We start from the raw sequence: 109,284 nt of genomic DNA on the forward strand, positions 1-109,284 counted from the left end.
GGCCTCTCCTCAGCCGTCTGCTGAAGGATGGCGTTAACACCGCCGTCTAATAACTCAAGCCCCATGGAAGCTGCGAGCCCATTGGCTGCGGCCGCCCCGCTGCCTTTACAACAACCAATTACCCGGCTCCCGGCCCGGGCTGCTCGCCGCGGACCCCGCAGGACCGAGTGTGCAGCCGCGCACCGCGCACCGCCCGTGCTCCGCGCCCCGGTGAGCGGCGGGGGGACCCGCGCCGCCCGGCCTTTAATACCGAAAACAAAATGGAAGCTCCCCGCTGATTGGCTGCCGCCGGCCACGGACCTTTAATAAGCAAAACTGCTCCCCCTTCTTTACCCCTGTCCCCAGCCGTAGTGCCGCCGAACGGCAGCGCTCCCCCTCTCCGCCGACACCCCCCCTTTTCCTTCTCCCCGCCGCAGCGGGGCGGCGCGCTACGCCCGGCCCGGGCTCGGTGAAGTCTTCCCCCTAAGAAAAAAATAACTTGTCCCACCTATAGGTCCATCTTGTTTAGAAACAGTTTGCGCTAAGGTAAATGCAGCGGGCAGATTCCACTCGTCCCCCCGCACGCCGTTAACCCCGGGGCGGGGAGAGGAAAAAAATCAACCCATCCCGGCGGCGGCCCATGCGGCGGTGCGCGGCGGCGGCGGGGCGGCGGGGAACGGCCGCGGGCCGGGGGCTGCGCGGCGCGGCCGCCGTGAATGTGCAGGCGGCGGAGGGCGGTTAGGCGTTCGCGGCGCTCGCAGCGGTGGATTGTGGGAGGCCGCCGCCGCCAGCAGCGAGCACACACAATATGTGGTGGCTCGCGAAAACGGGAGGCAGGAGCCTGGCGGCCAGCCCGCGCCGGTAACCGGCCCCATGTGAGACGGGAGCTCGCCTTTCGCCGCCCGGAGACGATCGGCCGCCGAGCGCGATGTCTTTCCGAGAGATCAAGGCGGGGGAAAAAGCCAAGCACCCTGAAGATCATGGCAAAAAGCAGAGTTCAAGTGAGATTGGGTCTTTCCCCCCCCTCCCCCCCCCTCCTCCTCCTCTCTCCTCCTCCCTCTCTGCCTCTTGTCTGGCTGGGGTGGAGGGGGGACCCGGCTGGCAATTCCCCCATTTTAGGGCTCTCTTCGCGGTGGATTTCCTCCCTGCCTGGGTGTGTAGAGCGGGCGGCTCTTTTAAAAAAAAACCGACGACGAAGAGGTCTTTGTTGAATATTTTTTTTTTAACTTTATGTTTTTCCGTATGTTTTTTCTCTCCTCTTCCCCCTTCTTCACCACCCCCCCCCCCAACCCCCCCCCCCCCCGCGCCAGGTTGGATCAACGGAATGGAGAACAGCACGCAAGCCAGCACTTCTGTCGAGAAAAGAAATCACCATTGGAGAAGTTACAAGTTGATTATTGACCCAGCTCTGAAAAAAGGACAGCACAAACTCTACCGTTACGATGGGCAACATTTCAGCATGCCTGTGAGTGGGGGGGGTCTTTGGTTTCCCCCATTGTGTTGTGCTCCCCCTCAGCATTCCTTTTCCTCTCTCTTACCGGTGTTTTGGGGGTCTGGGGGGGCCCTCCGGGTCGTGGTAACCCCCGCTGTAGCTCTTGTGTATGGGAGGGGGGTTTTGGGGGGACAGACGCAGCCACCGAAGTTACCGCCACCTGACACTGTATTCAACTGTCAGGAGCCCAAACCTGCGGCTTTATTGCCGTGTTTCCAATCTGTGTGCATTTCCCAGCAGTATTGCAATTTGACACGTGCGTTTATGTGTGTGAGTGTGCTTTCCCCTTCCCCCGAGACAGCCCGGGCTTCCTTGGGGTTTATTTTCTTCCTTGTATCTTCAGTTTCAAGCCCTGCTATTGCTGGTTTTGTGCTTTCTCTCCTCCTCCTAGAACTCGGGAATCGCTCCTGTGGATTGTGTCAGGGATCCCAGAATAGGGCGAATATGGACCAAAACTAAAGAGCTGGAGCTGTCTGTCCCCAAATTCAAGGTACAGCCCTGACTTTTGGGTTTAGCTCTGTATTCTTGTTTTATCTGGGAGTGAAGCCTCAGTTCCAAATAGTTTAATGGACCATTTAAATGACAGTCATGCTCTTAGTAGCATTATTATTTGGCAAACTGTTAAACAATAATCATTTTCTATAAAGATAAGGAGGGATCAATGCAGCTGTCTGACGAGATTGCTTCAAGGTGTTGGAGCTGTGTCTTGGGGGGCTCCTCGGGCAGGGGGCAGTGGAGGAGGGCTCTCCGCTGACAGCGCTGCTCAAAACACACATTTGTAGCCCCAAAAGGCATCGGTTTCAATGAATGGCTGCAGCAGCAGAGGCTCTGCACAGCTCCGGGTTCATCTCAGACCCTTGGAGGCAGTTTTCTTTCCCTAAAGTTTGCAGGATACTTTAACCCTCTCCTTCCCATTAACTTCCCCTATGCCCATTGACGATATCACCCCTCTACCTTGTGCCTGTTTCCAGATTGATGAGTTTTACGTGGGGCCAGTGCCCCCCAAGCAGGTCACCTTTGCCAAGCTGAACGACAACATCCGTGAAAACTTCCTGACTGACATGTGCAAGAAATACGGTGAAGTGGAGGAGGTGGAGATTCTCTACAACCCCAAAAACAAGAAGCACTTGGGCATTGCCAAAGTGATCTTTGCCACTGTCAAGGGAGCCCGGGAGGCTGTCCAGCACCTTCACAACACCTCTGTCATGGGCAACATCATCCACGTGGAGCTGGATACAAAAGGTAAGGGGCCACATTTCGGCCTCATGTGTTTGTGGTTTGGGGTGATGCTGCCCGTCCCCCTCCTAAAACGAGAGGTGATGAGGGTCTTGTGGTTTCCAGTCCGAAGGGAGTGCTGCTGTCCCCCTGAGCTGGTCTGGTTCCTGGGGCCTTTGCAAGTCACGTGGAGCCAAATGTGTTGTCTGTTGCTAGGAGACAGCCCTGTAATTTGCAAAATGCTGCCATCCTGCCCATCCCCTGCCTGTCCCTTGCCTGTCCCCTGCTCTCGGAGGTCTGTCGTGTGCCCCAGCTCCATGTCCCAGCCTTACCCTGCTCAGCCACCTCCCAGGGCTACCGGACCCTGTGGCACCTGCTTTTTGCAAACCTGGGAGTTTTGGCCAGACCTTGGAGGTTCCTTGGACCTAAACGTCTGGATTCTCTTGGCAGCAGCGGGGCCGGGTGCTGTCCTCTGCGTGCCTGGCATTTCATTGATACTTAGCAGCAAACTGGAGGCTGGCAGCAAAAGAGTGCACACACAGCACTTGTCAGTGTGTGCGAGTGTGTAAGTGTGAGACTGTCTCTTAAAGCGACAGGAGCTTCCAGTCCCGGAGGTAACCAGCCCTCAGCCCCAGGGAGCCCAATAAAGTTTCTGGAAGCACTGTATTTCACTGCTTTGTCTTTTTCTCTTTCCTCCAAGCTTGTCAGTGAAAAGCTTAGCTAAAATGTGCCTAAATTTTAGTAAATTTCTGTATATGAAGAGGTGTAAGTCAGTTACTACTTACACTTCTTCGTTCCAAGCATGGCATTTCTAGTTCAGAACTGACTAGCTGCACTCTTCCTTGCAAAGAGGACATTGTTAACACCATTTTCTTAAAAATGCTGGTATTTTTGTTCTGATATTAAAAGGTTTCAGTGATTTAGTGCACAACCTCCACAGCACTTGGCATGCCACATGTAGTAAGAGGGTATAGTAGGATGTTTATTGACATGACTGATCACCATTAGAGAAAAACCACGGTAGCAGTGTAATATTTTCTATTGTGAGTTAAGTTTGACCCTTGCATATGTGTACTTTGAAATTCTAGTATCATTAGTTTTTACAGACTGGCTCCTTCCCCTGCTTACTTTGAAGGTAAAAATTAGCCTTAAGAACAAATTAACCATTTGTAGATTTAATAACATAAGCTATAGAAGGCTCATAAGTGGTGCACATCTTAATGAGAGGCATTTTAAACAAGCTGATTGTACAACATTCCTGCTTCTCCCTTGATAAACTACTTTGCAAGCCTTGAGCCGGCAGCTGTTAAGGAAAGTTAGCTGCACGTCAGGCAAATGAGGGGCTTTTATGCTTCTGTTTCTTGGGAGAAAACATGGAAGTCTTAGTTTTGAATTGCATTTTTGCTTGCCAGCTCTATGCTTCTAATGTATTTTTTTCCCCTTGCATCTCTTTCATTCTAAAAGAGTAAGACTGTCAGTGTGCTATAATCTGTCAGAATCAAGTAAAAATGTTATTCCTGAAATAGCATTAGCAGGTTAGGACGTTCTTAAAGTAGATAATGTAGAGTTTTCAATGTGTCTTTCTAGGATTTAGCTTTTCAGGAGAATGAAAGGTTGGTTAAAAACTTGATTTTCATAGTCTAGCAAATAGGTATTTGGTGTCAATGTGGTGTTTTTATCTGTCTGGCCAGAACACAAAGCTGGGAATTTGGAAGTAGTAAGTCCGGCCTCTTCATATGAGGCAGGCTAGTTTAAAGCAACTTCTCTGCCTCAGTTTATTCATCTGTAAAATGGACACACTTAATAATTCTCCTTAGAGAAACAGTTAGGAATCATTTCACATTCATAAACCTCCTTAAAAATGAAATTGTAACTTCTGTTGCATTATGCTGGAGATCCAGGAAGAAACGTTCTATCTTTCTAACAATTACTTTGTGTTTATTTGGAAACAGGTTTTAGAGGAAGCCTGACACATCCATATCCCTGCCATTGTAGTCGTATGTTGGGGGTGTGTATGTTAATATTTAAGCGCAGTATTTCAAGCATCTCTTCAAGATCTTGCAGTGAAGAGATTCGTTTTGTCATGACTAAAGTTTGCAGTTGAACTAAAACAGTTTACATAGTTGAGCCTGTGGCTCAAGGCTTTGTGAAATGAGATTTGATACCCAGATAACCTCATCTGCAGCATTTATTCCAGAGAAATGATAAATGAGCCTCTTCCAGTCTGCAGAATCGTGCTAAAGGGTGCTGTGCTTTGAAATTGTACAGAGTGATTCACAGGCAGTTTGAGGTTTGATCCTGCAGGAATTCCTCATGAAAGTAGTCCTGTTTAAGGGCAGATCTTGCCTGAATTAATTTTCTGGGCTCGGGTGCTGGATTTGTCCATTTTTCTATGTATTCTTTAAGAGCAAAATTCCAACAGTTCCAGGGCCTGATTCTGTTGCCTTTGAAGCTGATGACAGATTTCTTGCAGAACTGCAAAATCAGTAGGATTGGGGTTTTGTGGGAATAAAAAAAAATCCAATATTAAGAAACTGGGTCTTCATAGAATTTCGGAATGAAAAGGCTAATGCTCAGTAACAGTATGTGGGACAGTTTGCTTCTCTGGCTCTTACTCTTTGAATTATGCTGCCGAGCGCACCTTAAACTGGGGGGAAAAGAAGAAAGGATTAGTTGGTGTCTTTCTGGGAAAGCAGCATTAACGGTTTTGTCTGTGGCATTCCCAAGCATTGTGTTTGCATTAGTAACAGCCAGTTTCTACTAGCAAGGTGTGTTGGGAGAGCTTTCTGAAGTGGCTCTGGGTGTTGGCAGAGGCTTGTCCCTTGAGTGAGAGTTTCACTTCTCAAATCTGCAAGCTATTTGCTTGGCACTTTGGAGAAGAGGGAAACTGCCGCTCTCCAGAAAGCATGGTAAAGAGCAGAGCTGCCAAGCGGGCTGAGAAGAGGAAAATGGATTTAGAAACCTCCTTGCCTTGGCTGGGAAAGGGAGTGTCTGACTTCACTTGCCCAGCAGGTCATTTAAAACTGATCCCTGCGAGCCTCAGAGGTGATACCTGCTCCTCTGTTGCATGGATGCAGTGGGCTGGGAGTGGTAGCAGGGTCTTAGGGGTGTCAAGACTCTTTTTTGCTTGGGCTGCGTTATTTCTGATTATAATCAACTCTTCATTGTGGTCTGCGCAGGTGAAACCCGCATGAGGTTCTATGAACTGCTTGTTAATGGTCTTTACACTCCTCAGACCCTCCCTGTGGGCACCGAACAGGACGTGTCGCCAACTGTGAATGAGACTCTCCAGGTATGTCTGCTAGTTTGGTTTTAGGAATAACTTTCTAGAAAATTCCAACCATGCATTGTTAATGTGGGCATTTTGACACTTTTAATTTAGCTTCTCTTTGTTTTTTTTTTGTCTTGCTATAGTTTCAGTGGATGTTACTAATTAACTTTAAATATAACTTGCTTCTAATTGCCATAGCAAATGTAACTCTGTGAATGCAGTTCATGTGGCTAATCTGTATGCTGGTGTCTGCATAGCATGGTAAGTGCTTTTTGTCTTTGAGTGAAAAATGCTTATAGAGCTGACAGTATGTGCCCTATTAACATTAGAAATTCCTGCAGTTATGACTGGATCGGGTCTGTCCCTGAGATGAGGTTATTCCCTTGAAGTCAGGGGGAATGATTTACAGTGGTACATTTGGCCAAGTATCTGCAGTGTGTAATCCTTAGCGCGTACATTCTTCAGCCTTGCTTAAAGGCTGAGTGATAGAATGTGTCTGCTCTTGAATAGTGGCATCAATTTTCCAGAATCTTAATTAGTCACTGGAATCAGTTGCTAATAAAAGCAGTGGATGGAATTCCTGAGGGCTTCCAGGGGTCCCTTGGTATCTAGGGTATGATTCTCTAAATGGCATTTACAGTTACCTGCTCCCTTGCAAAATCCATTGGGATGAGAGGGCAAAGGGGAAGTGAAGCCTGTTTGTGTGAAGTCGTTAAGCGTTCTTGGCTTGTCTGAGTGTACCTTGGCTCCTGATTGTGGCTTAGGAATTCACTTTAAGGCATCAAATTTGAAAGAGATTTGGCAGAGATTTCTCTTTTATTCCCTCTTCTTTCTAATTCTCTGCATTCTTAGGAGTTTTTAAAATGCCAGAATTTCATTAATTCCCTGATCAGATGTTTTCAGGATAGGGGAGAGCTGCACATTGAATGTGAAAATCCCATTGATCTGAAAAACAATAAAATTCTCTTCTCCCACCAACTACTCCACCAGCAAAAAGGCAAAACACCAGTATCATTTTAAGAGAATCATAAAAAGGCTGATCCTTCCTTACCTCCTAGCAAGGTATTTTTAAAGACAGGAGTGAGGCAAGTAATGATTTTCCTGAGAGCCCTGCTATGAGCAGGGCCTGGCTTTTCATTTCTGCTGGTTGCACATCTCAAATGAAAATGCACAGGTTTGTTCTTACTCCTTTTTCAGGGTTAACAGCAAAAATTGATGGTATCCCCCATAGCAGTCCCTGCTGTAATTGTCTTTAAGATTGTTTCCCTAGATCTTGTGTTCATGTATTATATCATTATCCTGAATTGATTTTTTTTTCCAATTACCATCAAAATTTATTGCTTTGTGGGGAACTTTAACTGTTTGCAGCATGTTCTTGTCACTAGAATCTGCCAATGAACTTGTTTGCTATTGTAGTTTAGTAAAATACTCCTGACATTTGCTTTCTCCCTCATGCAGAGCAACAAAGACCTGACAGTTCTATGAGCCACAATCCCTGCCTGCAGACTATATCCAGACCCCACTGAAAAACAATCCACATCATACCTACACCAAAGGTGCAGAGATGTGGATTTTGGCAGGAAGCATGTGGCTGGTTCTTGACCCTTTCTGTGGGTTTTAGAACAGTTGAGGAAGAAACTAAACTTCCCTGACGTCCATGTGGTCATGGTCTCGAGGGGGTCACACCAAGAGCAAGTCCACACTATTGAGTGGGTGAGATGTGGTGTGTGAAGCAGGCAGGGGAGAGAGCTCAGCTTTGGAGGTGCTGGTGTATTACAAACAGATAGTTTTAAGGCTGTCTCCACCCACCTGTGCTCTGGGAGAGCAGCCAGTCTGTAGTCTCTCCAGTTCACTGTCCTTTTGGGGATTTGGAGCTCAGTCCTGCCTTTTGCTACAAGGTAGATTCTCACTGAGGTCTTGTTTTGCATTGTAGAGCATTGATTGTGGTGTTAATCATTAGAGTGGCACTGTTACGCCTCAGCAGAGCCTTGAGTTGGAGCAGGGCTCCTCTTAGAAACCCCCTGAATGTGCCTACAAAGTGAGTTGCAGAGCAGTTACTTGTTGCTCTGTAGCCTTGTAGGGTTTCAGTTTCAGATGCCATGATCAGTAGGGCTCTACTTCAGCATTTGTCTTTAAAAAGGTATTTCTGGCTGTAGAGAGCTTTTCTGTGCCTTTTATACCTCTAACCTTCTCCCTTCTTCCTAGAGATGAACGTTCGGTAGAGAGGTCTGTGGCTCAGCTCCCTCAGCTGGACCAGCACAAAGCCCTGCAGCATAGATTTGGTTGCAGTTTGCTGATTTGTAGGTTTTGATTTGTTCACATTAAAAAAGATAAATTGATAATTTCATAGCTCGGAATTTTCTGGATTATCTTTCCTATTTGCAATTTAGACAAGCCTTACAGAGCTGAAAATGAAACGTTTAGCTGAAAGCGTTGTGCAAGTCTCCCGTTCACCTGATGCTCTTGGGTGTAGCTCATAAGGAATACTGTTGTATCTGCTTTCTTCTTCCTCCTCTTACAGACAAGTTCCTCTTTGCTTGCCTTTCAAATCCAAGGGAGCTGTCAATAATGGATAATTCTCTCTTCTGCTTTTGTAGTTGACGGATTCCCTGAAGCGCCTGAAAGACAGTAACCTGTCCTCTGCGGGATCCTCTGTCACCCCCAACAGCAGCACCCCGTTTTCCCATGACACAGCCTATTCCAGCTGTCGGCAAGACACCCCAAACTCCTACAGCCAGTTTACCCCTCAGTCCCAAGGAACACCTCACACCCCACGGTTAGGGACGCCGTTCTCCCAGGACTCCACCTATTCTAGTCGTCAGACAACCCCCGTGTACCACTTTGGGCAGGACAGTGGGTACAAACCCAGGAGACATGAAACTAAATTTACGGATGCCTACAACCGTCGGCCGGGACATCACTATGTCCATAACTCAGTGGGTGTTTTCCGAGGGACGGAGCATCAGTTTAGTACTTACAAATCCCATCAGCCGGAGCCAGTTCAGTTCTCTCACACTCCTCCCCTGAGCCACTCTAGTTCTTCGAGCTACAAATCTGCCTTCTCTCCCTACCAAGCACCAGCTGTATTTCCCCAAGCCGATGAGCAGCCATTTCCCCAAACTTCCAGGGAAGCAGAGTATCGAAGACCTGCACCACCTCCCACTGAGATGGTTGTGGAAAGCAGCGCTGCTCCTAACATCGATTTTGTCCCAGTGAAGGAGAAACAGGAGGAGCCTCCTCCACCCTTGCCCGAATCGAACTCTGCTCCTGAACCGAGCACAGCATCCTTCTCTCAGACCCCAGAGAGAAGCGAGACCCCTGGCACCCCCACCATGGAGTCTGAAATGCAGCATAACAGTTTAGACTCAAGGATTGAGATGCTCTTAAAAGAGCAGAGAACAAAGTTACCCTTTCTGAATGAGCATGACTCAGATAACGAGATCCGAATGGAAGGTAGCCCCATTTCCTCCTCTTCTTCCCAGCTCTCTCCCATCCCAATGTACGGTTCAAACTCCCAGCCTGGTTACAGAGGTCAGACACCTTCCTCGCGCCCTTCCAGCACAGGCCTGGAGGACATCAGCCCCACGCCGTTACCTGACTCTGACGACGACGAGCCTATCCCTGGGACAGCTTCGTTGAGTCAGAATTCCCGGGGGACATCGGAGGCCAGCATGACTCCCATTGACCAGCTGAGCAGGACCTCCAAACTTGAGACTTCAGAGGCTAAAGAAATGGTGCCTGGTGATCAGACTCCAACGTCAGAAAAAATGGATGAGGTAAGTGAGCTGGAGCTGAGTTCTGAAGCTCCATCTGTATCCCTAGAGCTGGACAGGGCTGGGAATTGCACTCTAGGTGTTGTTAGAGCATAAGGTTTCTGGAGCCTTTTTCTTAAGGCAGCTGAAAATGAGGGACTCAAAGTGATGGTCTTAATCAACTTGCCAGTCGCCAGCGTCCCTTGTTCCTGATAGCAGCCTGCTGCAATTTATAGCTCCGGGAGAGTTCAAGGACTGCCCAAGCCACAGAACTTTGGCCAGTGCTTGTGCTGTGTGAATGTCCTGAGTGTCGACAGACACTTAAGCCACTAGAGGAGTTAATGGAGCACTTTCTGCCATTGCTTTGGTCCCTGAGCACGGGTGTGTAAGTGTGCACCCACTTGCTAAGCAGAGCTTTCATGTTACAGCGAAGTATTGAATGTGTACTTCGTTTGATAGCTCTCCAGCTATTTATGCCGTCTGGTTTGAATGGGAGACAGTTGCTGCGTTTTAATACTCACTTCGCTCAGTTGAAAGGGGGGAGGTAGTTGGCTTGTGGAGGATGTGCTCCACGAAGTCTTCCAATAATAGAGCAGAACTTGCTGCCTCTGCTGGGGCATTTGTGGCTGAAGGGACAGCTAGAGCTTAGCAGTGTGGAAAGCTGCCAGCAGACAGAGAAATTACCTTGCACGGTGTGTGTTTGGGAGGTATCGCTGCAGTAGACGTGTCAGTGCTATTCTGCTGTGTCAAAGAACAGTCAAAATGCAGATCTTTGCAAATGCTAGACTGTTTCTTCTCAGTGTTTATAATAGTCATGCAGGGAAACAGAGCTGCTGTACCTGGTGTGCAAGAACTCTGCAGTAAGGGGACCTCAAGCATCCGAGCAGGCTGGTCTTACGTAAATGACCCGAGTGGGGCAGATCAATTGAATTTACTCATGCAAGTTTGCTGGGGTTAAACTGGCAGAATGGGTTTCCCTCCAGCGGTCTGCAGTGGTGAGGTTTTCACTGGAGAAGTGGCTGCATTTCAGGAGAGGAGGAGCTGCTCCTGTAGCTATGGGCTTTGCAGAGTACTTAACTGAGGGAAAGCGCTGCAGCAGAAACAAGAGTGCAGGGCTCGGAGCTAAAGACAACAAAAACCCAGTAACTCTAGTGCTTATTTTGTTGTTTCTGCATGCCTTTCCAAGCCTGCTTGGCCTTGCAGTTGCCAGTTTAGCCTTTGAAACAATTCAGCTGCTTGAGGTCTCATTCATCATCTAGGCTGGCCCAGGATCTCCTCCTGGGAGGCAAGTCCCTGGCTGGTGGGACCTGATGATGTGTTAATTAGGAATGGAGTTTCGATTCCTTGAGCTTGGGCTGGCAGGCTTCAGAGGAATACTCTTAGTTTGCCTAAAACCAGTGAGGAAGGCATCTCCTTGCCACTCTGGGTTTGTCTCTACTGTTCTTTACTCTCATGCAAGCCAATACTAAGCATGTTTAGGATGGTGTGTGGGGTCAGGCACTTTCCATCAGCACTGGGGGACTGACTGGGCTGTTACATTTGTAGATTGCGATGTGGGGCAGCAGCGAGATCACATTGAAGCCCATGTCCAGTCTTTGTCTCCCCTTGATGAGATGCTGGGTGTCAGAAGCTCACACTGATGGTTCTGTGATACAAAACGATGCAAATGCCTCTATCCTCTGCAGAAGTCAGCAAGGTGGTAGCAGGGTCTGCAGGCAGGTCACTGCTGTCTTAATTGTCTCCACCCCACAAAAAAGTTTGATGTTTGTTGTTGGAGCTGTTTATTCAACCTTCTCTTGGTTACAAGTCACACTGAACTATTCTGGCATGTTTGAAAAGTTGCCTGTGCCTTTCATTGCTCCTTCTGATGCACAAAAAAAAAACATCTCCTTCCTCCACCCTTCTCCCCCCTTCTCCCTGTTTTTTGCTTCAGAAAAAAGCTCTCCTGGCTTCCTTCTCTTTTGCTGGAGGAGCAGAACTGAACAGTGACTTAACATAGGCTGAAATTTGAGCTGCAGCTTTCCAACTGAGTTAGAGAGGGGCATTGAGTCTGTCTAAGGGCTGGAAAGCTGAACCTTCGGCTTCAGCCTATTGTGGTACCACTATTCAACTTTCAGTCCTTCAGAGAATCCTCCAGCAAAACAGAGGGAAGGCAGACCCAGATATTTCTTGTGACTGTGTGGTGTGGGGAGCGGAACAGAGATGATATATTAGTGCAGGGAGGGCTCGTGCAGTATCATAAGGAAGCAATAAAGGGCAGAGAGATCGAACTTATTTACTTCATGTTTGGCTGTTCAAGGCTTGGAGCAGCCCCAGGCCAGCTCTCTTTGGGCAGGTGCTCCAGCTGGGAAAACCTCGGGATTCAGAAGGATGCCAGCAAAGTTGTAGGGAGGTTTTTCCGTGAGACAGGAGGTGCTTTTCAAGGACTTGCTTCAGTTTCCCATCAAAACAAGCACAATTTTTGTCAATGATTGTTAATACGGTAACGTTTGTACTATAGGTGAAGTGCTGTCAAACCATCAATCACCCCACCTTTGCCATAGGTAAAGGAGGTACAGCCAAGCCCCAGCAATTGCTCTGATTTATCATGCAAGACCCTGAGTTTGATTTCAAGATCCGGTCTGATACTCCTAACCCAGAGTTTGGCAGGGATTTTGGGTGTGGGAGAGGAAGGGCTGTGCATCTGCCTGCAACACCTAACACCCATAATCGGAGCAGTGATTATGGTCTGCAGAGAAAGTCCTGCTAAGCTTAGCTGAAGGATGAGCACCGAGAGGAGGAACAGATCGGGATGTGGGCAGTAGGATGTAAAAGGAGAAAAGGGATCCCTGACAAACAGCACAACCTGCCAGCAGGAGAGAAGGGCAGAGAAGGCTTTTTCAAGAAGCCAAAAGATGGCAAGGAAAGAAAGAAGCTGCATTATTATTGTTGAGGGTAACAGTGTGCAAACTTACCTTCCTGTGTTCCGCAGAGGTAACAAGGAAAGAACTCTCTTTTTGACAGGATCTTTGCTGTTTCAGCAGTGCAAAAGTTAAGTAAGTACAGTTTGACTTTCTGGCATCCCATTTGAGCCAGGTCTTGTTTTTGCTTGGTTTGTTATAGGAAGAGGCCCTGCCTGTGTGTGCTGGGAAGTGTGAAAGGGTTGTAACAAGTCACGTTGTTGTATATTGGTGATGCCTTTCATGTTTCAGCTTATGGATTTATTAGTTCATGTGCATAGCGAGTGGTTTGGGGAGCAAATGAAGTCTCACAGTGCCCAGCAGCCCTAGAGCCTCCAAAAGCCGCTGCTATCACCAGCACAGTATCACCTCAGTGTCTCACTTGGCTGTTGTGAATGTTTTTAATGCCGTGCTGGATGCTGAGGTGCCTCTTACAGGACAGCATCAGCATCCCTGTGACAAGCTGTGTGTGTGCAGCAGTTACCCATGGGGGAATTTCTGAGCTGTGCTTACACATAGATGAGGTGGGTCAGGCTCAGCCCCACAGTGGGCTCTGCTGAAGTCCCTGAGGTTACATCTGGGCTGAATTTGCCCTTTGCATTGAAGTGTGTTTGGGTTCTTGTGTGGTCGTGGCCAGAACTGGAAGAAATTTATGTGCAAGTGTCCTTACATTGTCCCTCTGGAGCCTTAGCAGGATGTGATGACATTCACTTCAAGACACTGCATCCTGTCTTCTGCCACTCCACACTGCTGCATCCCTATCCAGACTGGGCTGTATTTCAGTAGCTGGTAAATGATTCCCCTTTCCTCCAGAGCCAAGTTCAACCTTTAGCTGTCAGGAGGGAAAGCAGTGCCCTGATGCTGTCCAGGCAGTGAGAGGAGCTGCAGGGGAATGTGTCTGCCAGCAGTACCTGCAGTGGTCACCCCAGGAGTGGTTGATGCCCCTTGGAGCTGTGCTGTGCAAGAGCAAATCAGTCTCTGTCTACAGAAGGATGCTTTCCTCCTGTACCCTAACTTGTGTGGGGTTGGAGGCAGTCCTGCGTTCTTGGTTGATAGTGGGTTAGGTGGAGCCTCCTAAAGATGAACCCAAACGCACTCTCCTAAGGGATGTTTCTAGGCTGGAGAGTGCAGAAGTGATTTACTCAAGGTAAATGCATGCTGAGATTGAGAAGGTAGAGTCTTAAGAGCCAGGAAATGTGATACCTTCGTTTCCACAGTAACTGTGCATGAGCCTTTATGCCCATAAGTAGCTGTTATGTATGTATAGTATACATGGGTACACCTGGGATCCAATTTACAGCTAGAGTGGGATTCATCATGTCTGGAGGGAGCGGGGAGGAGTAGATGTGGGGAATGGCTGCTCTGTGTTTTTTTTAATGAAAGAGGGGAGAAAACCCTGAGAGTTGTGATTTATGCCGAGTCTCATAAACACTTTTTCACATTTTCCTGCCTCCTGAGCTCCTGTGAATGCCATCATGCCTGACAGAACCTGTTCCTAATGGAAACTCAAAAAATAGGTGTATGTTATGACCATGACTTTCCAGAAATGCAGCCAGCCAATGCCCAGGCAGCAAAGATTGGGATGACTGCTGTGGTTTGACATGTGAGTTCCACCAGCCACGCTAAACCTGTGAAATGAAAATGAGAGCAAGCTGCTTAAACTGTGGCTTCAGTTCTGCTCTCCCTGACCCCTGCACAGCAGCAGTGAGAAGCCACAGGGACTTGAGGGGATCTTGCAGAGTTTAAGTACTGAAGTTGAGAAAAAGGCAGCACACAAATCCCTCAAAGGGGATTTTAATATGACATGACACTGGACCCTTCTAAGAGCTCATAGGTCGGTTCAGCCTCTGTGACCAGAGGAGGGAGCATGCTGAGGCAGGGCCACATTCTCCCAGAGGTGCTCAGGGCTGAGAGTCAGTTCCAGTATAGCCTGGCCAAGATATGGATGTGGTGGTTCCTGAAGCAGTGGAAATACACAGTATTTTACCTTTATGTCAGAGCTAGCACTAGAAGACCACAGGCAGGGACTGCTTTCTTGAACATCTGATCCATTTTCCACATGACAGCCTGCTGCCTCTACACAAATTTATATGAAGCAGAGAAGTCTCTGTTTCCTAAGTTGTGTTTTCACTTTTGACTTGCTGTATTTGGCTCTAGTTTGATTCTTAGAGTGCTTGCAGAGCTGGTGGTCAGCAGAGCAGAGGGCTTGGCCAGCCAAATGTGTTCAATAGAGGAAGTCGTGAGAGGTAACAAGCCCAGAATCAGTTTTTAAAGTCACTTTTTCAGAGCAGAATCACATAGGATTCACCTTATGTTCGTGGTGATGCCCTGTATGTGTTTACTCATGGGAATGGGGGGGGAAGTAAATGGAGAAATATTTGACTGTTTATGGTTTGGGTTTTTTAGATACCCAACAGCTTCTGTAGAATGAGAGAACATGTCTGTAGTTGATAACAGAGTTAGAAATGGTGAAATGCTCTGGAGTGTAACTGAAAAAATAGAAAGCAGGCTGTGGTTGGGAGGCTGAGTGGTTCTTTCACTCTTTCATAGCAGGCCAAGACTTTGAGGCTTTCACATTTTGCATACCTAATACAAATGACATTGCCATTCCATTTTATAAATCACTGTTGCTGATTATATCCTTGCCACTGGCTCAGTTCATTCTCTGTTTTGCCACCAGCGACTTTCTGTACATTTTCTGTTCTGGTGGAGGGGGTATGTATCATTGCATTGCTTGCTAATAGGCAGAGCACTGCTTATTTTGTGCTTATGTAATCTATAGATGCTCTGCTGCACTGGAAACTTAGCTCCAAATTACAGTGTTTAACCATAGCATATAGCTTATGGCAGAATAATATTTGCAAGTCTGAGCTCTGCACCATTTGCAGTTAAAGAGCCCTGGGCATCTTCCCTTTGCTGCTTACAGAGTTCTTCCTATTCTTTTCAACACTCAGGTTTTAGCAGTGATGATATTGAATGTTCAGATGTCCTAAATACAGCCTGTGAAGCCGCGCATTGAAGTGACACATTTCCCTCACAGTTTCTCCAGCCCATTATCATTCTGGTTGCATTTCACATCTGATGGTTGTGAAAAGTGACCAAGGGGATACAGACAGGTTACTGGATGGCAGCGTGTGTTGCAACGTGCAGTGACACTGAGAAAATGTGCCAGTGTGTTAGGTAATCAGTAGAAATATTGAGAAAATAATTGCTGTAAACATATTGTGCTGGCAGGCACCAGCACAGCATTAATTTCTGGGGCTGATTCTGAAGGAGATGGAGCAGCCGCTGTGTTCTATATGTGTCTGTGTCTGACACAGAGCACCGAACAGACGAGCGCTTATTCAAATTTCTGCTGGCTGTTGCCTTTCCTGGAGTCCTCTAAATAGATACAGTTCATCAGTAGAATGGGTTTTTTTCTCCATATGCACCATGACTTTGCCACCCATCTTCTATTGTAATTTTCGGTTTGCGTGCGTGTTTGTTCCTAGTGAAGATGGGGCAAAACTCAAAATGAAACCTGTGAGTTCGTTAACTCGGCGCATCATGTACCTGCCCACAAGGGCTCCTTTGACCCAGTGTTACTGCTGTCTCAGGATTTAGTGTGAAAGTGCAGTGCTTGCTTTTGGAAATGCCCATTCATCAGGACAAGATTGCTCAGAATTTTTCAGCTCCTAGAAGCAAAGTATTAAGAAAATCGTAGAATCTCAGACTGGTTTTTGTTGGAAGGGATCTTACAGCTCATCCAGTTCCAACCCCCTGCCATGGGGCAGAGACACCTTCCACTAGAGCATATTGCTCCTAGCACCATCCAGCCTGGACTTGAACACTGCCAGGGATGGGGCAGCCACAGCTTCTCTGGGCACCCTGTGCCAGCGCCTCAGCACCCTCACAGGGAAGAGCTTCTGCCTAAGAGCTCATCTCAGTCTCCCCTCTGCCAGGTTAAAGCCATTCCCCTTGTCCTGTCCCTGCAGGCCCTTGTCCAAAGCCCCTCTCCAGGTTTCTTGTAGCCCCTTTAGTCACTGGAGCTGCTCTAAGGTCTCCCTGGAGCCTTCTCTTCTCCAGGCTGAACAAACCCAGCTCTTTCAATGGTAAAAAACCCCAACAGTGTTTCATTTGCTTAGTGCTAAAATAAAGCCAGTGGCTGCTTTCCCAAGTTCCCAGCTGTGCAGACAGGCCCGATGAGGTCAAGATGTGTATAAACTAGCAAGAGAGCAAATTGGGGTTTCTCATTTCTCCCCAGGCTGGAATAGGTTCACTCCTTTGGGTGTTCAGGAAGTGTTGCTTCAGGAGCTGTTTGAGTAAAGGAAGTTGTTCGCGGCTTGGGCTTCGGCAGTCGCTGTTTGCATACAGGGCACTGTGAGCACTGCGCAGGCACGGCGCGGCGAGGAAATGAAACTGCTGCTTCAGCTCCAAGCTGGCAGCAGCTCCTATGGTTTGGAGGTTTGGTTTGCAAAAGGGTCAGGCAGCTGAAGCAGAGCTTCCAATTTTCACCTGGGAATGGGGTGTTTTGACTTTGGCACTTTTTAGTGGCATTGGGATTTGCTGGCTGCCCTGAACCTGTGTGTTTAGTGGAGTATGTATTGATGTGGAGTTGATAACTGTCTACTAAGCAGAATTTATTGCACACCTTTGACCAGCCCACCTGTGTTTTGCCCAGTCTCTCTCTATACATATTGGGCAATAGATACGGGAGATCATTAGGGAAAACAGCTCTGAGGATGGTGAGGAGGGGAGGAAGAGGAGAAGAAGAGATGGTCTTACCAGGGTCCCGGCCTTGCCTGCGCCTTCAGGGTGAGATGTCCTCAGACTTGCCACTGCCTAATTCCCTGTATCAATGCGTGCAGTGGCACAGAGCCTTAGGAAGAAGAGGGTTGAGAATGGTGCAGGTTGGGTGACATGGAGGAAGGCCTGGGTTTTGCTTTTCCCGGGATTGAAACTGCCCTTTGCTGGTCTGATTAAGGAATAAGTTGTCTGCTCCTTTGGTGGATGGTGTGGAGTGAGAGCTTCTTTCTTATATCCATTTTTTTTCCCCCAAAGAGCTGTGTTTCACAATAAGCAGTATAGTTTTGTGCTAGTGTCCAAGTGGTGTGTCCTCCTCCCACTGTGCAGGATTAACATGTGTTGCACGTGTCAGGGAGACATTCCCTCTGGAGCCTGGGGAGGGATTGATGAAGTTGGTGGCTTCTTTCCAGGTTTTGCTTCTCCCAAAGGAGCTTGTTATTTCTGGTGCCTTGAGTGTCCTAGACAAAACAGATGTATTTCAGGTGGAAGCAGGGGCTGGTTTAATGTTGGAGCACAGCTCTGGGAACAGTTTCCCAATCCAGTCCTTGTTGCTAAGGGGTCACCAAATGTGGCATTTTGGTCAGCAGATGTGGCGGAGTTTTCAGTGCAGATAATTGAGATATTGTCTTTGAGAAGGATGCAGGTAAATGTGAGCAACTGTTACTACAGTGCTCTGAGCCTTTTGCTGTTGTCCAGGAAAAGAATTACTTGGAAAATATGGAAATCCTTAGAACGGCATAAAATTATTCAAATGACAGTAAAATATAAAGGGCAATCTACTATTTGAATACATGCCATGGAGATGCATGTGAAAGGATGCCTCTTGACAAGGGAATCTCAATGAATTGATTTGCTTGTTAATACAGTGTCAGGTGGGATGTAGCTCCCAAATTACACTAAAAAAGTGCTAGCAGCAGTTACTGAGGTGAATTCCAGGTCAGTGAGAAGCAGGAAGGCAGTGTGGGTTTGGTGGGGAAGGCAGCCTGATCCTAGCAGAGCCCTAGAGGAGGATGGAGACCTCATGCTGGGCTTGCTTTGAAATTCCCTGGAAGCTGGCATCATGAAGGGATCACCAGCTGTGAGGCACCAGAAGTAAGCTGTGACCCTTGCTGGGATGGATGCTCAGGCTTCAACTTGAGAAAATCTCATTGCATGACTTTATCTTGGCTTCTTGCTGGGACACATGAGCTACAAAAGGGCTGTGGCACAAGGCTGCAGAGAGGGGAAGTGCCTTTTGGCACGGCTGCTGTGGCTGCACAGGGCTTGCAGGGGGACCCTGGTTGGCTTCTTCAGCCCAGCTGAGCTGGCTGTGTATTGCTGTGCGGTCATGGGGTGGGGGGGGAACAGACAAGGAGACATGCCTAACTGTGGAGGTGGGTTTGCACCCACTGTGCGGTTGTTGCACCTTCCACATGGTCTCTGCCTGCTCTGAAAGGGTGTGTCTGTATCTGCTTTCAGTGTCCAAACTAAAGCAAACGTGAGCTTTAGACAGCACCATGCCTTTGAAAAAATCAGAAGGGCAGCTCATAGCAGTTCTTGGAGTTCTGAGTTGGGATGGAGATTGTGTGAGGACCAGATGCTGGGGCTAAACATAAGAAGGATGGATGTTGGACCCTTGTTGTGACTCAGGTTTTGCAGTACTTTTACTGTTTTAACTGAACTCTGGTATTTAGAGTATTGCTCAGTGTAACTGTTCTAGTGAGGTACAAACATCATATCCAGTGAGATGTATTCATTGTGGTATGTGGAATAAGAAGTACCATGCAGCTCTGGTGCTTCAAAAGGTGCTGAGGATAAGCTGTAAGTAAAAAACTAAGGCTTGCAAACCACCAAGCCAGCTGCTCCTGCACAACTGCTAAAAACCAAAAGATGTCCATTGCCTTCCAGCTTGTCACCTGCATGTGTGAGCACATAGCCACATTCTGCTGTTCCTGTGCCTTTCTCACAGCTGTTTCACATAGCTCTTTACGTGAGTAACCTGTCTTTTCATGAGTTCAATGTGTAACTTCAAACTAATGAGCCAATCTAATGGAAAAGCTGCTTTAAAAGTTAAAAGTATGAGCTGTGTGACTGAGAGTGGTTCAGGTATGTCTGGTCAAGTATGGGCAGTAAGGATGCTGTACTACTGTGTGCTTCTGCAGGGCTTTGCACTCATCTTGATCATTTTAGCAAAGCTTTTTAAAGCAAATGTTAAGTGAGTAAAGTAGGTGTCACCAACATGGGGAGGCCTGAAAGAGTCTGAAGGCTGAGGTGGCTCGTGTGAGGAGTGGAGCACCCAGCACTGGCTGTGGCTGGATGGCTCTGCCCATGTGCAGGCAGCCCTTCCCCTTGAGCGGCCATCTGTGGGAGAGCTTGATTATAGCTTTGCTGCAAGAGAGAACAGAGACTTTGGACCAACTCTTGAGTAAGCAGGGAAAAGGCATGTCTTTACCTTAGTTGTGTGTGGTGGGGGGGTTATTTCCTCTAGGTTTCCAAAAGACCTTGAGTGGGAGGCCAGAGCAGTTTGTGCCATGCAAAAAATCCCCATCAGCAGCAGGGCTGCTCCCCTGGGGTCCCTTTGTTGCTCATGACCAGCAGATTAGGACATAATCTTGTTTCAGTAGTTGCTGGTGAACATGCCTTCCACAAATACCTAATCTATTTCTAAACCCATCTGCACTTCTGAGTCTTTGCAGTATCCTGTGGCAATGAGGCATACAGTTCAAGTTTGCTTTAGGTGAGAAGAGTTGCCATGTGTTTGTTTTAGACCTCCTGCTTGCTAATGAGGAGACAGGTGGGGAAATCAGCATGTTTTACCTCTTGTCTCTGTTGTGAATATTCTGTGCCTGCACAAATGGCAGTGGGAGTGCAGCCCAGCTGTGGGTATTTCCACTCTGGTAATTTAGAACAGTTGTGGTTATTTTGCATATCATGGGGATAGTTTAATAGCAGAGGTTTTGTGTCTTCTAAAAGGCCATGAGAAATGTCATGTCCTGGACAGAGATTGTTTTTTGTTAAGGGATCAGTCAACACTTGATGGGCACATGGGTTATGTTTCTGTCACCTGAGAGCAGAGGTATGGGGGAAAAGTTGCCTTCCCCTCACTGTGCAGGTTTTGGAGAGGGTTAACCTGAAGGTATTACTGGCTGGATATTGCTTCAGGCTTTGTCTTAGAATGAGGAAGACTTTTAATGAATACTTTAGATACTTCAGCTGATGTGGCTGATTCTCTCCTCTCTGACTGCACTTAGTTAGATCAGAGTACAGCAAGAGAAGGAAAATCTAAGCAGGAAATAAAGCAGTGAAAAATTCAAATTGCCTCCAGAGAGATCTGTTAAGAGAAGTGTTACCAAAGGGGAACTGTTTCTTGCTGGCCTCACCCTTACTTTTGAGGAAGAACATCTCTACTGAGCCTCTATAGCTGCTTGTAATAGGTTCCGTGGAGTGAAGCGTCTCCTGTGGTCTAGTTGGGTTTTAATGCATCCTTTACTGGGAAGGACTTGCCAGCTTGTGTTGTAATTCTCAGAAAATGAGTGGAGCTTGCTAAGCTCATTAGGGTGCCCATCATCATTTGTGGTCACTGCTGCAAAGGGCTCCTGCTCCAGCCACAGCCAGTTAAAGGGAATTTTTTGTCTTGCGAGCGTCTAATTCCTCAGGGTCATTCTCTGCTGCTGCCTCCCAGCACCTCCCTTGCACCACCTGCAGTAGGGGCTTTATGCAAAGTGGTTAGATGCTTTTTATGAGGATCGGGTGGACTGGCTGAGCAGGCTTCTCTGCAGCAGTTTTGCTGGGAATTTCAGAAACACAGCAGATGTCTGTTGTCCTGTCTTGGGATGATGGCAGTGGCTGTCTCCAGAACAGAAGGCCACAAGTTCTCGATTTGAAACCATACTGTGTTGCCACTGTGACTGCAGGCAAAGATGATAATGAGATCCTAAAGACTTTATTAACAGCATGTTCCCTTTTATGTGCTTCCTTAGTTCTTAAATAATTGGTACTGGGATAGGAGAGAGGTGCTGGGAGGAGAGTAGTGCTAAGTCTGTGTAACATCTCAGGCCAGCAGTGGAGGGCTCATGAAGTCTCAGCAAAAGCCTTCAGGAAAGGGAAAGGGTCACATGAAAATCAGGACTTCAACCCTTTCCCCTTGCTTGTTCCACACTTTTTGGGGAAGTAAAGCTTGTATTTGTCTGGAAGGGGCTTTTCTGGGCTACCTCAATCAGCTGTGGGTTTTCTTGCAGGTGCCAAAACCAGTTGCACCTCTTTGCTCCCTGGTTGCATGAATGGATCAGGACTAGATCCTAGATCTGCATCCTAGAAATTCAGGGCAAGAATAGCTCAAACTGTGGGAGAGGGGAGGAAGAAGCCAGGTTCGTCATTTGTGATGCCTCTTGAGAAGGAAAGCAAGTGTCTGAGCTGCTGCCTCAGGATATACTAATGATACCTGGGTCTGAGAGCAGACGGCAGCGAGCAGAAGAGCATTAAAAGATGATACTGATGAATCATCTGACAAAAAGCTCTTTTTTTTTTAACTTGTGCCCGTTGTCCTTCAGGACCTCAGCTCCTTTATTTCCACTGTCCCTTCTGAGGAGACTCAGTGTTGCTCAGGTTGCATTGTGGACATCCAGGTCCTGCAAATGAAACTGCTCTTGCTACTAACGCTGGAAATGCAGAGGACACTGATCAGAGTGCTGAAAATGCTGCTGTAACTGTCAGCCATGTGATTTCAGATACTCCAGGGTGTAGTAGTAGTATGTGAAAGGAGAAGAATATCAAACTGGCCTAGTTCTGCTGATTAGAACTTGTTTAAATACAGTATGTGTACAGCCTGTTCTTCAGTAGGCTGATACCAGTTGGGAGGCTAAGACTGTTTTCTAAGTTTATCTGCTTTCTTATCACCCTACTGGTAGCAAGATCTGAATTCATGGCTCCGTTTGACCTAAGGTTTAAGTAGAAGGGTAAGCTCAGGGGATGGGATATGAGCTCCTGCCTGGCACTGAGCTATAAGGTGTCTGTGTACTCTGCACAGACAGTTATTGCACCTTTATGTTTTACTTATAGGTGGACTCTGATCTAATGTTGCCAATTCCCTTTATCTCTGATTGTAAAATACCTTCTTTCTAGAAACGTGGGTGCATTTCTGCACACCAGCACAAAGAACAAAACAGCAGAGTCATTGGGAAATGAGTTCTCCATATACAGTGTGATTTCTGCTAAATTCCTGGCTTTTCTTTGCATCTTTAGGGAGGGAGAAACTGCCTCAAGCTCTGCATCTTTTGTGTGTGGACAGACCTTAGAATAAAACCTACTGATAATAGCTGAGATGGCAGAACATGACAGAGAAGCCCATTGCATGCTTATTGCTGCCTTTCTCTTTTTTCAGAGAGGCTGTTCAGTTCTTCTGTTGGATTTGGCTGGTTTGTTCCCAGTACTCTGCATCACTGAACCTGGTGTCTGAAAAGGGCTTTACCTGGGTAAAGCTGGTCTGGCTGTATGAAAGTCTTTGGGAGAAGCAAAGAACATTCCCTGACTAATTTATCTGTAGGGGGTATTTTCTTGCCACTCTACCATCCTTTTATGCATGACTTAGCTTCCCAGCCGACTAAAGTCTTTGAAGTTCGATTGCAAATAGCTCTTCAGCTATCCCTTCCCCCATCTAATATAGGGAAACCAGAACAACCATTCCTGTGGAAAGATCCTGTCTTGTTACATGTCTCTCCAATGTTAACACCCTTCTCTTTTCCTCCTTCCTTTTCCCTACCTCCTCCTCCCCCCCCATAAAAAAAAACTTTTTTTTCTCCCTTAATGAGATCTACTTAAGACTTGAGGGAAAAGGCCATGGTTCCATGAGATGGTAAATCCAATTTTAGGGTGTTTCATATGTAATGAAAACCACTGTGTCTGCATGAGGCAGCCCCTGAATTGGCACACATTCATCCTGCCATTTCAGATTTGTTCACATAATGCAGAAGGGGCGACTGTCCAGGCCAGCTTCACATCGGGGCATGCACAGGCTGCCCAGGCAACCCCGAACTCAGGATGGGGGCCACTGAGTCCCCGTCTCTTACTCTTGCTGTACTTTATGATCTGCCCAGTTGTATATTCACGTTTATCTCTGCTCAAACCTGTGCAGTTGGGGGGGTCTGGAAGTTTCCAGTTTCAGCACTGATGTACATGGACCCAAAGGATGTTAGGTGAGCCTGCACTCTTCCTAGAGCTGTCCCTGCAGACACCACAGTCTCTTGTGCATGCAGGTAGCCCAAGGGCGATGTCTGGCTTCTCCAAGTATCTCTTTTTCAGTGATGTTGCCTGGAAGCTTGCAGTTCAGAGCCTCTTTTCTCTTCTGGAAGGGAGAAAGATCTGAACGAAACCACCCCTTTTGTGGAAGGTAGTGCACTTGCTAACAAACAGAGCAAACCCCTCAGCATGTTATTGCCCTCTTTGCTACTTCATCTCTTCAGGCTTTGTGCTGAGGCAAAACTGGCAGTTATTTTCCCACTGGCTTGCTTTAGGGATCTGAGGCTTGCTGTCCTAGGAAGCTTGTGCAGTGGGCTCTTGAAAATCACGTTGAAAACTGAAGTATGTGCGTTTTTGCCAAGAGAATGGATTTTTGAAAGTACTAAATACTGGTTGAGTCTTTTCCCCCTGTGATCACATTTCTCACATTGTCTTGTGTCTGGATCAGTGAAGATCTGGTTACCTTGGACCACTGTTGCACTGCATTTGCTTCCCATCTCTGTCCTCTTTGCTTTACTTAGTTGTTCTTCCCTGAGTTGCTTGCTAAATAAAAGAAGTTTTTAACTTGATGCATATGAGGGGCTTCAGGAACTTGGCGGTGTAAATTTGCAGGAGCCTGGGATGCTGTCTTTAGTACTTCTGCCCATTGTGAAGGAGTCATTTTAGCTCATTTTGTCATCTTGATTCACTAGATTTTCTAATGATGGCTTGGACCATTGGGCAGCCTTCCAGCTCTCCTGCTGTCCTTAAAACACAGTGTTTCTAGTGCCAGGAAGCACTGCAAGTGAGTGAAGAGACCTTTTCCCTTTGTAAACTTCCCTCTCTCAAGAACCCATGCTGCTGTGCACTGAAAGCCCAGGTGAGCTCCTCCTCACATCCTTCTAGATCTCAACTTGTGGCATCTCCCCATGTGCAGGACCATCTAATTAGGCAGCACATTGTGAGACACATGCACAGTGATGGGATTTCCTCACCCCTGTCCTGAGACTGCTGGGGAATTCTTCCTCTCTCCTCCTGTGGTTTGAGGTATCAACTTAAAAGTTGGCATTAGAAGAAAAGAAGAAAGTGGCGTAAGTTAGGCTGGTGTTTGCAGTGCTGTATGTTTACAGTGAGCGCTTGAATATTATTTGCACTTGTTCTACTTGTTGTGCAGCCCTGTAGGTGTGGAGAGAATTGTTTGTGCCAAAGAAGTGCTGCAAATAAGTACCAGACCAAAACACAAGCTGGGCTGACAGTGTATGTGTCAGGTAGGGTACTGTCATCTTACAGAGCTTGAATTCTCTTTTTCAAGCAGTGAGAGATACTTCAGCAGTTGATAATAAAGAAACCAAACCACCCAAGTAATTCCTCTCTTGTGAGAAATCCCTGCTCCATTGCAGCCTTTTTGGTGTCCCTTTTTGAGGAACACGGGTGGATCTGTTGTGCTGTTGTATCTGTGTTCTGCTCTGCTTTGTTTGCAACCTTTGCCTGCGAATTAGATTTGCAAAGTGCTGTATAAATATAGAGCTATATTAAACAATCTTGCAGTCTTCTGTTCTTGAGATAGAAATACATGTTGCTGAAGATACTTATAATCACTGATTTGTAATATGTTAATCTTTCCATTTGCCTGTTACTGGCAATGAGCTGTGCATTTTATTACAGTGCAGATACACCTGAAAGCTGTCTTTATCCCAGTTAAAAGCTGCTGTGATTGCAGTTGTGTGCCCTGACAGTGGCAGGATGATGGGATGCTCCCTTGCTGCCCAGAGGATTTAGAAAGGTGTGACTAACCTCAGGGGTGTCCGGGGGGAGGCAGTAAACGTCAGCATAGATCCAGGCAGCAGTGGTGGTGTTCTGGCCACCATGGGCACTGGTGATGGCACAGTTATCTGAACAGGCTTGAGAGCTCACCTGGGAAGGTGCAGGCAGTGATTTGTTCTGTGTGTGGTTTATCTGCTGCTGTAGCTAAACTGCTGGCAAACCACCTATGCTCTGCCCTCTCATACTCCACTTCTGCCACACCAGCAAAGTCCCACCCTTGTGTGTGTGTTCATTCAGAGGGAAAGCTATAATTATAGCAAAGTGAAAATATTTGTATGTATTGTAAATATGGTGCTGAGTCTGCTTTGTTCACGCCTGACACCGGGAGGTGTGGATGCTTAGCACGGTCTCTCTGCCATGTCATCCTGCCTGAGTGTTGCCCTCCCAGCAAGCAGAGGCAGTTCGGACACACGGCTGCTCTTTACATGCTTTGCCATGGAACCTGGAAGCTCTTCTCCAGCTAAAAGCAGATTTAAAAATGAACAAAATAGTACTCTCTGAAGCCCTTGCTGTAGATTTTGGGACAGCAAGAGGTATTTGCTCTTAGTGAAGCAAATGGTGGGATTTTGTGGCCATAATTTGAAAGGGTTTGTGTTTTTTTTAAGGAGTTTTTAGTTGAAATCATGTCACTGAGGAAGAATTGCAGGTGGCTGGTTGGCATCGTCAGGATCCCTGTCTGTTCTGCAAGGTGTAAGAAATGCGGCAGGTTTGAAGCGTCTCGTTCTTTTTAATGTGCTCTGTAGAAGAGGTCTGCGAAGAGAGAGGTGTGTGTTAGAGAGCTTGGGCTCTTTTCACCCTGGGATCACAGCACATCGTTCTGGGGCCATTTCCCTTGTCAAACACAGAGCATGGGGAGGAGAGGCAGCCAGAGTCAGGGAAGTTGAAGGGACCTCAAGTCTGTTCTCAACCCTCTGCAATGTGGTGTGCAGCTGTTGGGTCAGTTGTCCTCTTCCCCTTGCCTCTGAAGGCTTTTCTTTCCCTACCTCTTTGTAAGGATAAAAGGTGAAACTTGTTCACTTGTGGAATTTTTAGACGTGGGTGGACTTAATCCAAACCCAATTGATGGCTGTTTGACCAGGTTTTGTCTGACAGTCACTTCTTATTTTAGTTCCGGCTTTATGGAAAAGCTGCTTCTTAACATTTCAAATGGCAAAGCTTTTCCGTGTTTCAGTATGGAGTTTTTTAAGGTTTAGGGCTTAAAGAGTGAATTCTTTTGTTGTTTCCTTTCTGTGAGTGCAAGTTGCAGCAGGCTGAAAGGTTAGCTACTTCTTGCAAGCATGGGATGCTTCACTTCATTACAGCTAATGACCTTGCATTGTGCTGAATGCCATTGATCCTGCATGTCATTATTTTGATGCACCAGAGCTCAGCCAGGCTGTGTCAGAGCAGTTGCTATGTTCAGTGATAGAAGTTCTCAACCTCAAATATAAGTAATGTGGTACCCAGCAGAATATTTAAGTGAAATGAGCTGTAAGCTGATGGTATTCAAAATGCATTCTGAAATTCTGAGTGAATTCTTTCTCAGATGGCCTTTTTAAAAGGAAATGAAAGCATGTGAAGTTCCTCTGCACGTAGGAAGGGTACTGAACAGCACCTACGATGAAGCTCCCAGCTGCTGCCGCAGTGTCACTGCTCCTCTGGGAACAGCCTCTTCACATCTGGAAACTGCCAGTTCTGCATGCAGATATTAGGATGTAGTTTCTTTTTTCTGCAGGTATGAACATTTGCTTGCTAAATGCTGGGTATTGCTCTGAGATTAGACCGATACCCTGCATTCAGTGGCTGTCTACCCTGTCATTATTCAGGCTGATGCAGGAGTGAGATTTTGGGATGTTCCCTTCACTTAAGAGGATCTGCCTGTGCTAAAACGCACTGTACCAGTATTAAAGGTGGCATTTAGCATTTTGGGTGAACAGTGAATGAGGCCATTTATAACCAGTTACACTGATGTGAATCTCTCCCAACAAATCTGCATCATTAAAACACCTTTGGAAAAATGTGTCATGCATAAAATTAAATACCTGTTTTGCTAAGTCCTGATTTAATTAATGCAAAGTAAAGATGGCAGCACAGATTAATTTAGTTGGAAATGGCTTTTCTCTCAGTGGGCTGAAGGGAGGTTTTCTGGAGGTGTTGTACTGGGTGCCCTCAAAGCAGGTGAGTGAACTCCAGGTCTGATGGACACAGGTTTTTTGATAGTGATGGCAATGACATCCTCATAACAGTGCATACAGCCCAATGACAGCCTCATAACAGTGCATTACATCAGCCCACTTTTTTCCCCTTGCATGAGTAAAGAGGGAGACCAGCTAGAAGGCAGTTTCTTTGGGAGGACAGTGTAGCTACTTTTCAGTTTTACCCTGAGAGGTATTTGGTAGCAACCGCAGTAAATCCAGGTTCAGAAAGGTGAATGAAAAGAAATCCATATAACAGAAGATCTTTTGATGTCTGCCCCTGGTTTTTCCTTCTGTACCTTGATCCCTTTCACTCAGTTGGTGCCCATGTTTCCCCTTGCCTTAGATATGGCTTTCCTGTAACTGCTCATCCACTTTAAATATTCATTCCTCTTAACTTTCTTTAAAGACTCCCTTTTAGACCATCTTCTTTTAGTTTGACCTCTTTCCTAACCTTGGCTATTCTTTTCTCAACCCCCTTGCCTTTTTGATCTGTTTCTCCCTGCTGCTTCATCTCTTTCCCTTTCCATCTTGCTCGGGATAAAACTGGAGCACAGACTGTTCACTGTAAAAGTGCAGGTGAGTTGTCAGCCCGATATTATAGGAAGCAGAGAATCTGTTGTTGCTTCCTGGAGACAAATCTGAGCACCAAAAGAAATTAAAATAATCTTTCATATGTGAATGATGCTCCTTAGTGCTTTAGCAGTTCTTATTTCACCTTAAGTAAAAATAAATCATAAATCACAGGCTGGTTTGGGTTGGAAGGGACCTTAAAGCTCATCCAGTTCCAACCCCTGCCATGGGCAGGGACACCTTCCACTAGAGCAGCTTGCTCCAAGCCCTGTCCAGCCTGGCCTTGAGCACTGACAGGGATGGGCAGTATATATGCAACTATGTATGCAAATATATGCATGCCGTGCACTACAGCATGGACTCCAGCTTGTCCTGCCACCTCTCTGCAGTTTCAGGATTGGCTTTTTCCAGCTGATCTTTCCTTCAAGAGGGAAAACCAACGTTATTTGTCAGGCAGGATTCTTTGGTATTGAGACTGAGCAAAGGGCTGGTGTGGATGGGAGTGGGCTCTGGGTGATAGGCAGGAGCATGCAGGTCTCCTGCAGCAGCACTTTCTGAGATGGGCTGCTCTGGGCTGGTGGTGCTGCAGGAGGGGAGAATCCTGCAGGGAGAACTGGGGATTGGGAAGGATTTGTGGCTTGGAGCTCCCCATCACACTGCCTAGTGTTGGTGCACCAATGAGGCTTCATGGGGTGACTTTCCTCTATACCCCATAAGATGAGGTGAATGCGAGTGTGAAGCTGATTTTGCCTATCTTTGGTAGCCTAAATAGTTGTGGCTTCCTATCTAATGCTGACCTTTAGCATCATCCAGCTTTTGCAATTGGAACCAGTGCATTTAACAGTGCCTTTTGTGTTCACTGACTGAAAAATGGCGTTTGTTCCACAGGAAACTTGTTTGCACCTGCCACAGTCCCCATCTTTGCTCTTCCTTTGCTCCTTTCACTGGAGCTGCAGCAGTTGAAACTGCAGAATGTCCTCTCATTCCCCAGCATCATCAGCGTGGGACGTGACTGCAATAGAGCAGCTGGGGAGAGGATGCAGGGGGTGAGACCTGCTTAGAAACCTCAGCCAGATGTGTACAGCTCAAGGAGGAGATGATACAGTTCAGCTTTGGAAAGAGTCAAGTGCAGTGGGTTATTATTTCGACTTCTCTTTTTTTAGCTGTTCATTTGGGGGGTTTCAGAACAGCTCTTGGAATACCTCCCTGCACGTACAGATGCAAGTCCTGTCTCCGTTACTCCTAGCCCTTGCTGCCGGGTTTGCCAGGCTTGTGCTTTCAGCCCTTCTGCAGGTGGTTACACAGTGGTCTCCTGAGGGGTTGGACATGTTCAGACCCCTAAAACCATGGGTGGCTTTTTGGAGGTGACCCATGCAGTGCATGAGCCGGTGGGTTCATGCTGCAGCAGAAGAATGCGGGGAAGCCAGGGCGAGGGGAGGTGCTAGGACAAGAGGATTTGCAAAGCTGCTGTTCCAAGTGTTGTGCTCAGCCTGCTCTCTGGTGGTAGCTGCTGTAGCAGAGATGACCTTTGCTTAAACGTGAAGCATTTGGTTTGATTGGGATACTCAGCTTCGTACAGCTACAGTTTAGAGTTGTCAGCTCATCTGCTCTTGCTTTTGTTCCCTTATCCCATGCAAGGTACACTGGTTACAAATAATATCACAGCAGCTTTAAAGCCAACAAAGCTTGCTTCTTCCCAACAGCTCTCTCCAGTGCAGGTTCTCCGGTGTCTGATAAAGGCTGAGCTCTGTCGCTCTTTTCTTTCAGACTGGGGAGACTAGTAGGAGGGCAGACAGAAGAGGCACCTGCTGGCACAAAACGTGGAAGAAATAAACAACTTGGGGATCTTGAGTCAAATTTGGCTGAAAACAGCCAGCAGGATCCAGAGCTCTTGCTAGGGTTGCGATGCAGAGAAGTACTTAAAAGACCATTTGACTGCAATCTCTTCTTACTGCCTCAGCTGGGCTGGAGCCTGCAGCATGCAGGGCAGGCAGAAGAGCTCCGGTGGAGGTAGAGCATCACTGCTGTGCTCTGGTCTGTGCTGGTGAATGTAGGGATTCTCCTTTAGATCAGCTGATGGCAACATCCAAACTGTTTGTCTGGGTTTGTTGTGCGAAGCTGTTGTGAGGAAGGAGGTGCTTGGTAAATCTTTCAAAGGAGGCAAACCAGCCATGCTTATAAAGAGCCTGGGAGGCACTGTTGTGGTGAATGCTGCTCTTCAGTCCTGAAAATAGCTGAGGAGTGTTTGCTGTCACAAGAGTGATGGAACAAAAGGAAGAATGGGAGAAATAGTTTTGGAGGTGGTTGTTGGGACCCTGTCCTGTGTTTGCTGACATCCCACTAGTAAAGGGTCAGTCCCATTCGTGTTTCCTAGATAAACTGTCAGTGTGATGGATATGTCTTCCAGCAGTATTTGGTTGCCGTATTTCTTATCGGGATTTGTTTTCACGATACCTGAGGGATGTGACAGTCATATGTGTGGTTTCGTTGTGCTGGAGACACCTTCAGGACTGAAGTGCCTGTAGGACGTAGCATGCAAGTGTGACCATTTGCTGTTGAGGATGGGGCTTTTCTGTTGGACAAGACCTAATCAGGCAGCTTTGAGACTTCAGAACAAGCAGGCACCTTCTGTTGTAATCCATTTTCCATCCCTTTGATAGCAGAGGTAGGACGTTGTTCCAGCGTTTTATATAACTCTGTTTCTTGTTGCTAGTAAAGTATTCATTTTGCCCAAAACCATGGTATATGCTGCGTCTTTGAATCCCAGTATTTATGACTGATGCTTAAAGGCAATTTAAGGAGACGTAGGGTTCTCTTTTCCCCATGTGAATTGCTGTGGTCTAGTCAAGACAGCTTGCAGCAGCAACCACGTGGAAGTGTTGTCTTCCCACAATTAGAGGTTAAGAGTTGACAGCAAATGAGCCAGGAATTATAATTAAAAAAAAACAGGGTAATTTAAGCATGGTGAAAACCATGGAATAAAAATTCCTGGTGGAATGCACGTTGTCAGTATTGGGTGCAAATAAGAGCTAATGAATCTTGCAGTGAAAGATGTTTGAATTGTGTTTATTTTGCTGAGCAGGGGAGCAATTCCTCCTATTCCATTGGAGCTCAGGGTTTTGTTCAGTTGGTATTGATGCTCTTTTGGAAAGCTTTTACCTCTCTGCTTTCTGAGGTCTGACATGGAAGAGAAAGGCTTCAATAGGCACCAGCTGCTCAGTGGGCCCTTTCTTTTCAGAGCATCGCTTGCTTTTCTCCATTCCCAATTAAAGTGTGTGTGAAACTTAGCTTTTGTTTGAAGCAGCGGGCGCTGTGATATTCCATGTAAAAGGAATGTGCTCCTCACCTTTTCTCTCCTTTTTTTGCCGCAGGGTCAGCATTCTTCAGGGGAGGACATGGAGATCTCTGACGATGAGACCAACCCTGCACCCATCACCAGTGCAGAATGTGCCAAAACCATTGTGGTGAACTCCTCTGTCAGCAACACAGGCGTGATGGCCCCATCGATTCCTCCCATGCCACCACCAGGATTCCCTCCTCTTCCTCCTCCTCCTCCACCACCTCCACAGCCAGGCTTCCCGATGCCTCCGCCGCTGCCTCCACCACCTCCACCTACTCACCCTGCTGTCACTGTCCCCCCCCCACCGCTCCCTGCCCCTCCTGGGGTCCCTCCACCTCATATCTTGCCTCCGCTTCCTCCGTTCCATCCTGGCATGTTCCCTGTCATGCAAGTGGATATGATAAGTGTCTTGGGGAACCAGTGGGGTGGCATGCCAATGTCCTTCCAGATGCAAACTCAGATGCTGAGCCGCATGATGCAGGCACAGAACACATACCAGTATCCGCCTTTCATGACGGGTCGGATGCAGTTTGTGAACCTTCCACCCTACCGCCCTTTCTCTATGGGAGCAGCTCTTGGTCGTGGTCAGCAGTGGCCACCGCTGCCCAAGTTTGACCCTTCGGTTCCGCCACCGGGTTATGAGCCGAAGAAGGAAGATCCCCACAAAGCCACTGTGGATGGAGTCCTCTTGGTCATAGTGAAGGAACTAAAGGCTATCATGAAAAGGGACCTGAACCGGAAGATGGTTGAAGTGGTAGCGTTTCGGGCATTTGATGACTGGTGGGACAAGAAGGAACGTCTGGCAAAGGTAGGCTTGCACATACTCTCTGCTGGATCCCGAGGGGAACTGTTCTTAGTGCTTGTGGCACCTGCCTTGGGACAGTGTAACACTCTCGTATTAAACTTGGCATATTTCCATGGTGTCACGCCATATATGCAGGCATTTTGTGCTGCTTTGCCATCAGAACAAACACAAGTGGGAATTTTAGTCCTTTCCAGTCACAGGTGGAATTACACCATTGCAGAGTTATCTCTGAGCACATGTGGAGTCACAGCTGCTCACCTAGGAGTGAGCTGCTGCTCTCTCTCACACCATCCCGCTGATTGAATGCGGTCCCAAGGAAGAAATGTTTAGTTCTTGGTGTCATCCCTCTGCTTTGGGGTGATCTTCTCATCCCCTCCAGCTCCTTCTCATCCCCTCTCATCCCCTTCCAACTTTAGGGAAACCCTTTATTTGCAAGGAACTAAGCACACGGTCTTGGACACCATGTTCATCTTTGGTGGCATGCTGCCCAACCCGGCCTGCATGGCTGCTCAGTTCATCCTGGCTGGATGCCTCCAGAAAGGGGTTTGCAGGAAGAAATTACCTTCCCATCAGGAGAAAAACGTGCAAGGGCTTCTCACATCTAAGAGGAAACTGTACTTCAGCTCCAAAAAACCTAAAGTCAGATGCAACAGGAGCGTTTGAAACCACCAAGCTGCTGTTTTGTGTTCTCCACTCTGTGTGATGAGATCTGTGGGTATTTCCACTTCTCTGCACTCTCCCAACCTCCCCAGTCCATGTATACAGCAGCAGTTAACTAAAAAGCTGAATACTGGCCAAATCCATGAGGAGTTCCAGGGATTAGTTAAGAAAACAGTTCTGCGTGAGTTGTCTCATCCTTTCTCAGCCAATTTAAAGTGTACCTCAGCCAGGAAGCATCTCTGTGACCTAATATGTGATGAATTTGTCACTGCCAAGAAACTCGCACTATAGAAAGGTTCATGCAAACCTGAGAATTACTATTGCAGTGAATTCTTGTGAATAAAACCCCAACAAACCAAACCTGCAGATGCATTTTCTGTTTAAGATGCCAGTTTTCAGAGCAGTATCTCCATCACCTGCCGGTAGCACGTTAACTCCAGTGCCTGGGAGAGCTCCTTGGCTTTCCATTACCATTCCGTTGGTAATGCTGCTGCTTAACAGCTGGTTTATGGCAGTGTAATTTGTTCTGGCTTGGAGCTGGCTGGGGTGACGTGTGCCAGGAAACCAGGTCCCTGTCCTCCGGACTCATGTTTGGAGCTTCTGTCTCCCACCAGCAAGTGTTTGCTGACCTTTTTGCAGGAGGCCCCTCGATTTCCAGGGCAATGAGGGAAACAAATCCAGCAAACAAGTTGCAAAAGCAGTAACTGAAGTACCCAAGAAGTTGTTCTAAACCAGGTATCTGCAGTGGAGAAGCAGAAGCAAGCCTAGGCAAATCTGCAGCAGCTGCTCGGGCTCTTCATATACTGAGCTATGGCTGGATTTAGCATGTTCCTTCCTTCACCTGGAATCTGTAATCCACTTTGGGACAGGAAGTTGACTGTACCACAGCAGCTTGCCGCAGTCCTTGCCACAGGTTATGTTGGACATGAGTAGTCTAATTGGACATACAAAATTGCTGCATGGAAAACCACTTGTGCTTTCTGTCCAGGAACAGAAATGCCAGAGCTGTTGCTGGTTCAGGGCACTGCGTGGAGAGCCCTCTGCCAGGCCATGTGCTGCTGTCACATGCAGAAAAATGTCACATATTTCAGAGCCTCCTTTCTGCTAGGGCTGGGCATCCCCTGACACTGGTGTGGGACAAGATTCCTTCTCAGTGACAAGCTGACTCCTAAACTGAACTTGCCTTCCTATTGCTGGTGTCTTTGTGCGTGTGTGAGGATGAGCCAGCTGGGCTCCTTGATGGCAGCTGTAGGTAGGTTCCCCATGTATTTTGCCACCAAATTATTTTTCTAGAACAGACCAAGACCTCCAGGCACTGTTAGAGCTGAAATGATCCTCTAAAACAGGCCCTGCATCCCCATTTCTTCCTTCCTAACAGTTTTAATTGGAGCTCCTCATATTTTTCCTTACTGACTGATGATAGTGAAAGAAATCATGTTACTTTCAGAGGTTTGCAGTGTAAGTAAGACAACATATCTGCTTTTTACATCTTTTTTAATTTTCTTTAGAAATGAATGAAGCACATTTATAGGGAGAGATAATATCTTTGAATATCTCCTATCCTTGGACCATCTAGCTGCAGTAGTCCTGTTATGTCACAGGAGAGATCAAAGCTTGTCTTAGCACTTGAGCTCTGCTGTATGCCGGTTCCTGCGCTAGGTCCCTGTAGGGACACAGTAGGTCTCCCTGACCTTCCCAAGCATGACAGCAGGAAGCCTTGTGGGCGTCTTTTTATCCCCTGACTGCCCAACAATGCTCAAGTTTAGTAGGACAGCAGATACTACCTACTCAGTGCTGCCAGCAGCCCCTGAGCCACACAAGGCAGCAAGACACTTGCCACCTCCCGTGCCTCAGTTTTTCTCTTTTCTCCCTGTGTTTGGCTGCTGTATTCCATCAAAGGAATCAACTTGGGCAGCTGATTGACTGCCAAGAAGTATCATGCCATAGGTAAAAGATGGGAAAGCTCAAGGATAAAGCTGGTGTCCTAGGTCAGGCAGGATGGAAAACATATGTGGTGAAAGCTGCTGAGGAGTGTGTTGCTGGTGAAGGCAGCATGTACCACAGACTGTCTGCCTGAGGAAAGCTTTTCCCTGTTCCCAAATCTAGTGATGGGTTTAAGTTTAAAGCCTGGATAAAATGCATTAAGCAGAGTGCCAGGAATAACCTGCCATCTCTGGCATGGAGTGTTGCTGTTTGGATTCTTGATATTCCCACTAGTCTTGTCCCTTATTAGCAGGAGAGCTGAGCTCATGCTTCTTCTCTGGTGATTACAGCCAGCTTTGGCAGATGAGCTCTGTTAATGTCTGTTAAACTGACTTTTAGATGTTCTTATGCCACTGGCTGATGGGAGTGAACGTTCCCGCCGGTACCCTTTGCTCAAGGAGAGCATGGCATGCCACCGGGCATCGTGCTCTCCCCACCTCATCTGCCTCTTCACAGCTGCAGAGGTTTGAATTCCTGCTCTTCCTTCACACCTCAGGTCAGGTGAAAAGGGGTTTGATGTGGCTGAGCAGAGATGATTTTCCTGTTCCTCAGGACTGGAGCCTTCTGACAATCTCTGTGGACTTGTGCTGTGGTTGCCAAGTGAACACAGTGATGGGTGTGATTTCTGACTCGCTATATTGTGTCTAGTGCTGAAAAGAAGAAAGGTCTTCCCAACTAGAATGTCTGAAGTTGCTTTCAGCTATGTGGGTTAGCAAGTGAAGGTAGATAATCCAGTGTTAGGCTGATTTGCCTAAAGCTGGTTATTTGCAAGAGGTATATGTATAGCTCTGTTTCTCACATAGCTGTGACCAGACCAGATGGGCTCCTACAGCATTTGGGAATACTGGTATATCCCAGCTCCTAAGCTTCCCTTCAGAGTTTAGGATCTTTGTACAGTAGCTGCTTTTTTGGTACACGGTAGTTCATGCCTGGGGGGAGGAATGTGTTCCCTTGGGCTGAGTTCTGGGTTGATGTTTGCACCTTTTCTTCCCCTTTCATCTTTCCTTTTAATGGCCTTTGCTTCCAGCATTGGATTCTGGCTGTTGAGAAAGTGGTCATTGTGGTCTCCACACCAGACACTTGAGAGACCTGAAATGAGCCATGGGGGCTAATGGGTCTGTTCATTTCCCTTGTTCTTTCTTGTGAAGGACTCTAGCCTATGTTAAGTTGCATGTGAAGTAAATGGAGATTGTTTCTTAAAACACTCAGTGGAGAAAGCAGGAGTGTCTGCTCTTTGCCAGTGTGGTGGCTCCAAATGCAAGATCACTTAGTGTCCCATGCTAAGCAGCTGTTCTGGGAACCCCAGCAGTTTTGCCTTAATCAATTTTAGTACTTTGTGCAGAGCAAATAACTTCTTAAAATGCAAAGGGGAGGAGGCTTCTCAGAAATGGAAAGGTCTTGTTATCAAGAAGAGCTCTTGCACCTTCTCCCTTTCAAGTGTGTGTGGCCACGTAGTGCATGTTCAGCTGCCCTTGCCTTCAGAGAAACTGATAGCAGGGCGAGGCAGTGACATTTCACAATCCTCAACATAGATGGTTTTCAGAGTTTGTGTGCTACCCAGGGCATTTTCTACTTGAGTGTGCTTTCTCTGTTGCAGGCGTCTCTCACTCCAGTGAAGTCTGGAGGAGAACTGGAGGAAAAACCAAAGCCGAAGGATCGAATTGCATCTTGTCTTTTGGAGAACTGGAACAAAGGAGAAGGCCTGGGATATGAGGGAATTGGCTTGGGCATTGGGCTACGAGGGGCCATCCGGCTGCCGTCCTTCAAGGTAAAAGCAAAGATCTGTCTTCATTATGCTAGTATTCCCTTCCAGCCTTATCTTTGCATCTACCACTTGTGTGCATTGTCTGTAAAGGATCTCCCTGCTCCCCAGTGTAAATGAGGCATTTGGCTGTGTTTAGGACACAGCATTTCAGCATGATTGCAAAATATGCTTCTGCTTGTGGTGCTTTACACAGTTACCTATTTGCTTAGAATGTTCTGCAGTTTGGCAGCTGAATCTCACCTGAAGTTTGGTTAAAGGTGTTCTCTGCCCATGTAGTTCACAGAATCAGACCTGCAAGCACAGGGTCGCAGAGCATTTGCATAAACAATGAAAAGCATCTTAAACAAAGTGTGGGTTAGAGGAGGGTAGCGGCCTTCCCTGGAGATAGGCTTCTGAATGCATAGAAAGTGCAAGTGAAGGTTTGGGCTGAGGGATTCTGCAGCCTTTATTTAGAATAAAACTTGCTTTGAGCTTCCTTAAGATGCCATAGGCTTAGGTTCTTTTTCTGTTCTGCTGCATCTCAGACAAATGGATTTGTGGAGAGTTTTCTCTGTCATCTTCAAAGTGTGTGGTGATGACATGCACCGTGCTGGTACCCAGAGTGTTTTGATGCAAATTGAGGGGGTAGAATTTCATTCACAGTGAAATTCTGTTTGGAAGCGAATAAAGGGATCAAGAGCTAGAGAAGTGTCCCTTGGTTTCTGGTGTAAGTCACCACTGCAAAGTAAAGCAGTAGCAGTTTGCTTAAGAAGTTGATTTCTGCTGTTCCTAAACTTTTAGAAATGCTAATTGTGTCTTTTGTTCAGGTGAAAAGAAAGGAGCCACCTGAAGCTGCCTCAGCAGGAGATCAGAAGAGAATCCGGCCTTCCACTTCAGTGGATGATGAAGATGAAGGTTTGCAAAGCACATTTGTTTAAAACACGAGAGCAGATGCAAACCACATGCAAGCTGAATGCTTTTAAACTTCACAGCAGTGTGCTCACTTACAGTTAGACACAGAGTGAAGGATCTGAGCCAGACCCCTGCTTCTCACAGACCTCTCATCAGCTGGGCGCTGTCTCCTCTGGATTCAGTTATCTTAAATGCACGGGTGGGAAATTTAAGCCCTGCATTGTATAAGTAACTCATAACCTAGTTTAGTTCTGGTGATGCAGAGCTGGTCACCCAGTAGAGGGAGCTCAGGTGAGTTCATGGAGAAAGCACACGCGACGGTTTGCCCTGTGTTTGATTCTAGGAGCAAATCAAAGTTATTTGCCAGAAAAATCTATTTGAAAATATTTTAACATGTTTTGCAGGTTAGGGATAAAACAAAGCTTTTGAATACCATTTGGTTTGCATTAAAAAGTAGATTCAAGTTACTTGTGCCATAAGGTCAGTTCAGACTAACAACTGGTTTTGAAGCCAAAGTACAGAAAGAGGGTTTTGTAAAGCACTTAATACAAAAAGGCAGTAAGTTTGGCTTACTTGTCTGACCTCAGTCATGCCATGTCTCCTCACTGCACTCTGCCTGTTGCTTGTCAGCTTTGGCCACCTGTATTTTGCCATCCTTGGCATTTCAATGCCCTGTACCCAGTCTTGCCCTCATGCTGAAATCAGTAAGCCTTTGTACACTTGAGGACTCACACAGCACATGGGGACATTGCTCCTAGCTTTGATCTTCCCAAGTAACAGATTTCTGTTATGTAGTCAACACTTTTCCTACCTTACAAGGTATTTGATGGCAATTCCCTCTTGTTTTTGCTCATCAGAGTCGGAGAGGGACAGGGATGCTTCTGATACAACATCTGACCTGTCAAAGAAGGATGCAGAAGCAGTGGGGCTGAGACGGCGACCAGCAAGGCCACTGGAGCTTGACAGCGAGGGAGAAGAGGGAGATGAGACATCAGAGAAAGAGGAAGAGTCCTCTTCAGAGAAGGAGGAGGAGCAGGAAGAAGAGGGAAGCTTGGTGAAAGCAGCACCTGGCAAGGTGTGTTCATTTGCGATTGCAGTTCTGAATGCTGTCTGTTATTAAAAGGGGGTTGGTAGTTCCAGATGCCAGAGTTACCTTCTTACCCACTAGGGTCTGTGCTGAGGGAACCTCAGTGAGGTTATTCACTCTTCAGATTCTCTAATCAGCATCCATGAGAGTCACTGGTGGTTATTACAGTGACAGCCAGGTCTCAGTCAGACACTGTTCATTTTTTGGCAATGCTTTCTTGCAAAGGAGGAAGAGGAGGATGACGAGGAGGATGAAGATGATGATGAGGATGAAGATGATGATGGAGATGAGGATGAGGATGAAGATGAGGAGGAGGAGGAGACAGGCGTAGACACAAGTGACAAGGAGGAGGAGCAGGACTCTGAGGAGGGTAAGTGGTTCCAGTGGAAGGAGCAGGCATAGCCTTTGGGTCACGTGTGGTTTTTCCCTTTGCATTTGTGAGCTGATTGTTTTTATTTGTGCACCTTCCTTCACTGAAGGGTGATTTTCCACAAGATAATGTATAAAGGTCCTTTTAGTTGCTGCCTGTGAGGCTTCCATGATCCCTCAGTCTGTGGGTCCCTTTGCAATAGCTCTCCACCCTCAGCCCAACTTGACAGAGGGGCAGAGACCTCAAAGCCAGATGAGTTTGCTTTACGAACCATGTGTGACTGGGAGGAGAAGGGACCAGACTCCAAACAGGGTAATTCAGCTGCTAATAGTTTTCTGTCCTCTAAGCTCTGCTCTGGGAGATGGTAGGTCCCACATTTTAAAGCTGTGCGTGAAGGCAGCAGAAAAGCTTAGTACAACTCCAGTAAAGATGCAACCCACCAAGAGACGCATGTGAACAAGGTGCCAGGCAGCACTGCCTTTGCAGCTGATGAAGCTGCCTGTTGTATAGCGATTGTTGTGAGCCTCCAGATACACAGTTTGTAAGTCTCTGCAAAACTAAATAAACTGGGGAGTCCTTCAAACCCACATGCTGTTCCTGATGCTGCTTCCACGCTGTTATAGTGTGGAAGTGATATTTACTCCTGTAGTAGACCCTGATTGTTTAATGATGTCGGAAAGCTGAACTAATGGGGATTTGTTCTTGTTGTAGATGTAGCAAGTCCCTCATCTTCCAAGGCTGAAGTTGAATCATCCGATGAAAGCGAGGACTCCTCTGAATTTGAGTCAAGTTCAGACTCAGATGATGAAGATGAGGATGATGAAGATGAAGAGGAGGAGGAAGAGGAAGAAGAGGTGGCTGAAGATCAAGACAGAGAAGCCATGGTTGCTGAGACGGAGCATGAACCTGCTAGTCATGAGCTTCCCGATGATGAGAGGGAGACTATTTTGGAGCTGTATCCTGTGGATGACTACATGGACGCAACAGGCTTGGGACTCGCAGAGCCAGCTTTGGCAGTGAAAGATGAAGGCATGGAAGAAATCAAAGCTGGGGAAGGTGAATGTGGTGAAGTCCCAGAGGCATCTATTGCTGCTGAAACACTGAAACACTTGGTTATGGAAAGAGACCAGGAGACAAAACTTGCTCTGTCTCCCATCTGTAGGCCAGGTATGTCTTTTCATGTAGTTTGGTGTTTGTTGTACACATTTCCAAGTACAGTATTCTCACAGCATCAAATATGTATGGGTTTGTATTTCCTTTCTCTTCCTCCAGCCTTAGCTCTAGGCTAGGGGTTATCTCTACAGGGAAACAGGTCTGTGCTGAACTTTCCTTCCTAGTAAGGAGTGTTACATGAGTCATCAGCTACTAAAAATACTGCGGTTATTGTATCCAGAATCTTACCCTAAGCCAGTTTAGTTACTGTCCTACAGGAACTGAACAGTTGTCAACATTTGAGGGTGACTGATCGGATGTTGTGGTGGCTGAAGCTCAAGATAGAGAAGCCGTGGCTGCTAAAACAGAGCAGGAATCTGTGCTTAATGAGCCACTACTGGCTCTTTTTGTGTTTAATACTGAGGCAGTGTGTGACTGAGGAGCTATATGGGGCAGGTGAGTGGGGTCTCAGTGTTGTATCTGGTTCCTAATACTATTATTGGTGTTCGTGTTTTTTTTACTTAGTCCTTTCAAGTGATACTCTCTGACTTCCTGGGAGAAGGAAGTTGTCTGCATTCAGTACAGAGTTGTATTTAACCTACAGAAATTAGAACAGGAGTGAGATGCATAAAGTTTGTCAAATTCTGCAGCTGTGGGGGAATTAAAAGTGAGACGGTGGGGCCGACAGGGAGAGCACATGGAGTGTGGCCTTCAGCGTGAGCCTTGGCAGGACTGGTGGCTGAGGACTGCTGGGGCAGTACTTTGCCTCTTGGAGAGCTGGAAATCCAGTCCCTGCACAGGCTGTCACTCCTTGACTGCCCTAAAATCTGAAAGCCCTGAAGAGGCAAAATGCTGAACTGGGCAGGGCAGAGAACCTTCTTGCACAGATCCTCTCTGGAACAGATCAGTGTGCAGAAAGGACATATAGTTGGGGAGACCTGCATTTGGGCACCAGCTCTTGTGGAATGAGCTTTACAGGGACACTGTGAGAACAAGCTCTAACTACAGTATTCTTCTGGTGCAGCCCGTCCTGATTGTACAGGAGTTACAGGGACTGGACCCTTCTGTGGTTTGTTCAGCACAAATGGGGAACACTTCTCTTCCAACTATCCAGGCATTTTCACCTCCTTTTGCTCTCCCACTTGAAAGTGTTATTTTGAGCTGCCTAACAAGATTCACTGTTGATTCCTTTTGGACCTGGCCCTAAGTGGGTAAATAAACTCCAGACAAATGAGCCTGCTGCAGAGAGAGCAGCATATAAATTGCCTCATTGATACCATCTGAGTGTCTCCTCATTCATTACAAGGGCTTCCCATTCCCTTCATGTGTTGTTCAAGAGTGTTATGCTCCTCCCTTCACTGCTCCCTCCTTGGAGAGCTCAGGGTTCTTCATGGCCTTGCAATTAGTTTTCTTTCCCACATTAGAAAAGCTGATAGCTTGAGGCTCTGACAGCTCTTCTCCAAAGTCCTCAGCCCGCAATCCACTAAATCTTTTTATGTCTGTACAAAAGGTGGGCAGGGGTTTTGAAAGGAGAAAACCTTCGTTCTGGCCTGTGTTGTAGTTAATCCTCAAATTAATAGTGTGGGGTTTTTATGGTCCATTAGGAATGACTGTGGTAGCGTCTAATTACTCCACACTCTGTGCCTCCAAAAGGTAAAGCAATGGGAGTTCTTAAAGCCTCCCAGTGGAATTGAGCTGTTCCATAATTGTGGCGTCTTAAACATGCCTTTACTGGCAAGTGGCGAGAAACTGAATTGAAGCAAAGCTCCTAATTCTCTTTTCTTTTCCCCCTTTTAGAGGAAGAGTCCGAACCTGCTACCATGCTGGAGCCAGAGGTACAGGAAGGTCCAAAGCCTGACTCTCAAGATGAGGAGGCGGTGCTCTGTCTCTCAGCTCCAGTGGGAGTCTTTGGAGAACCTCTGCCGAATAAAAGCAGCTTCTTTAGCAAGTCTGAGGACAGCAGCTTAGAAGCTCATGTTAAAACAAAACTGCCCTCTGCAACGGAGGAAGACGACCGGCTGCCTCGCACGCCTGGACTGGAGGTGATGATGCATTCAGAGACTGATGCTCTTTTGCTTCCAGCCCACAAAGTGCCATCCTCCATGCTTCCCTTACCATCCACTCCTGGTAAGGAAGAACCTTTAGTCCCTCCAGAAAAGTTCCCTGAACACTTAATGGTGACCAAAACGTCCATAGAAGAGGAGATTCCAAGGACTCCTGGGCGGGACATTTTGGTCAAGTCTTCACACCCCTTTGCGAAGTCGCAGAGCACGGACACTGTTCCAGCCACGCCAGGAAGCGATGCTCCCCTTACAGGAAGCAGTTTGACCCTCAGTTCCCCTCAAGTCCCAGGGAGCCCCTTTTCCTACCCATCCCAATCTCCTGGCATCAACAGTGGCATTCCTCGGACTCCTGGGAGAGATTTCAGTTTCACGCCTACTTTCCCAGAGGCTGGTGCTACCATTTCTTGCTTTCTGTCTGGCAAGAAACAGTCAGAGGATGACGTCGATGAGAAACCCTTTAAAGAGCCTCTTGGTGCTTCCCTTACGATCAGCATGAACAGTGTTCCTTCCCCTATTCCCTTCGCCAGCCCCCCACAAGCAGATTTCCACATGGACATGGGTTTGCCACCTGATGAGCCAATACCTGTAGCAGTCCTGCCATGCATGCATGGAGATGGAAGAATGCCCATTGAGGAATGCAAGGCAGAAGTAAAATCTGTTTTGCTCTCGTCAGAAGTACCCCCTGGTGCTTCTGTTCTTCCTCCCCCACCACCTCCTTCTGTCCTTCCCAAAAGGAGGCCAGGCCGACCAAAACGGTCACCACCTTCTGTCCTCTCACTGGATATGTACTCGGGCAAAACCATAGAACCTCCTCCTATGCCAGTGGCCTTGGTGGAAAGTGCTGTGGGCAAAGAGCTGCTGAGTGGACATCCTGATGCTTTCTATGGACTAAAAGACCCTGAAGCTGTCACCCTGGACTTCAGGAATGACGGTTTCCATGAGAAAATTGCAGCTGAGACAGTTGCAGAGAAACTGCCATTTAAGGAACTGGAGAACCAGTGGAATGAAGACTTCAAGGAGGAAGAAGCTCATGCGAAACCTAAAAGACAGTGGCGAAGGCAGAAGAAGTCACCTGAGCACCTCCCAGCGATTCCTTCCCCTGAGTATTCCCCACCCCGGCCTCAGTTCAGGCCACGCTCCGAGTTTGAGGAGATGACCATTTTGTATGATATTTGGAACGGAGGCATAGATGAGGAAGATATCAAATTCATGTGTATCACATATGACCGCTTGTTACAGCAGGACAATGGTATGGACTGGCTCAATGACACCCTGTGGGTATTCCATCCTTATATCCTTTCTCACTGGTGCTCTGCATTACACAGCACGTGTAACGTGCACTAGAGGGTCACTGTGTAGGCCTTACAATGCAAAAAACTTAAGTCTGGTGGAAAAGAGCATTTGCTTACTCAAACAGGAATTGCTTGCATCAGCAGGGAATTCTAGACTGCTTTATTCCCTGAAGCTGCAATACAAAAATACTGCAGAAATGGCTGTTCCTGCTGCATTTCAGTCTAGGACTGCAGGGAAAATCTGTATGCCCCTCTTCTGGGGAGGCTTCCTTGCTAGTTTGAGAAGCTTCTGTCTGCATTTAAACCAGACTTTCTTTTTCAGCTTGCCTGTGGAATTTCGAGTCTGCACATACAGGGCTTTAACCTGGGGCTAAAACTTGCTGTAAAAATAATCTCACCATCTGTGCCCAAAATGATGAGCTGTGGTATCAGCAGCTTTAACTCTTTGAGTTTGAAATACTAATAAGAGCACTGGTTTCTCAGCAGCACATCAGGGACAAACACAGCCCTGGGCTAGGTGGGGAATGTACTGGGGCTCCTGCAGCAAGTATGTGGGGCCCTGGTTGGTGCTAATGAGGCAGGATCTGGCCCCATCCGCTCCCTCCCTGGCCATCATCTGGTGATCAGCAGCATAGGCTGTAGCTTTGAATCTTTGGGAGCATTTCTGGGACACAAAAGCTGTCTCAGAACAAGGTTCTGCACATGTACAGCCACCAGGAGAGATGTCCAGTGCCTAAAAGGCTGTTCCTGTAATCTAGGAACTAGTAATGTTTATGATCTAGGAATCCAGTAATGTTTTTAGGAAGGATATACAGGTTTATATGTTAAAGAAGACAAATGCACCACCTTGTGTGTTGCTGGAGATTGTGTGGAGTTTAAATATCTCATCCCTTACCCCCTGCAAGGGACAAGACTTGATCTTAAAGGTCTTTTCCAGACTACCTGACTGTGATTCTATGAAAAGCCCAAACCACTCAGAAGAGTCAGTGATATGATGCTAGCACTAAAAAGCCTCTCAAAAGGGCAACATGAAAGATTAAATTTGTAATTTTCTTTCTACCAATGCAATAGCTTTGAAACAGATTTATTTAATCATTTAAAGGAAATACTTTTAAAGGATGATGAAAAATGTCATCCCTGGTAATTCTCAGTCTGTGTCTGCCCCAGCTCCAGTTTTCTGGTGTTCAGGGTATGTTAGGACTCACAGGGAGCATTTTTTGTGTAGAACTCACTTGTCCTAGGGTTCATGGCTGTGTTTTGGGGTTAGCCGGCACTGTCCTTCCAGAAGCCAAAGACCTTCTGCCTGCTCAGTGCAGTGGCTCTTTGCCAGGCCAGGTGCAGGTTTCCTTCACTGATCAGGTCAGTGGGGTTTGAAACATCTGCTCAGGGGCTTACCCTTCCCAACTGGTCTGAAGGAGCTGATGTACTAAGGCTGGTGAGAGCATCATCTCTCTGCCTGCCCTTTCGGCTGAGGAGCATCTGATCTTAGTCAGTGGGGGTGATTGCTGCTGTGAGATCAGTGAAGCGTCTTCAGGGCTTGGGGTGGCTGCAAGGAGTTTCTGGAGGTAGAACAAAAGCATGCCACTCAGAGCAGAGAAGATGGTACATCCAGATGGCTGGGCAGCTGCTGTCTGTGTACATAATGGGTGCTGTGGGGAAATCCTTTCTCAAACAGGTTTCTCTTGACAGCTTAACCTTTTTGAGTTTAAATTTTCATTATCTCTTTGCTTTAGCTTCCCAAATCATGCAGCTAAGGAGGAAAGACCGTTCTTGGTTAGCCTGTGGGCATGTGGGCTTCAGTGATGATTGTGACTTTCCAATGGGATTGGGGTTGTTTTGCAACCCTCCCCAAACCTTCCTAGTTTCCCAAGCTCCCGGCGTTAGCTCTATGTATCTGTAGCAAGTTTTGCCTGATGTCCACTGCTGGCTGTGTTTCTCCTTAACTTCTTCCCACCTACTAGCTTTTCTACCCCCAAGAAAAAGAAGCGGGATGATGGGATGCGGGAGCACGTCACGGGCTGTGCACGAAGTGAAGGCTATTACAAAATTGATAAGAAGGACAAACTCAAATACCTCAACAATAGCCGAGCTTTCGCAGAGGAGCCTCCAGCTGACACACAGGTGAGAACGTGTCCTGTGCTGTCTGCCAAGGTGCAAATGGGATTTGGTTTTATACGGTGTCACTCACAGTGGATGCTTCCTGCCTTTTGGCAAGGAGGAAGGTGAAGCTGTTGCTACGCCTGTGTCAAGTCGGTCATCCAGGAGCTGCTGGGGAGGTGTTAGTGTTTGATGTGGGATGTTTTAGGAGGCCACACATTCTGCAGTGGTGTGTTGTAGCGCAAAGGATTGCTCACAGGGAGGCTGCAGGGTGTTGGGTCTGTGGAGCAGCTTTGATCACCCTGTTTGTCCTCTCAGGGTATGAGCATCCCTGCCCAACCTCATGCTTCTACCCGGGCTGGCTCCGAGAGGCGGTCAGAGCAGCGCAGGCTCCTCTCCTCCTTCACTGGTAGCTGTGACAGTGACCTGCTCAAGTTCAACCAGCTCAAGGTAGGTCAGCCATGGATTGCTCCTTTGGGCAGGGTCTGGTTGGGAGTAGGCTGAGGCCGGGGCAGGGGATCTCCTGTCAGGTTGTCTCACCTCAGTGATGCCCATCTCAGCATTGGGCACTGCTCTGTGTGACTGGTATCTGGCATTCCTGTATTTGATGTAATACAACTTGGTACAACAATACAACTTAATATAATGTGCAACACAAATAATTCACCTAAAGAAACGGGGACAGAGCAGTTACAGAGAAAACATGACACTTAGTACAGTATACTTACTAATGAGAAGCAGAGATTATGGCTATAAATGAGTATATAGTGATTACAGAGCTTGAGCAATCAGGATTATGCAGAACTGAGACCGATGGCCTCAAAGGGTCTGCTCTCCCCATAGTGTGGTTGGTGCTAAAAAAAACCTCAAGAAGTGCAACTTCGTGGGACCTCCCATGACATCTGTCCTGCCTTCCTGTCACCACGAGATAGAAGGAAACTAAAATCAGGTTGAAGTACCCTAGTGCTGCTTGTGCTGCAGATGCTGGACCTCGGGACAGCCTTTCCCTTTCTGTGCTGTGCCTAACTCGGGGTTTGGGTTTTGGGGTATTTTCTTCATGCAGTTCCGGAAGAAAAAGCTAAAATTCTGTAAGAGCCACATCCATGACTGGGGCCTTTTTGCTATGGAGCCCATTGCAGCTGATGAGATGGTGATTGAATACGTGGGTCAGAACATCAGGCAGGTAAGCTGGACTGTGGGTGAAGCCTGAGCAAAAACCAGCCCTGGGAGAAGCACTTGAGTATGACAGCAAGGGTTGGAGTCCCTGCTCTAAGGCACTAGCTGCGTCACGTAGGCAGAGGCTGGCATGTGGCTTGGAGGTACAAAGGTGGGATTTTCAGCAACCCGTAAAAACTAAGCACTCAGATCCTGAGGAGCGCTTCTGTTTTCAGTGAGGTTTGTGTTCTTGAGGCATTTGGGGTTATATATCTGTAGAGTGACACAAGCACAGCGTTGTATAGGTCTCTGCTCATGGATCGCTTCTGCACCATGTCCTGACCCATGGGGTTTTCTTTAGGTCATTGCTGACATGCGTGAAAAGCGATACGAGGATGAAGGCATCGGGAGCAGTTACATGTTCCGAGTGGATCATGACACCATCATCGATGCCACGAAGTGCGGAAACTTCGCCAGGTTCATTAATCACAGCTGCAATGTAAGTACCAGGGGTTTGCATGGAGCTGTGCTCTGCCATCCTGAGAAACCCATCGAGTCCTTGCTGACTTTGATTGGGGCCATGTTCAGAAGTAGCAGGGGGTCACAGGGTTGTGATTAAATGTCAGTGAGCTGCAGCAAATCAAAGCAGAGTCTAAATCAGCGTAAAGAGATTTATGAGACGCAAGAAATAAAACACGCAGCAAGACAAAGAGCACTCAGGATCCTCCTGACTCTGTTGGGAGACCCTGATGGACACTGTTCAGACCTCTCTAACAAATACTTCTTTAGACTGACTTTTAGCATTGTTATTCAGTGGGAGCAGTCTCCTTCTAGTGTCCAAACTGGAAAAATGTTTTCTGCCCTGGCAGTTAGAGAAGCTGCTTTCTTGTCTGCTCTGTATTGCAGTCTACGCTCAAAGGCTTGGCTGCCTGAGCAAATGATTAAGCATTGGTTGAGCTGCTCTCAGCCTGTGACAAACTTGGTGGAGCACCATCCAGGCTCTTCTGCACCACAGATAACCAGAATATGGCATTTTGGGGGAGCTCTATTTCCTGGCTTCATGCCTTCCTCTCAGCTTTCCCTGGGTCTGCAGTCTGGAAACATGACTGAGGCTATATAAGGAAAGGACTTCCCTATTTTATTTTAGCTTGGAATAATTGTGGAGGCTGGGAAGCTACGGCCATCAGGAACCTAAATCATTACCTGTTCTATCACCCTTGCAGCCAAATTGCTATGCTAAAGTGATCACGGTGGAGTCTCAAAAGAAGATTGTCATCTACTCCAAACAGCACATCAATGTGAATGAGGAAATTACCTATGACTACAAGTTTCCAATTGAGGATGTAAAAATCCCATGTCTCTGTGGCTCTGAGAACTGCAGGGGAACCCTGAACTGAACTCAAGGTTTCTCGTCACACTTGCACCTTCGGCCATGTCAAAACTGTGGTAACCAGGTGTGGTTGCACTTTGCCAAATAAAAGGAAAAACAAAACAAAAAAACAGTAAAAAAAGGAACAAAAAATTAAAAAGGAAAAAAAAATTAAAAAAAAGAGAGGAAAAAAAGAGAAGAAAAACCCCAAGTTTCGCACTTCTGCCAGGATCATGAATGACAGCAAAAGCGCACACGCTTACGAGGACTGTTCATGTTTCAGGTGCTCTTTCCTTTTCAGATCCTACGCGCACACAAAAAGGTGATAACCATTTTGTGGCATGGTCTATCCAAACACTAGCTTCTCTGTTCAGTCCCTACAGTAATGCTCCAGAATGGAATAATGGTACCTTTTTCTTTTTTTTTTCAATTGTTGTTCTAAACCTTCATCTTTTCATCAATGCTGCTACCTTTTTCTCATCAGTTCTGTTGGTTGAAAAAGACATTCAACGTTTAAATGTGAAGCAGAGACTGAAAATGCCATATAGGGTTTGTTGGGAGCTTGATTGGCTGAAATTGCACAGATTTCTCAGAGTAAGCTGTAAATAAATGTAAGGTTGATGTTACAGAGCAAGCCAGAGGCTTGAGGGGGTGTGAATGGGGCTGCGTGTGTGTGTGAGCGGGTGTGTGTATGTACGGAGACGTGTCTGCAACCAGACTCCAGGTGAACTGTCCTGCCTTTTTGTTAGGGATGAGCCTGAACAAGTCCCCCTAAGCCAGACACCTGGGGAGGAGCCAGGTCAGCTGCAGACCTCAACACCTTGGGCTTGTCTCTTAGTTTTCATATAACATGCTGGTATATTGGGGGATCAAAACCTCTGCACCTGCACGTGAAAAAATACGTGGATACCACAATGACTAGTAAGGAGTCAAGTCGGTTGTGTCGCTGTAGCATTGTGGCATGGTGTGTGGCCTTTGGGGATGCCTGTTTCTTGGAGGCTGGTTTGTCTTGCATGCAAAAAAAAGGCTGAAGCTGAGATTAAGTGGACAATTCAGCCCATGTTTGCACTCTAGGGATCTTACCCTCCTTGGAAGCATAACTATGGCCCACATTTTTGATAGAATTTCCTTCCTATAGATGGGAAACAGGCTGATCTGTGTCTTGTATTAATTTTCTCTCATTTTTGTCTGCATTTCCCTGCCCTTTCAGCTTGTACGTGGAGTATTTGCTCTGTCCTTGAATATGGGAAATGCCTCCTGTGATAGGAACAGGCTGCATGGCACTGGTCTCCTCCCTCTGTTACTCAGTAACTTGGCCTGCGGTGGTCCTATCTCTCCAATAAGAACATAGTAAAAGTGTCCCTGGGAGCAATCCTGTCCTCCCCCATCTACAGCATGAAAATGAATGCTTCTTTAAATTGGGAAGGCATGTTTTGAAACGAGTTTTTGATATATTTTGTCCTTGTAGATGTGCTGAGGTGAAGGCTGCAGCTCTTTGAGAGGTTCCATTTAAAAATGGGGCAAAGTACCAAAGAAATACTTCTTTGGATTTGATCTGGAAGTGTTACATGACCATTCAGGTATAGACAGGATCACTTTTTCAACTTGCATTGAACTTCTCCTGCTTTAAAAGTAGAGATTAGTTGTACTAAAACCTTTTCAATTGGCTTCTAAGGGGAGGTTGCAATATCATTATGAAATGGGAAGATGATCTGTGTAACAAAACATCTTCTCCCCAACAGAACAAATTGCACAGCTGTGTTCTTGTAGCCTTTCAAAATCAGGGATAATTGCTGTGTCGCCACAACTTCACCATCAGAGGTTACCGCCTTGCAAAAGAGTTTCCTGGGAGGTTTTCCAGCTGTTACATGGAGCTGCCAGGCCCACACTGCACTTCTTCAGACAAAAAGCCAGAAAGAATAGGAACACACAGACTGCTACGAGCTGCCTTAATACTGCCTGTATTTCTGTCTGAGGTGAGGAGATTGTTGTTGAGATTGGAGAGCCCGTAGTGTCTCATCTCTTGGTTTTGGTTTGGTTTGTTGTTTCCCCCTCCCACCCCAACTTTATAAACCTCTCCAGCAGTTGGGTAACAGTGACCCAGAACCTAAAACGATCAGAAGCACAACTAGTTTCTGTCACTGAACATTGGTTGTAACTGCAGCGATGGCAGGAGCATTTGGGAGCTAAACCTGCTGCTCAGTTTTGTTGTATTCTTTGGTTAAGTCAGGTTCATCTTGTGTTGATGCTCCAGCTGGCAGCTCTGCAGCTTGGCCTTTTACTTTCAAAGCTTTGGAAATGCACAGAAGTTTCCTGTTTCTCAGAACTGAAGCCCCTGTGTGTGGCAGTTCTGCCGGTGTCCTTGGCCTTCTTCCTCTCTGGTCCATCAGACCAGTGTATTAACGGTGGTTTTGTGGGGGCAAAGACACCCCAAATGTCTCAGCCCCTAAGTACCCATTGACAGTGTTGCATTTCCCAGCATATCAGTGTGCTCTGGATGGGATTAGCCCCTGTGGTTTGCCTTAATCTTTGTTGCGGAGAGGTGGGAAGGAGGCAGGTCGTGGTTTTCTGAAACAAGACCTGCAGGTTGGGGTTCTTCACTGCGTTTTTAGGAGTGCCAAAAGGATTTGGGTACCTAAATCACTTGGGTACTTCTAAAATTGCCTGTAACCCATCTGGTTTTAGGATCCCAGACAAACAACATGAGTTTTCGGAAGAGCCGAGCTCCCAGTAGTTTCCCAGTAGGAAACAGAGCTGTTGGACTTCTGAAAAATCACGTTAGTCTGGTCTCAAAGCCAAACGTGAGGCTTTTCTCCCCCATAAATCTTGGCTTGCAGAGTCCTACCTGTGCAGCTCTTGTCTCAGACTCCGAAACTGCCCCATTCCCAAACCAAATTATCTTACAGTGAGGATTCTGTGTGTGGTTTAGTGATTTCCATGAGCTGCTGCAGTTGCCTGTGGCTGCCCTGTCCTGGCACGCTGGTGGGGTCTCATCAGGACACGGGAGCCCTGCAGCCACGGACGTGGTTTTGGAAGGCAGCCCCATAGAGATACCTCTCTAATCCCTCCTGGACCCATCTCCTGGGGTGAGATGAGGGGAAGGCAGTAGGTGTGCGATTCACACCCCAGCCTGGATCAGACCCAGCATTCGCCTCCGTAGTCAGCACAGGCACCCCATGGAAATAGTGGCAAGGACTAAAAAGAAACCTCACCAGCATGTGCTGCTTTACAGAGAGATCTACGGATTGTTTTGGTTGCTGGAAAGCCTGTCCCCAGTTTATTTTCACCTGAATTGAAACCTAAGGCCAAAAATAGACCTGACCTTATGCTCCCTGCAGATTTCTGTCTCCCCAGGTGAAATGACCCAAGAGAACAGTGCAAAAGCTTTGGAATTAGGACTTAAACCCTTAGTTTCCCAGCGTGAAGCTGGCTGGGGTTCAGGGTGCAGATGCCTCCACGGTTGGAGTTCTTAGGAAGTGAGCTCTGTGCTTGCAGGTCCCGCCTGCTGCTGCCCAACACCTTCATTTATCCATTCGGTTCTCCCCCCCGTTTGCAATTCCAGGGTGGTCCCAATAAGTGGTCTGTGACTGTTGGGGGGTCCAGCAGGGGAAGGGGCTCATCTTGCAGATATTTATATTGTATAGAGCAGCTTATTTCTACAAGGAAAAACAAAACCATTTTTAAACTCCAACAAACAGTACTTTCAGTTCCGGTTTTTGTGACCTTTTTCAGGGATCATTTCAGTGCATTTCTGTATAAAAAAAAATTAAGGAAAAAAAAGGATTTTGAAGTATCAAAAAGAAAAAAAAAAGCATCTTCTGTACATAGGCAAAGTCAAGAATCTTCTCTTCAGACACTGTTTCTTGTAGAAACATGTTGAAAATTTTTTTGCTGATTTCTTTGTACTTCAAGAGCATGTAAATAATTTATTAAAAGTGACTATTGTAATTTGGAGTTCTTTTTAAACAGATCCCAGCTCTAAATCATGTCGAGGAGACGGGGAGGAAGAAGGACTTCAGTATAGCAAAGGAGCTGGTGGCATTTACAGCTTGTGTCAAGCTTTGTATAATGTAAATTCTGTATAAATACGGGGTTTTTTTGTCAAATAAATAGATGGAATTAGAAGCATTAAGAAACTGAAGACAAAAAAATTGCCAAGTCAAGGCTTCTTCTTTGCCCTCCCCTCCGTCTGAAACCTAATGTGCAAAATCTATTTATTTCAAGCGAGGAAATGTGTACAGTCTAATAGACAACCTAAAAGCGTATTTAAGCGAGTTTGCAACTGGATTGTTTTCAAGTTAATATTTGTGTTTTGTTTTCCTGAGTTTCCTCCTTAATTGCCACTGTAGTATTTGTCCAAGCGGAACGAAACGCAGCGGAACGGGCACTCTAAACCCAACGGGCAGTTGTAAGAGCGAAGTGGAAAAGAACAACCCCCGCTCCCAATCGTTGCAGTTGTCCGGTTGGTTCAATTCACAGTGTGAAAATAAGGGCCCTCCTTTAAAAGGAGGTAAGTCAAATGGTTTGCAATAAACGAAAATCAAATCCTTTTTGTTCTTTTTAAGTTCCTTTAACACAAAACAAAGAAAAGAAACCCCAACTCTGCTTTGAAGATTTAGGATTTCTGCTTTTTCTTTTGTTAAGCCAGTTTATAAATTTAGGAATGTTTTGTGCATATAGAATCTGTCACCAGTATGTATCTTGTTTTGAAGAAAGTGTTTTTGTTGTGGATGTGTCATGCTGTATATATTTGTTCATATTTTTGTGAATTGAATACTATGTACCATTGTATTATAGTAACTTTTATAAAGGAAACCATAAATATACTGACTTTTCTTACAGAAAAAATATGTTGTGCTTAATGTACAGCCAGGGCGACTCTTTGCTCTCAGACCCATGCTGGAGCCGGGTGAGCAAAAGGAACCAGATCCAGAAAGCAGTCCAAAGAGCTGAGTATCAGCAAAGTTAACTGAAGGTATCAATTCTGGTGAGCAGGAAATGACAGATTACTTTGAGCAACATTCTGCTGCATGAAAGAAATATGTGAGTGATTTCAGTTTATAAACTTAAAATTGTCTTAGTATTAAACATTCTTACAACCCTTAAGAGCTGAAGCCCCTGCCACGGTGCTGGGTGTCCCTGTTCCATCCGCCCTAAGTGGTGCAGCCCAGGCCCGTGAGGGGTCTTTGCTCCTGCAGCCTCTGCCCTGGATTTCTCTGAGTTCACCTTTTCTTAATCACTGTTTTAACTTTATGGAGGAGAAAGCTCTTAACCTACCAAGCAGGCATTGGTGTAGCTGGTTTGGGTCAGAGGCCCGTTGGTTTAAATCAGTTTATTCACACCTGAAGTGAGTCCTGTTACCTGTGGTTTGCAGGAGAGGCAGCCACTGGGGTCTGATGTGAATGAAAGCACAGCCTGGAGCTGCCATGTGACCCCCTCCCTCACTGGGGGTTGCTGCTGTGAACATGGTGGTGGCCAAAGTGGCTTCCCTGAGCTTTAGAAAAGACACCCAGAGCAGAGGTGAATGCTGTGGCTGATGGAGGAGGGAGTGAAAGAGACAGGAGAGAACTTGGGTTGTAGGTGACTTCCCAGCTTGGTTCTTGGTTTCTCTCACTGGCCACTGTGTTGGAAGGGATGCGGATGCAGGACAACCTGTGTGGGGCAGGAGGCAGCAGGGCTCAGCCTGGAGGGTGGCTGGATGGAGCTGGTCTAAGGAGCCTGTCCTGAGCCAAGGGCTTGGCAGGGCCTTTGGCTACTCAGGGCTTGAGCAGCTTCGATATTGGGTAACAGGAGCAGGGAGGCTGGGGAGGGAAATGTGCAGCATTAGGAGACCCTGAGATGTTCTTCAGCAGTTGTGGGCTGAGGTCTGTGGGGTCCTCAGGGAGCACTTGACCTGCAGCCACGTGAACACGGGGTAGAGGCTCCAGCCTGACACGTGTGAGGTATGAGGAACTCAAGCTGTGACAGAAAAGGGTTTAATCGTGTGACTGGGGAAGGTCCCCTTTCAAAGGACAGTGACAACACCGGAGCGATGCACAGAGGGAGCTTTGCACGTGCAACCAGGATCTGAGCCAAGGAATCCGTGCCGATGCCAGCAGTTCCTTCTTGGAACATGGGAGAAAACCCAACCCTTCATTAACACAGGAATTTACAGGTATTAGACCAAGACTGTTTCCTTGTGAAGGCTGAAATAGGTAAATCAGATAAAAGTCTCATTCCAGAACGTTGCAGCTATCCTAAACCTGTGTGTTTAATCTCAGCTAATTCAAGATTGAGTCTAAAAGCAATTAAAACCTCACAAAATGGGATGCACAAGAGGCCAAGGCCCCCGAGCTTTCCTCTCCCACCTTCCCGCGGTCCTAAACCTAACAGAAAACCTTGGCTACACTAAATTTAAACACTCCCAGTTATTTCTTCTCTCTTCCTCCATAGCTGCAGGTCTTCAGCTGGGCTGGGGTAGGTGTTGAGTCCTGCACTTCCAACTTGGCAGCAGCTTCCCTGGGTTCATGGCACTTGGGACGGGGTATTTACCAAAACAGGGGCTGCTCCCCAGTTCATTTGTGACTCAGCCCATGAGGGCTGAGGCTGTTTCCTGCCCCCTCTTAGATGCGCCTGGTTTCCCCGTTGGGCTCCAGCACAGTCAGGTTTCCTCTTGCATCTTGATCCATTTCGATGGCTTCAAACAGAGACTTGAAGTTTCCAGCGCCGAAGCCCTGTGGAGATGACAGCAACAATGAGAGACCATGGGGATGGGCAGCAGGTCCTTCATCTCCAAGGTGGCCAGCAAAGAGCAGCACCAAGAGCTGCCTGGGTGATAGTATGTGATGGCCCTGAGGTCTTAAAGCCTTGTGCAGTCCTCACCGACCTGGTGGTTGTGCCGCTGGATGACCTCCAGGAAGACCGTGGGTCTGTCTTGAACCGGTTTGGTGAAGATCTGGAGCAAGTAGCCTTTCTCATCAAAATCCACCAGGATTTTCAGTTCCTGGAGGAAAGAAACAGGAGCAAGGGGATCCCTCTGTGTTACCCTCATCCCTGCAAAACGCTCCGTGGAGCTGGCCTAGCCCCAGGCAAACCTTTTCCCTCCCAGGCCGGTTTCACTCACCGCCAGCTTGTCGATGTTCTCCTTCACTTTGATTTTGGCAGTTTTCAGCCTCTCCCGCAGCATCTGGTAGTAGCTGGACGGGACATCCATGAACTGCACACCCCGTTGCTTCAGGTTGGTGATCTGCAAGGCAGGGGAGACCCTGGGGTTGGTCAGGCATGGGGCTGGTTTGTGGCAGAGGTTTGTGTCAAGAGCATTGCCTGGGACAGGCAGTGTCAGGAGGCAGTGACACTTTCCCGTGGCTTTGGCCAACCTTGTGTGGGGACTTGTCCTACGATCTCACTTAGGGCACCAGGAACAGGAGGACCCAAGATGCCCTCTCCAGGCAACGCAGAGAGTTTGCCACCGTGTAAGGATGCTTCATCCCACCCTGACCCACCAGAACCTCTGGAGGCCCTTTGGTCTGGAGAGGAGCCCAAAACCAAGCGCTCAGCAGTAGCTGGGCTCAATCTGGAGCAGCATGTGCCCCAGGCAGAGGTGGGTGATGTGCTGTGGTGGCTCAGCCCAGCAGTCCTGTGACAAGGTCTGTGCCCAGCAGGACTGGACAGGGGCTGCACTCACTGCTGAGATGATGTCGGAGGTGTTCAGTGCGATGTGCTGCACTCCAGCCCCTCCGTAGTAATCAACATATTCCTACAGGGAGAAAATGTCACCGTGTTAGTGGCAGCACAGCTACAGCATGCAAAAGGCTGAGTGGGGTCTGAAGTCATGACAGAAAAATCAGCTCAGGACACTATGAAATGAAGACACTGTTGGTGAGATCAGGGGTAAAACAGCTCTGTCCTGGTGGTTCTCCCAGGGACCTGAGCAGAGCGAGGGCTACTTTCCAGTCTGCACCAGCTCCAAATCACTGACCCCTTGGTCCCTTTGCTTTCATCACAGCCCCACTCCAGGCAGTAGCAGCCTTGATGGATCAATCACCAGCGTCCACTCACCTGAATCTGGGATTTCTTCTTGCCAAACGCCGGCTCATTGATGGGCATCTTAATGGTCTCTTCATAGTTGGTGACCACGATGGAGCGCAGGGCGCTGAACTCCGTGTGCAGCTGCTTGTCATCCACTGACCAGAAGCGGTGGAAGAGCAGGTTCTTCTGGTACCTGCCCAGGCCACAAAGGGCACGATCAAGTCCCTCGCTCCATCCCCACACTAACAAAGCTCTGCTTTGGTTTAATTAGCCTAAGCATGAGCCCAGCAGAGTGCTGCTGCTGCTCCCCCCAACTCTTACCAATCTGCCACCGGGACCATCTGGAGGTCGGGCTGGTTCCCCACAACGTGGTCAATGAAGTTGAGCTTGCCGCTGGGTCTGCAGGGGGAAGCCAGGGGTGACCCTCAGCTGGGCTCGGGGGCACACCACAGCACAGTGGGTTCCCCTCCAGCTCCTTGGTGGCGCATCCCATGGGCACACAGTGACAAAGAGCCGGGCAGAACCTTCTGGGAAGCACTCACAGCTTTGGCAGCAGGGGGTCCCTGAAGAGGGGCGCATGGTACCCGGGCAGGAAGAGGCCTTTGTAGTTGAGCTTTTCTATCAGGGTGTGGGTGGTGTCACCGTACTGCAAGAGGGGGGAAAGCGGTTGTGGCCTTTTTGGGGACTTCCCGCGTCCAGGCCGCTCCCCAGACCCCGCTCTGGCGTGGGCTCAGCCCCACAGCTCCCTGCTCTCACCGTCTGGATCACCGCAAACTTCACCCTCCCGAATTTGTCCTCCTCCACCCAGGGCTCCTTCAGCACCGTGGCACCGCGCTCCTTGGCTTTCTGTGTAGGAAGAGACACAGCTTGTGCTGCAGCTCGAATGGGCTGGTGGGGGGACACATCCCCAGACCCTTCCCCACCTCTCCTCACTGTTTCAGGGTGCGGGATGGAGCCGCGGGGCTGCCTTACCTGCACAATGAAGTCGCAGTCCTCCACCTCGAAGGAGATGTCCTTCACCCCATCACCGTGCTTCACCAGGTGCTCACCCATCTCTGCCCGAAGCAGGAGCAGCCACGGCCATGAGCAGAGCTGCTTTACTCCACCATGGCCATTTCCCCCCCCACAGGACACCTACCCTCATTGCCTGGGTTGAGAGCAGATGAGAGAACAAACACGATCTGGCAAGGAAGAGAGAGGTGAGCAATGGAGACTTTGCAGCGTAGCTGCAGCCCCAGCCTTGGGCAGAGGCACCTCAGGTGCAGGGCTTAATGGTGCAGATGGCTTTTGGCAGCACCCACGTGCCCAACAGCAGCTCATGCCCCCTGACTTCCAGCCTGGCAGTGGCATCAGCCCTTTACCTTGTCCTGCTTGATGACGTGTGACACCACCTCCCTGCTGCCGGTCTCCAGCCCGCGGTACGCCAACTCCTCGAACCCCAGCTTGTTGCAGTAATAGGATGCAGCCTGCGGGCAGGTGAGAGCCCCCCCCCAGGTGAAGCCACATCAGTACTGGTGACCCCCCCAAACCAGAGCATCACCAACAGCCCACAGGGAACAGCCACTATGGTGTGTGCATGACCATTGGCAGGTGGGGAACTGTCACCACATCAAAATGTTCCTGCCTATGTCCTGTTCACCTGTGAGGTTGGGTGAAAAGCAGCTCAGGTTTGAAGCAGAAGGGTTTAAATTCAATGATGGCTTTTGGCAGTGAGTGACACAGAGCTGCTGCCACGAGGCCTCACTGCTCTGCAACCCGGTGGCCATGGCCCTGTGCACACCCCCGGCAGCGCCCCTCGCCTTGCGCAAGGGGGCTCAAGGCCGCTGCCCGAGGCCGTGCCGGTGGGACAGGGACAGCTTTGGGATGCAACGCCCCCCCCAGCAGCCAATAACCAGTGTCTGCCCCTGCCCCATGCCCAGCCGCAGGAAGCCTCTCACCTGCTTGGCGTTGCCAACCCAGAAGGTGATGGAGTGGAAATGGATGAAGCGGCCTCGCAGGGGCTAGAGGGAAAGGGAAAACAGAGCTGAGAGATGTCAGCACGGCCCTTCCTGCAGCACTGCTCATCTGCGGGCCAGGGAGAAGCAGCGGCTGTGACTGCAAATGTATCTCCTGTGAATACAGCTGAATCACAGAGCCCCAGCCTGGTTTGGGTTGGAAGGGACCTTAAAGCTCATCCAGTTCCACCCCCCTGCCACGGGCAGGGACACCTTCCACTAGAGCAGCTTCCTCCAGGCCCCCATGTCCAATCTGGCCTTGAACACTGCCAGGGATGGGGCAACCACAGCTTCTCTGGGGACCCTGTGCCAGCGCCTCAGCACCCTCACAGCAAACCAGGTGAATTCCCATCTCCTGCCCTGAAGCAGCAGCTTCCAAAGTGCCTCACAGCCAGTCCCGCAGGACACTGCTCTCTGGGTGGATGCTGCAAAGCCCCAGCTCTGGCACCGCAGCCACCCCGGTGCTCCCCATGAGCCACCAGCCCGGCTGTTAAACATTAATTACCCCAAAACCACCTTTACACAACCCCAGCACTGGGACCACTGAGCTCTGCTCCCCATCACCGACTGACCCACTGCAGGACGCAGCCGTGGGGTGGAAAGCGTTTGGTAGGGGGAAAAGGTGGTGAATGGAAATAAATGTTGTAAGCAATGAAGGTCCTGCTTAGGCTCTGGGGCTGGACCCATCGCCTCCCATTTGTCACCTGCCTCCCAAACCAGAGAGAAAAAGGAAATGAAAAGGTTCCAATTATTAATGTTGGTTTACGATGAGGAACCGCGTCCTGTGCGGTGCAGCCAGAGAGGAGTTTTAGTTGTGATTATACCAGATAATCAAGTAGTATTTGCATTAACACAGCTGATATTTCTCAGCAGGCAGCAGGGCAGGACCATGGACACAAAATGGCTCTTACCTTTTCTCCCTTGTCCGTGTAAGATGTCTGAAAGAGAAGCAGAAAGAGAGGTGTTAGCGGCTCAGGAGGGTACCTCAGCCCCCATGGAGCTTGGATCCAAAGGTCAGTGTGCGAGGCACAGCTCTTCTACATGAAGAACAGCCACTAAACCATCCGAATTCAAGCAGGATTAAGCCCAGTAAAGCTCCTGGATGTCCTGTGCCATTAAACCCCAAACGTTTAAGGATTCTCATCTGCTGCCCCTCACCATTTTTGTGCGCTGGTGATGTGACAGCGGCAGAGAGAGTGAGAGTACAGGAGGACATTTAATATAGTGGTGGGACAGGGAAGCTCCTCCTCGGCTCCACCTTCTCCCACCCCCAACCAAAGCCTTTGTGACCAGGGGGTGCGTGTTTGGTTTGGGCTGGGATCCACCAGCGTCATCTCCTGGGTGGCTTCCAGGTGTCACGGGGTCCTTTGCAGCCTTGGCTGTGGCTCAGCAGGGTGGAATCCAGATGGTGAGCGTGCATGGACATGGACATGGACATTTCCAACTGGGACCTTTAAGCTCCTCCAGTCCAACCCTTACCCCAGCACTGACAAAGCCACCACTGACCCATGGCACTGAGGCCTCGTCTCCACGGTGTGTGAGCACTTGCAGGGACGGTGACTGCAGCCCTGCCCTGGGCAGCCTGTTCCAATGCCTGAGCACCCTCTGGGGCAGGAATTGTTCCTCAGCTCCATCTAAACCTGCCCTGGTGCAGCTTGAGGCCGGTTCCTTTTGTCCCATCCCTTGTTCCTTGGGAGCAGAGCCCAGCCCCTCCTGGCTCCATCCTCCTGTCAGGCAGTTGTAGGGAGCAATCAGGTCCCCCCGAGCCTTCTCTTCTCCAGACTGAACCCCCCAGGTCCCTCAGCCATTCCCCATCACACTTGTGCTCCAGGCCCTGCACCAGCTCCGTTTCCCTCCTCTGGTCCCGCTCCAGCACCTCAATGTTTCTCTTGCAGTGAGGGCCCCAGAGCTCAACACAGGATTTGAGGTGTGGCCTCACCGGTGCTCAGTGCAGGGGCACAGTCCCTGCCCTGGCCCTGCTGCCGCACTGGTGCTGATCCAGGCGAGGATGCTGGGGGCTGCCTGGGCACGAGCTGCTCCTTCTCAACTCCATCGCTCTGCACCCCCAGCTCCTTTCCCATGAGCAGTTTCCAGCCGCTCTTCCCTACACCTGGAGCGCTCCATGCGGTTGTTGTGGCCCGGCACTTCCCTGTTGAACCTCATCCCAGCGGCCGCAGCCCATTGCTGCTCCGTGACCCTGCGGCGCCGAACCCTCCGCGGCACCACGTGCAGCGCCAACGCCGCGTCACTGCCAACGCCGCGTCACACCACGCGCCCAGGCTCTGACCACGCCCCCCTCGTGGGCGGAGCCGGCCCCCGCCCCGCCCCTCCGGCTGTGACGCGCTTTGTCCGCAGCCGGCACCCGTCGCGGCCATGGATGCCCCCGGTGGGAGCCGCCCGGTGACCGTCAGCGACGTGCAGGAGCTGGTGCGGCGCAAGGACGAGCTGGAGGCGCAGATCAAGGCCTGCTACGAGCTGCTGGAGAGCGTCAGTGCGGCGGGGCGCGGGCGGGGCGGGGCCGGGCTGCAGCACCGGGCCGCGGCCCCACGGGCGCTTCTTCCCTCGCAGCAAAAGGGCGTGGGGATGAACGAGCCGCTGGTGGACGCGGAGGGGTTCCCCCGCGATGACATCGACCTGTACCAAGTGCGCACCGCCCGGCACAGCATCGTCTGTGAGTGACGGACGGGCGGAGGGAGGGAGGGAGCGGCGGGGCCGCTCCGGGCTGGGGGAAGAGGGGCTGAGAGCTGGAGTGGTTCTGCAGAGGGAGAGAAGGCTCCGTAAGGGGAGACCTCCGAGCAGCTCCAGTGCCTGAAGGGGCTCCAGGAAACCTGGAGAGGGGCTTTGGACAAGGGCCTGCAGGGACAGGACAAGGGGAATGGCTTTAACCTGGCAGAGGGGAGACTGAGATGAGCTCTTAGGCAGAAGCTCTTCCCTGTGAGGGTGCTGAGGCGCTGGCACAGGGTGCCCAGAGAAGCTGTGGCTCCCCCATCCCTGGCAGTGCTCAAGGCCAGGTTGGACACGGGGGCTTGGAGCAAGCTGCTCTAGTGGAAGGGGTCCCTGGATGGGCTTTAAGGTCCCTTCCAACCCAAACCAGGCTGGGGTCTGTGATTTGTGAAGTTCAGTGAAGCGCTTTTGTGGTGTTTGTAGAATCAACTTGGGGTAAAGAATAGCTGGGGTGGTTTGGGGTGGCTTTCTGTGTCTTCTGCCAGTAGACAAACATCTGGTGGGCTGTGTGAGCAGGGCTGGCACCAGCACGAGCAGAGGTTCTTGGCAGCCCCAGCTGAGGCCCGGGTTGCCCATCCCACGGTCTGCACACCGCTGCGCGGAAGAGCCCGCTCTGAGAAAGAGCCCTGGGTTGTAACTCGCGGCGCTCCTCGTGTGCCCCGCTGTGAGCGCAGGTCTGCAGAACGACCACAAGGCCCTCATGAAGCAGGTGGAGGAAGCTCTGCACCAGCTGCACGCCCGCGAGAAGGAGAAACACGCCCGGGACGAGGCAGAGGCAAGGGCCGAGGCGCTGAGCCAGAGCCAGAGCCTGCCACAGCCCTTTGCCAGGGTGAACGCCGTGACCCCGGGGTCTCCTGCCAGCGTATCGGTGAGCCTGGGGTCTGACAGCTCCTGGGGAGCCAGCGCACAGTGCATGGTGTTCTCTGCCTCCTGTCATAGGTGGGGATAAGCTGGGGGCTTGGTCAGGGGATTAGTGCTCTCTTCCCAGCTGTATCCGTGCACCACACCGCTCATTCCAGGCCTCCCTGACCATTCCAGGCTCGGTATTTCTGGAGAGGGACTCTTCGCTAGGGACTGTAGTGACAGGACAAGGGGTAACGGGTTAAAACTGAAACAGGGGAAGTTTAGATTGGATATAAGGAGGAAGTTCTTACTGTAAGGGTGGTGAGGCACTGGAATGGGTTGCCCAGGGAGGTTGTGAATGCTCCATCCCTGGCAGTGTTCAAGTCTAGGTTGGACAGAGCCTTGAGTGAGATGGTTTAGTGTGAGGTGTCCCTGCCCATGGCAGTGGGGTTGGAACTGGATGATCTTAAGGTCCTTTCCAACCCTAACTGTTCTGTGATAAAACAAGACAGAGGAGTGAAGTACTTGCTGCTCTCCAAGGACATGGAGGGTTGCCTGAATGGGGAGAAGAGTAGCGTCATAGTCCGTCTGTCTGCATGTGGCTGGGTGAAGGGCGATGCTCCTGTCTTTGGAGAAGGCAGGCGCTCATCTCTCTTCTGCCTCTGCCCAGGGCCTCCAGGTGGATGATGAGATTGTGGAGTTTGGCTCCGTCAACGTGAACAACTTCCAGAACCTGCAGAACATCGCCACAGTGGTGCAGCACAGCGAAGGGGTGAGCTGCTTTCTGCTCTGCCTGCACTCTCTTGCCCGTCTCCCTTAGCCACAGCTTTTTCTATTCACTTAGAGCTCCAGCATCATCGGTTTCATGTCAGAAACAGCGTCAAGTTCAGTGTGTGCTGGTTTAGCCTTGTTCTCACAGCACTGAGCAAATCCCTGCTGCTTAGAAGAGAGCTAAGAGGTGTGTGCTCTTTGCTGCAAGCATCACATTGCCTGCTGTCCCCTGGGGGCTCCCTGCAGCAGCAAGCTGTGTTGCTCTGCCACCCTCGTGGGCTCACCAAAGATGCTGCCACAGCCATCAAGTGCCTTAAAGTGGGAGTGAGAGATCTGGAGATGTCTGTACACAAAATGCTCTCTTCTTTCGGATCGAGCTGCAGGGACGGGAGTGGGTGCTGCTTTAGCATCTCCCCTGGGCCTAAACCCTTCTGGTGGCAGAAGAAGGAAGAAGAGCATTCCCTTGGTGCTGGGAAGTTATTCTTTATCTCGGTATCTTCTGCATTTCAGAGGCCCCTGAGCGTGACTGTGATCCGTGGTGGCAGAAAAGTGCACGTGGGGCTGATCCCCAAGCGCTGGGCTGGGAAGGGCCTCCTGGGGTAAGCTGCTCTTTCACTTAGAACAGATGAAGCCTCCCCCCAGCTGTGGTGGCTCTGATTCATCCCATGTCAGATCTTCTGTGCCTGTTTGAGAACTGAGCTTTCAATGGTTCCTTCTACCCTCTTCTCTTTCAGCTGCAATATCATTCCCTTGCAGAGATAACCATCGCCTGGAAAACAATAAAGCCAAAGCTTGTGCCTGCTTTCTGGACCCTGATCTGGCTGGAGAACTCTGTGGTTTTGGTGACAGAACTGATTTGGAGGCTGTGAGCTCTGGGTGCCAGGCTCCAGAGTGGAGAGGTTCTGATGGAGCAGGGCCTGCTGCACTTCAGGATGGCACCGGCTCATCGGGAATAACCTGCAGCACTGCAGGACTTGGCTTCTCCTCTCTTACACCTTGTATTGGAATGGAATGAGGTTATAGAGAGACCCAGACCCAAACCTCACCTGATAAAGGCTCTAAAGAGCATGAGATGCTCTTGGTCATAACGGACCATTCCTTTTCACCTCACTTACACAATTCCTCACTGAACATCTTGCAGTACACCTTAAAGAGTCCCGGAGCACTTTGTGGTGTTGTTAATAGGAGGTGATAGTCAGGAAATGCGCAGATTTGACTTTCTCTCCCCCATGTTACCACAACTTCTGAAGTCACCAAACACCATGGAAGAAGTTTTGGAATGCCTCGTTATTTGAAGTTAATGAGATAAGCAATAGGGGCTATAATTCTGCTTTGGTTCCCTTTTAGCAGCTCACAAAGTCATGGTCAAAGTACCTCTAATCCAGCTTCGCCTTGACTTTGAATTGTTCTGTTTTATCTTTCTGTTTGCAGTGGTTGGGTTTGGGGTGCTTAAAGTCTTTGAGGGGATTTTGGGGGTGGTTGGGTTTACGCTTGTTTCCAGTTGAGCTTCAAAATACTCTCCCAAAGCAATAAAACTGAGGAACTTCTCTCCACTCCTGTGTTATTCTTTTGGGTAATGGAAGCTGTTATTTTGGACAGTAACTGGGGGGCACTTTAAGTGGGTTAAACCCAGACATGTGCAGACACAAAGTCCTGCCCCCCTCACCTTCCTTCCAGAGCTGAGGTCCAGGGAAGTCTTTCATTAGCACTTCATAAGGAGGTTGTGGGCACTTAATGAGCAGTTTTGTTCTAATTGGTATTAACCAAACCTGAAACAGGCTCAGAAAATAGAACCCCAGCCGCTGCAATCGCTTGCCCAGGGCCCTGTGTTAAATCGAGCTGGTTTGCTCTGGATACTTCAAGTGTTTGTGCTTCAATGCACAGTCCCAGAGAGCAGATTCAATGGGAAAGCCTCAACGCACAGCTCCTTGCGCAGGGATTCCCGCAGCCTTCGTGGTGCCACGCTGGAAGTGTTCCTGCAGCAGCCCATGGCGATGGTCCTTGGGTGGGATTGTGCCCATCAAACCCCATCTCACTCCGATCTTTCAAGTAACGTTCAAAGGGTGAAACGTGGTGGTGTCTGCTCCATCTCCTGGAGGATGACAGAGCAGGTCGTGTTCTGGGGCCACATGTGCACCCTGCCTTGTTTTGCCAGAGCAACTGAGGCTAAGCCTGCGCTGCTGAGCATCACCAGGTTCTGTGACCCACAAAGGCCAAAAGCTCCTCAATCCCCTGTGAAATCCCACTGGAAATGAGGCTGGGTTTCAGCCAGGTCAATTCCTGCTCTTGGGGAGCTCCTTTCCCTTGCAGCGTGCAGGGTGCCTGGTGCTCTACAGGGCCCTCAGCTCTGGGAGGCTTCTGTAGAAGTCCCTGGTGTTGTGTGTCCTGATGAGGACGGGTTGGACAGTCCCAACCAGGGTAATAAACACAGATGGTGTTACAGAGCCTGCTGTGGGGAGGTGAGGTTTGAGCTCCCTTAGACCCCACTCAACCCCCCGCTATGGGGCCAGAGCAGAAGAGGAGCTGCTCTCAGGTGGAACGATCACGATTTTCATGCTGGAGAGCAGAGCTCACTCCCCATTTCCTGCATGATCAGGGAGCTGGATGCTACTGGGTGGGAGGAAAAGCACCATCCCTGAGCAAGCTTCATGTGCAGGTGCTGGTGACCAAAGCTGCCTCCTTGCACCCAGCAGAGATGTGGCCAAACCCCTGCTCCTGAAGCCATAAACCTCCCCTGACTGGAAGCAGAGGGATGTCCCACACCGGAGCCCAGAGCAGCCGCCTCTTCAGGTGCAGGAGATAATGTGAGCTGGTGATGAGCTCCTTTCCTCTCCCAGCAGAGCACGAGGCTCCAGCTGGGCAGAAGGAAAAGCAGATTTGAGTTAGAAATTGTTCTGATTTGAGCTTAGCAGCAAGGCTGAGGTCGGGAGCCCTTAGAGCTGATCATCACTGTAGTGACAGGACAAGGGGTAACGGGTTAACACTTAAACAGGGGAAGTTTAGATTGGATATAAGGAGGAAATTCTTTCCTGTAAGGGTGGTGAGGCATTGGAATGGGTTGCCCAGGGAAGCTGTGAATGCTCCATCCCTGGCAGTGTTCAAGGCCAGGTTGGACAGAGCCTTGGCTGAGATGGTTTAGTGTGAGGTGTCCCTGCCCATGGCAGTGGGGTTGGAACTGGATGATCTGAAGGTCCTTTCCAACCCTAACTATTCTGTGATTCTACGATTCTATGATCTGCGGTGCTGAAGGCGATGGCTCGAGGTGATGGGGCTCCCTGTGCCAGTGCCACCCTGGGGACAGCAGGGAACCTGGCAGGGGCTGGGGGCTAATTTTCCTCCCTTTGACTCTGCTCGTCCTGCTCAGGGGTGCCCGGGGAGCAGAACCTGCCCATGACCCCCCGCGGGAGCACTGGGTAAGGACCCCGCATCCCATTCCCTGCACGGGGCGAGGGGTTGGTCCTGAAGGGGGGGTACCAAGGGGAGCTTTGCACCGCCATGAGCAGGGTTCGGGCTGGGGCCGGGCAGGGGCTGAGCGTCCCCCCAGTGCCAGCAGGCTCCTGCGTGGGGCAGGGGCAGCCGGCGGGATGCGGGGTCCCCCCCTTATCTCCCCGCACACCCCTGCCCTGCCCCGGCGCGCTCGGGCACGGTTGGAGCAGCCGTTGCCTGGGAACGGCCGCGGGCTGCAAACAGAAGCTGGGGCCGGGCTCAGGGTCCCCAGCGCGGTGCCGGGGAGGAACCAAGGCCTGGAGGGGGCTTGGGGACGGCTCTGAGGTGGCTCCGGTGAGACCCGTGCGGCTGCAAGAGGTGCCCAGGGCCCCGTCCTGCAGCCGGGCCGGGGGGGTGGTGTGTGGGGGTGTGTGTGTGTGTGTGTGTGTGCGGTTCATGGGGTCCCTTCCACCGTCTGTGCACGAGGTTTTGGTGTTGGCTCAAATCCAGACCCGGGATGAGCCAACTGCTGCCGATGGGGACTGTGAGAACCCCAGTCCGAGGGGCAGTGCCCGCACCCGGCACGGGACGCAGGCAGAGGGGAGGGAGCCTGAGCTCCGTTGGAGTAACCAGGGCTGTGCTGGGCTTGCTTGAGCACAGCGGGGGCGTTGCTGGAGCTGAACAGGGGCTCTGGGGCACTTTTTGCAGGTGCCCTTTTCTCCTGTTGTGCCAAACTCCAGGCCGTTGTGCAGCCAAACCTGGGGGGTGAAGGGGTGTTTCAGAGCATCTCCATGCCCCCAGGGGATGAATGGTTCAGATGAATGGTTCATGCGAAGTTGCACAACCCAGGGGGGAGCAGGAGTAAGCAGTGAACCCAAGGAGACACCCCAGGAGGCACAGAGAGCTCAGGCCATGGCCCCGCTGCCGGTGAAGGTGAGGGCAGCACCACGGCAAGCTCTGCCTGACACAGGCTCCATGGGCAGGTCCTGGTGGAAGCAGAGCCCCCGGCTCCCCAGTGTCGTGCAGAACGGGAGCTCAGCAGCAGCTCTGTGTAGTCTCGGTCCATTCCTCCTCAATGTTTGCTGAGCACTTGAGCTGCCTGAGAGTGATCCGAGCAGGAGGGAAGGCGGCCTCATCCCTGCAGTGAGTGAATGAAACGTTATCTGAGCTGCCCCAGAAACAAAACCCGTGTCCAGAGGGGGTTTGTGTCCGCATGAGAGATTGCTGCAGGAAAACAAACGCCTGCGGGGAGAGGCAAAGGGTGGCGTGGATCCCAAGGGGAAGATAAAGTGGGGAAAACCTGTGCAGGGGCTGCTGCGAGCTCTGACACCCCAGGGCTGTTTGATACAGGAGGCAGTGGGAGGTGCAAAGAGGGCACGATCAGACGTGCAGAAAGGGAAGCAGCCGCAGTGGGAAACTTCCCATGGCATTTTCCTTCCCTGGTGCAAATCCATAGGCAGTTTCAACAGGAGCAGAGGAGCACCTGGATACTGGAGCCTGCCCTGAGAGTGATGCAGGTTGGGTGGGAGATGTGCCAGGTGTGTTCCCATTAGCTGCAGGGCAGCCCCTGGCTGGACCAGCACAGAGCCAGCATCCATTGAAACCTCTCTCCCTTTCCAAGGACCCCCTTGCTGCTGACAAGGAGATGGAAGGAGCACAGGAGGATGCCAAGGGGGAAGATGCTGAAGGGACATCATGCCTGGAGGGTGCTGGATCCCCAGCACTGCCTGAGCCCCAGGACAGCAGGCAAGATGGCTTTGCCAGCTTGGTGTGGGAGGCTGTGCCGGGGATGCTGTTCCAGGAGGACAGGCAGAGCAGCCTTCACCCCCTTGTGAGTACCAATGGGCTCAGTGCCGCTGTGATGGTCCAAAGAGCACCCAGCTCTCTGCCATCACCAGAGACTTCAGTGGCTTTTGTGTCCCTGTTGCTAAGAGCCAGGAGCTGTCTCTTCCCCACAGAGCCTGTCCTGGGTGCTGGGCTACAACAGCAGCCTGGCTGTGCACAGCCTGATGGACGGGGAGGAGCGGGTGCTCCTGTACGCCTCCTCTCACACAGTGGTTATCCACGATGTCCTGGGGAACAGGCAGTACCACCTGCAGGTCTGCACACAGCCTTCACATCTCCCTTCTCCTCTTCTTCCTCCTCCTCCCAAACCCTCTCCAGCCGGGCCGGAAGGATGAGAGTGGAGGACCCTTGGGAGGGAAGACAAAGGGATCTCATGAGCAAGAGCAGGTTGATGAATGCCTTGAAGAGCCACCAGGTCAGGAGCCCCCGGGGCACTTTGCTGCTTCTCTTTCCCCAGGGCCACATAAATACCATTTCCTGCCTGTGTGTGAGCGCAGACAGGCGCTGGGTTGCAAGTGCCGACCGAGGGCCTGATGCTCTGATCATCGTGTGGGACTCCTTCTCCGGGTAAGCTCCCGGGAACCTCCTCTTTGGAAGCCTCTTATGTCCAGTAAATCACTCGGGACTGACTCCGGGCTCAGCTGAGGGTGAAGAGCAATCGCCTTGAATCCCTGCGAGCACCCACGAGGACTTTGCTCCGTAGGATACCGGTGCGCACCATCTTTGGGAGTCATCCGGAGGACGGGGTCAGTGCTGTTGCCATTTCCCAGGATGCGAAGTATTTGGCAACCATCAGCGCCGGAGCAGTGCAGGTGAAAACCTCTCCTCTTCCGTCGCTTTGCAGGGTACATCCCGGGAGGTTTTCCCCAGGGCAGCCCAGGGGAGGGAGGGAATTTGGATGGGGAGAGCAGGAGAGAGGGAGAGCAGGTTTGCAGTGATGGCTTGTTTCTGCTGAGCCGCTGGAAGGCAGACCTGGATTCCATTAAAGTGAGCGCTGCTGACTTGGGAAAATGGATCTGACGTTGGGATAAAAGCTCCTGACTCCAGTGTACTTCAACTGAAGCAACTTCTAGTGTTGCTTCCAGAAACTGAGCTCCTGGGTTTATCCTGCTCCAGCTTTTTGTGCCCCACCATCCGCTGCAGCCGGAGGGAATGGGGCTCACCCAGCTCCCCTGAGCTCCCAGAAAGCCACAAATGTCCCTTGGGTTTTCCTTTCTCTTCCAGAGAGTTTGTGTTTGGAAGTGGACTTTGCCCACAGAGAAGCCCCTGTGCAGCACGGAGCTGAGGCCTGACTTTGGGTATCAGGTGAGTGACCATGGCCAAGGGGTGACCGGGCTGGACTGGGCAGCCCCATCCTCACCTGCAGCCCTGTGCCCTGCTGGTAGCTGCTGGCTGGAGGTGGGAGGCAGGAGGCGTTGCTCAGCTTGGTGGGAATTCCCACCTTTTCATTTCAGGATTATGTCATTTTTAACCCTCAGAACCCCCATGAGTTCATCAGCAACAGCAAAACCCAGGTGATATTTTACCTGTGGGTAAGTAAGGACGCGGGAGGTCGCACTTTGCTGTGCGGATCTGCCCCTTCCCTGTCACTACCAGGCGATGGGGAGGGGACGTGCTGGCACTGCAGGGTTCCAAAGCACTTATCCTGGATGTTTTCTTCGCCTTTCCCAGGGCAGTGATGGTTTGCAGTATGGAGCTCCGCTCCTGAGCAGGCAGGTGAGCACAGGGGACCACAGCAGTGTCACCCTCCTGGCTTCCCTCCTGGCAGCAGCACTGTCCCTTCTCACCCCCTTAAGAAAAGCAGTGGCTGTGTCTGCAGCCTGTCCCCATCCGTCTCCTGGAGACGTGGGTCAGGATTGCCTGAGGGGCTCTCTCCCCACCGGGGATGCCCCATTGCATCTCCTGCTGGGGCTGTGGCCCGTGACAGCCCTGTCATGGGACAGAGAGGGGATGTCACGCAAGGGACCAAGCAGAAACACCTCCACTTGAGGAGGGAAGAGCCATTGCCAAGGATGCGAGGCCTCGCTCCTCCCTCTGCAGACCTTCAAGGCCGTGGTGGGACGCTTCAGCCAGTCGGTTTTCCATTTCAACACCACGCAAGCTCTGACGGGCACCTCGGCCGGGAAGCTGGTGGTGTGGGACCACACGGACCCCCAGGAAGGGCGGGACGAGCCGCACAGCGTGAAGGCCACCAAAGTGGTGTCTCTGCAGAAGGAGAGCATCACCGTGCTCACGGTGCTTGAGAGGTAACGGGGTGGCAGCTGTGGCGCAGTCCTCAGGCAGCTCAGCAGAGTTAATGCTGATGGGAGTTGCTGCTGCAGGTGCTGAGTTTTAAGTCACCCGGCAGCGTGCGAGGAGCGGGGCCGTTCCCGCAGCTGATCCACGAGCCCTTGCTCCGGCTTTTGCCAGCAGGGAATTTGGGTGGGGGTTAAAAACAAGGCTGAACCCCCCCGTTAATGTGACCCCAGCTCTGCTGCAGCCGCTGACACTGAGCTGCCGCGGTCCCAGAGGGTGGCGAATGAGCCCGGCTCAGCCTCCTGGCCTTTACCGGCAGAGGGAGCAGGCAGACGCCGAACGCTTTGACAGCTTAGGGACAGGGCAGGGGACACTGCAGGGGCAGCTTTCCCCCTGCACACCATGCGCTTGTGCAGAGAAAAGGAGAAGAGCGCATCCCTCTGCTCGAGGATGCTGCCCGAGAAATACGTGGGAGCTCTCAGTGCGTTACCCGTTATTGGTTGTGGATTAAAGCTTTCCCTTCCTCGCAGCTTCATCGTAACGGGTGACGTGAAAGGTCAGATTAAGTTCTACAACGGGATGCTGCAGCTCCTCACCTGCTACAGCCACAGCAAAGCGGGTTCCATCCGGTCCATCTCCTTCTGCAAACCCCGCCCTGGTCCTGTCGGTGCCTCCTCAGCCGGCTCCACCTCCTGCACCACCGGGTGAGGGCCCCTTCATGAACCCACGTCTCCTGCATTTGCCCTGCAGCTTGAAAGCTGGGGAGGTCCCAGCTCGAAGCTGCCCGCGCTGACCAAGCACGGCTTGGCTGGAGCAGGTTTTAACCCCGTACCCAGGCTTCCGGGCAAGGCAGGCACAGGGAGACAGGGCAGGGAATGCAACCTTCATTCCCCTTCCCCGCAGGTTTTGGGGTTGGTGTTTGTCCCATCTGCCCACCGCAGAGAAGCAGGGGGGTGTCTCCTGGGCAGCCCCTCTCTGCCTGCAGCCCCCAGTGGCCACCAAAACCCAGGTGGGCTCCAGCACATCCTAAACGCTGAACTTGACGCCTTGATGCAGGCGAGAGAAGCATTAAGGCAGCAGGAGGTGATGCGCTGGGTGCTCAGCTCCTCTGTCACGTACCCGGCACACCAGGCAGTGCTAATGCTGAGCCTGCTGGGCCCCTTAATCCCTCCCGTGGATGGCTATTTCCAGTTGGATTTTACTATGGCTAGGCAAGCTAATTAGGGCAGTGTCAGTGCAGAGACTGTCCTGGAGGTGATGGCACCGGTGCTGGGCTGCATTACATCGATTCAGGAGACTGGGACAGCCCCAGCCTGGTCACTGGCCCCTCTCTGCCCTGCGTGTGATGTAGATGTGCCTGAGGATTTATAAGGAGACTGCAGGCCAGATGAAGCTGTTCTGTGGCTCAATCCAGGCTGCACACCATATGTCTGTCACTCCCGTTCAGGATCTCCTGGCAATGTCTCTTCTTAGCCACGTGGGTTTTCCAAAGAGCCGTGTGGGCCAGATTCCTCTCCAGTCCGGAGCAGTGCCCTGGGGAACGGTTTGGTTTTCCCTGTCAGTTTCTGTTGTCTCATCCCTCTTCCTGGTTGCTGCTGCAGCTCTTGCCACTTGCAGGAGCCTTTTAAGCTGCCCAAAGCAGCATAAAACCAAAGGGGAAGCCTCGAGCCTGCTCACCTCACCAGGCAGGTGGGCACGCAAGGGGCATCCAGCGCCCGGGCCAGATGTGCATAAACTGATTGCTGTCAGAGGGCAGCTGGCAAAGAGACTGCCCTTTCCCCACTGATGCTGCTGGTGGGATGCAGCCACTCACTCTGTGTGGTCCTCTCTTGACCCTTTAGCTGGGCCCAGGCTCGCAGTGCTCGGGCACACTGGTGACTGTACACATTTATCTTTACCCAGCCGTCTGCTTCACACATCACCAGCCATGCAGCGGGCCCCTCGCGCCGGCGTGGCTGAGTGAGCAGACAGGCAGCAGCTCTGTCTGCAGTGCAGGACTGAAGCTGTCCCTTGACCTTGTCCACGGAGCCGCTGACAATGGTGGCCCGGAGGCACATGAACAGACTATTCAGGGGATCTTGAATTGCTCGTTTGTCTGTCTCACACACCAGTGACTTGCAAACGGCAAAAGCTACCCAGATGTCATTCATCTTCTGGCTTGCCTACCCAAGTAGAAAATGGAACCAGTTCCAGTGTCTTCCTGCAGAGATTTAGCAGGTCCTGAATACAAAGTGCCACCTGCTTCCAGGTCAAGGAGTGTTTGCATATTGCATATCGCAAAAGATAAGTGATTGTCCGACTAAGTTGCCAAGAAGAGACCAATGTGTAACATAGCTTGGAGGGACGTGAGCCAGCTCCTCTGATTCATCACATTCTCTTTCTCTCACACTGAACAGGAACTTTATCCTTTCAAACTCTGATGCAACCGTGTTCCGTGTTGCAACAGACGGGACAAACTTTGAGAAAGTCATGGAAGAGGCAAAGGAAGCAGTGAAAGCCATCGCCTGTCACCCCCGGCAGGCACGCTTGGCCCTGGGGAGTCACTGTGGGCTGCTGAAGGTGTGGGACTACGAGCAGAGAGAGTACCTGGTCAGCAGGATCTTCCCTGAGGCCAGCATCCAGTGCTTGTCCTATGACCCTGAAGGTACCCTGGCCTCGTGACCTCCCCCTGTGCCAAGCACTGGGCTTCCCGGGAGGAGGGACAGTGCTGTGAGCTCTCTGGCACGCTTCCCAGGCTATTTTCTGGCCGCTGGTTTCACCGATGGGAGCGTTCACATCCTGGATGCCATTTCCCTTCAGTCCTTCTGCAAAGAGTTTGAGTCCTCGCAAGGTCCCGTGACTCACGTGAGCTTCTCTCACGATTCGGAGTACTTCGCCACCGCTGTAAGCTTGGTTTTCCCTCTCCGTGCTTCCCGTGTGCAGCTTTCGGTGGGACCGGGGGTTGCTGCCCATCCTGGAGGCACAGCAGAGCGAGCAGGGCACAGGGCTGTCCCTCCCCTGCGGCTCCGTGACTCTGAAATGCTTGTCCTGGCTTGGAGAGTCACCGTGTGAGAACATCACCAGCCACAGCCGCGCCGCAGACCCGCTGCTGGCAGCGTCCCATTGCTGGCTTTAGAGACGAGTCTTAGCCCTGCATCCATCTGCAGCAAGGGCTGGAGCAGGGATTTCCTCCTGGCTGGTGCTCTGCAAGGGGGGTTGCTCCCTGATCCCATGTCTCAGTGCAGAAGTGTTGAGGCAGCACTGAAGCACTCTGGCAAAGAAGTTGTAGCAACTGGTGATGATCCGTACAAAGAGAAGGATTCCCCCTTTGTGCACGGATGCGAGGGCACAGCAGTGGGAAGCATCTTCCTTGGGATTTCTGGGGAGCCACTGAACTCAACGTACTGCTCCTCTGCTGTGAGAGCACAGCAGGGAATGCCCCCAGCCGGGATGCTCCGGCCACGATGAGGTCTGCTCCTGCGCTGCCAATAGACCCAAACCTGTCTGACCCGGTGTTTTATCCTGGCTGTGTCTCTAACCCTCCTGAAAGGGCCGAGCTAAGCCCAGACAGGATGTGCAAAGCTGCCTGCTGCCAGCCAGGGATGTGCATGGGGACTGTGGCTCACTGACCTCTGTGCTGTTGTTCCAGGATGAGACATACACGGTGACTCTTTACAAGAGAGTCCTGCAAAACGGGAGCAGACGCTGGGAACGCTTTGCAGGGCTGTGCTCCCACTACAAACCCATCCGCAGCCTCCTCTTTGGGGTCCAGTCAGACAGCAACGAGCCCAGGCTCCTGAGCCTTGGGGAGGACCGGCACCTGGTAGGTCAATGTGAGAGTCTAAAGGGCAGGGAAGCTTTGTGGTTAAAGTGGGGGACTCAGCCTTTAATGCTGCAGCTCCCAACCCTCTCCCCACCAGCTCTGTCACAAGGGGCTGTTTCTCAGATGGGTGTCAGGGCAGAGCTGCCCAGGGCTCAAGCTGAGGCTCTGCTACTTCAGGCTGCTGCAGGAGATGCTAGATCCAGTTAATCCACAAGGTCCAAGGTGCCGGTCCAGGGTGCTGCACAGGGGAGTTGCTGTGTTTCCTTGTCTTCCCTCCAGGTTGAATATGACCTGAGCATCAGCAGCAAGGGCCGCTTGGAGGTCTCGCACAGGGACCGGATAGAGCAGATTGCTGTGCCCCTGTGCTTGGCCTGGTACCCACAGCTCAGCAACGAGTCCTTTATCCTCACAGCCAACAGCTGCTACAAAATGAAGCTCTACAACACGACAACCAAAGCGTGCAGGTAGAGGAGGGATTCAGGCCTACCACTGCCTGGGAGCTCCATCCTGACCTGGTGCTCTCCTCTGTCTAATGTCTGTTCTACTCCCACCCGCGTGTTTGCTCATCTGAGATGCAGATCTTGGAATGACTTTAGGGCCCCCATCCTTGTGTCTACTCTACTGCTCACTAATGTGTCATCTAGTAAGGTTGTGGCTGCAGGTGGGTCTCAGTCTGCCCAGTACACCGGAGTTGGGAAGCAGCAGTTGGGTATCAGTTAAAGAGACAGGAGCCCCCAAGAGCAAAGCACAGGGATTGAATAATCCCCGAGTGCTCAGTTCTTCTCTTAACCCAAGTGTGGTTTTAGCGAGGAACCCTGTCCTATCCTGTCCTCTAGGCCAGTAGTACAAAGCTTTTGCACCCACCACACTTCTCCATATCCATCCATCCTTGTACACAGCAGCCACTCAGAGAGGGGAAAATGTTTTGTGAGCCCTTGAATGTATGAAAATGTTGTTTGCCTTTAGAAAGACCCTTTTGGGACCAACCTACGGCTCCCCACTGGAGAAGATCCAAATCCTCCCAACAACAAGCCCCGCGGACCCCCAGAAATGCTACCTGGCGTACATTACAAAGGACAAGGTACAGAGCCCCACCTGCCCCAGCTGTACAAGACCCCCACTTGGAGAGGTGGTGAGCCTCGGCAGAATCCCTAGGGATTCCCATGGGATCCCCATCCTTCCCGTGGGACCCCGTCCCTCCCAGGCTCCCTCTCTCCTTACAGGTGGGCTTGCAGATTTTGCCTGTTGATGGCAATCAGCACAAGTCCTCAGCTTTCATCTGCCACCCGGATGGCGTCTCTGACCTCGCTACCTCCTACGATGGACGCTACATCTTTACAGTGGGGGGAAACGACTGCACTCTTATGAAATGGGAGATCAACCTAAAGTGAGTACAGCAGGAAGGAGGAAGGAGTCTTGCTGCAGCTTTCCACTGCTGCTTGGCCAACACAGCTGAAGCAAATGTTCCTCAGCATTGACACCGAGAATGGGGCCTTTGTCATAAAAGGTCTCTGTGTCCAGATGAGTTAAAGCCAGGTCTCCCAGCTATTACTGTGCTTATCCTGGTGTACAGGGTGGTGCTGCACCCATGGGGCGACACAGCAGGGTGCTGCATGGGGAGCGTTCCTCTGCAGGGCTCTCTTGAGCATGGGGCTTTCTGGGTTGACAAACCCCTGACAAAGCTGCACCCTCCTGGTGGCATGGCACTGGGGTCAGCTTAGATAGCAATGACCTGCCAGGCCCCAAATAACGCTATGGGGTGGCAGTGGAAAAAGGAGGGACACACTTTCAGGGGGACTTTGCTCCCCTCCATGTGCTGTAGCCACACAGTCAATAGAGGGGAATAAACCAGCAGACCTCACGGGTAGTGGCCATAGCACCTATAAAATACTCCAGTCTGGGGTAAGGAGGGTAAGAAGTTGAGCAGAGAGTTTTCTGGTCCTTACGAGGGCATGGCCAGTGTGATGGGAGGTTGCTGGCGTTAGGCAGGGATCAGAGGAGCAGCTCTGGCTGCAGGAGAAGCATACGAGGTGGCTGCTGATATGAGTGTCTGCTCTCCAAATGGGATAGGACAAAATCCCCCCTGCATTTGAAGACTGGATTTAGGACAAGCCACCTTAATCCTATAAAGCTTTGCCTACATGAGTAAATGGGGTGGCTGGAGGAGCGAAGGCTGCTTTTGCAAAGGAGGATTTCCAGGCTCTGGCCTGGAGCATCAGTGATAAACCCTGCCAGGTTTCTTCCACCTTCCTCTACAAGTGAGCAGCTTCCCCCTGCCAGCTCCCTTGGGCAGCGATGCCGGATGCGTGCTCCCACATGCCCAACGGGGAACGTGGCAAGGGCACAATATATTTTGGCTTCCTTGCATGTCAAGGACCCAGTCTGCTCGTTGCAATGTGCGTGCAAGGCCAGAGGGTTCTCGCCTCATACGCGTGGCTGCAGACAGCCAGTATATACACATGTCCATTGAAAGGGAGCAGGCAGCTCTGAGTGAGCTGAAAACTGCCAGGCCGGTGCAGAGCAACTTCACCTTCACACTTCAAGGACTGGAAAGGGAGTTCAGTCCATTCTGGAGGTGGAAAAGACAGATAAGCATCATGGTCCCTGCGGGTCTGTGTGTTTGTTTTTATCCTGCATGTCTCCCTGATAGCACAGAGCACGTCTCCTGGTTTCTGGCAAATCAGCCTCATGGGAGCTGCCTTTTAGCCCTCACTGGTACATTTGCCTCTCGGAGTGCCCCTCACCTTCCTAGGACAAAGGCTTTGTGGTTGAGACACGCGCTGGTCCTGCTTAAACCCTTTCTTGTGGGTACTGCTCGCTCAGAGGAAGGCCCAAAGGGTGCTGAGCCAGCTCACCTTCATGTGCCAGAACAAAGGAAAGCTGGGTGGGAAAGCAAAGGGCTTGTTTATTTTCTTTTCCACTTTGTGTGGCTTAAGCAGTCGGGGGTCAGGATAAGCGACGTTTTAAGGAAGGCAATAGAATATAAATGATCCTTCTTTATAATGGTTGGCCAGGGTCCAGGCAACATTGAATTTCTATGTAATTTGTTTTCGGAGCGAAGCCCTTGATGAGCTAATTATCATTTTATTGCTGCTTCTGGCATCTTGTGCATCTCCACTGTGTTTAATACCCAGATAACTTAATTATGAAGGAAGCATGGCGCTTGCAAAGAAAAACCCCAGCGCTCCAGAGGTGTGTGTGTGGAAGCTGCAGCCTTGCTGCCAGGCGTGAGGCATTATGTGGCAATGCTATGCCATGACTGCACTACCAGCTTGGTTACCTGTTTCATCTGGCCAAGCCAAACAGATTCCTTTGGCTTCAACTGCCTATGAAATTGAAAGGAAGAGGTGGCACTCAGATGCTTTCAGTTTAATGTAGGCTGCACCTGCGACATGGTCGCGGGCCACAGCAGAGGAAGTAGAGTAATGGATTGCACTGAGTTACTGGGGAAGAGTGTGTTAGATCCAGGAGCAGGGAGCTTTAGGTTTGTGGGGGTTATTACGAACACCAAGCCCCGGCTCTCTCTGCATGCTCAAAATGCTGATCTAGCTAATTCATCTCCCTCAATGTCTCTATAAGGAAGCAGGAAAGCTAAATGCCAGGCACCAAGCTCAAGTCCATGGAAAAGCTCCTGGCTCCCAGCCCTGTGCTCATTCCACTAAACAAGAGGACCATTCAGTAATAATTAATTCCCACACTGTGCTATTGTATGTAAAACCTGGGTATGAAAGGTGCTCTAGAAGTGCAGGCTGATGATAAAGTAGCACACGGTTGAAGGCAATGCTTTTCTCTCCTGCAAGTGTCTGTGAACAATGACTAGAAAGGGAAACGTGAAATCTCTCCTCACATGAACCCTTCCTGTATCTTCTTTTCTCTGCTTCTCCAGTGCCTTGGATGCTGCTGTTTCCCTTGGCGGGGAGGACATGATCCCATTCTACAACCTACTGGATGGTGGCAGAGAAGGCGAATTCTTCCAGGTAAGGATGCCCACTGTGAAGGCTGTCTGGAAACATCTGGTTGGAGTTATACAGGCCTGACATTTCTTTCTTTGTTGTCCAGCTTGCCTTTAACAGCAATCTCATTGATATGCCCGTTAGTAAATCTTGGAAGGAGCCTTATCTTCCGTGCCTGTTGCTAACTGAACTTCACAGCATTCTGTTTGAATCCCTTGCAGGAACTGGAAGACTATTTTTACTATGCACAGCTGCACAGCCAAGGTATTGATACGCTGGAGACCAGGCAGGTGTCAACACATATTCCCTTGGAGGAAATTCCTTCTGTCATGAGAGCAATGGGGTTTTATCCATCAGAGGAAGAGGTTGGTCAGTTGTTTTTACTGTTGTTATTGAAAGATAAAAGAGTAAGACTGATTGCATTCACCAAGTGTGCTGAGGTCCAGATTCTGACCATTGTTAAGCTGGATGGCTCCAGGGTGTATTTGCTGTTGTCGATGCATTTAACCCGGTCTGCATCAATATAGAAGTAGTGAGAATCTAGCAGCAAATGCCTCAAAAAGTGATGATTCCTCAGTGGAGAGGAAGTGCAGGGGCAGGCTGAGCAAGCCGGGGTCTGATGGTTCAGAAGGGTTCAGCCAAAGACCTCAGGTTCTTCTGGAGGTTTAATGCTTTGCCACCACTGCAGAGGTGGGGTTCTTCAGAGGGTGAGCTGAGAAAGTTCTGGAATGAATCTTCCTTCGGCTCCCAAGGGCAGCAGCTTCCAGCTTTCCAAAGCCCATGGGCTAAAGTCCCTCGTGTGCGGGCAGTGATGTGCTTTGCTGTCTGTGACTTCCGCTACTGGCTGAGCTGCTTCATGTCCAGCCTGTGGCTGGTGAGCCGTGGGTTGAGTCCCTCCAGCTCAGATGGAGACTCAGCCAGAGCATCCTGTATGTGTTCCCAGCACGGGTGGGAACGTCCAGCTCCATGCAGTCATTTGGACACTGACAGAGCCTCTTTTTCTTGTTCTGCCTGGGACTGACAAAAGAATGATTTTTAGATGGAGACAGCAGCTTTTATTCCCACAGAACTTAAAGCTCTTTCATAACTGATAAACTCTGCAGAAGCTCTCTCTGAGCTTGCCTTTCAGGTTGCAGCAGCAGAGCTTCCTATCAAACGTTTCTCAAGAGCTTTTTAGCTTCATATTTTATAGCAGACAAAGACAACTGATTTAATAAGGGTGCTGCTGCTTCCCCTTTTGTGGTTGTTTCTACAAGGCAGTTTGTATTGTATACAAACCTAATTTGTAATGTTGTAACCTGGCAAAAGGGTAATTAAAGCGCCTACAAAAACCCCCAAATTACTGAGTCTGATGCAAGGAGATTTAACTAACAACCTCTTTGCACCAGCTACAGCCCCTCAGCGCAGGAGGGGCTCTCCCAAGGGAAGCAGCACATCGCTGCGCTCCCTTCATCTCTCTGCGGAGGAGGCTGCGTTCGTCTCTGCCATTGCACAGGAACCCCACAGGCTGCTGCCGTGGTGCTGTGAGGCTGTGCCACCCCATCTGCCCAGGCACGCTCTGCCAGCAGAGCCAGCAGATGGGAGGCAGGATCTTTGCTACAGCCACCACCTAACAAACAGACTCGCTTTGGAGCCCCCACAACCAGCAAATGTTTGAGCCGGCACCACTTTGCCCTCGTTTCAAGCTGTGGTGTTATCCCCTCATCATTTGTTAGATCTTTTCCTTGGGTGATTGCGTTGTCACCTCCTGGGGACAAAGAGGACATGTTTCCCTGGGTAATGTCTCTGTTAACCTCCCCCACCCTGCCCCAAATCAAAAGGAAAACAGCATTTCAGGCCTGGAACAGAGGTGCTAAGCTGTTGTGAAAGCAGGCAACCTACAATCTGCTTCTCGAAGCAGGCAGGACAGCATTAAAACATAGAGAGAAAGTTCCTCTCTCTCTAGAGGGTTTTAATAAAGGAAAAGCAGGAGGGAAAAAGGCAGCTTGGGCTGACTAGGAAAGCTTTTGGGAACCGGTGCTTTTCTTTTGTAGTTCAGTGGTGCTGGGATAAAACCTAATCCCAGATCAGCCAGAGCTGAGTGAAAATAACTGCTCTTGCCTGGTGTGCCATTCGCTACAGGGAAAATACAAGGCTGAGATTTCCCTCTTCCCCAGGCTTCATTCAGTGGAAAAACTTGTGACACAAGGACAAAGGCCCAAGGCTGAATGCAAAGTCCTCCCCGGGGAGATCTTGCATCAGCTTCCCTTCCTGGGGAGCCGCAGGCTTGGTACGAGCTGGCACAGGGAATTCTCCTGGCATTTCTCTGCTGCCTGTGTATCTCCAAAGGGGCTTCCTTTGGAGCAGGAGTACACTGAAGGCAAGGAGCAGATGCTGCCTTTCGGACACACATCTGTACAGCTGCCAAATGAGCAGGCTCATGGCACCAGACTTCGGGGAAAGCACTAGTACCCAGCACGGCCAGTGCTTGCCTGTTTGTCCACGAGAAGATCCAGCTGTGCAGGATGTCAGCCCCACCGAGCAAACTTCAGATTTGGCTTGAACCACACCAGACACGTGTCGGTTTGGGGGGGAAAGGTTGTTTATGCCAGCCAGGGTGCGTATATACGGTGTGCAGCCTGGGTATGTTGGGACTTCCGTGCCTGCACTTCCGTAGTGGGGTGGTGTATTTACTGGTTTGTGGTTTGCTTACCCACTGTCCCCAGAGCAGAGACACAGCTGTGGCAAAGGTACCGCTAACAGCTGCGAGGTCACCCAGTGCCTATCGTAAGAAAATAGAGGAAACCCAAAATGACTACGCATCTGCTACCCCCTTCTTTATCTAATGTCATCATAACAATGAGTGTGCAACTGTCCATGTCCATCCTCAGCTGCTGAGTGCTGGCTTGTTGTTGAGATCCAGTCACGGCATCTGAGGTACCCACACATGCATGATGACGGTACATTGACACTGGAAACTGGCCTGATGTTCTTCACAAAGAAAACGTGTCCCACTCTGTCTTGCCTTGATCTTTAGATTGAAGAAATGCTAAATGAAGTAAAATCCAGCAACTATGTGGGTACTGGAGAACAAGTGACAAAAATCAATTTAGAGGATTTTATCAAACTTTATGTAAATCATCGACCTGCTTTTGGCTTGTCAATGAACAAAATACAACGAGCGTTTCAGGTTCTTGGTTATGATAACGAGAATGGAGACAAAGTTATTGACAGAGGAGACTTACTGTGGCTGCTTCAATGCAGGGGTGAGTTATTTCTTGTCTAATATTAGTTTTATGCTTGCTAGTTCTGCCTTCAATTTCAGAACGCATTCACTGCAGCAAAAAATGAATCTGGAACTATAGCTTGGTAACCAGGGCAGGCATGTGGAGCAACTGTCTTAAGATCTTAAATTGAATAATCACACCTATTCTCTCAGCTGCACTTCTTTTCCTGGTCTGGAAATCTCTGCTGGCCTCAGGTATCTTGTCTGGCAAATGACGAGTAGGGATTTTGGCAAATTGCACCTTTCTTTCAGTGCGTCCTTATCTGAATCATTGTTCTCTTTTCCAGTCACACCATCTCTGGAAAGGCAGTATAAAACTGACAAAGAGGGGGGACAAGAAAGAAGGGATGGAATATGTCGGTCCTGTGTGAAAGTCTGAAAAGATGGGATGGTTTAGTGCAGCTGAATCAGGGAGAACACTGTAAAGGTGTTTATTGTGTCCAGTGCCATAGAGAGGTAAATAACTAACTTGTATTGTCTTGCTCCTGTTGTAAAAGTGCAGCTGAGCATTAAAACAGCTAAAGAGAACTGATGTTTTACTCAGTACATCACCTGGTAAAAGTCATTGCCACAGAGATCCTTGGAAACCAAGGATTCAGCCAGTGTGAGAAAGGTTAGTTATATGGATGGTGTGACCATCCATAAATAGATACATTAGCCAGAACAGTTTCATAACAGATCTATAACCTTATGCTTCAGGGCACAAGCCAACCACTAACTGGGAACACATGCTATGTCTGGGTTATTCAAAGATACTAGATCAAGACTTTCCTGCACCTTTCTCTTCCTCCTCTGTGTGGAAATGACTACAGCCATTGATACAGGGCTATATGGGCTGTAGTCTGCCCCATGCCAGGAATTCTTCAGTGGGAATAGAAGCTCAAGCCCCTAGAAGCACTGTAGCCTAAAGAGCTGTCTGCAGCAGAATTTCTCTCTTTGATAAATATTTTTGCCTAAAATACAATGTGCAAGCACAATTTTCCTTAGGATCAGTATTTTCCTGTGTTGGGATCATGTGTTTTGGTTGGTAACGTGTATCTCTCTGTGTCTGTGATACCACAACTGTCTCTTGTTCTCTTTGTATGCTGTGGTTATTCAAGCTGCCTTCTAGCTTTTGAGCTAACGACACCATAACCCAAGAGGTGGGTGTTGCTCTGTTGTGTACAGGAGAGCGTATGACGGAGGATGAGCTGGCACTGTGTCTGACCACCCTGCTGGGCAAGCGTTCTGGGGGAGAAGGATCTGAACTGGACACCTCAGGTATGGCATTAACATTCCATGCAGCACAGAACCAGGAACGCTTCAATTCCCAAATAGAACAATTTAAATTGCAAACTCATTGCCCTGTTAGGCCACGAGCTGTCAGAAACACTCAGATGGGATTGCAAAAATAGGCATGGAGCTATAGATTGTCCTTCTCCCGTGCAGCAATAGCATGGGTGCATCTAAAAATAAATGGACAATGAAATATAACCGGGACCTGACAAGATTACATCGCTCTTTATCTGCTTGCTGGCTTGCAACTGCAATTAGAAACACAGAGTGGAAGGTTTACACGGCAGAGTCCACAGGCAAAAAGGAATCCTACAATATGCAAATGACAGCATTGATTTTATCCAGGCAGCAATGCTCATTGTAACAGAGCTGTTGATAACCACTGCATCTGTCTCCAGTTTATGTCCCAGTCTACACCAGTCTAGAAGAGCAAACTACAGCACTGGTTTCAGCCAAGGGATGCTGCCCATTGTAATTGGAACTGCTGGGAAGTGCCCTGTGTTCGTACAATTCAAGTCCCAGGCCACGCCAGTTCAGAACAGCATCTGGCTAGGGCCATTGTGGAACTGTCCAGCTCTGCAAAGCAACTTTGAAATCCCGGGATTCCCTGGGATCCCAAAATCGCATTAAATGGCTGGAGTGTAAAAGCTGGCTCCTTGATGCTTCTGCAGCGGGGACCTAATGCAAGATGTGACTCACTGCCTCACAGATCCGACAGATTCCATCCCTCATGCAAATATATAAAGTATTAAGCTAGTACACCAACACTTTTTCATGATTCCTTTGTACGTCCTTAAAAGCATTCCATTCATTTACTGCACCTTATAAATTTTACTGATCTGGAAAGCCATTTTTACACTGCTCTTGTGTGTTTTGTGTTGTTACTGCTCTTCAGGTGAAGCAGCTTTGACTGAAGAAGACATTCCAGCAGAAATCACAGCAGAGATATTTGCTGGCGACATTCTTGGCTTGGCTATTGCTGAACCAGAAAAAAGAACAGGAAAAGAGAGAGATGAATCTTTGACGTACGAAGACTCAGAATCATAGCGGCCACAAAGTTTTCTGCTCATTCCTATTTCCCAGTCTCCTGTCCTAAAATATCTGCAGAAAATACATATTTTGTTTATTACAAAGTAAAGGTCACATAGTCTCATACTAACCAGACTCTAGAACAAGCCCCCACTTTACCACATGCCATAAGCCTATGAGGTCAAACCTATGTAGGGAAGCACTGGGGTGGCTGTAAAGAACAAAGCAGAGGCGCCACCCCATCTCTGGCTGGAACCTTCCTAGAATTCATTTGAGGTGGGTTTATGCCAGATGCAGTCTATTTTCATTATGTTAAGCCGGTATTTATTTGTGAAACCTGACAGCAAAAGAGCAATGTGAAAGTACTGTATTGATTCAATACCTTGAAAAATGCTTGGATAAGTTAGAATACATTTGTAAAGTAAAGAAAGGAATGCTGTGTTACACATAAAGGCCAAAATGGAAACCTGGTTTACAAAAAAACCCGAGGTTTTCTTTCTGAAAGTAATAGTTCCAATTAGCAGTGTAATACCAATGGGACATCATCTTACTTGTGTTTGTGTAAACAGCATAATGAGGCTGATATAAGTTGCTGTAGAAAGATCAGTGAAGTGCTGTTGAACATGCTTCCTTCTTTACATCATCCTCAGCATCAATTTGAATAATAATGTAGGCCCTTAAGAAGCGTTCCTTTCAGCAGCAATGTTTTTTAAACAGATGCCTGAAAATATGTGTGACTGTGCCATTAGTACCAACAGCAAGGTGTGCACGGGATGCACGGTGATGGAGGAGTCCAGTGGTACCATGTCCACAATGGGTGTGTGACAGGAGAGTTTTTCTGCAGGGCATCACTTCGTGCCTAACTCTCTGCTCACTTACTGGTATGTTCATGTACCTCTGCTCTGGAGCCAGGCTGAGAGAGCTGGGCTGGTCCAGCCTGGAGAAGAGAAGGCTCCTTAAGGGGAGACCTCAGAGCAGCTCCAGTGCCTGAAGGGGCTGCAGGAAAGCTGGAGAGGGGCTTTGGACAAGGGATGTAGGGACAGGCCAAGGGGAATGGCTTTAACCTGCCAGAGGGGAGACTGAGATGAGCTCTTAGGCAGAAGCTCTTCCCTGTGAGGGTGCTGAGGCGCTGGCACAGGGTGCCCAGAGAAGCTGTGGCTGCCCCATCCCTGGCAGTGCTCAAGGCCAGGTTGGACCCAGGGGCTTGGAGCAAGCTGCTCCAGGGGAAGGGGTCCCTGCCCGTGGCAGGGGTTGGAGCTGGAGGAGCTTTAAGGTCCCTTCAACCCAAACCATGCCGTGATTCGATGAAATTACTGGCATTATTTAGGGCAGCTGAGAAACCTCAGAACCACTGGGAAAAAACTAAATGCTTATTACGGATGTACCAGGTCTCCTGTTCAACGAGGCAAACGTTCTGCTGAACAGGAAGCATCGCTAATCCCCGCGCTCCAGCCCTGCAACAGCGTCCCAGCGCCTTGCGCAAGGGGCTGCACGGGGCTGTCACTCCCCAGCCGGCTGCTCGGCGGCCGAGCTCCGCTCCGGGCACCTCCGCGCCGGGCTGAGGGCTGCCGGCCGGGCGGGTCCTTCCCTCCCCGCGCTCCGTTCCCGTCTCTGTTCCAGTTCCCTTTCCCTTTCCCGTTCCCGTCCCTGTTCCCGCTCCCGTTCCCTTTCCCGTTCCCGTCCCCGTCCCTGTTCCCGTTCCCTTTCCCTTTCCCGTTCCCGTCCCTGTTCCCGCTCCCGTTCCCTTTCCCGTTCCCGTCCCCGTCCCTGTTCCCGTTCCCGTCCCTGTTCCCGTTCCCTTTCCCGTTCCCGTCCCTGTTCCCGTTCCCGTCCCCGTCCCCGTTCCTGTCCCTGTTCCCGTTCCCTTTCCTGTTCCCGTCCCCTTTCCCATTCCCGTCCCTGTTCCCGTTCCCGTCCCTGTTCCCGTCCCCGTCCCTGTTCCTGTCCCTGTTCCCGTTCCCGTTCCCTTTCCCGTCCCTGTTCCCGTTCCCGTTCCCTTTCCCGTCCCTGTTCCCGTCCCTGTTCCCGTTCCCGTTCCCGTCCCTGTTCCCGTTCCCTTTCCCGTTCCCGTCCCCGTTCCCGTTCCCGTTCCCGTCCCCTCCCCCGCTAGGCCCCGCGCGCGCGGGCTGCCGGCGGCGGCGGCGCGGGGCGCGTGCGCAGTGCGCGGGCCCCCGGCGGGCGGGCGGAGCCGAGCCGAGCCGCGCCGAGCGGAGCCGAAGGGAGCGAGCATTGTGCGGGCGGGCGGACGGACCGACGGACGCCGCGAGTTGAGCGCCGGATTCCCCGCTGAGGCCGCCGCCGTCCCCTCAGCACCATGTCGGGTCGGTCGGTGCGGGCCGAGACCCGGAGCCGGGCGAAGGATGATATCAAACGGGTGATGGCGGCCATCGAGAAAGTGCGCAAATGGTGAGCGGGCCGCGCCGCGCCGCGCCGGGACCCCGCGCCCGCCCTCCCGCACCCCTTCCCCGCGCCCCCGCGCTGTCCCCTCACGGGGCCGGAGCTCGCCGGGCGGCCGCGGGGGGCGGGGAGCCGGCGGCACCCAGAAGCCATTTCGCTCCGGCGAGTCACATGAAGGCGGCGGCGGCGGCGTGTGAGGGCGAGAGGCGGCTCCATTGTGCGGCCGAGCCCCCTCCCCGCCGACCCCCGCTGCTCCCCGCCGACCCCGGCCCCCCGCTCTGCCGCTCCCGGGCCGGGCCGGGCGGTGACGGGGCGGGCGGCGGGTCGGACCGGGCCGGGCTCCTCCCGCCGCCGTCCCCTACAAAGGGCGCCGAGGAGCGGGGCCTGGGGAGCTCCGGCGCAGGGTCTGTGTGGAAATAGTGCTCAAAGAAGTATCAAAACCCCCGCAAACCCACGTTAAAAATCCTCCCGTAAAGCTCCCGAGAGTTTATTTCTGCATTATTCCCTATTTATTTATTTATTTCACCTTCCAAGTTCCCGAGCTTTGCACGTAAGCGCAGCAAACCCGAGCGGGATCGTGTCCCACAAAACGCTCCGGTGGCTGTAAATCCCGAGCGAGCGGGTAGTTGCCGCTGGAATTTGTTTTAAATGCTATAATTAAAGGTTGTACCCCGTGCGAAGCAGTTCTCTTTTGTTAGGCCTTAAACGTGTTTTGGCATTTTCCCGCTTTTGTTTTTTATTTTTAATCTGCTTTTGTTATTAAGATCGACATGAGGTGTTTGAACAATGCAGTAAAACAGACCCTGCGATGTTCCCCACGGGCGAGCCAGGGGTTTTGGATGGGATAAAGAGCAGTGCCAGTGTGATTCGAGAGCAGATCTCTTTCTTCCAGCAAGTTGACTGACTGTTCCGTAGTCTTTGTGCATGTATCTTGAAATACTTTCTTTAAACATTTGAAATCCAGGGGGAAATCCTTTGGGTTAATATTAATCTTCATAACTGGTAAAACAAGGGGATGCTTTTATTGCAGTTCACCGATAACGCTTTGCTTTCAGTAAAAGAAGAGTGAAACGTAGACTGGAACGTGTTTGTTATCGGGGTGAAATGGGGTGGTTGTGTTTTAAACGGCCTTAAGCGCATGAATGGGCCCGTTGGTTCGAGCTGGACAAAGACTCGGGACGTGTGTCCAATAACGCAGGGCACGGGATGGGGCTTTCAGAGAATCCAGCCTTTGTGTGGGGAGCGGAGCAGCCCCAGCACCGCGGTTGGGTTGGTTTCAGGAACTCTCTTCTACTCGGGTGGTGTTTTGAAGCGCTGTTTGCTGACTGGCGGCAGCTTTGAAGGGTCAGAACAATGTGTAGTGATGTGACAGGACTTTTGTTCAAGCAGGAGCATTGTTGGATGTGTGGGACTGTTTTGTCTGTAGGTATTTCATTCATGAGTGCAGCGTGCTTCCTTTGAAACCTAGCTTGTGGGTTTCAGAGAGGAGTAGAAGCTTGGCCATTCAACAAAGTGTCTGATTTATTTCTTCTCTCTTGGCAAGGGCTCTCTGCCATCGTGTCAGTTGCTATGGCTTCCTCTGTAAAACAGAAATCTCATGGTATAAATAGTTTTGTATGTTTTTACCCTCAAGAGAGACAACTTGCTTTAAAGGGTTCCTATAGAGCCCTGCAATGTTTCTTTCGATTATTGTCAGAAGTATTCCTGTGGCTTTTTGTCTGTGTATGTCACAAGTGTTAACATAAACCATTTGCATAAAGGAATCCTAATTTGAAGGTGAAATTTGTGATTTCCCCCCACACACAGAGTCAAGTACGTCAGGGAATTAGCAAGAGAGATTCTGTGTTCTGTGGTTTGAATGTTTTGGGAAGACTTGGGTTATTCGGTTGAACTTCACACACTAGCAATTCCTGCATCTTCAGAAGAGCCACATAGGCAATTTCCAAGTGTGCAGTTGTATTTGCATAATAGGAGCAATTTGTTGCCATCCACAGCTCTGCTGTGGAAATGCAGCCGCTGAAGATTAAAATACCTTCTATCCAGCATCTCCTAGAGCAGAGTTGTTGGAGACTTGCATGTTCGCACCGTGAGGGTGAGTAGAGAGGCAGGTTGTGCTGTCAACTCTCCCGAGCAGGCAGTGGATCCGCTGCCCAAAGCTTTATTGATCTGTGAAGAAGGTGTTCAGCAGCTTTGCTGTGCAATATTACTGAATGCCTCTGCTGCCACGTCCACGAACGTGCCTATTGGAAAGCAGTTTCCATCAGTGCGGGCTTTGTTCCTTAGAAAATTAGCATTCATTCTTAGACAGTGAGCCCTTTGATGCAGGTGCCCTATCTCTGTGTGTGTTTGTAGAGCTCCCAGCACTTCTGGTATTACTGGAACTTAGTAGTAAACAGTGGAGTTGTTAAGGTTTTTATCTTGAGATTAATGTAACCATATCTCTTTGTTTAAACCGGTCTCATGAATGAATGTCTAGTTGAGAAAACATGTAGCACGTGTCTCACAGAAGACATGGTTGCGTTGTATTTGTGTGGCAGAAATGATGAAAGGCCATGGCTAAGAGGGTAGTTCTCCTTGGTTTTAAACAGGACTTAGAATTTTTCTCACAGTCTATTTAAAGAAGTTGTTTAAGATAAATTTACCTCATTGAATTGTGAAAGGTATGGGATTGGTTTTTGTTGTCAAAGATTGATGGGTATGTGTAGATTCTAAATGGGCTGGTTTAGAGAATGTACCAGGACCCATTGTGTGGCCTTGCCTTTGAATTGCAGTATCCATGCAGAAATCCTTTGACCTTCCTCTGACCTGACCTAGGGATAGTGACAGCACCTGGTGAAGCAGAGGTGAACGTGGACAGCTGGTGAAAGGACTTACAGAAAGTGCCAGGCATTTACTGTGGCAGGGAGTCAGCTGAAGAGCCGGACATGACTTGGGATGTAGCTTAAAACAAGGCCTGTTGTGTGGCAGGTAAGGGGCAAAGTCACCATGGGCAGTGTTACCCGGTAGCATGGGTGGGGATCGCTGGCTGTGGCTAGTTAGAGGAGGATTTCTAGACAGTGCTGCTGTAGCTTTTCTGTTCACTGTCTCCATTCAGACTTGCTAAAATATTTGTGTGTGGTATGTAATGCTCCGAGGTTGAGCTTCTGCAGGTTTTGCTGCTCGTGCTTCATTCTTAAAATAGGCTTTCACTCTGGGAAGTAGTTATGACGTGGAGCTTTTTAATATGATGTCTTTGGGAAAAGACTGTTCGCTGCTACCAGGTTGCCCCCCTGGTGTAGTCTTGCTGCACTGGCTGTGTTTGCCCTCCTGCTAAGATTGTAGTTCAAGCAGTGGCAGCTGAAGTAAAAATAAGTGTATGTGCAGGAACTGAGGTGCTGTAGTGGCCCCAAAAAGCTGTTATCGTCCTTGAACTGTGATACCTTTTCTTTCTGGCTCATTATTTCTTTTTGAGCCAGGATGTGCTCTCTGACTTCAGTGGAAGTTGGGTGTGTGTTAGAGTTTTGTCATGCAGAAGCCATGTTTCTCTCTACTGTAAGAAAAGGTGCTTGTTGCAATGTGGCACCTAGCAGAACTTGCTTAAAAACTCACTGGCCTGTGTAAGTGAAGTGGGTTCTCATAAGGCACCGTATTTAAACTCGGAGAGAAGGTTCCTTAACCATTAGCCTTTGTTCATTCGTGCTACATGGTATTTTCTTGTATTTGCATTATGGTTGAGAAACACCATGTGTATTAGTCACCAGACAAACTCGTACCTGGCAATAGGCGTGCTGTGAAGAGGAAGCCTATATTTCAAAGAAAAATCTTTTTTTTTGTGCATCTGACAGCACTTTTTGTGTCTAATAATGGCATTTTCTTTTCCATTCCCCTTTCTCCTTTGCTTGATCCCACAGGGAGGTCATAATTCTGTGATTTTCACCAAACTCTGTTGCAATGCAAGTGAGTGTGATGTGATAAATTCAGCATTATGACGTCACTTCGTGATCATCAACAGAAGATGGGGTATGTGGGAGCAAATCCTTGTGTAAATCCAGATCACTGTGATAAAGGATAGTCATGGTAAAAGGCCAAACCGCTGTGAAAGCCTTTTCTTGGATGGTAATATATTGGCAGTAAAGGCTTTCTGTTTCTGTGCCATCAAATGTTTCTAAGTACTCATTGCTGCTGCAGAAGCTACCTTGACACTTCATGATGAAGTGTAATATACACTGTTGTGTTTGCTCACCGGTATATTACTTTCATACATGGAATTTGATATTAATCTTTGGAGCTTTAGTGTTAATAAACATAAATACATTTAAGAGTCTTGGGCTATTTAGAATTGGGGATTGGGAATATATTTATGTAAGTTCTAGGATATTAGTATGCCTCAGGCATAAGCACTGAAGAAGTGTTGGTACTAATGCTTACTCTATGTATCCTTGGCTGTCCTTTAAATGCTGTGTAGATATGGTTCAGAATTTAAAAATGCTTTAACACAATTTCAGATCAATGTAAGGGTTTGTTGCATTGATTGGTTTCTGAATTTACTGTAACTAAAATAGTTAAGATCCTTTGCAGTGTGGAAGATTGAAAGAAAAAAAATACTATTTTATATATGTTAAGTGTTGCCATTTTCCAGTGTTGTAACTCCTGAGTCATTCATGGAGGAACAGGAGAGGTTTTGAAACAAGAAAAAAAAGTGTTTTTTTTTTTTTAAAGCTATGGAGTTTGTCAGCTAGATGTGGCCAGGTAAAGTTGATAATTGCCACACTGTTGGCCATATGAACACTCAGGCTGATGGGGTTCCATTAGCCACCTTTTCCAATCAACCTATACGACAGGGGACAGTGCAATAAAAAGTATTGCCTAGTGACTGCTTAACAAAGATGTAATGGAGTTACAAAGATGGAATTCTGGTCAGGGGCTTGGGATGAATGGGTTCAACAGCAGGTCCATTTTATAGACAGGAAACCAGGTGGAGAAACTCCTCAAGGTTTCACAAGAGTTGATTAATTCCTCATTCCTGATGCAGCATTTGGGCAGTGAGAATATTTTGTAGTTTGTGCAGCGTGCAGCAAACTCCTGTTATGGGCAGCAGCAGTAAAGCTCTGACTAATGAAAAGGAAAGCCCCTGATCAGCAGGTTGGGGTGGTGCCTGTGCACATAGGATAAAAATGAGTGTTCAGAGTAGAAGTGGTTTTGGGGGTTTGGGGTTGTTTTGAAATGGAAAGGCAGTCAAAATGACAGATAATAATCAAAGCTTTATTTGCACCAAAGGCCTTAAATCCTGAAGGTATTTTACCCTGTCGATCTTCAGTGTCTGAAAGTCATTATACATCTTTGTTAACAAATTTGTGTTTGTGCTGCCAATGATTTGATTAAGTTTTAGGGGAGGGTGTCTTCTTTTTTCTTACTAATACTTTTATGGTCTTAAACCTTCAATACTGTAAATGCTGACACATGTAAAATATATGAATAATAGCAGTGTGATAATGGGTTTTCCTTTTAGCCATAAGTGTTTGGAGGACTCGGATGTTGGTGTACTTCCATCACAAGATATCCTTATTCCCAGTGTTGTCTGAATTACTGTGTATTGAATTCCGTAAAAAAGTCCCTATAGCTGAGGATTATCAAAACTTAAAGTGGTACTTCAGAAGCTCAAAAGAATTAAAATGTCAGGGCTAACTTTAATACTAGAAGGAAAAAGTTACTAATATAGGTTTCCTCCTGTGTTCTACAGTCTGTCCAGTGAAGATGCTGTGTGAGGCTGCTTTGAGATGCTAACAGGTATCTTGAACTTTTGGTTTTCCAGTGCAGCATCTCTGAGTAATATTTTGCTGTAGGAAAAGACTAAAATCTTGATATTCTTTAAAAGCATTTATTCACCTCTCCCCACAACCAGAACAAAACCCCAGCTGGTTTTATTTCCATAATTTCAAAGGTTTTCCTAAGTAGAAATGAGTTTAGTTTGTCTTGTATCCTTAAAAATATATATAAATATATCATGATCATCTCTTCACAATTAAGTGTGCTCCCATTACTGACATGCACTCATCTCCACTGTCATTTGTAACAACACATCTAGCGGGAGAGCTCCAAATTAGTATAAAATTGGGTTTTGTCATGCTTCAGCCAGTTAGTGTATCCAAATGGATGTATCTAAACACACTGAGGAAAAGCTCTGCTCCAGGAAGATCAGTGGGAAAGAAATGAATCTGCATTAATTTTGTACTTTAATTAAAACATCCTTGTGGACAGATCCAAAGCTTATCAAATTGTTATATATAACATATTTTGTTTTAAAACAGGAAAGTGTCTCCTCTAAAGGGAAAACAAGTAAGATTTGCTTTAGTAGCTAAAACAAATAGTGAGGAGGATGTTTATGGCATTTGTCCAATGTGGCTACTTTTTATTCTGGAAGCCCTTTCTAAAACTGGAGCTATCACATATATATATACACATATATATTTGGAGTCACATCCAGCTTCTCCCATCGTGCAGAGACCATTTTTTCTTCTTTTTTTAAGTCTGTAACTGAATTCCAAATCTATTCCTTAAATGTGTTTTTAAAAAAGAACATTTGAGATCTCATGCCAAATCAATTTCAGATGTTCCTGAATATTTAATGGAATTGGTCTTTGTTGTTAACTTTTAATTGATCCATTTGCAGAGCTCTATTAGAAACCCAGGAACCAGCAGTGGTAATCTGTGACCTGAAAACAGATCACAGAAACATGATGAAATTTCTCTGGCATTGTGGACTTTGTTTTGATAGCCTGATGTAAAAAGCTCAAGGAATTCATCCCTGAACTAAGTGTTCAGCATCCTTTCCATCTCTGCACGCTGTGACCGTGTGCCCCCCCCTAACGCAGTGACACCCTCCAGCCAGATTTCCTCCACAATCTGTCAGTGTCATGACTTCATGGCTGGCTGGCAGGGCTTAGCAGAGAGTGCCATGGGTTATGCTTTTCCCTCTCTGATAGCCTCAGCCTTTCCAAGAGAGCTGGGCTCTCCAGAGTCTGAATTCTGCATCACGGCACATATTGCTACCAATAATGCTGTTGGTTCCAAGGCTGGAATTTCAGAGCTGTCTGACAGGAGTGTTGAGTGAATGTTAAATTGCTAGCAGCAAATTTCTACCCAGAAATAAACCTCAGATGGTCAAAATGCATTTAGATTTCTAATACCATTGAACAGTTTCATGACAATCAAAACACACACTGGTCTGTCTAAAACCTCTTCTGCTCTCTAGAAACTTCAGTGAAAACTCTAGGCATTAAATCTGCATTTTTAGCAGCTGTTCTTCTTAACTGTATCTTTAATCCATCTCTTATTACTGCTACTGCAGTTACTCACTTGAAGTCAAGTAACAGCCCTGAGAAATCTGGAGGTTAGCAGTGCTCTAACAAGTTTGTGAAATGCAAAGAACAATTTGCACAATGCAGCCCTAAAGACGATGTAATAGAGATCATCCTCCTTAATAGCCTGCTTAAATCCTTGACAACTTGCAGTAGTAGATCACTTTCTTCTGAATCCAAAGTTTAACTTCTCCTGCATTGTAATTTTATAGGGAGAAGAAGTGGGTGACAGTTGGCGACACATCCCTAAGGATTTACAAATGGGTACCAGTAACAGAGCCTAAAGTCGATGATGTAAGTATCCTGCAGATGTCTTGCTTTTTTCAGGATGCAGACACTCATGTTTAGGGACAGTCAAAAGAAATAGGCTCGCTGTTCTTTGAGCCTTAAAGCTAAGTCTGGTGTGGGTCTTGCAAGTGTTTGAATAGAAGAGCTGTAGGGAAACGCTGCTCTCTGCAGATGATGGCACAGTGGGTGGCAGTCTGCCTGCAGTCAGCTTGGATCAGGTCTCAGATAACTGTTAAACAGGCAGCTTGGAACTGATTTTTGAAACCTTTCTCTAACATAATAACTGGGAGGCAGGGAGGGGAGGCTGAGACAGAGATTACTTTTCTTTCTGTGTGATGCTTTAAAGGCAAGTAGCTGGTTTGGAACTGTGCAGAGGATGTTCATCTGTGCATCACTGCTGTTTTGTTCAAAAGTAGGTGCAAAGCACTAAAGTAAAGGTAGGAAAAATCCAGTGGGACTGAGAGCACTTTGTTATTAAGATGTCCAGCCCAAGCAATACAGCAGACATGATCCTATTTGTAACATATGTTTTCTCTGGACATTTTGTCTATGCATCCTGTTTATGTTCTTAGTGTTCACTTTTCATGAGCCATGCTACAATCATGTAGCATAAAAATAAGTGTAAAAGTCAAAGTTGATAGGGCTTACAATTATATTTTTCCAAATGAATGTTGCTCTAATTTTATAAATTGAAATATCGTTATAGAGTGAAAACTAACCCATGGTACCACAGGAAATTAATGATACAATAAAAAATACATCCTAAGTTTGGTACTTGTTCCTTCGGCTGTCCTGTGCTTTTACTTTATTTGACATAAGAGATAAGACCTATCCAGAAGAAAACTAGTATGTTAAATGTGAAAAAATATGATTTTTCCAGCCAAGACAGCAATCTTGTTGTAGTCAAAGCAGAAATTCAAGACCTACTTTTGATTAGCACTGTTTAAACAGAGTTTGTTTCTATACCTTTGGTTGTACCAGAGATTTCAGTGACTGTCAGAGTTGCGGTAGAGCCTCTTGTATTCTTCCAGTGCTCGAGCAGCATCTCTGTGGAGTAATCCCTTATGAACTGGGAAACCCTTCCTGGTTTCTGAAAGAAACTTGCTTGTTCTTTCTCGTTGTCAAATGTTTGGTCTTGATTTTATTATTTGTAATACATAGGGGGAAAAAGCTGTGCTATGTATGTGAGAGAGAGGTTTAGGATACTTAGGCTCACAGCTTCTGATAATTGTTTTCCCACAGGTAAGGTATGTGCATGATGGGTACTATGGAACTTTAAAATAAGGGTTCTAGTGAGTTTCTGGATGAATTTTCAAGGTGACTGGTACCTGAAGTCAGATTCTCTGTTAAGAAGAATGGGTTTATGTCACGGTCTCTCTATGCAGAGGTTAATTGTATGTTTTGAGCCATCGTCTTTAGGTTTAGGCTCCAGATTTGCTGAAATTGGGACACTTATTCAAGACCAGCTACTTTAGCGTCCTGCAGCCACGTTCTGTTCAGTACAAGCAGAGGCCATTGGGCAGCTGCAGTTGTAGCAGGCTTGATGCTGTAAGGCTTCTGACTTTTCGCTCTGGAAGTTCTCACAGTTAAAACAAGTGCATCTATTTTGAAAAGTAAATACCAGGTAGGAGTCATCTTGGTGGTTTAATTTTGCTATGGACATCCTTTTATATCTGATTTCATCCACCTGTGAGGAGCAGACACTACTTGCTTTTTACTAGAATAGGAAAATGGGATCTTTTTATACTTCATGTTTCAAATGGAAGTTGGCTTTGTGTTTAGGGAACACAGATTACATTATTTGCCCCCTTCTACATGTTGTTTTGAAGGCACTTTGAACTAGAATTAGCTAGGCTCTTTCCTCCTCCTAGTTTAGCAAGGCTGTTGTAGAGCCTCACACTTTGATGCCTAACCCTTTCTAAGAAAACTTTCCATCTTAAATTGCTCACAGTCATTTTCAGTATTTCTCTTGTGGCAAGAGTGTCCTTTTCACCTTGGGAAACAAAGAAACAAAACCACTAAACCTCAGAGAGGTTGTGTCCCTTCTGAACTTTCATTTTGCAAAGCTGAGGAAGTGCATGTTCTTTCACGTCTGTTTCACGTATTAGGGAATAAAATCTGGCTTCTCTGAAGTAAAAAGACAATTTAAAAATGAGCCTAATAATGTGTTTAAAATAGAGGGAAAAGCCCGTCCAGATATCACTTGTTGAATTTCTTCTGCAGTCTTAGGCAGTATTTGACTGTGGTTTAGTTCCCTCCTTGGAGGACACTGTCTTTTCCGAACGGATGGGTTGCCGGGCGTTCTTCCTGGAGTCAGGCTTTGAGCTGTGCTCTCAGCAGGCGGGCAGGGTCCTGCAGAAGCAGTCGGTGCAGCTGGCTCCTTCTGCTGTGAGACTGATTACATCACCTCTTCATTGGAAATGCTGCATCCCTCAGCAGAGGCAGATTTCCCACGTGATGGATGCCACTGTCTCCTCCTTTGTTTTAGTGCTTGCAGTCCATACTGTTGTTGAGTCATGAGTATGTTGTGACCTACTGTTCACATAGGACTGTCTCGCTTACGCGCTTTGTTTGAGGCCAGTCTAACCCATCTGTTAGTTTTAATGAAGAAACAGCATTCGTTGTAGAGAAGGAGGAGGTCTCCGAAGTGTTGGTCATTGAGATACAGGTAAAAAGCTGTCTCTGTAGCATTAGAATTCTACATCTGTTATCATTTCTGTTGTGCATACTGTCTAGGTGTATTCTGCAAGCTTTCTGATACGAAAAGGAGAGTGTATTGAGTTTTGTAGTGGCGTGTTGTTATGCATAAGCCATACAGTGAGCAGAGCTACAAGCTCAGGACACAAGTCTTAGCACTGCCTCTCATCAGGAGTGTTCTTTCTTTCTGGTGTAGCAGAGGTTCTCTTAGCCTTGCTTTTGGAGCTCTTTTGCCTGAGTACAAAGTTATCAGCCAGCACTTGCCAGGTTCTCCAGCTCAGTTGGAGCAGGCCATTTAATCATCATACCTCAGATCCTCTGTTTGTAGAATGAGGGGTATTACTGGTAACTTTTGTACTTTTAACAAAAATTGTGCAGTTGTTTGAAGAGGAAAGACTTAGAATCATTTAGGTTGGAAAAGACCTTAAAGATCACATTTAAGTGCTAACTGTGACTATAATTTATATATAAAAACCTGTTTATTTTAGTGTTTTGTGTCATGAATTAGAAAACCAGCCCTGCAGTTACTGAGACTAATACATTATTGATAATGTCAGTTATTATGCTGGCTTTATTTCTCACTTGGAATTGTGAGATACAGAAGTAATGAGTGGAAAGGGTGTTCTATTGCAACATGGATTTCTCTGCATGGTAGTAGTCTAATTTGGTTGTGATGCCCTTTGTTTTTCAGAAAAATAAGAACAAGAAAAAAGGCAAAGATGAAAAATGTGGCTCTGAAGTGACCACTCCAGAGAACAGCTCCTCCCCAGGGATGATGGACATGCATGGTGAGTGGGAGAAGGGCAGCCCCTATTACACAGCTATGACAGTATAAGCCAACAGTGTCAGATTCTCTGTTGCTCAGATGTGTGGATGGCATGGTTGAGTCAGTGAAAACAGCATCAGATACTCATTTGGTACCTTGGAACTCTCTTCTGTGGATATACTCACAGTTGTTTAAACACTATTTTTATTTGGGCTGTGTGTGGGGAAAAAAAATTGTTAGTGGAGCTAAACCCAGAGTATCTACCATTCAAAATACTATGCTTGTGCGAAGTAGTAACTCTTGGGTTTGCTGCTTGAAGACCCAAAACACCCCCAAAGCCTCAGTGACACTTACTATAATTTGTGCAGGTTATGTAGGTGATTCAGGTCAAAAGAATTCTGCAAGAGCCAAGAAAGTGAAGTCTGGTTCTGAGCTGTATTCTTCCTGCTTCAGGTTGAGGAGATCGCTGGGTTAAGAAAGCACTGGGCTTTTTGCTTGATAGTCAGGCACTATTAGGTCAGCTTTTTAAAGTGTGAACTGAGTGTTTACCTGGTGTTTAGGACAGGGGAGCTTGCCCAGCTTAGCTGTGTTTCAGTTTTTACCTTCTAGGTGTTTGGACAACAGTTCTGGCTGAGAATGCCATATTTGAGCTGATGAGAAGGGTTCACTTTTTAGTGGGTTGTAAATTTTTCATTTCACTTTTATTTGCATTTCTATTGCCCCCTGGTTGGTTTTTGCAGTGTTCACAGCAAGTGTGCTCTTGCAGCTAAAGGATTGAGCAGGATGTTCACAGATCTGGTTAATTTTTCATGTCTCAAACTTCATAGCTTTTGCCTTAGTCAGATCATTTCATTTTCTGATGTCTTGTCTCTCCCATCCATGATGTGAATATACTGCTTGCTTTTCTATAGTTTATCATTTGTGGGTTTAAGCCATGCTGTACAATTTCATTATAAACTGACACTGATCTGACTTCATGCTGCTCTGAAAAGGGATGGTCTCATCACGAGCTACGCGTTCCTGGAGTCCTTTGGATGTAATGATTGTCCAGATGCAGAGGGAATGGGATTAACTTGCATGCTGGTGATTTAACTAACAATGTTTTGCTGGGTTAGTTTTCTTTGGGGAGCAGGAAATTCCCTCTTTGGTTATCCGTGGTTGTTAATCTGTCTTAAAGATTACAGGTAGTTGCACCCCACTGCTATCCATGAAATATTAGCCGAGAGCTGTAAACCACTGTCACTGCCTTTCTCAGGAAGAGGATGCAGGCAGAGTATTTCCTGTTAACTACACAGGCAGTCTGTGCTGCATAAAGTTACTGTGATCCAAGATTTTGGACAATTACCACGTGGAAACTATTGATATTGGGACTGGATGTTACATTTTGACTTTGATGAGGTTTTGTTGGGTTTGTAGCTGTTGGGTTTGGTTTTTTACCTTCAAGGGACAACTGGAAAACTGCTCATCTGAACCTTGTAGTAATGAGTGTTTGTAAGCTGCAGCATGAAGGCTTTACTAGCCCTGTGTTATATGAGCTATAAAATGAGACTGTTGCGTCTCGTGATCTGTTTTACTCATACTGTGAAGTTTTGGGTTCTTTTGGACAAGATCTGAGTAAAACACTCTCGTTTTTAATGTATAAAAGTAGCAAGAGCACTTTGAAGTTCTCTGATTTTTGATAACTGCTAGAAAACTCCTGTCTTGCAGCATAAGATGAAAGAGCAAAGATAGTGGTAATGTGGGAAAAAGTTAGATATAGTGTTAGTCTAAATGCTTGGACTGCATCCCCAACAAGCTAAGACTGTAATCCTATGTTATCAGGGAATAAATATGGAAGAATTCAGGGGTGCTTTTTATCTTGTCAAATGAGACATTCTTGGTTTTAACTCATTTGTTAACAGATGACAACAGCAATCAGAGTTCAATAGCTGATGCTTCTCCAATAAAACAAGAAAACAGTAGTAATTCAAGTCCAGCACCAGAACAGAACTTGGCAACACAAGCAGACGGCACTGAAGTCAAGTCTGATGAAACTCAGGCAGAAGCAAAGGAGCAGCCTGGTTCAGAAGGTAAGCTGAAAAGACCACCTTCCAAGCCAAACAACAACCGTTGTCCTTTAGTGTATCATTTACTTGCTTATCCATTTTAAAAACTGAATAATAACAATTTGAAAGATAGTTTCTGAATTCTCAGTGATGTCAAAATAGGTTTTAATCTCTCTGGTTTACTGGTGATGCTGTTATACAGATGGAAGGGTGAGATTGACATCAGGGTCTTTTGAGAGAGGAAACAAACAACATACTTGGTTCATTGTCATAATCTCAGTCTTGAAGGAGGAAATACAATAATCTTTGAAATGGCTGCTCCTGTAATCACACGAATCTGAGGAACTATTACTTCTGTAGATCTGTGAATGTTCATTATGTAGTGTGACAGTAAAATAGAGGTGAGATACTTTGAAATGACTCTTTTAATTGTGTAAACTCGAATGTAATTGCTTTTAACCCTGCTAATTATTTATTCAAAAGTTAGCTCTGAATCATGTCCTAATTTTCTAAAAGCATTACAAGATTGTTCTGCTGTTGTGCACAAATTAAAAATACATGTGGGTTAAGAGATTGTTCTGAACCTCACTCTTCAAATGGTATTTTGGGTAATTGGAACATGCTCCGTATTTATATTCTCGGGAAGATAACTTTCTTCATCCTATTATAACAGATAAAAGATGTCCTTAACATCATTCTAATGATTTGGTTGCAGAATTCTTCCCATAGCAAAGCAATTAAATGATGCCCTCCTGATTTAGTTCTTAGCTCAGTAGAGCCAGTAACCAATTTAAATTTAGAGCTTTTATCTCGGTGGTAGCAGGGGATGGGTTAAGAGTGTTCAGTGTTGTCATTGCTAATTGGGGTTAAAATCTGACAACTGGAGTTGCAATAAATCAAAACACCATATCCTGCAAATGAAAACTCACGGAGCAGATTTGGGCACGTAAACAGAAAGGATTTTCTCCTAGGTCTAATATTGCCTGAACGTGCCCGTGTGAAGTTGTTACATGGCACACGTACTCTCCTGACTAAATTTAGGTCTGGGAAAATCGCAGCAAGGTCTGGATTAGTTCCAGCACCAGTTACTGTAGAATGAAAAGGAGAAGTAATGGAAGAAAACCCTTGTTATTGAGGTGGGCTTTTTTCTATTGGTCATACAGCGTGTTTAAAAAAATACTAAATAATGACTTACCTACCAAGGTGTTAATCAAACCCTTAGGGTTGTGTAATTGTTCAACTGAATAGGGCTTATGATCTTGTACATCTATCTCATGTTACTACACTGAAATTAGGGAGGTCCCTTAAAGCTACGAGACAGTTTTGAGGGGTCAGAAATGCCTAATGTGGGCTTCTTAAAGAAAACAAGTGCATTCAGATCATTTTGCTGTGTACACAAGTCATTGCAAGCATCAGAATTGCTCAGGGCTTGGCAGTTTAAAATCTGGATACCCCTGCCCAAAGGTCAGCAGCAGAGTGAGTGGTAGTTGTCTGTAGCAACTGGAAGAGAACAGGGCAGCTCTGAGCCGTCTGTTGTGGAAGCTGCTCTAGGTGTGTGTTTGTCACAAGCAGATGGGCCCATCACAGGGTGCTCTTTAGCTCAAGTTGCAACGTGTGCTGAGATGTGCACAGCAGAAACTGGAATTCCTTCTGAACCTTGGGTCTTGTTTCTTCATCAGTATGAACATGCTTTTCTGGTGAGACATGGAAAGGAAGATGGTTCTGTCCGAGTTTGCTGTATGTGATCTTTGAGACTACTCAGCTCTTTATCTTGAATTCAGTCAGAGGAACTCAAGGAAATGCTTATGATGCTTTTCATACAGTACACCACAAAAATATCCATTGGTTGCTGGTTAATGCATCTTCATTAACCAGTGTTGTCCAAGTAAATTTGATCTTGCATTTCTCTTCATCTAGAATGAATTGATATATTTTTTGGGTTAGGGACTTCATGAAACGTGACTCCATGCCTACTTCTGAGTATTGAAAAGGATTTTTAAATGAGGTGAAGGAAAGCATGGGTTCAGTCCTTACAGTGTTCTTGGTGTGGGTACTGAAGGAAACAAAACTGACCCCTTACAGTCAAAGGGGTTTGGGTTTGGGTGGTGGTTTTGTTTGTCTCTGCTTCTGGACATCCAGTGTCAGAACTTCCTGGGATCTGTAGACATCTGAAGTGCTGGTGTCTTCTTCAAGTGAATGGGTGCTTCAGGTCTTGCTTTGAGAGAGAAAGTTGCAAACAAACAAAGGCCAAAGAAGCAAACAACAAATTAAAACCCCAACCAAACAACAAACAAGCAGGGAAATTGGAAGCAGGGAAGAGCTGTAACAAGCTGGAAGACTCCACAAGCATGCACCTGAATTAAAAACTCTACAGCCTTAGTGGTTAAGCTGGTTACATTCCTAAAGTTTATCTTAAAAGCAGTATCAAGAAGAAAGTGGATTGCAAATACATGTTTGAATTTCGATTCAGGTAATAATTCTCTCTCCTTAGCAATGCAGTTTTAGATCCGTTCGTTATCACCACTCAGCCCTTTTTGTAGCTGCCCTTCTGGTTTGAAGCAAGTTGCTGTCAAGTGGGCAGCCCCTTTGAAAAGCTGATGTTGAAACTTGTTTGTGAATAGCATTGACATGATTCTCTGTTAGCGGGTGTGCGGGAGCTTAGCTCCCTCTAGGGACTGAGCCCAGCAGTTGTGTGTTGCCAGCATCGTTAATGTTTTACATGTGGGGGAAATGTATGGGTTTGGAGTGTTAGAATTGAGAAGATACCCTAAAAACTCCTGCTGAATGCTTAAATTTATTTGCTGAAAATTATTTCTTGTCATTTCAGATACCTCTGATGAACAGAATTCACAGTCTTCAGTGGAAAATTCCATGAATAGTTCAGAGAAAGCAGAAATCCAGTCCTCTGGAGAAAATGATATAATTACAGAGGCGTCTAAAAACTCTCAGGTAACTTTCAGCACAAAAGCCCGGTTACTGGGAATTTGGAAAGGAATATTTTTACTAAACAGCAAATGTAAGGAGGCCAGTTCTGTATTTAGACTCATTTCCAAAGGTGAGGAGTGGAGTCGTGGGGTGTTCCATGGCCATGTATCTGGTTTTATGGCTCACTGGACTGGCTTCTTGCATTTCACATGGTTTGAACAGTAAGACTGGATTGGTCTGGTTTACTTTTCACTTTCCTAAACCAGGCTGTGTTACTTTTGTAAGGGAATATTAAAACTTAATGGTAATAAATGGCTTGGACCTAACCTATTGGACAGGCCCTTCCGAGGGCCAGTCAGAAGTAAAATACCTTCTACAAAGTTAAATGCATATAGCAGTCAGGGAAGTTAATTTTGGTGGGTAAGATGTTTGGATGTTCACTCACTGCTCTGCTGGAAAACGGTGGGTGGGAGGAAGGAGTTACCCTGGGCTTATCCTGCTCACACTGAGACCCTCAGGCAGAGCACTGCTCAGTCCACTGGTTTCCCTTGGGGACGGGTGGTTTGTTTCAGTGCACTCCTCACACCTTCCAAACCTTGCGTGTTCTGTCCTGTAAAGATTGTTTTGGCTGCAGCAGGAGAAAACCCATGTGCGCTTGGTGCAGGTTGTGCTCGAGCGTGGAGCTGAGGGAAGGCCGGGTATAACCATGCATCAAGGCTGTTGCTTGGAATACTCACTGTGGTTTTTAGCCTGGAACTAGAGTTTTGCCCTTTGTCTGTAGACGACAAGAAGTGTAAAGATGTTTGAGGTAAGATGTAAATAGAGGAGTGGCTTCAGGAAGCGAATGCACTTGGTCATGTCATTTCTCGCATCCAGGGATGCTTTGTGCTTTACAAATGCCACACCAGGGATTTGTTCTTGCTTTTTGTTTGCTTTGTGGTGCCTGAAATTCAGTGCAATGATAACACGGTTGTTTTTCTTTTCCCCCTCCTTAAGGACTCTGAAGGAGTGCCACCTTCTAAAAAGATGAAAGTAGAGGCTTCCCAACAAAATGTTGAAGAGATTTAGACTATAGATTTTTCTGGTCAGTTTTTATGTAAGGTACATCAGTGGGCTTAATTCTAGAACAACCTTACTTAAGCATCTTCTCTTGGATGAGGACAGAACTCCTAACTTTTCAAGTTACCAAGCAAAAATCCAAGAAAGCCTAACAAAGGTTTAACTTCTCAGACACTGAAAACTTTCTTCCTGTGAAACAAACGTTGAGAACTTTTAAGTTACTGTCTCTGAAATGGTTGGAGTAAACAACTCAGGAGGGGTCTACGCACTGTTTCTAAAGTCAAAATTACAATTATGTTGCTGCTGTATTATTTTTTTTGTGTGTTTTTCATTTCTCTATTTAACAATGTAAGATATTTAAGGATGGTACAGGTCAGGTATTAGCTTTCATGTGAAGTTCATTGTTCTGGCGTGACGTCTGCTTTTGTTTTGTGCCTTGTGTTCTGAAAACAGTGCTAACTTTTAAAGAAGTTGTTTTGCAACTGTCTCCTTTGCAAAGTGGCCTATGTTTGTATAATGCCATAGAGTGAGGCTTGTTTCTCTTTTCTTTTCCTTTTCTGTTTGGGGTTTTTGTTTTGTTGTTAATTTTTAAATCCCTGGTGCTTCAATTTTTAATACAGGTCAGGAAGCCATTTTCACTCTTGGAGTCCAAGGAGAAAAAGGAGCTTGATATTTTATGTTAGCAGCTATAGTGGAGATCTTTTATGAATGCATGGCATTCGCAACTGTAAATTTGGTCTTCTAAGTACTTAACTTCATCAGAAGTTAACATGATCTGTTTACCATTTATAGTCCAGATCTGAATATATACTATAACACAGCAGTTAAAATACTTAAGTATTAGGTCCAGATCTCTGTACTGGGTACAACTTGCTTTACAGAAAACTTCCACTATGTATATAAATAGGATCAAAGGGATTAATGCACAGTGAATTTATTTTCAATTGGTCTTTTTTGATATCATGTTTTCACTGAACTGGATTTCACTGTACTGTTTCTGTATGAGATGTTTACTTCTATGTTCCAGGTTAATACTGTGTTCGGGGGTTCCTTTTTCCTTTCAGCAAGTCTTGTAAATAAGCCTTGTTGTCTCCATAGTCCCTACATCACTGTTAGGTTCTTCCTAACATTGGAAAAGGTTTCTCCTTTTCCAATGATGCTGAAGCGTGCTAATGTGAAACACTATGGACAGGCACGAAGCATGTGCAGCTCCCTTCCAGTTGGTGGCATGCAGAGGTGCAAAACCGTCTGCATCAGGGCACAGAGGCCTGGTCTTACAGTGGGCTTTGTGCTTCCAGGGTGAGCTTCCAGTTAGAAATACCCGGTGTTGGTGGGAACCGCTTATTTCTTCCTTCAGTGCATGCACATGCATGTACATACAGATGGATGTACACACGCGTCACTGCATCAGGCCCTGAGTCTGTCTTCACTTTGTGTGGGAGATGGAACTTGTCGTTTAAAATATGATCTCACAGCTATGAAAACGGTTTATAGTTTGTAAGCTAAGAACTGTAAATACTTTTTTAAATGGGGAGGGGAAAACCAACATTGCTTCCAGTTGATACACTTTGAGGATTAGCTCTTCATTAAGCTTATTTAGTTCTGGGTTCTCCAATAGTGAAAATGGCTTGTACTTAGACTACTGTTGCTTTTGCAATTACCACTTTATTATGAGAAACAATACGGGAATGGGGGGGAGGGAATAGAAGGAGGGTGGAGCGGGGAGCCAATACTGACCTTCCATAGGATGTTTGTAGGATTGAACGCCAAATAACGTCTGACACTCAGTTCCAGAACTCTTCCTTTATGTTGAAATAAAACCTTTTGGATTTTAACTGAATAAAAATTGGATTGCAAATCATTCATGAAAACAGTGTGCTCCCTAATAAGTTTTTGGGATTTCTGGTCTGATCATGAAGTCCATTCTGAAAATAAGGAAATGAGGAGCCAAAAAAACCCACAACCCCTATATTTGCACAATATATGCAATGAAACGGTAGAATTCTCTCTTGAATTGTGTGTATGCCTAAAATGTGGATAACTGGTCAATGACGATTGATTTATATGTATATTGCATTCAGATTTAAGTGATATTTTGTGAGAAGTTCTATTGATATATTAAATGGGCAAATCTAGAAAGATTCAAACGTAAGAATATTTTTGCTTTGCTAACTTCCTGTTGTTTTTAATGCTAAAACAAGACGAGTCTGATGCCACCTCTGACACTAGTCATGTTTACTAACCCCGGTCTTCAGGTGCATCGCAGCAAGTTTTTAACTTTAATTTTGTAGACGTTTCCAAGGGAGTAAATAGACTTTTCATTTAGAAACTAATTCCTGTACTTTAGGAAGAAATAAAATATATAAATAGCACTAAAAATACCTCAAAATTTTTCATTAGATAGAAGCATTTATTGGCATTATTGACATCAACAGGTTTAATTATCAATTTCCTTTTCTCTCCTGTGGCTTCTGCTCAGAACTGTTCGTTGTTCTGTGGCTTACAAGACAAGGCATCATAACCATATTTATTCCTAGAGGCTTTATTTCTGAAGTAGTAATGGTTTATTTACAGCTTATACAGAATACATTCAGAACTGTTCTTTCTTTTTTTAAACCAGAGATTCTAGTGACAACAGACAACTGAACAAGCAGATAGATTTGGGTTCCTTAGACCCGTTATTGTCAGTCTCTAAAGGAGGAGACTTTGACATTATCTGGTATGAAGAAATCCAAAATAGTGTCTAAGACTGTTATTAGTCTTTTTTTGAAGTGCCTGATAACATTTATGGGCCAACGGATGTGATTAAACACATTTTAATGCCAGAAAGTACAGATGGGACCAAACCAGAACATCAAATTCAAATCAACCTAGGGTTTGAAGCCAGATTTAAATCCAGCTTCTTTTTGGTTTGGACCTATCTCTACCAGAAACTGGGTTTATGAACTCACTGTAAAAGGGTTTATTGAAAGCATTGAGACGTGGAGCAGAAGGAGAGATGTAATTTTCTTCAAGCTGACTGAAAGTTCTCATACAGCTGACGTTTTAGAAATAGTGCAAATATCAAGAAGTGCTTCCTTGCTACAATGCTGAATGTTGGAGCTTCAGTTACAAATAAATACAAAAGTAAAAAAAAAAAAAAAAAAGAGGAAAAAGAAGGAAATAAAAAATAAAAGACAAAAAAGAAACTCGAAGCAAGTGAATTAGCTGAGTCTGTGGAACACGTGGGAAGGCCTTCTGAATAAGCGATTTACTCAGCCAAACATTTTATAGCAGAACTATTCCTTGGAATTTTTATGCTTGGGAAAGTAGTTGTTAAACATTCCAAAAAGTGCTGGCACTTAACAAAACAACAAAAAAAAATCAACAAGGCAGTCTAAAATACTGGTTTTGGGTGGCTCTCTTCATACATCAAACATTGTCATGTTTTGGAATGTTCTTTCTATCTAAGGGCCTGTTAGAAGGTGTAAAGATTTTTGTTTTCTTCAATACCTAATCGTTTTCCATCTTATGATTTGTGTGTGTGTGTGTTGTACAGCAGTATAATTTTTCACTTATTTATTCCATCGGTAGTTATGGTTTGTACAATGTACAATGGTTTCATTTCAGAAATAAAATAAAAAAATCACAACATGAACAACTGTGTGAAGAACTTTTATCACAAAACTGAAGCTCAGTTTGGGTTTTCTTTTTAAATTCACAATAAATGTCTGGTTTTCGAAGTTGTATTTTTAAACGTGCATTCTGTGGTGGGGTCTCATTTGGTAACGTGTGAAACGTTTCACCTTTGAGTAGACCAAAGACCTGAGAGGGGTGGGGATAGTTTGTTGTAGCAAATAAATATGGCCAATGTAATTACAGCAACCTGCAGGATAACTTGGTCATTTAAGGTGCTAACGTGCTGTGGTAACTGAAATTGGAGTGAGGAGAGCACAGTGTGGAAACATGCTTCAGTTTGGAAACATGCTCAAAGTCTGATGCTGGCAAGGGTAAAACTCCTGGAGAGTTTTGGAAAGATTCTTTACATTCAAGAGGGATATAAATATCCAGTTTATTTTTAGTGTTTGATGTGCTCTGTCCCAAAGTAGCCTGTGGTTTCACAGACAGCTGAACTGGGCTGCTGGCTCACCCCTACCAGAAGGGTGAGCCACAGCGAGCTTGCCTGCTCCCAGCTTGGTTTTGTTGCCTCCCTTGCATTCACCGGGTGCTCATAGCATCCTCTCCTCAACCACCTGAATTTGTTAACCTGGGAAGAAAAGTGCTCATTTTAGGGTTGTTTTTTTTTCTTCTCTGGATTATTAGATTAAATCAGCAAGTTTATATAAAGGAATTGTACATAGGGGGAACTGGAGAGAGAGAAAAGAACAGGTAGAAACAAGGATGTAACTGAAGATGGGTCCCAGAAGTAAAGGCCTCTGACCAGGTAAGGCTTGTGCTGGTAAAGGGTGAAGGAGCAAGCAAGAGCATAGCCTCTGAGCAGGGCATGGCTCTGGAGGCTGGCCCTGTGGTTTGCCCAGGAGCAGGAAGGGCAGAGGAGCCAGCGGGGTGGTGAGGGATGGCTGCACTCCAGTGCCTGCAATCAGCCCCACAGCCAGGCTGTGAGTAAGATCCCTTCAGCTCTTGTGCCTCATCAGAATGGGAATGCTTATCTTCTTGTCTGTAGATCTAGGAGGGTAATCTCTTACCACTAAGTGTTGTGGAGTACACTCTGTGTGTACTTTTAAACAGCTTGACTCTGTTCAGTGTGTTACAGCTGAATTCTAAGCCGGTAAATAGCTGTCTCCTCCTGTGCTAAAAGCCTGTGCTGTTGAAGGAACATCAGAAGATGGTGGCCTGTGTTTCACCTTGCACTGCAGATTGCTGAAAAGAAACAGTTAAGAAAGGCAACATACTTAAATGATGCTGCTGTGGTTACTTAGTGTTTCCCTCTCCCTCTTGGAATTACTGTGGAGGAGGAGAGAATAGCTGGGAGCCTTGACCTGTTGCTGATCACCTTAACGCTGCTCCTAAAAAGGCAATCCAGGAGGTCTGTCTTGAAAATAACTGGATTTATTTTGGGGAATGCTGCTTTCCGTGCACCTGCAGTATTTACACCGAGGAAGCTAGAGGAGAAAACCCTGAACTGCATCAAATCTTTGAGCTTAACACTGCTACCCCTGTTCTAAATGATGGGTTGGTGTACTGCTAACTGCTTAGAAAAATGCATTGCTACCTACTGACTTTATTTCAACAAGTCACCCCCCTTTTCATACAGGAGGAAGCAAGTGTGGCTTGCATACAATTTTGTGAGGTAGATGGATAGTCTGATGTCATGGAAGTTCTATATCCTGCCTGATGCGTGATTGGGGTTTTCTTCGTTTAGTTGAGGTTTAGTTCTAAACAAACTACATGGGTGATTTAAAATAGATATTGTAAAGCTATGAATGTTGTTTTGAAATGTTTTCATGTTTAGGACTTAAAGTACTCCCATCAGGATGCCTTGCTGGGAGGCAGCATTGGGATTTTTTCTGTCTTTATTTTAAGCCAACATTAATATAAGGGAGCAATAATCAGCTTTGAAGCTAAATATCTCTGTGGCCTTTTCTGAAGAATTTAGCCCTGTGTGATGCTGACTAAGCTAAATGTTAGTCTTGAGTTGTAAGGATTTCTAACAGCCCTCACATGGTACGACCATGCCTTACTTCTCCTTTCATGTGTGCGGAAGTATTTGACCTACCATTCCTGCCCTAAACCCAGTGACCCATCTTGGTTTCATGCTCTCTAATGGAAAATACTAGATCACTGCAAGGGCATAACTGTGATAGTGCAGAAATGCCTCTTCCCCCTGTGCCCAAGACTTGCTGTGTGTCTCCTGAGTTTTCCTTGATCTTACTTCTAGTTTTACAAAGCAGAAGCACGTGGCAATGTAATGTTTGTTTAGTTTGGGTTTCTTCCCTTCCTGAGCATGACTATGGTTTTTGCTTTTAAGTATGACTTCCTAGAACTGAGAGAATATAAGCAATTTAGTACAAATGGGGTATCCCACCTAGAACACAGATGCTCTGCTGGTGATGGAGGTTTGCTTTACAGGGCGAGCTAGAGATCTTTCCTCTTGACTTGGTACACCCATACATATGTATATGGGCTCTTGTGCTGTAAGCTGCTGTTCTCTCCCCAGGCTAATACATGTGCTGTCGCTGTGCTTTCATGGTGACTTACAGGATCCATTGCTTCCTTTATGCTTTTAAGCAGGGTGAAATCTGATCTTTGCTGTCCCTGGATCAACCGTGCAGCCTTTACGCACGTACGAGCAGGTACCTGGGGTAGGTGTGAGCGGCAGGCTGGCAGTACAAGCTCTGTCCTGACCCTTTCTCTGTAGCTGCAGGCTGCTTCTGGA

General features: G+C 48.0%; 5 protein-coding genes across 13 annotated transcripts; 4 read left to right on the forward strand and 1 right to left on the reverse strand.

The window, feature by feature from the left end:
• Positions 1 to 6: 6 nt before the first annotated feature.
• On the forward strand, positions 7 to 52,799 carry SETD1B (SET domain containing 1B, histone lysine methyltransferase). 5 transcript variants are annotated; one of them, XR_009963866.1, is made up of 20 exons: positions 7 to 980; positions 1,290 to 1,444; positions 1,863 to 1,961; positions 2,443 to 2,713; positions 5,866 to 5,978; positions 8,555 to 9,733; positions 31,568 to 32,344; positions 36,582 to 36,752; positions 37,556 to 37,643; positions 38,498 to 38,715; positions 38,953 to 39,097; positions 39,809 to 40,264; positions 42,047 to 43,603; positions 45,559 to 45,725; positions 46,020 to 46,151; positions 46,765 to 46,884; positions 47,218 to 47,355; positions 48,080 to 48,508; positions 49,694 to 49,805; positions 49,968 to 52,799. XR_009963866.1 is itself a non-coding variant. In XM_062613797.1 (18 exons), exons 1-18 carry the CDS (start codon positions 908 to 910, stop codon positions 48,251 to 48,253), a joined length of 6,033 nt encoding a protein of 2,010 aa, XP_062469781.1. In that variant the 5' UTR covers positions 7 to 907; the 3' UTR covers positions 48,254 to 52,799. The 5 variants fall into 5 exon arrangements, 1 of the variants encoding a protein (XP_062469781.1); XR_009963862.1 differs by having other exon boundaries at positions 48,080 to 49,805; XR_009963863.1 differs by having other exon boundaries at positions 49,694 to 52,799.
• A 1,385-nt stretch (positions 52,800 to 54,184) lies between these two features.
• Positions 54,185 to 59,575, reverse strand: HPD (4-hydroxyphenylpyruvate dioxygenase). Its single transcript, XM_062613830.1, is given in 15 exon segments — positions 54,185 to 54,938; positions 55,091 to 55,207; positions 55,328 to 55,450; positions 55,889 to 55,960; positions 56,263 to 56,425; positions 56,554 to 56,631; positions 56,775 to 56,878; positions 56,989 to 57,078; positions 57,205 to 57,287; positions 57,371 to 57,413; positions 57,594 to 57,698; positions 58,170 to 58,232; positions 59,138 to 59,164; positions 59,385 to 59,420; positions 59,423 to 59,575. Coding segments are annotated over 15 exon segments (1,353 nt in total). The 5' UTR covers positions 59,561 to 59,575; the 3' UTR covers positions 54,185 to 54,827.
• A 976-nt stretch (positions 59,576 to 60,551) lies between these two features.
• Positions 60,552 to 63,366, forward strand: PSMD9 (proteasome 26S subunit, non-ATPase 9). The gene is made up of 6 exons (XM_062613841.1): positions 60,552 to 60,713; positions 60,795 to 60,897; positions 61,625 to 61,818; positions 62,464 to 62,565; positions 63,075 to 63,163; positions 63,299 to 63,366. The coding sequence occupies exons 1-6, from the start codon at positions 60,600 to 60,602 to the stop codon at positions 63,324 to 63,326; spliced, it is 630 nt and encodes a 209-aa protein (XP_062469825.1). The 5' UTR covers positions 60,552 to 60,599; the 3' UTR covers positions 63,327 to 63,366.
• Positions 63,367 to 67,123: 3,757 nt separating this feature from the next.
• CFAP251 (cilia and flagella associated protein 251) lies at positions 67,124 to 84,091 on the forward strand. The gene is given in 21 exon segments (XM_062613852.1): positions 67,124 to 67,507; positions 67,612 to 67,821; positions 67,949 to 68,089; positions 68,293 to 68,402; positions 68,539 to 68,647; positions 69,060 to 69,140; positions 69,290 to 69,367; positions 69,507 to 69,551; positions 69,876 to 70,081; positions 70,601 to 70,788; positions 72,460 to 72,714; positions 72,805 to 72,953; positions 73,699 to 73,872; positions 74,152 to 74,336; positions 74,839 to 74,953; positions 75,096 to 75,259; positions 77,759 to 77,849; positions 78,047 to 78,190; positions 80,842 to 81,070; positions 82,258 to 82,350; positions 83,261 to 84,091. Coding segments are annotated over 21 exon segments (2,925 nt in total). The 5' UTR covers positions 67,124 to 67,501; the 3' UTR covers positions 83,413 to 84,091.
• A 1,456-nt stretch (positions 84,092 to 85,547) lies between these two features.
• Positions 85,548 to 106,278, forward strand: BCL7A (BAF chromatin remodeling complex subunit BCL7A). Of its 5 annotated transcripts, XM_062613895.1 has the most exons (7): positions 85,568 to 85,800; positions 89,682 to 89,790; positions 93,341 to 93,422; positions 96,805 to 96,901; positions 98,781 to 98,948; positions 101,752 to 101,873; positions 102,846 to 106,278. In XM_062613895.1, exons 2-7 carry the CDS (start codon positions 89,756 to 89,758, stop codon positions 102,915 to 102,917), a joined length of 576 nt encoding a protein of 191 aa, XP_062469879.1. In that variant the 5' UTR covers positions 85,568 to 85,800; positions 89,682 to 89,755; the 3' UTR covers positions 102,918 to 106,278. The 5 variants fall into 5 exon arrangements, with proteins under 5 accessions (XP_062469847.1, XP_062469859.1, XP_062469850.1 ...); XM_062613875.1 differs by lacking the exon at positions 89,682 to 89,790 and having other exon boundaries at positions 85,553 to 85,800; XM_062613866.1 differs by having other exon boundaries at positions 85,562 to 85,800; positions 101,752 to 106,278.
• The last annotated feature ends 3,006 nt before the right edge of the window (positions 106,279 to 109,284 follow it).

This window comes from Pezoporus occidentalis, unplaced genomic scaffold (genome assembly GCF_034315485.1).
Source record: "Pezoporus occidentalis ecotype Australia unplaced genomic scaffold, CSIRO_AGI_Poc_V1 ctg102, whole genome shotgun sequence".
Taxonomy (NCBI): domain Eukaryota; kingdom Metazoa; phylum Chordata; class Aves; order Psittaciformes; family Psittacidae; genus Pezoporus; species Pezoporus occidentalis.

Excerpts from the sequence above, each read along its gene's own strand:
- BCL7A (XM_062613863.1), top strand. The coding sequence starts at position 85,709 with ATGTCGGGTCGGTCGGTGCGGGCCGAGACCCGGAGCCGGGCGAAGGAT. Across the intron at positions 85,801-93,340 it reads ATCGAGAAAGTGCGCAAATG|GGAGAAGAAGTGGGTGACAG; the intron begins GTGAGCGGGCCG and ends GTAATTTTATAG. Across the intron at positions 96,902-98,780 it reads AGGGATGATGGACATGCATG|ATGACAACAGCAATCAGAGT; the intron begins GTGAGTGGGAGA and ends ATTTGTTAACAG.
- SETD1B (XM_062613797.1), top strand. The coding sequence starts at position 908 with ATGTCTTTCCGAGAGATCAAGGCGGGGGAAAAAGCCAAGCACCCTGAA. Across the intron at positions 38,716-38,952 it reads TGAAAGCAGCACCTGGCAAG|GAGGAAGAGGAGGATGACGA; the intron begins GTGTGTTCATTT and ends TTTCTTGCAAAG. Across the intron at positions 46,885-47,217 it reads TGGGTCAGAACATCAGGCAG|GTCATTGCTGACATGCGTGA; the intron begins GTAAGCTGGACT and ends GGTTTTCTTTAG.
- PSMD9 (XM_062613841.1), top strand. The coding sequence starts at position 60,600 with ATGGATGCCCCCGGTGGGAGCCGCCCGGTGACCGTCAGCGACGTGCAG. Across the intron at positions 60,714-60,794 it reads GCTACGAGCTGCTGGAGAGC|CAAAAGGGCGTGGGGATGAA; the intron begins GTCAGTGCGGCG and ends CTTCCCTCGCAG. Across the intron at positions 63,164-63,298 it reads GCTGGGAAGGGCCTCCTGGG|CTGCAATATCATTCCCTTGC; the intron begins GTAAGCTGCTCT and ends CTTCTCTTTCAG.